Source organism: Lithobates pipiens, unplaced genomic scaffold (assembly GCF_037356315.1).
Source record: "Lithobates pipiens isolate NorthernLeopardFrog02 unplaced genomic scaffold, aLitPip1_a1.2 Scaffold_18, whole genome shotgun sequence".
NCBI classification, from domain to species: domain Eukaryota; kingdom Metazoa; phylum Chordata; class Amphibia; order Anura; family Ranidae; genus Lithobates; species Lithobates pipiens.
Window position 1 is genome coordinate 488,063,608 of NW_027507758.1, and position 144,179 is coordinate 488,207,786.

At 45.3% G+C, this 144,179-nt stretch overlaps 1 protein-coding gene across 1 annotated transcript; it reads right to left on the reverse strand.

Moving 5' to 3' along the window:
* Positions 1–10,063: 10,063 nt before the first annotated feature.
* Positions 10,064–48,717, reverse strand: LOC143986754 (uncharacterized). The gene is made up of 10 exons (XM_077485159.1): positions 48,670–48,717; positions 47,752–47,888; positions 47,497–47,652; positions 37,270–37,404; positions 33,403–33,456; positions 30,741–30,833; positions 28,412–28,459; positions 27,202–27,338; positions 26,873–27,097; positions 10,064–10,183 (listed from the first exon to the last, which is right to left on the reverse strand). Exons 4-10 carry the CDS (start codon positions 37,379–37,381, stop codon positions 10,064–10,066), a joined length of 789 nt encoding a protein of 262 aa, XP_077341285.1. The 5' UTR covers positions 37,382–37,404; positions 47,497–47,652; positions 47,752–47,888; positions 48,670–48,717.
* Between the last annotated feature and the right edge of the window lie 95,462 nt (positions 48,718–144,179).

Sequence of the window (144,179 nt, forward strand, 5' to 3'; positions counted from 1 at the left end):
GAAAATAATTGTTGTTGTTTAAATAAGTGCAGAGTATGAGGAGCCCTCTTGTAGTGACATAGCATCCGCCTGCCCCCATTGCACGTTAGGTCTACTCTTCCTAAGAATAGATGACAAGTGGATTTTACTGACCACCAGACCAGGGGGGTTCTCTTGCAGACTTGGTGTAAGAGGGGTATATCCCGCCACCAGGAAAGATTTACCCTTCATCGTATATTAAGGGTAAATCTTCATAGTTTTATATAAGTCCATCTGCCCCAAAAAAGATCAGGGATCCTACTCCCAGACCAGAGACCGGATTGTTGGACAAACCAGGTGTTATCACCTGTGTCCTGCCACTAGACACACACTGCCCAGACTACTAGATGGGGAATTCTGCAGCAACCCAAGCCATGGCCACCCCATCACCCTATGAATTTGTCAGTAATATGATCCCTGGCCCCCAGGTAGAACCATTTTGGACACAAGTCCGGGAAAGGTGTCACCAATTGGGAATCCATGACCCAGGACCCCAAGGTCCTTGTTCAGAGGAAGACTGGCAAGAAGTCAGTAAAATTTGTCAGGTACATAAGCATTCTTATCCTCCCTGCAAAGGGACTGACCCACAATACATGAAGGATTGTTTCTGTGCATGGAACAAATGCCTTGGAAAATATAGGCAATTGTGGACAGCAAGGACATTGGAAATCCCAGTGCCCTTATAGGACTGGACAGATTAGAGCAAGAGGCAGAGGCAGGGGATTTAACCCCCAGACCCGCCCACAGTATCCCCGTTATCCGCCATACCAGAACCCTCGTCAACCACTACCCCAATATCCTACACAGCCACAAATAATGCACCGAGGGAAACTCTGTTGGTATTAATGGGACACCTGTCACCCATCCCATCACTCCACCACTGACTGTAGCCACTCCAGAAGGACAGAAATTATGTACCCAAACTTTTGCCGTCTTGTCCTCATGCCCTGTGCCCCTTATGGGACGGGACCTCTTGGCACAACTGTGTATTACCATTAAGTTTAATAGAGAAGGTTCCCTTACCGCTAGTTCACCATTATGTGACTTACATGGCCCTAAGCGACATGCACACAGAGGCTTCTTTATGCTACTCCCCGCCTCTCTCGAAACACATGCTATCTGGGCGGAAAACAAAGGTAGCGTAGGTTTCATTAACTGTACGCCTTACTCGCCTCAGATGCGCCCTGACGCAGAAGCACAATATCACAAACAATACCCCCTGCCCCCCGAAAAGACCCAAGGCATTGCCCCCCAGATCGATGACTACATATCTAAAGGCATCCTAAAACCAATCATTAGCCCCTGGAACACACCCATTTACCCTGTAAAGAAGGCCAGTGGGGAGTGGAGACTTGTACAAGACCTCAGAGCAGTAAACAAACAAGTGATTCCCCTCCCACCCCTAGTCTCAGACATCACTTTTATTTTTTCATGCATACCGGCAGACTCTCTATGCTACACAGTAATTGATTTAGCGAATGCTTTCTTTAGCATTCCCATTGCAGAGGAAGCCCAACCTATGTTTGCTTTCTCCTGGGCCGGGGGCCAACTAACCTGGCAAGGGTATGTAGACAGTCCAGCCGCCTTCTCTATGGTACTCAACGAGACTGTCAAGTCTTGGACTTCTGAGCGTGGGTCGGTACTAATACAGTATGTGGACGACCTGCTCCTGTGCAGTCGAACTGCTGAAGATTGTGCGGTCGATTCAACATCACTGTTACAACACCTAGCTCACGCCGGGCATCTAGCCTCAAGGAAGAAAATACAATGGTGCCAGCCACAGGTAGAATACCTAGGGTGCATTCTAAAGGAAGGGACAAGGCTAGTGTCCCCCAAACGTGCCGCAGCCCTTCGAGCTCTCAGTCCCCCAAAAGACAAAGCCGCCCTACTCTCGTTCTTGGGTGCAATGGTATATTGCCGCCAATGGATTCCTGACTGTTCTCATTATGATAGTATCCTAAGAGAGGCTACTGGCTCGACAGCCCCTAAATTAATAGATTGGACTGAAGACAGACTACAAGCTTTTCAAGCTCTATTAAACAGTCTGTCAAATGCTCCCGCCCTAGGGTTGGTAGACTATGGTAAAGCTTTTCAACTATACTGTGTAGTCTCGGGGACCTCTTTTGCCGCGGTTTTGACACAACAGCATGGAACAGGCTACCGCCCTGTCTCCTACCTATCTAAAAAAAAAAACTCCCCCTTCAGGTTCAAGGCATGCCATCATGCCTTCAGAATTTAGCCGCCTGTGCTATGGCCGTACCAGATGCCAACAAGATGGTCTTGGGACACCCGATGACGCTTTACACCACACATTCTGTCACCCACCTCATACAGAACATGAACACCCAACACATGACCTCACAAAGACTCAGTGGATATGAGATTTCCCTCATGAACACAGACAATCTGTCTCTCAAATATGTTCCCGCTAGCAACCCTGCTGTCCGCCTCCTGCACTCCATGCTGCGTCTACCACAAGACCCAGACCAGCTTCATGACTGTGTGGAAAAAGTGGAATCCATCACATCCCCTAGACTTGATCTCACGGATACACCTATTATAGATGCGGAAGATGTTTTCGTTGACGGTAGTTGCTCCCGCCCCTCTGATTCCACTTTCCTAACAGGTTATGCGATAGTCCAATTACCAGACAAGGTGCTAGAAGCCAAGCCGCTACCTCCCTCTTCGGCCCAAGTAGCAGAATTAGAAGCTCTCACTAGAGCCTGCATTCTATTCACTGATAAAAAGGTGAACATTTACACCGACAGTAGATATGCTTTCGGAGTGGTGCATGACTTTGGTGTGATATGGGCTAATAGAGGTTTCAAAACCGCAGACAATAGACTAATTGCCAATTCCACACATATTATGGCTCTTCTCCAGGCCATCCTTCTCCCAAAGGAAGTGGCTATTATCAAGGTAAAAGCCCATTCCTCGGATAACAGTAAAATATCCAAGGGTAACGCCCTAGCCGATAGGACTGCAAAGCAGGCTGCCGCCTCCTCCCCTAACCCCCCTGCCCCCACAACAGTTTTCTTTAAAGAGCATTTCACTTCATCTAACTTCAAAACAATTGTAGCACAAATACAAACAATGGCCACAGACCAGGACGTTCGTTTCTGGGTCGCTGCAGGATTGACCAAAGACCCCGAGGGTCTTTGGACAAAAGAGGGGAAGGTACTGGGAATACCTGAAGCAAGTTGCATTCTCATACTCTCATACCTCCATGGCCCAGGACACATAGGAGCTGCCCCTTTAACCAACCTGTATAATAAATCTTTTTGTACAAATAATTTGAATAAACAAATCCAACTCCTGACTATTACCCTCATTAGACCCTAACTCTGACATTAACACTTATTCCCAACAGGAAGTGTACGTGAAAAATCTGGTAAGTATGCTCCACGAAATAAACGAACAAGTTTCTGTCACCTTTTTTCCCTCTTCCCACAGAACCAACGCATCCCTTCATCCCTGGGGATAAAGTGCTGATCAAACAATTAGCACAAAGAAAGAGTATCGGACCGGCTTTCTCAGGACCATGGAAGGTGGAAAAGGTATCCAGGACCGCAGTGTTAACAGACCTAGGAAACACCTGGATCCACGCCAGCCGTCTTAAAAAGTGTCCCCAGCTTCCCTCGACTCCAGAGCCCCTGGCAGTGACAGAGAGCAGCAACTCCCAAGAACAAGATCTACAAGAAGTTCAGAGAGGCATAGAACAAATTTCCCTGGAAGATCCCACACCCCCTCAAAAGGACAAAACAGAGCCAACAACTGCCGGGATGAGAAACGAAGAAGAAGAACAGAACTCTTAGATAACAAATAATCAGAACTTTAAAAAACAAAGATGCTTTCTCCATCAGTGTCAGGGAAGGCCTTGTGCCTCTTATGCTGTATTACCCTAGTAGTGTTCCTACCAACCTGGTTGATAGCTAACTGTATATACCACCCTGAAGATTTGGGACCCCTTTTCCAGCCTAAGCTTTGGCCAGGGAATACTTGCATGGTTAAAAAACACCGCCATGACTATAATAATGATATTTTTTTTTATTTTGTTCCTATATGTCTGTTATAGGTTTATAATGTGTATAATTGTTAAAGCATCACATACCAGAAATGAAACTATTAAATTAGACGCATTTTCCCATGATCCTAAGGTATGGTATAAAAACCAAGAGCACAAGGGTTCGGAGTATGAAGCCTGTGCTATTAAATTAGAAAAGGAATGATCATTATGTAAATCACAGAATGATCAAAGGGAGGATTATAAGGTAATGAGGGAACCATCTTGTTAAGAGACATCCATTTTGGGTATTGGAAAATTACTGTTAGCATGACATAGAAACCTATTGCTTAAGGTCATATGTGTTTTTTGCTTGTACAAGGTATTTTATCACAAGGTTAGTTATCTGTTCAGAACAGTTGGATGTGGTTAAGCTACTTCCTTTTAAGAGCAGAAGTAACTTCATGGCGTTAGACCACAGGCCTATCTTGGATTACATCTAAGAAACATTCTAAACTGTGAATATATATATTTAGCTTTTTGTTTCTAGGCAGAAATTGCTTGTACAAAAAACCATGATGACGTAGTAAAATATACTATCTTGCATATTTTATGTGGCAGTCCCTGATTGGCTAAACCACAGGGCTGTGCTTTAGCTCAAACTAAATAAAACTGCTGTGTGTGCTCCAATATGCACATTCATTATTCACGTACAATCGTGTGTATGTGTGATGTTTGTCCACCGGTGATCAGGGACCTCCGCTCCTCCATCCTAGCCTAGGCTACCAGGGGTTACATACAGAAGACGAGCAACCTAACACTGATCATTACAACAAAGGCACAATTTTAACTGGATGCATCAGTGGCCTAAACTGCTTCTAGATTGAGGCCTATATTGGGACAAGATTAGGAGAGTTTAGTCTGATATTAGGGTTTGTCTTGTGTTGTGTCTTGCAGAGAAAATGGAGCTATTCAATGATGGGGACTTTATCCCCATATTTATTGCTATGTACAGGGAGCTGCCCTGTCTGTGGCAGGTAAACCACCCCTTTTACTGTGTATGTATATGTATATATATATATATATATATATATATATATATATATATATATATATATATATATATATATATACATACATACATACATACACACACACATACCTATACATATACATGATTCTGTGCAGCCAGCCCACAATGTAGCAATAACACTACAGTATACGGTCAGCAAGTGGTTAAGGAATAATGACACTCAAAAGCGCGTTGCACATTTTGCTACGTGTTGAGATTAAGGCAGAATCATAGCGATTCTGCCTGTGATTCCAAATCGCAAGATTTGAACGGGGCCTCAAAGCTTTTTCAGATTGGGAGAAGAAATAACTGTGTTTTGAAATGCAGAGGGTATAGTTTTGTGCACATCTAAACACAGCACTATTGCAATGAGCCTGAATACACAAATATGCAAATGTGCATCGCATTCAGGCTGGGTTCACGTTGGTGCGATGCTGGAAACCCTGCGATTCCTATGTGGGTTCCTGCATCTCTCCCGATTTACAGGTGGTTCACACTGACCATCTGCAATCCACTGCGGGTGTCAAAGTTAATGACCCTCCCCACAAATCGATTCGCAGATCAGAGTGCGAACTGTGAAATGGTACAGGAATCGGATCTCATGGGTGTCACACCCACGAGATCCAAATCCAGTGCGGACCAAAAAAAGGCTCCTTTACCATTTTGGTGCAAATGCAATGCGATTTTAGCCAAACAGTTTGCATGGTTGAATGCACAGTGATGTAAACAGCAATGTGGTGTGAACCCAGCCTCAGTCACACACAAAAATAAAAAGTAGGACATAGCTGGGTTCAGGGTCGCACAAATCTGCAGATTTGAAGCATGTACGTGCATAAATGCATGTAAGTGCACACATACATGCATAAGCAATTAGAAGAAAGGTACACGCCTAAACCCTGTTACGCATCTAAACACAAATACTTTAGGTGCATAAATTACGCTGGATCTTCTTCTAGCTCTACCAGCAAGAACCTGCGTTCCGGGCAGAAAATACACATTTGGTCGTGTGAATAAAATCCTAAAATTGTATGCGTTGTAACATGCATTTTTCTGAACCTTAAGCACACATATTGTGTGCCATTTATTGAATCTAATTTACGGAGATGTAGCAGAACATGTGACAAATGAATGAGCTTAAAAGCTAGTTAGAAAACGCTACCCTAGTGGGGGGTCATCCATTGCACTGTAGCATTGGCATGATGAATAGGGTAATATACTGTACTTTAGACATGTGCACTGCCGAAAAATCCATTTGTTTTAGTTTCATTGTTTTTTTGGCAGTCATTTGTTATGATCGCAATTCGTAAATTCAAAAATACGTAAATTCGAAAAGCTGAAAACAGGAAAGAAAATCCAAAAATTCAAAAGAATAACTAATAATAACTATTAAATTATAGGTATTGGAATACAAATTTATTCAAAGTTACGAATTATCTAAAATAACGAATGCTGCATCTAAACAAATAGAACGGAACAAAATAATAATAATTATTTTGAAAAAAATGTATTATTATTATTGTAATTTATTATTATTATTTTGTTACGTTCCATTCGTTTAGATACGGCATGCGTTATTTTGGATCATTAGTAACTTTGGATAAATTCGTATTCATTACGTTCACTAACAGCCAAGTTTGAAAGGAAATTTGAATATCTATAATTTAATAGTTAAGTTATTATTAGTTAGTTATTTCAGATTTTCATAGTTTCGAATTTCGGAATCTTTTAATTTTCGAATTTACATATTTTCGAATTTACAAATATTCAGAAAAAATCATTAACCGCTTCCCGACCGCCTCACATCGGCACGTACAGGCAAAATAATGTACCTGAACGTTGCCCTTTAAGAGGTGGGCTCGCATGCAGCTCTGCGAGTCCGGTCGCCGGTCCTGCAGACTCAATCACCACGGGGATACCTGCGATTGCCTCACGGAGAGAAAGAACGGGGAGATGCCATTGTAAACAGCATCTCCCCGTTCTGCCTAGCAACACGTGACACTGATCTCTGCTCCCTGTGATTGGAGCAGAGATCAGTGATCTGTAAAACTTAGCCACGCCCCCCGCAGTTAGCAACATGCCCCTAGGACACACTTAACCCCTACACTGTCACCTAGTGGTTAACTCCTTCACTGCCAGTGTCATTTACACAGGAATCGGTGCATTTGTATAGCACGGATTGCTGTATAAATGACAATGGTCACAAAAATGTGTCAAAAATGTCCGATGTGTCTGCCATAATGTCGCAGAAACGATAAAAAACACTGATCGCCACCATTTAATAAAATGAAATAAAAATTAATAAAAATGCCATAAAACTATCCCCTATTTTGTAAACGCTATAACTTTTGCGCAAACCAATCAATAAATCGCTTATTGAGAATTCTTTTGCCAAAAATATATAGAAGAATACGTATTGGCCTAAACTGAGGGAAATTTTTTTTTATATATATTTTTGGGGGATATTTATTATAGCAAAAAGTAAAAAATAATGCGTTTTTTTTTAATTTACGCTTTTTTTGTTTATAGCACAAAAAATAAAAACTGCAGGGGTGATCAAATACCACCAAAAGAAAACTCTATTTGTGGGAAAAAAACGGATGTCAAATTTGTTTGGGTACAATGTCGCACGACCGCGCAATTGTCAGTTAAAGCGACACAGTGCCGAATCACAAAACATGCTCTGGTCAGGAAGGGGGTAAATTCTTCCGGGGCTGAAGTGGTTAAACAGGTTTTTGCTAATTCAGATATTTCACAATGAACGAATTTGTCAAAATTCGTTAAACTACATCGAAACAAAATGAGTTGTACATGTCTACTGTACTTGCCATATTCTTCGCTCCCCTTTCTGCTGCAGCTCTCCTGATGTCTTAGGCAAGGTTCACATCTCTGCGGGTTGGGAACACGCGTGAAATTGTGCGCATTTCTGGCCCGCAGAGAAACATGCTGCAATTTAGCAGATGCCCGGGGTGACCATTAACGTGGTTGTAAAGGCCCAAGGTTTTTTACCTTCATGAATTCAATGCATGAAGGTAAAAAACCTGTTTGCAGCAGCCCTCCCCTAATACTTGCCTGAGCGCCCTCGTGATCTAGTAATGTTAACTAGAGCCTTGGCTCTCTGGGGACTCGCACTCCTGATGGGCTTTTGGCAGCAGCAGTCGCAGGGCTGAGCATCAGCTCCATGTGTGATTGGACATAGAGGTACGGCTCAGCAGTGCGCCTGCTTGGGTGCTCCCAAAGCAAGTTGTTTGCTGTGGGGGCAGCTGGCAGGAGGTAGGGGCCAGGAGCGCCAAAGTGGGACCAGAGAAGAGGAGGACCGGGGCTGCTCTATGCAAATCCACTACACAGAGCAGGTAATTATGACATGTTTGTTATTAAAAAAAAAAAAACGACAAGACTATTATATTGTCAGAAACCATGAAATCAGACCGAGACAGAAGTACAGTTAAATCACACTTGTTTAATAATAAAAGTAAAAAACAAACTTAGTCAAAACATACTCAAAGTTCAGTAACTGGAATGTATAGTCAGCCAAGCCAGAAGTCAGGGATTAATGTAGTGGAACAGCAAGTAGGATCTGGAGCCAGAAGGGATGTGAATCAAGCAAGTCTTTAAACAGGATTGCTGTGATGTTGACCAAGGTGAAGGTAGAGATCCTTTGGGCTGAACAGCTTAAGTAGGCACGGCTGACGAGCAGCATATCATCAACAGCTGAGTAACTGTGTAGAGATAGGAGCTGCCAATTAGCCGACAGCTGAGCGGCCAGCTCAGAGAAGGAAGGGCTGAGCCCAGCCCTGACACATATCGGTTTAAGACCCCTTTCACATGGAGGCAATTTTCAGACATTTTAGCGCTAAAAATAGCACCTGTAAAGTGCTTGAAAACTGCCTTTCATGCCTCCCCAGTGTGAAAGCACTCGGTGCGTTTGCAGGACAGGAAAAAAAGTACTGCAAGCAGCATCTTTGGGGCGGTGAAGAAGTGGTGTATACACCTCTCCTACACTACTCCTGCCCATTGAAATTAATGGGCAGAGCCTGAGAAGCGCCTCAGAAGTTCCACAACATGGGTGTTTTTAACCCCTTGTTAATCCCCCACTAGTGTCTGAAACGCCCCACTTAAACAGCAGTAAAGCGCCACTACCCAATGTGAAAGGGCTCTAAGGCCTCATTTACACTTGCTTCAAAATTTGGCATCCCACTACTGTCAGTCAAATCCAGTAAGGAGAGAGTGGGGGGGGGGGGGGGCAGGGCTGAGCAGCCTTGTGTGTGTCTATTGGTGCACGCAGCCTGGCTTGGGAGCATGTGTGTGTGTATAATATTATATATATATATATATATATATATATATATATATATATATATATATATATATTGTTACATATCCGAGTGCGGATCATCCGCCCTTACATCAGGGTCCCCAGAGAGACCCCCCTTACATCAGGGTCCCCAGAGAGCACCCCTTACATCAGGGTCCTCAGGGAGCTGCCCCCCTTCCAGGAGGTTTTCCTGTACCTGGCTGGTCTCCGCAGTCTGTGCACCTCCAACCCTCAGCACATGCCTGGGGAGAGGTGGGAGGGGACGATTGGCAGCTTTGTGGTGTTCGTGGATCGCGGGAGCTCACTGGGGATAGTAGTTCTCCTCTCAAGTATATACAGTGGAGAGGGGAGGAGCCTCTGACCCGAGCATGTATCAGTAACAGTGTACAAACAGAGTCACTCACTTGTACACTGAAGAGTGAAACTGATACATGCCCGAGCCAGAGGCCTCTCCCCTCTCCACTGTATATACTCGGCAGGAAAACTACTAGCCCCAGGGAGATCCCAGGAGATGAATTCTCCCAGGAACAATTGTTGGCGACTCAAGCAGTCCGCCTGCCAATTCACTATTCCTGGAATGAAAATTGCTAATTGGAAAGGAATGTTGTTTTCTGCCAAGATAGCATATGATTCACCTCTTTCTGGGCCGCACGACTTCTCATGCCCCCTTGGTGACTGATAAAAGCCACAGCTGTGGTACTGTTGGATTGGATCCTAATAGGACAATGCCGTAGTTTGAACGTCCAGGCCTCGAGGACCAGGCGTACTGCCCGAATCTCTAGAATATTGATGGACAAGGTCATCAGTGATTTGGACCATTTCCCTCGGACAGATGGTTCTCAGCCCAGAAGGCTGGCGTCTGTTACCACCTTCCAGGTAACTGGTAGAAAGGATTTCTCCTTCTGAAGATTCTTGGATATCAACCACCAATTGGGGCTCTGATGCACATTGCGGGATAAACGCATTGGGAAGCCCAGAGCTTGGGCCTTCTTGTTCCCAGTTGACAGATGCAGCCTTGAAAGCCAACAATCTTTCCCAAAAAATTCATGTAAAGCCAAATAGAAGGCTTCTTCTTTGACTTGGGTAACTTAATCAGTTCCCCTATGGAACTGATCCGTTCCTGGAGAAAAAAACATCCTCTTATGAGCTGTATCAATGATCACCCCAGGTACTGCAATCTCCTTGATGGATTTAGGGAGGATTTGTCTAGGTTGAGAATCCAACCTAGGTATTCCAGGTAGCCAACTGTTATGGAATTGATCTATGAAGAGAGGATCTAAGTAGGCTAGTATTGTTATACCTTGAGCCCTTACCCTGGCTAAAGGAGGAGCCAGCAGGACCTTTATAAACACTCGAGGTGGAGTAGCTAGCCCGAAAGGCATAGCTGCAAACTGAAAATGAAGATTTTCTACCTTGAAGTATACATTTCTGGTTTACTTTTTATATACTTTACAAAAATATATACAAACAGATATGTACCCATATTTGGGCCATCAACATTTTCTTATAACTTTTCTATTGGTTCTTTAATTACTCCATTCCCTTTCTTTCCCTTCTCCCTCCCCCTCCTCACCCACCCTTTACTATCCTATAGTGTATTTTAGTAGACTATTTCAGGGAGCTACCTACTTTCCCCCTGCTCTTTACCTTATATGGGGTAACCCATCCTCTCCATCCAGGGTTTCCACATTCTTACAAATTCCTTATAGTTCCCTCTTTTTGTGTATACTACCTTTTCCCTCCATACCGTTTCTGTTATTGTGTTGATCCATTCTTTTACTGAGGGGGGTTTCTCTGCTTGCCACCTCTGGGCTATTATTTTCCTGGCCTGGAAGAGGCACCTTATCACTACTTTGGTTATATTTGGTGTACCACATATTTCCGCGCCCAATCCCAGAATACACAACCTTGGGTCCATTTCTAACTTAATATCGGATATTATATTTAAGGTATTGATAACTCCGGTCCAATATCGGAATAATTTTGGATATCTCCATACCATATGTAGCACGTCCCCTGTAGCCTGACATCTTGGACAGTTGCCATTAATTCTCTGCCAAAACTGGAATAGTCTCTTAGGGTTGTAATATGCTCTGTATATTAGCATCAGACCTGAGATTTTCTGTGCAGGGGATACTGATACCAAGTGCCCCTCACTAATACCTTCCTCCATTGCTCTTCCGTAATTTCCCCTAGATCTTCTTCCCATTTTCCCTACTCTTGAGGAGTTCTGGTCCTTCAATACTTCCACTACATATATATGGGTATTGTGACAGAACCTATCCCCCACTCCAATTGAGTGCTTCCGTCAGTATATCCCGCTTCCTCCAATCTGACTATCAGAGAGATATATTCTCATAGCTGCATTGAATACAAGTCTAGCCAAAAATAGCTTGTAGAATCTTGAATGCTTTATTGGACAGAATACAGCCTTTTATACACATTTTACACAAGGGGGTAGATAACGAGGTAGGGCTGCTCATAGATACTCCCCCCTCCCCTATAGCAACAACTTAAAAGACAATTACACAATTAACATTAATTAACCCAGCACTTAAGGCAGCCTAGGTGACCAGACAGTCCGTCTCCGGAGGTCAATGTAATCAGCTCTTTCAAGGATTGTGTATTCAGAATTAACCTAAGAATAGTCTTTACATATATCCTGGGAGATACTGTGGATAAATATTACTTACTTACATTTTAAGTAATCCAAGATATATTTTCTCACTCACCCTGTACCAGGATGGCACAGGGTGACTTGAACATAACAGTTGTATGGGGAGCTGAAACATGGGTTTCCCAACCTTTCTAAGTGATTCTGTGTTCCATGTGCCCTCCCGTCACAGGTATATTTCCGATATAAATCCCTTTTTCCTACTCAGGCTAAATATTTTTTGAAGTATAGGGTTTTTATTCCATTCCAGCCCTTGTTTATCAAACTGAACATTCAAGGCATGTCTGACTTGTGGTTACCAATTCTTGAAGGTTCCTGTTATTCCAGAGTGGAGTATACTCTGTCACACCTTCTTGACCACTCAGCAGCTTCACAGCTTTCCATACCCTTGTGACTAACTTTACTGTGGGGTTTCTATTAATAAAAGAGTTTGCCTCTAATACCTCTATCAGAGTCTTATGGGGCGCCCCTGATGTCATTAATCCCCCCTCTTCTTGATCTTTACTGTCCCATAAATGTTGTAATTGTGCTGCCAAAAAGTAACTCTGTGCATGCGATACTGCCATACCCCCCCCTCCCTCAATGGTAATTGTAGTATTTGCAATCTTTTCCTGGCCTGACCTCCTTTCCAAATCAATTCCCTAAACAGTGTATCTATTTTTTTAAACCATTTCTTGTCAATCCATATCGGAGTTATGTAGTAAATATAATAATTGTGGCAGCCACAGCATTTTAATAAGATTGCATCTCCCTGCCACTGATAAGATGTCAAAACCATGAATCAGGCAGAGACAAAAGTACAATTAATGCCGCGTACACACGTATCAGACTATCCGGCGGACTTAATCTGGCGGACAAACTGCCGGACTTTCTTAACGAGCTACCTGCCACACACGATACTTTTGCGGCGGACTAGGTCCGACGGACTAAGTCCGCTGGACTATCCGCCGTACTTTTGAAATGAATGCACTCGCCCACACACACGGAGGAAAGTCCATTCATTTTGAGCGTGGCTCCAGGTAGCGGGGACCAGCGAAGGAAGCGTACCTAGTATGGAGTTAAAGGAATCTTTATGCCGATAAAACGCTGTGGGGGTCCCCCCTAGCTCCATATCAGACCCTTATCCGAGCGCGCTACCCAGCCGGCCAGGAAAGGGGGTGGGGATGAGCGAGCGGCCCCCTTCTTGAGCCGTACCAGGCCGGATTATGGCCCCGCCCATTATGATGTCACAGTGCCAGCATCCTCTGGGACTGTGACATCATACTGGGCGGGGACATCATCCGGTGATGTCCCTATATAAGTCGCCGCATGCCGTGTCTCCGTCATTGTGAGCAGAGAGAGCGACGAGGCAACATCTGAAGAGAAGAAGAGAAGAACAGAAGACGGCGACAGCGGCAACAGAAGACCGGGCCACTGCCTGTAAAAGAGCTAGAAGAAGGCGCGGTGGCACGGCCAGGGTTGTCGGGAAGAGGCCCTTGTCCTCATCAACATGGGAACAAGGTGCTTTGGGGTGGGGGGTAGCGCAGCCCCCCCTTCCCCAAGGCACCCCCCCATGTTGAGGACACGCGGCCTGGTATGGCTCGGGGGGGGGGGGGGGGCGCTCGCTCGCCCCCCTTTCCTGGCAGGCCGGGTAGCGTGCTCGGACAAGGGTCTGATGTGGACCTGGGGGGGACCCCCACGCCGATTTTTTTCCGGCGTTGGGGTTCCCCTTTAAGTCCATACTAGGTGACGGGGCCAACGACGCCTCCTTCGCTGGCCCTGGCTACTTGGAGACGCGCTCAAAATGAGCGGACTTTCCTACGCGTGTGTGGGCGAGTCCGTTCATTTCAAAAGTACGGCAGATAGCGGACTTAGTACTCCGTATTATTCCGCTGAAAAAGTGCCGTGTGTGGGCAAGTAGTCCGTTCTGAAAGTCCGGCTGGAAGTCCGCCAGACTAAGTCCGCCTGATAGTCCGCTATGTGTGCACGCGGCATTAATGGTCTGTCCTTGCATCTGTCCCTGTCTTTGGGGGCGAAAAAAGCGTTTTCCTGGTGCCTTTTTTTTTTTTTTTTTTTTTTAACAGGTAAGTTTTTATTTATCACCATTAAATGAATTAAACAAACATTAGTACAATACAACAGTGCATCGTACAACACAACATAACACAGTGTTCAGTATCCAGTCGGTTAATCAAACTTACAAATCATCTGATAAGGGTCAAAAGGTAGAGGGGAGGAAAGATGGTGAAAGGAAAAATGAAGGAGAGGAAGAAGTGGGGGGGGGGGGGAGGGGGGGAAGAAATCAGAGGCCAAGCCTCCAGATACAGCTCATAGAATAGACAAACCACATCAATTCTGCATTTCATTCGTAGCACGCGGTAATAAACAATTAGATGCAAGAGAACGTCCCAGATCCTACAACCACCCATCCCACGGTTGACCCGACTACACTCCCACCCAAGGTCCCCAAATCTTGTCAAATTTAGACGGGCACTTCCGACTCATGTAAGTCAACTTATATAGTGAAAGAGCGGAGTCAATCAACCCTTTCCATTGAGAAATCCCAGGGGGGTCCGCCTTCTTCCAGTTAAGAAGAATAGCCTTCCTGGCATAAAATGCCGCATAAAATACAAACAGTTGCCTATGCGTGCCCACCACCACTCCATCACACACCCCCAACTTCCTGGTGCCTTTTTAGTTTTAACTGGGAAGGCCTTCTTCTTGTCCACAGTGCGATCCAGAACCTTTTCTAGATCATACCCAAACAGGAGGTCTCCTTCAAAGGGGATACCCACATAACATCACCTTTGAAGCTAGGTCCCCTGACGAGGATTTTAGCCATAGTGCCCTGTGAGATGAATTCACAAGAGCAGCGGTCCTTGCTGAAAGCTTGACCGACTCTGCAGAAGCGTCTGCCATATAACCTGCTGCTTTGTGCAGCATAGGAAGGGAATCCAAGATTTCCTTCCTAGAGGTCCCGCTTTCTAAATCCACTTGCAATTGTTCCAGCCAGACCTCCAGGTTGTGAGACACTATTGTTGTGGCCATAGCAGGCTTTAAATTGGTCATGGCGACTTCCCATGACCTTTTTAACATCACCTCCATCCTTTTGCCCATGGGTTCCTTGAGGGCCCCCATGTCCTTTAGTAAAAAAAAATGTCAATAAGCGTATATTTATTGGTTTGCGCAAAAGTTATAGTGTCTACAAACTAGAGTAAATTTTCTGGAATTTACACAGCTTTTAATTTATGACTACCCATCTCATTTCTTGAGGTGCTAAAATGGCAGGGCAGTACAACCCCCCCCCAAATGACCCCATTTTGGAAAGTAGACACCCCAAGGACATTTCTGAGAGGCATGTTGAGCCCACTGAATATTTTTTTTTTGTCTCAAGTGATTGAATAATGACAAAAAAAAAAATGTTTACAAAAAGTTGTCACCAAATGATATATTACTCATATGTGCCATGGTTATATGTGGAATTGCACCCCAAAATAAATTTTGCTGCTTCTCCTCAGTATGGGGATACCACATGTGTGGGACTTTTTGTGAGCCTAGCCGCGTACGGCACCCCGAAAATCAATCACCGCCTTCAGGATCTCTAAAGGTGAAAGTTTTTGATTTCACTCTTCACTACCTATCACAGTTTTGAAGGCCATAAAATGCCAAAATAGCACAAACCCCCCCCCAAATGACCCTATTTTGGAAAGTAGACCACCCCAAGCTAGTTGCTGAGAGGCATGTTGAGTCCATGGAATATTTTATATTTTGCCACAAGTTGCGGGAATATTACAAGCTTTTTTCTTTTTTTTTGCACTAAATGATATATTGACAAACAAGATATTTGGGGGGCACACCCTAAACAAAATGCACAAAGATGGTGCTGCCATAAGACCATACAACAGAACAAAAATATTACAGCGCACACATGCAAAACTAATGCCGCGTACACACGACCGGACTTTTTGACAGCAAAGGTCTGACGGAACGAGTCCGTTGGACAATTCGATCTTGTGTGGGCTCCATCAGACCTTTGCTTGCCAAAAACACGGCGGACTTTAGAAATAGAACATGTTTTACATTTTTCCACCAGAACTCTGCTGGACCGAGAAATCCGTTTGTGTGTATGCTAGTCCGACGGACAAAGACCGACGCTAGGGCAGCTATTGGCTACTGGCTATGAACTTCCTTATTCTAATCCAGTCATACGTCATCACGTTCAAATCAGTCAGACTTTGGTGTCATTGTGTGTGGCCAAGTCCGTTCATTCGGAAAGTCCATCGGAACTCCGCCGAAAGTCCGTCGGAAAGATTGTCAGACCTAGTCCCTCGAAAAGTCCGGTTGTGTGTACGCGGCATAACATTTATATCCAGCAAGGCTTTTTAAAAACACCTAGACATTTTCAAAAAAAATCAAAAAATATGGGGATTTGGTCACACCATATTGCTATATGGTGCTTAAGCCCACTTATGGAGACAAAGTACCCCATGATTAGTGGGTCCTACGCTATCCATAGATTGGGAGATCCTGCTTCCCTGAACCATGGGAGCTATACTCCTCTATATGGGAGAACATGAGGTCTCCACCATAATACATGTTTAGTTTTGCATGTGTGCGCTGTAATATTTTTGTTCTAAATGATATATTGCTCACACATTCCATATGCATATGTGAAATTACACCCCAACATACATTCTGCGGCTTCTCATGAGTACGGGTATACCACATGTGTGGGACTTTTTGGGAGCCTAGCCGCGTACGGCACCCCGAAAACCAAGCACTGCCTTCAGGATTTCTAAGGGCATTCATTTTTTATTTCACTCCTCACTACCTATCACAGTTTCGAAGGCCATAAAATGCCAAAATAGCACAAAACTCCCCCAAATGACCCCATTTTTGAAAGTAGACACCCCAAGCTATTTGCTGAGAGTTGTGGTATTTTACAGCTCTCATTTGTTTTTGAAAATGAAGAAAGTAAAGAAAAAAACATTTTTTTTTTCAAATTTCAAAACTTTGTGACAAAAAGCGAGATCTGCAAAATACTCACCATACCTCTCAGCAAATAGCTTGGGGTGTCTACTTTCCAAAAAGGGGTCATTGGGGGGGATTGTGCCATCTGGGCATTCCATGGCCTCTGAAACTGTTATTGGCAGTGAGGAGTGAAATAAAAAATGTACACCCTAAGCCTTTGTACACACAGTCAGAGATTCAGACGGAATGTGTCCATTCGGACCGTTTTGTCGGATATTCTGACTGTGTGTGGTCTGCATCGGACTGTTTCCGTCGGAATATCCGACGGACTAAGTTTTCCAACTTACCGGTAAAATTTTCCAACAAAATGCTCCTATCGGACATACTCCAATCATGTGTAGCCTACTCCGACGGACAAAGTGCCACATATACTCAGATCAAATTCCTAGACCAAAGCTATTGGCTACTAGCCTGTACGTAGTCCCGTCGTAAAATACGAAATAACGTCATCACTTTATGTACAATCGGATTTTCCGACAACTTAGTCCGACCGTGTGTATGCAAACATCACTTCTGGACCTCTTCCAGAATTAATCCGTCGGAATTACTCAGACGGATTTGGTTGTCGGAATCTCTGACGGTGTGTACAAGGGCTTAGAAAGCCTGAAGCCCGGTGCTTGTTTTTTGGGGTCCCGTACGCGGCTAGGCTCCAAAAAAGTCTCACACGTGGTATCCCCATACTCAGGAGAAGCAACAGAATGTATTTTGGGGTGTAATTCCACATATGCCCATGGCATGTTTGAGCAATATATCATTTAGTGACAACTTTGTGCAAAAAAAATATATAAAATATTCCATGGACTCGACATGCCTCTCAGCGAATAGCTTTGGGTGTCTACATTCCAAAATGGGGTCATCTGGGGGGGTTTGAACTGTCCTGGCATTTTATGCACAACATTTAGAAGCTTATGTCACACATCACCCACTCTTCTAACCACTTGAAGACAAAGCCCTTTCTGACACGGTTTACATGAAAACATTTTTTTTTGCAGGAAAATTACATTGAACCCCCAAACATTATATATTTTTTTTAAAGCAAAGGCCCTACAGATTAAAATGGTGGGTATTGCATTTTTTTTCCTCACAGTATTTGCGCAGCGATTTTTCATTTCATTTTTTTAATTTTAATGCACTAAAACACACTATATTGCCCAAATTTTTGACAAAATAAAAAAAGGTGATTTTAGGCCAAGTGCATGGATACCAAACATGACATGCTTTAAAATTGCATACAAACGCGCAGTGGCGACAAACTACATACATTTTTAATAGCCTTTAAAAGCATTTACAGGTTACCACATTTCATTTACAGAAGATGTCTACTGCTAAAATTACTGCCCTCGATCTGACCTTCGCAGTGATACCTCACATGCATGGTGCAATTGCTGTTTACATAAGACGCCAGAGCGACGCTTGCGTTCGCCTTTGCGCAAGAGCAGGGGGGACAGGGGTGCTTTTTATTTTTTTGCTTTTTTTTATTTTTAAACAGTTCCTTCCATTTTTTTTAACATTTTTATTGTTATCTTAGGGAATGTAAATATCCCCTATGATAGCAATAGGTAAAAGCAGATGCAGCCCCTGACCACGACAGCTCTCCCTGGCCAGCCTCCCCGGGTCCTGCAGGGGGGGAGTCCTCAGAGCCTTAAGGGGACCCCTTAGAGCCCATATTCTTCGGGGTACTTGTACCTCTTCTACCCGTAATATGCCGAAGCATGGGGGCATCCTCCCGCAAAAAAGTTATGCCGCATACACACAGTCGAACTTTTCCACGGGCAAGCCCTCCGTCGGAATTTCGACCGTATGTACGCAGTATTAGGAGCAAAATCGCTCCTCCGCCCCTGCTGCCCCCATGTTTCGGCATATATGCTCTTTTTTTTTTAACTGTGGTGGTGAAATCACCTCCTACAGCACTAGAGTCACAGCTTTATGTATTGTGGGAGCAAACGCTGTTGCTGCCAAGACAAATCCGTGCTGCAGCTGAATGGCGCGCCTGAAAACCGCTTATGGTTAAGGAAAAAACCTCCTGTGTAATGTACACAGGGGCTGAAGTGCCAGCAGCAGTTGCAGCCCCTGACCCCGACGGCTCTCCCTGGCCAGCCTCCCCGGGTCCTGCAGGGGGGGGGAGTCCTCAGAGCCTTAAGGGGACCCCTTAGAGCCCCTATTCTTCGGGGTACTTGTACCTCTTCTACCCATAGCACAAAGCAACAAAGGGTAGAGGTACCACAAAAAATGCACTGACTGCTGAGCCCTGTAGTTCAGCAACTGCCGCTTCTACCAAGACTCAGCCCGGTGCTGTAAATGCTGCCTGGGAATGCCCGTGTCTTCCACACACACATGCGCCTGTCAGCATTGTGTCCCTCCATAGGCTGTAATGGCGGCAGCGAACATCGGCGGGCGACGGCGGGTGGTGCGGTATATTACCGCTCTCTGCCCAGGCCTGTCTCAGTCCCCTAATCCGTGGAGGGAGAATCCCAGAAGGAAAAAAAACCCTTACCTTCATCCTTCATGGAGCATGGCTGGAGGAGCATAGAGCGTGGACACCAAGCAGGCAGATCAGGCATGAAAGGTATGTGCTCTTGGCAGCCCTCGGTGGCGACTATAGGCATAGCATACATTCACTTAAAAAGGAGAAAACCTACTAGAATTAGAAAAATTCTTGAGGAGTCTCCCTTACCTTATCCAGCTGCAGGGTCTAAATAACAGACCCAATCTTCACCTCTCACGGTGGGTTCCATTTGGAAAAAACCTTCAGAGACTGGGGCCCCCTTGAATAGTTCTGGGCCCCTAAAGAACCCTGCCAGAAATATGGCTGAAAAAAACAAATACTGGGTCCCAGGGTCCAGCTCTCTAAAAAGAGAAGCATTACAGGGAAAACCTTGTTTCTTCGGACACGAGGCCCGGGTACCATCCAATTCATTCTGGAAAATACACTTTTAATGGATCCGGTTGCATGGCTGGCCCCCGTAAGGATATTCCAGCGGAGCTCAGCACAGCACATCCTTGTGACCAACAGCTAAGACACTGGCGAAAAAACTGAGGTACCTCCAGTAGGGGGAGGGGTTATATGGGGAATTGAACTTCCTGTCTAGGGTGTGCCAGTGTCCAATCACCTTGTGATATCCTATAACCCATCAGTAATTACTGACTCTCTGTGTCCCGTGATGTAAGAGAAAGAAAAATTGATACCAAGATGATACCTAAACCCACAGGCATCATTCTGGTATAACCATTCAAAGTCCAGCAACATACCAGTACATCGCTGGCCCTTCTTGGACATATATTGTAATCTTTTTTTTCATGCAGCCTGTTGGCTGAACGAAAAAAAGATTGATCAGGAGGTATGCCCACCATTAGAATACCTCCCTTCATCCACCCACTTCTAATGATGGGCATACATGCACCATTTATATATGCCGAAGCATGGGGCCATCCTCCCGCAAAAAAGTTATGCCGCATACACACAGTCGAACTTTTCCACGGGCAAGCCTTCCGTCGGAATTTCGACCGTATGTACGCAGTATTAGGAGCAAAATCACTCCTCCGCCCCTGCTGCCCCCATGTTTCGGCATATATGCTCTTTTTTTTTAACTGTGGTGGTGAAATCACCTCCTACAGCACTAGAGTCACAGCTTTATGTATTGTGGGAGCAAACGCTGTTGCTGCCAAGACAAATCCGTGCTGCAGCTGAATGGCGCGCCTGAAAACCGCTTATGGTTAAGGAAAAAACCTCCTGTGTAATGTACACAGGGGCTGAAGTGCCAGCAGCAGTTGCAGCCCCTGACCCCGACGGCTCTCCCTGGCCAGTCTCCCCGGGTCCTGCAGGGGGGGAGTCCTCAGAGCCTTAAGGGGACCCCTTAGAGCCCCTATTCTTCGGGGTACTTGTACCTCTTCTACCCATAGCACAAAGCAACAAAGGGTAGAGGTACCACAAAAAAAATGCACTGACTGCTGAGCCCTGTAGTTCAGCAACTGCCGCTTCTACCAAGACTCAGCCCGGTGCTGTAAATGCTGCCTGGGAATGCCCGTGTCTTCCACACACACATGCGCCTGTCAGCATTGTGTCCCTCCATAGGCTGTAATGGCGGCAGCGAACATCGGCGGGCGACGGCGGGTGGTGCGGTATATTACCGCTCTCTGCCCAGGCCTGTCTCAGTCCCCTAATCCGTGGAGGGAGAATCCCAGAAGGAAAAAAAACCCTTACCTTCATCCTTCATGGAGCATGGCTGGAGGAGCATAGAGCGTGGACACCAAGCAGACAGATCAGGCATGAAAGGTATGTGCTCTTGGCAGCCCTCGTGGCGACTATAGGCATAGCATACATTCACTTAAAAAGGAGAAAACCTACTAGAATTAGAAAAATTCTTGAGGAGTCTCCCTTACCTTATCCAGCTGCAGGGTCTAAATAACAGACCCAATCTTCACCTCTCACGGTGGGTTCCATTTGGAAAAAACCTTCAGAGACTGGGGCCCCCTTGAATAGTTCTGGGCCCCTAAAGAACCCTGCCAGGAATATGGCTGAAAAAAACAAATACTGGGTCCCAGGGTCCAGCTCTCTAAAAAGAGAAGCATTACAGGGAAAACCTTGTTTCTTCGGACACGAGGCCCGGGTACCATCCAATTCATTCTGGAAAAGACACTTTTAATGGATCCGGTTGCATGGCTGGCCCCAGTAAGGATATTCCAGCGGAGCTCAGCACAGCACATCCTTGTGACCAACAGCTAAGACACTGGCGAAAAAACTGAGGTACCTCCAGTAGGGGGAGGGGTTATATGGGGAATTGAACTTCCTGTCTAGGGTGTGCCAGTGTCCAATCACCTTGTGATATCCTATAACCCATCAGTAATTACTGACTCTCTGTGTCCCGTGATGTAAGAGAAAGAAAAATTGATACCAAGATGATACCTAAACCCACAGGCATCATTCTGGTATAACCATTCAAAGTCCAGCAACATACCAGTACATCGCTGGCCGTTCTTGGACATATATTGTAATCTTTTTTTTCATGCAGCCTGTTGGCTGAACGAAAAAAAGATTGATCAGGAGGTATGCCCACCATTAGAATACCTCCCTTCATCCACCCACTTCTAATGATGGGCATACATGCACCATTTATATATGCCGAAGCATGGGGCCATCCTCCCGCAAAAAAGTTATGCCGCATACACACAGTCGAACTTTTCCACGGGCAAGCCTTCCGTCGGAATTTCGACCGTATGTACGCAGTATTAGGAGCAAAATCACTCCTCCACCCCTGCTGCCCCCATGTTTCGGCATATATGCTCTTTTTTTTTTTTAACTGTGGTGGTGAAATCACCTCCTACAGCACTAGAGTCACAGCTTTATGTATTGTGGGAGCAAACGCTGTTGCTACCAAGACAAATCCGTGCTGAAGCTGAATGGCGCGCCTGAAAACCGTTTATGGTTAAGGAAAAAACCTCCTGTTTAATGTACACAGGGGCTGAAGTGCCAGCAGCAGTTGCAGCCCCTGACCCCGACGGCTCTCCCTGGCCAGCCTCCCCGGGTCCTGCAGGGGGGGGGAGTCCTCAGAGCCTTAAGGGGACCCCTTAGAGCCCCTATTCTTCGGGGTACTTGTACCTCTTCTACCCATAGCACAAAGCAACAAAGGGTAGAGGTACCACAAAAAATGCACTGACTGCTGAGCCCTGTAATTCAGCAACTGCCGCTGCTACCAAAACTCAGTCTGGTGCCTAAGTAAACGCTGCCTGGGAATGCCTATGTCTTTCACAATCACATGCACCTGTCAGTTCTGTGTCCCTCCATAAGCTGTGTGCATCTAAAAAAGAGTGCACTTTAAAGCCTCTGTAGCCTAGTGCTCCAAACCCCCCTCCTCCGACCACTTCTCAGCCAAAAAAACACTGAATGGATCTGGTCTGCATGGCTAGCCCCAGCAATGATTGCTCCAGTGGAGCTCAGCACAGCACATCTTCACTTGTGACCAACACCTTAAACACTAGCGAAAAAACAGAGGTAATCCCACCAGTGGGAGGGGTTATATAGGGAGTGCACTTTTTAATTTAGGGCGTGCCAGTGTCCATCACCTGAAGGTGGCCTATAACCCACAGAGTAACTACTATAGCTCTGTGTCCCGTGATGTACGATAAGAAACAAACGTTTCACTGTACCAGGGAAACACAGTCAAGAACTGAGGTTGAGTTGAGCTGCATCTTGATATAGAGCGGTCATTTACCCCGTAGAGTCCCGACCTGCTTACAAACACATACACATGCTAGGGCCAATTTGTAGACAGGGCCAGATTAACATACCGGCATGTCTTTTGGAGTGTGGGAGGATACCAGAGTACCCGGAGGAAACCCACGCAGGCACAGGGAGAACATGCAAACTCCAGGCAGATGGTGTGGGCAGATGGTGTTGTGGTCGGGATTTGAACCAGTGACCCTATTGCTGCTAGGTGAAAGTTCTAATCACTACACCAAGGTGCAGGGGAGGGGAAGGGCGGGGGTTTTAACCTTTGTCTGTTGATTGCGCTTCCTGTCAGGTGGGACTAGTCATCTCTCAGGTGTGCCGTCCTGGAAGATGACTGGAGAAATTATTATTAAGCATATACAAACAGCATAGCCAGCTGGAAGCAATGCTGTACAGTGCCTTGCGAAAGTATTCGACCCCCTTGAACTTTTCAACCTTTTGCCACATTTCAGGCTTCAAACATAAAGATATAAAATTTTTATATTTTGTGAAGAATCACCAACAAGTGGGACACAATTGTGAAGTGGAACAAAATCTATTGGGTTTTTGAAACCTTTTTAACTAATAAAAAAATGAAAAGTGGGGCATGCAAAATTATTCGGCCCCCTTGCGTTAATACTTTGTAGAGCCACCTTTTGCTGTGATTACAGCTGCAAGTCGCTTGGGGTATGTCTCTATCGGTTTTGCACATCAAGAGACTGAAATTCTTGCCCATTCTTCCTTTAAAAACAGCTCGAGCTCAGTGAGGATGGATGGAGAGCGTTTGTGAACAGCAGTTTTCAGCTCTTTCCACAGATTCTCGATTGGATTCAGGTCTGGACTTTGACTTGGCCATTCTAACACCTAAATACGTTTATTTGTGAACCATTCCTTTGTAGATTTTGCTGTTTGTTTGGGATCATTGTCTTGTTGGAAGATAAATCTCTGTCCCAGTTTCAGGTCTTTTGCAGACTCCAACAGGTTTTCATGCAGCATGGTCCTATTTTTGGCTGCATCCATTTTCCCCTCAATTTTAACCATCTTCCCTGTCCCTGCTGAAGAAAAGCAGGCCCAAACCATGATGCTGCCACCATGTTTGACAGTGGGGATGGTGTGTTGAGGGTGATGAGCTGTGTTGCTTTTACGCCAAACATATCGTTTTGCATTGTGGGCAAAAAGTTTGATTTTGGTTTCATCTGACCAGAGCACCTTCTTCCACATGTTTGGTGTGTCTCCCAGGTGGCTTGTGGCAAACTTTAGACAAGACTTTTTATGGATATCTTTGAGAAATGGCTTTCTTCTTGCCACTCTTCCATAAAGGCCAGATTTGTGTAGTGTACGACTGATTGTTGTCCTATAGACAGACTCTCCCACCTCAGCTGTAGTTCTCTGCAGTTCACGCAGAGTGATCATGGGCCTCTTGGCTGCATCTCTGATCAGTCTTCTCCTTGTCTGAGCTGAAAGTTTAGAGGGACGGCCAGGTCTTGGTAGATTTGCAGTGGTCTGATACTCCTTCCATTTCAAAATGATCGCTTGCACAGTGCTCCTTGGGATGTTTAAAGCTTGGGAAATCTTTTTGTATCCAAATCCGGCTTTAAATTCTCTACAACAGTATTACGGACCTGCCTGGTGTGTTCCTTGGTCTTCATGATGCTCTTTGCGCTTTCAACAGAACCCTGAGACTATCACAGAGCAGGTGCATTTATACAGAGACTTGATTACACACAGGTGGATTCTATTTATCACCATCAGTCATTTAGGACAACTTTGGATCATTCAGAGATCCTCGCTGAACTTCTGGAGTGAGTTTGCTGCACTGAAAGTAAAGGGGCCGAATAATTTTGCACACACCACTTTTCAGTTTTTTATTTGCTAAAAAGTTTAAAATATCCAATAGATTTCGTTCCACTTCACAATTGTGTCCCACTTGTTGGTGATTCTTCACAAAAAATTAAAATTTTATATCTTTATGTTTGAAGCCTGAAATGTGGCAAAAGGTTGAAAAGTTCAAGGGGGCCAAATACTTTCGCAAGGCACTGTAGGTCCATATGCTGTGCAGCCCTCAATTTCCACTCGCCTGCTCGCATTAGGCAAGTGGAAATAAGCTGAGGGCAAGTGTGGAACCGAATCGGAGGTGGTAGGACAGGCACTGCAGTTTGGTCCCCCAGAGCCACGCCCCACTCCAACCCCCCACCCCCCACCCCCGACTTTTCCACGCTCCTCCTCATAGGTGTTAAAGCGACGGTTCACACAAAAATGTAACCCCCCGCTTTTCGGAACCCTTCCCCCCTCCGGTGTCACATTTGGCACCTTTGAGGGGGTGCAGATACCCGTCTAAGACTTCCGGGCATAGACACGGGAGTCTACGCCACTTCATATCCCCGCGCTGCCTTCTGGGACACACACGGGTCCCAGAGACAGAGCTGCTCCCCCCCAACCCCCCCCCCCCCCCCGATTAAGCCCTCCACCACTCCTAATACTGTGCTGGCATCTCCCAACTCTGCACGGTACACACAGCTTGAGCACAGTCACACAGCTACGATGCACAATGTATAGCTGGCTACTGCAACTGAGCTGCTTTTCTGACCATGGAATTCCACAGATCAGAACTAAACACAGTAGCCAGCTATACAATGTGCACATGGAGGATACTGTGTGTGTAAGGGAATTGGATTTCAGCTCCAGTGTGTGCAGTGTGGGATTAGGTGATCTTAGTGCCTGTGCTCAGGCTGTGTACAATGCACGGATGGGAGACAGAGCTCTGCCTAGTGCATGGTCAGTAGTGACCCCCTGTATTGTGCCCCCCCCACTGCACTGTGCCCTGCTGCCCCCCCCATACTATGCCCTCCTTCCCCCTGGTAATGTGACCCCCTCAGCCAACCCTGTACACTCCTAAATGCCCTGCACCCTCCTTCCACACCCCATCCTGTGCACTCCTGTTCTACCTGTACTGTGCAATCCTACACGCCCCACAGTGTGCCCTCCTACCCACCCTGAACCCTTATGTGTGCTTCTACCCGCCTCACACTGTGCCCTCCTGCCCAACCTGTACTGTGCCCTCCTACTGGCCCTGAACCCTACTACCCAACCTGTACTGTGCCCTCCAACCCAACCTGTTATATCATTTTAATCCTATCACGGGCAAATGAGATTAATTTTCTAATGAACCCAACCTGTACTTCTGTGCCCTCCTGCTCAACCTGTACTACTGTGCCCTCCTGCTCAACCTGTACTACTGTGTCCCCCTGCTCAACCTGTACTACTGTGTCCCCCTGCTCAACCTGTACTACTGTGTCCCCCTGCTCAACCTGTACTACTGTGTCCCCCTGCTCAACCTGTACTACTGTGTCCCCCTGCTCATCCTGTACTGCTGTGTCCCCCTGCTCAACCTGTACTGCTGTGCCCCCCTGCTCAACCTGTACTGCTGTGCCCCCCTGCTCAACCTGTACTGCTGTGCCCCCCTGCCCAACCTGTACTGCTGGGCCCTCCTGCCCAACCTGTACTGCTGGGCCCTCCTGCCCAACCTGTACTGCTGGGCCCTCCTGCCCAACCTGTACTGCTGGGCCCTCCTGCCCAACCTGTACTGCTGGGCCCTCCTGTCCAACCTGTTGGGTCATTTTAAGACTACCACGGGCGAATGATATTACTTTTCTGATGAACCCAAGAACTGAAGAGTCTTTAGTCTCAGCCTCTGAACCTTTTTCATTAGGCTCAGTCTCCTTTAAATCCTCCTCGATAGGCTGAGATTCCAGTTCATCAATCTGTTGCTGCAGCCATTGTTGTCGTTGCTGTCGTTCCCATTGCTGTTAACACAAAAACCAAAACATAAGTCAATTCCTGTATAAACAAAACAGACAGCTGCTAAAGAAATAAAAGTAAATGACAAACTATAAATGCCAATACTTACAAAGCAGCAGAAGCCGACTGTAGATAAGATGAGGATGAGAAGTACCAAGAAAGCCGCTAGATAATACCAAGTTGCCTGGGATTCTGAATAGCTGGTGATGAATATCTCTGCTCCTTCCGTTAACCTTTTAACCATAACTGAAAAAAATAAAAACAAAAAGGAAGTTTAAATGAAATGGTTTCTAAAAATTATTATTCATAACAGCCATTTTCAGAAATATATAGGATTGACAGAAATACAGGGCATTGCATTTAAGACATTTTTCATCTTTTTCTACTTTTTTTTTTTTTTAAATAAGACATGTTTTGTGCTTTAAAATTATTTTGAACCTTCGTGAACCGTACAGAGATTAATAACTAAGGGCCGGTTCACACAGCGATGCGCGGCGAGGCGTCTCCGACTTGCCTCGCCGCGACCTGCACGGACCTCAGCGGCGACTTGCAGAGGACTTCTGTATAGAAGTCAATGCAAGTCGCCCCCGAAGTCGCCCCAAAGTAGTACAGGAACCTTTTTTCTGAGTCGGAGCGACTCGAGTCGCTCCTCTCAGAACGGTTCCATTGTACAGAATGGGGGCGACTTGCGGGAGCGAGGCGAGGCGAGCCGTGTCGCCTTGCCTCGCGTCGCAGTGTGAACCGGCCCTAACTATCTTGGTGAGAAATAGGGGAAGCCTTATAAATAAGAAATGACTGAACAGCCACATGTTTTAGATTGTAAGCTCTAACGAGCAGGGCATTCTGATTCCTCTTGTACCAAATTGTAATGTAACTAATGTCTGCCCTCATGTTGTAAAGCGCTGAGCAAACTGTTGGCGCTTTATAAAACCTGTATAATAATAATAATAATAATAATAACAGTGATGTGTGAAATCATAGCTTTACAAGGAAACCCGTTTCCTGTTTCTGACCTCCACCACATTATAGGATACAGTGGTGACTTGCAGGTGGGTGGAAGAAACCATTGAGAACTTCAGAGGACCCAGGAGATCAACATTCCCAGAAATACCAGTTTCTCACCAGACAATTAAGGATTTACAATGTTTTTATACAGTTACATCTACTTTGACAGATTCATTTTTGCAACGTGCACGCTTTAACGAGAATTCAAGAGAAGGCAAAATGTATTTTGAGAAAACAAGTCTAAAAGGGAAAAGGAGCGTTATACATAAATCTATAGCAATATAAAATGTATAAAAAGTTACATTTACACTTACCATTAACAATTTCTGTTGTAGCGACTATCTGGTCTGGAGAAGGTTCTTCTGTTAAGAGAAAAAAAAAAAAAGCAAAAACAAAAAGGATTAGAACATCAAAAACATGTAAAGTGCATTAACCACAGACCAACTGTTAATTAACCATTAACCAACTGTCACTTAAAGTCAGAATTCTATCCATTCAGATAATGTGTGTAGTAGCCCCCCTAATACTTATCTGAGCCCGATCTCTGTCCAGCGATGTGTACAAGTGCCTCAGCCGTCCAGGATTGGTTGAGATACAGCAGCGGCGCCATTGGCTCCCGCTGCCGTCAAGGTCAGTTAGCCAATCGGGGAGAGAGGGGCGGGGCCGAACTGCAGCTCTGTGTCTGAATGGACACAGGGAGCTGTGGCTTGGCTCAGGTGCCCCCTCGTAGCAAGCTGCTTGCTGTGGGGGGCACTTAACAGGAGGAAGGGGCCATGAGCACCGAAGAGGGACCCAGAGAAGAGGAGGATCTGGGCTGCTCCAGGCAAAACCATTTCACAGCGTAGGTAAATAATAATTTTTTTTTGTTTCTTTAAAAATAATAAACTTTAGTATCACTTTAAACCCCATACACACGGGCCGAATGTCGGGCGGAATCGGTCAGTTCGATAGAAACTGGCCGACACTCAGCCGTATGTGCTGCAGCTAGTCCAACAGAAGCCGGCCATTAAGCTGACTTTTGATGAAGAGGAAAGACCGTAAAAAAGCCCTGCTAATCGGCTCCCGGTCAGCACTCTCATCCAATGGGCGATATTCCCCCACCCCCGCCACAACTCAATAGGACAGCAGGGGAGATCACTGTACTAGTGTGTACTAGGCATTAGGGACTCATTTTGAAAAGCACTGAGCAGAGAGAACTCCAACGGTCTTTGCCCTCTATACTCTGCAGACTGATTTTTTTTTTGAATAGACAGGATGCAGCGTGAGAAGTGAAGTGCAGTATTAAAAAAAAAAAAAAAAAAAAAAAAAGGGGGGGAAGAAGGAGTAGATAGGGATATCGGATCTTTTTTTTATTTTTTATTAATGAGCCCTTAAAGACCGGGCCTCTTTTTCAGACTCTGTGTTTACAAGTTAAAAACACTTTTTTGCTAGAAAATTACTTAGTACCCCCAAACATAAATTTTTTTTCCCTCTAACACCCTAGAGAATAAAATGGGGGTCATTGCAATACTTTTATCACATCGTATTTGTGCAGCGGTGTCTTACAAGCACACTTTTTTTTTAAAAAAAAATCACTTTTTTGAATAAAAAAAATAAGACAACAGTAAAGTTAGCCCAATTTTTTTTAATATTGTGAAAGATAATGTTACAGCAAGTAAATTGATACCCAACATGTCCTGTTTCAAAATTGCACCCGTTCGTGGAATGGGGACAAACTTTTACCCTTAAAAATCTCCATAGCGGACATTTAAAAAATGTTTTAATAAAACCCTACAGGTTGCATGTTTTGAGTTACAGAGGAGGTCAAGGGCTAGAATTATTGCTCTCGCTCTAACGATCATGGCAATACCTCACATGTGTGGTTTGACCACCGTTTTCATATGCGGGCGCTACTCACATATGCATTCGCTTCTGTGCATAAGCTCATCGGGATGCTTTAAAAAAAATGGGTGTTTTTTTCTTATTTATTTTATTAGATTTTATTTCTACACTGTTTTGTAAAAAAAAAACAAAAAAAAACAAAAAAAAAAAAGAAATTTGGCTCGCTTTTATTCCTATTACAAGGATAGTAAACATCCCTTGTAATAGAAAAAAGCATGACAGGTCCTTTTAAATATGAGATCTGGGGTCAAAAAGTCCTCAGAACTCAAATTTGGATGTAAATGCAATAAAATAAAAAAAAAATAGAAGTTTTGTCATTTGGAAAAAAAAAGTGCCTTTAAGAGGTATGGGCAGAAGTCACGTTTTGACGTCGTTCCACCCTGCTATGGTATGGAGATGGGTGGGGGCCATCTTAGACTCCCTCATCTCCATACCCAGCCACCGATAGGACCCAATCGCCTCCGCCGCTGCTGACGGCTCTGGTAAGTGGCGGAGGGTGCGGGAGAGCAGTGAGAAGGGGGGACCCCCTCTCCCACCACTGATCTTGCGGTGAATCCGCCGCAGAGACCACTATTATCATAAACAGGACCGCCAGCTCAAAAGATGAATACCTCGGTTATGGCAGCAGCTGCTGCCATTACCGAGATATCCATCTTTAAACTGCCGACGTATATGTACATGAGCCAGTCGGTAAATGGTTAAGATTGGTCCATTTCATCCTGTACAAATATATATAGTAAATAAAGATATAGTTACACAAACCTGTAGCAGGCAGTATATAGTCCTCATACATGCCTGTTTCTGGTTCCTTCTCAACAGCAAAGAATTTTTTAATTTTTGAAAAAAATCTTGACTCTGTAAAAGAATGAAAAAAATATTAAAAATGGGTGAACTGCATTTAGTAGAAAGACAAGATTCAGTGACAACGACATCTGTCATATCCTTTTATCTGTATGAGCTAGCAATATTTGTTCTATCCCCACCACCCTGATTTAATAGGGGTTTGTAAACCTACATTTTTAGATTCCTATTTTGCCATTCAGGTGCGACTTACAAGGGCAATTGTAAATACCAAACCTTTTATTGTATTCAATAAGCTACTATAGCAGTGATGGCGAACCTTGGCACCCCAGATGTTTTGGAACTACATTTCCCATGATGCTCCTGCACTCTGAAGTGTAGTTGAGCATCATTAGAATTCATGGGAAATGTAGTTTCAAAACATCTGGAGTGCCAAGGTTCGCCATCACTGTACTATAGTAATCTATCACTAGGCAGACAGCTACTATATTGCTATGGTGGGTATAACCTTGTACTAGGAGGACCATACTCTATATCTGGTTACATTTAATATCTGTATGTATACACTGGTCCAATAGGAATGTATACTGTTCATCTCTACAATATGTACACATTTCCTCATGTTTTATCCCTTTAAAATGCCCTGCAAGTACAGAATATCTGCTAATCTGCCAGAAATGCACTCTGCTCTTAATGTCCTGTTTTGGCTGACAACACACAGCATTCTGTGAACCAAAAGGAGACATCCCTGCTTAACTGTCTTTTGTCGAACTACTGAATCCATCCTATTCCCCTCATTTCCACAATATTAGAGACTAATTGTTCTGTATTCCAAGATAATAACTTGGAGTTATCCTTAAGGTAACACAGAAAGCATGCACAAGACATGTGCAAAGGCCAGTTATAAGCGGGGGCAGTGGCCATTTGTTTGTAATGTTGGAAATCTGGTGGGGGTGGTCACACTGGACACCTTTGCTGGCACTGCAATATATGCTGGGTGTCCAGTGTGCTCCTGTGCCCTAAAAGAGGGGTGGGCTCCCTCCAGGCCCACCTGCCCTAAGCCTATCCATTATAATGCATGTGCTTTTACTATAGAGGCTCTCAATATTTAGAGTTAGGACTGCAGGTAATACTGGGGTGCCATGAAGTGACTCTACAACTTACTCATGTATTTGCAAATGTGTGCAAATGAAACCCCTGTCTTTAACGCATATTGTTAGTCAGGATAATTTGGTTGGTTGCAGGCTGGTTGGTAACTTGAGCTAGGAATTTTGTTTGGTTTAGATTTATATGTGTCGCCCTTCCATGTGCTCCTTGTTGCAAAGGCCAGTGGCCATGTGTTTGTAAAGGATACAGAACAGTTGTGAATTCCTGACATGACCACATTATGACAGACTCCTCCAGCAATGACAGAAAAGTACTCTCCCTTGCTGTCCCATGTCATTCTGCTTGCTAGGGCCCCCCGAAATTCTTGGCTTTCCTATTCTACCATCGCTCGGCCATTTCTGATGTAAAGTCTGGGCATGCCCGCAGGAGTTACATTATTCCTGACACTAGGATGCATTCCCTGCATCTTACACATGCCGAAATAATGCTGGAGTGTGCTTTGCACTGCACATGCCCCACAAGCAGTGTACATTATTAGGGTTGCACCGATACTAGTATCCGTGGCGATACCGATTATTTGCACAAGTATCGGTACTCGTGCAAATGCACCGATACCTGAAACCGATACCTTCAGGCTTGGTTTTTGTTTATTTGTCTTCAGATCAAAGGATGAAAAAATGTTCCTCTGTTTAATCCCTTATTAACCCTTAATTTACTCTAATCAGCCTTAACTCCCTATTATCCTCCATTTAATAATTTTCCTGCTTTTTTTTTTCTTTTGTTCACGTCCATTTTATAAACGATAATTAAAACTTTTTTTTTTGCTATTGTAAATAACTTTTCAATGCTTTGTACCATTGCTGACAGCTGAAGTTAAAACAAAACAGTTGCGGTAAGTATCGGTGAGTACTAAAAAAATAAAAATAAAAATAAAATAAAAAAGAATGTATCGGTGCACCCCTATAGATTAATTAAAACAATGCCAGGTGAGAGAAAGAGGGTTTTAATTTAGCAAAAAATTCCAGCAAAGTTTCTTCTGCTAAGAAAAACGCTAACTTCCTAGCTATGTTTTTATTTTTAATTATAGTGGCACATTAAGAGGATGATTTTCAAAATTGTTGATTTGTTTTTATTTATTTTATTCTGCATGTATATTTTCTACAGTCTACGGTTAACCCACATGCTGCATGTCCTACACTGCAGAGTACATGAGCATCTTGGGAAATGTAGTTCCAAAACATCTGAGGTGCCAAATTTCACCATCACTGCCCTATACTATCTCTCTGGTAGAATTAATGAGCAGACTATCAATGTTATGTGCATTCATAAGCATTTCAGAGAATGGGCTCAGTTCACAAAGCTAAAGCCCCAGAAATAAGGATCCTTATTTTAAAAAAGTGACAGGTGAGAGCCAATGACATTTGAAAATAAAGTCAAATGGGCAAAAAATAAAGATCCTTATCTTTATGTTATAGCTTTGTGAATTGATGCAAATGTAACATTATTTTAGCCTTACTCTTTTTCTGAAGATCCTTCTCTCTAGATGCCTGGGGATCATCTTTTGATTTGTCTATAAAAGAAATAACAGACATTAGAATGAGGCACAGAAATACACACACACACACACACAGAACTACATAACAAATGCGGTAAACAATGACCATCATTAGGAGGTTAAATAAACGTGACCATTAACTAGAAGGGTCAATAAAACACAGCCAATGACCATTAGGCTAGGTTCACACACGGGCGCGGTTTGTGCAGGCATGTGAGCCCAGTCATTTGAATGGCTTCCATGTCCAAAGACACACAGGAAAGAAGTCCCTGCACTATTTTTATTAATTTTTTTAAATCAGAGAAAGTTTATTAAATAACAAAAACATATAAGTACAACTTGCAGCTTACATCTCAAGCATAGATTCTTGTCACAGCACAAACTTATTCATCTCTACAAAAGGAATATTCAAGCATTTATTTCACAACTGCTCACGCCATATCATCCCAACCACCTTAGATATTGACACCATATATCCTGGCTGTGCCTCGATTCACCCATAAAAAATTGCCTAGGTGTCTAACAGTTAGTGCCCCCCCCCCCCCAACTCAAATCTCACTTCCCCTGCTTTTATCTCAGCAGTCTGTCCATGACCAGATCAACCGGAGAAAGGCAGAGAGTATCCAACCAGAGTGCCCAGAGTTTCTCAAACTTTTCCGGTCGCCCTCTATGTTGAAAGATATACTTTTCCATCCTAATGGTGTCCCCCATTTGGGCAATCCACTCCCCCAGTGCCGGAGGCTCGGTCGCTTTCCAATGTCGATCTTTCGTGCTTGGAACGGGGCCCTGGCCACGGCCTGTCTACTATTGTCCCCCATGGAAACGTCGTCTAGGATCCTGAGTAGACATGGTTTTGGGTCTGAGGGTATGGTAGTCTGAAACACTCTGTTAATATTGCCCAGTGCCCCTGTCCAGAATAAGTGCAGTTTGGGGCATCTCCACAGCAGGTGGATCAAATCCCCGTGGTCTCTCGCGCACCTGGGGCAGCCTGAGTCCTGTCGCACCCCCAAACAGTCTGTCAGGTGTGTAGTGTACTCTGAGCACAATATATAATTGAGATAGCCACTGGGCCACATTTACCGAACAATATTGTACTGCCTGTAGTGCCTCCTCCCATTGCTCATCCTCAAATGTACCGAAATCCCTCTTTCATTTATTTAGTGCCATCTGCGGAAAGCCTCTGAGGCAGGCAGTAAGGACCATAGAGTAAGTTATAGAGATAAAGCCCTGGAACTGTGTTACGTTAGCCATAGATTGGAAGATCGGGGTCAGTGAAAGAGTCCACGGGGTCCCCCCAGCCTGCGCCTTCACTGCATGTTGCAGTTGTAGGTAGTAGAAGAGCATGGACTGTGGGAGATGAAATCTCTCCCTCAAATCGGGGGAAGGGGGTCAGCCTCCCTGCTGTAAAAATTTGTCCCAAATGCGTAACCCCATATCTCTTCCACCGAGTGCCACAAACCAGCAATAATAGCTCCTCATAGTGCCTATTCTCCCATATTGGGCTGTACTCAGTGAAGCCCTCCACCCCCTGCAGTTGTCGAAGTTTATTCCAGATTTTCTGCATAAGAGCGTAAGTGGGCAATCGTTTGTTTGATTTTGTGTAAGCCAAGGCCTCCATACCCGAGGGTACATCGCCATGGCCACGAGCCAAGCACATCAGGGCCCTAATTGGTTCCAAAGGTATGGTCCCCTCCTCTCCCCCCGACCCCTCTGGCATAGCCCTGGCTATATGCTGTGCCTGCGCTGCCAGGTAGTAGGCCCAAGGATTAGGGAGGGCAAGGCCCCCTGCCTCCTTGGACTTTTGTAGTCGTTCTAGTTTTATCCTTGGGGGTTTATCTAACCAAATGAAATCTCTAAAAATTGAGTGGAAAATTGATAATGCGAAAAAACTTCAGAGGAATTACCATAGGGGTATTGTGCAGAATATATAAGTTGGGGCATAAAGATCATCTTTATCAGGTTAACTCTTCCGACCAGAGACATCTTAAGACGGGACCAAATTTTGGTTTTGTTTCGAATTCTATGTAATAGTGGGGTCAGGTTAAGGGAAATATAGTCAAGTGGTTCTCACGTGACCTGTATACCCAAGTACTTCATACCCGTGGACACCGGCACGTCATGTATTATCCGACCTCCACTGTCCGGTTTGGCATCCAGCAGCAGCAGGGAGGATTTGGTCCAATTTATGGTCAGTCCCGAATAAACTCCAAACTTTCCTAATGTCTCCATAGCCTCCCGCAGGGAATCAGATGTGTCTCCCAGGAGTAGCATGGTATCGTCTGCGTATAACATGATTTTTGGGGTGAACACATCTTTCACAAATACCTCCAATAGCCATTGTTCAACAAAGTCCGCGGGGTCCCTACCCTCCGTCTTCTCAGGGAGCCCCACAATACGGATATTGTTCCGTCTCAGGCGGTTTTCAATTTCATCGGATTTAAGTTCATTTGCCCTCGCAATCCTGGCTGTGATTTGCGTATCTCTTAACAGGGGTGTTAGCTTGTCCTCTATCTCACTGATGCGGCCTTCGGTCACGGTAGTGCACTCCCTCGTTTTCTGTGGATCACACCTAATCAACCCCAGTTCTTCCTTCAGACCACCAAATTGATCCTGCAGAGTGTGAACTGAAGCTGTGCATTTCTGTACTGCCCTTACTATGTCTGCCAGGGAGGGCTGAACTGCTTCCTCTTCCTCATCCTCCTCTTCCATGTCAGGAAGGCTCTGGCTGGGGGACGTTGCAGGGCCCTGTGCGTGACTCCCCTCCTCATGCTGAGTGTGGAATACAGCAGGGGTGGCAGGCATGTCCTCCCCACTCCCCTGGGCCATCTGGGGCACTATTTTCTGGGAATAGTATAGCATGTCCCTCGGGGGGTCTTTCGCTGTACTTTTAGGGGTCTTAGGGGCCTTACCGGCTTCTTTATTCTTCTCCGTGCCTCGTGCACGTTGTGAGAGAGGTGCCGCGGCGCCATGTTGGAAATCCGGCATCCCGGCCTCCGCATGTTTTTGGGTCAGCATGATCTCCGCAGACCTTTGCAGTGACTCCAGGCACATCAGCGGGGATCAACCCGATTTCGGGTGTTGTAGCAGGCTGGGAAGAGGATCGTTGAAGGATCACTGCGGGAGCTCCGTGATGCACGTCCTCTCACATGTCGTTCTCAGCCACGCCCCCGCACTATTTTTTTTAAATCGCACCCCACACAGGAACCTTATTTCCCAGTAGAGTTGTAATTTCCAGTCTGGGCAGCGTGCCATTAGGATTAATGGCACTCACCCACAGGTCCCGCGTTTCTCTGTTTGGGTGGTTGCGGCTGCCAGTATTTGTGCGGGTCCCGCAGCAGCTCCACCCACACAGATGTGAAATTAGCCTTAATGAGGGTGAAAAGGTAAAAAAAAAAAAAAAGGAGGACCACAAATTTGTGGAAGGTAAACTCTCATTTACCACTGATGGAGGGGATTAAATAATTATCGCCAATGCCCATCAATGAGGGCGGTTAAATAAACACTGCCATTGACCACCAATAAGGGGGGAGGAGTTTAAAATTCATTGCCACCAACCACCAGTGAGGGGGTTAAAGAAAACCAGAGCAACTAATCACCAATGGGGGTGGGATGTCAATTAACACACTAACCAAGTACCAATGTTAGGGTTTACTATTGCATCCACTGACAACGCTGGGGGTTAGTATTGTGTTCACGGAAACATTGCTGGGGGTTTTGCCACTAATAATTGTGCTTATTGTGCTCCAACTCTCTCTTCAGTCTACACTACGGTACATATAGACACACACACACAGTAATACAATTTTATATATGACAATTAATGCTTACCATATAATGATCCCTTTTCCTTGTCTTTAATAATAGACATGGTCTCCTCAGTGACTTCCTTAGGCATAGACGGGATGCCACTAGTTAAATCTCCTGCCTTAGCAGCAAGCATACTTTTTGCCAGTTTACTTGGAACTGTAAAAAAAAAAAAACACTGTGAGTATACCTAATAACAAAGGTAAAGTATAACTAAAGGCAATTTTTTTTGTAGTTTGGAAAGAATGGAGAGGGATTAGTACACCTGCCAGGATTGTACAGTTTTCTGTGCCCCCCATTGGGGAGATTCAGATTCTCTAATTGCCCCGTTTACCATTGTCACAAAAAAAAATCCAAATTTTGGATTGTCCCCAGACTGGTAATAGAGGGGAAAATCTTCCAATGGGGACACTAGCATTGGTAAAAAACAGGGATTCCCTCACTTTGGAGGGATTTTCTAGTTTCCTGTTGTGGCTATAGGAGAGGAAGTTAGTGGGAATCTTCCCAATGGAACACAGATGGCACAGAAACCTGACACTACAGCAACATGCATCTTTCCACACAGGAAGGAGCATAAACGCAGGTAAAAGCAACAGAACGTGCATAAATGCACGGGGAAAACGTTTGCATACAAAATATAGAGAAAAAAAATGATGCCAAAAAACAAAACAAAGTGCAGTGTTTGTAAATGCACTACAAACTTATATTGCATATTGCAGTGTAAATGAGCCCTGAGAACTATTTTATCTGCCAACTGATTTGTATTTGTGTCCATCTAGTTCTAAGCTGCAACACACAACAAAGTCCTATCTTGGAGGGGACAGAACCTAACTTTTCTCATCTGAAGTTCAGTACCCCCAGTCTGAGCTCTGTTGTACAGGAGATCACCGGACGCTGATACCAAGTCAATATCAATTACAAAAATAAATACTGTAGCCGACCACCTAAGAGAGCTGATGCATTTCGAGGGGTATCCCTTCTTCCTCAGAGGGGATACCCCTTGAAATGCATCAGCTCTCTTTAGACTCTCATTCCACCCCAATTAGCAGGCCAGCTGACCCTGCTGGATGACTTGATGGACTTTTTATTGCTTAAACACAATATTCCTTTGTGAGTATATCATTGTATTTTTAATAAATGACTGTGTTACAAAGATAATGCCCAAGGCTGGTTGCGCCCTCTGTCTTTGTTCTTTTATAGACACAATAAACACTGCCAGAGGGCAGGGTTTGAGGCTGGGTTCACAACTAAACTGGCCGTGGATGGCACAGCAATGCTGCGTGTCCCTGTTCTCAGTTTCAGGGACGAATCAGGGCAGAATCTTTGCCTGAATTCAGCCCTAAATGGGAGCCAAAGATGCTGAGTGTTTCTGTGCAGTGCGCTCTGCAGCCGCCCCCGGAGATATATGGTCCCAGGCAGAAAAATGTCTTGGGCCAGCCCTGTGTAGCAGAATACATATTGGCCAAAATTGATGAAGAAATTTGATTTATTTTTTTTTTTACTTTTTTTTTGGGGGGGGGAGGGGCGTGTTTTATAGCAGAAATTAAAAAATATTGTATTTTTCTCAAAATAGGCGGTCTTTTTTTGTTTAATGCTCAAAATAAAAAAAGTGCAGAGGTGATCAAATACCACCAAAATAAATCTCTATTTGTGGGGAAAAAGGAGATCAAATTTTATTTATGTACAGTGTCATGCAACCGCGCAATTGTCAGTTAATGTGATGCAGTCCCGAAAAAAAAAAGGATTTGTCAGGAAGGGTGGGGGGGGGAATAAACCCTCCGGAGCTGCCGTGTTTAACCACTTGCTGACCAGCCGTCGCAGTTTTACTGTGGCAGAATTGCACGGCTGGGCAAAACGACGTTGTGTTACACCGCTTTTCCCCTGTGGCCACTAGGGGCACGCGCTCACCTCCGAGCCGGTGTGAATGCCCAGCGGGCGCGATGACTGCCGGGTACCCGTGATCACTCGTGACACACCGAGAATCAGGACACAGATCCCGGTTCTCTGAGGGGAGGAGGGACTGATCGTGTGTTCATACAAAGTATGAACAGCGATCTGTAATCTCCGCTAGACAGTCCCATCGCTCCTTCAGTTAGAACACAGAGAGGGAACAAATTTAACCCCTTGATCGCCCCCTAGTGTTAACCCCTTCCGTGCCAGTGATATTTTTACAGTAATCAGTGCATTTTTATACAACCAATCGCTGTATAAATGCCAATGGTCCCAAAAATGTGTCAAAAGTGTCTGAAATGTCTGCATAATGTCGCAGTCACGATAAAAAAAAAATATATATATATATATTTTTTAAATCGCAGATCGCCACCATTACTAGTAAAAAAAAATATAATAATAATAAAAATGCTATAAATCTATCCCCTATTTTGTAAACACTATAACTTGCAAAACCAATCTACGCTTATTGCGATTTTTACCAAAAATATGTAGAATACATATCAGGCTGAACTGAGAAAAAAAAATAGCTTTAAAAAAAAAAAAAAAAAAAAATTCTCAGTTTAGCCCCATGTGTATTCTACATATTTTTGGTAAAAATCACAATAAGCATAGAATGGTTTGCACAAAAGTAATAGCATTTACAAAATAGGGGATAGATTTATAACATTTTTATTATATTTATTATTTATTAATTTTTTACTAATAGTGGTGGCGATCTGCGATTTTAATTTTTTAGGGGATATTTATTATAGCAAAAAGTACAAAATATTGTATTTTTTGAAAATTTACGCTTTTTTTGTTTATAGCGCAAAAAATAAAAACCGCAGATGTGATCAAATACCACCAAAAGAAAGCTCTATTTGTGGGAAGAAAAGGACGTCAATTTTATTTGGGTACAACGTCGCACAATTGTCAGTTAAAGCGACGCAGTGACGTATCACAAACAATGGCCTGGTCATTCAGGGGGTAAATCTTCCGGGGCTGAAGTGGTTAAAGGCAGGATTCCGGTACATAAGGCTGCTAGTGGAGATGAAGCGGTATTATTACATTGCATTGACCATCCCTGTTTTGACACTACATATGTCTCCTTCCTCGTCCCGTCCACCCTGGAAACACATGGCTAAGGGGGCGGAATCTTGCGTGAGATCCGAGAGATCAGTCAACCAATCATATGATAAACAGAAGCAGAAAAAAAAAAAAAAGGATCAGCTGACCTATCCAACATCTATCACATGACCAGACTCCACCCTCTCTCCGTGTACTTCCGGGTGTCGGACTGGCAAATGAATTCTACACTCTATATTATATAATGTAAGACTTGAAAAACGGGCTGTACCTGGCCGCTGATGTGAAGAATGTAAACACGTAGCTAGAAATAAAAGAAATAGCGCAAACTTTGCGAAGAAACTCATTGTGAATATGGAGCTCCCTAAAACACAACCTCTCTGATGCTTGCACACAATTGTACTGAGCGAAGCACCTCCACAGCTCTGTATTTAACTGACGGCCTGCGTGATGTCACAGGGAACACTCTGATTGGTTGAATCTCTCTCTGTTCTCTGCATGTCACTGTTTACTCCTAACTGCCATGAACCTAACTGCCATGAACCCAACTGCCATGAACCCAACTGCCATGAACCCAACTGCCATGAACCCAACTGCCATGAACCCAACTGCCATGAACCCAACTGCCATGAAAAGCCGTTTTTTTGTCCTCCGTCTGATGATGATTATCACGGAGTTGATATGGAAGCTGACTGTGCACATTAACCACTTCATGGTTATAATGTAATAATATATATATATATATTACATTATGTGTTTATTAATATATTTATACATATTTATTTTTTATATATAAAATATATATATGTATTAGTCCCCGCGCATACACACATAATGTAATAATATGAATAAAATATATATATATATATATATATATATATATATATATATATATATATATGTGTGTGTATTAGTCCATCCACACATATATATATATATATATATATATATATATTATATGTATATATATATATTATATGTATGTGTATATATATATATATATATATATAATTTTTTTCTTAACCCCTACACTGTCACCTAGTGGTTAACTCCTTCACTGCCAGTGTCATTTACACAGGAATCGGTGCATTTGTATAGCACGGATTGCTGTATAAATGACAATGGTCACAAAAATGTGTCAAAAATGTGCGATGTGTGCCATAATGTCGCAGTAATGATAAAATAAACACTGATTGCCACCATTTAAAAAAAAATAATAAAAATGCCATAAAACAATCCCCTATTTTGTAACTAATTTTTAGCAAACTGACTATTACTGTCGGATTTGGCTCCCCCTCCCAATAAAGCTTCCACTGCATTTCTAGGGTTAAAAACACTTGTATATGGCCTCTCTGACTGCTCTACTCTTTGTATAAAGCATCCTCACTCTTCTTTCTTACCCCAGGCCCTTTCTGTCCAGGGGAAGCGGAATTTGATAGCAAACCGACTATTGCTATCGAATCTGGTTCCACTCTGCTCCACTCTTTGCATAAATCATTGTTCAACTACCATCACTCCAAGTCAGCGCATACAGCCATTTAACATAACATGTGCATGTATGTGTGATGCTATAATGCAGCCGTCATTAAATGGCGGGCCGCGGTCCGAGTCCGGACCGCCGTGCCGCCAGCATACTACTAAATTGAAGCAATCACTGGTTTGCTGGGACCGCGGGTTTCCCCAGCAACCAGTGACGCTGCGCGCATGCGTCCGCTCCCTGCTCCTGGCCGCGTCTCTCAAAGCTGAAGAGAGACACGCTCACAGGTAGTAAGGATGTGACGTCACATGCGTGCCCCGCCCCCCCTGCTGCCTGTGGTTCCCTATTCCCGGGTCCTGGCTCTCCTTGCCAGGCAGTTTCAGTTGTGCCCTCGCTCCTGCAGTAAAGGTATGTGGGCACATTATGGATAATTCATTCGTTTTTATTGTGCACACTGTTGGGCATATTTTAAGGGGCACACTGATATTGATATATTAATATGCACAATGCTGTTTTTTTGTAAGGAGCACATGGGTATATTTTTTATGTGCACACTGATGGGCATGTTTTGTTAAGGTGCCCCTTAACAAAATATGCCCATCGGTGTGCACAATAAAAATATACCTATCAGCGTGCCCCTTAACATAAAATAAGGGTCACGCTGATGGGCACCTTTTATGTTAAGGGGTACTCCGATGGACAAATTTTATTTTGCGGGGCATATTTTGTTAAGGGGCACGCTGATGGGCACAACAAAATGTGCCCTACAAAATATGCCCATCGATGTGCACATTAAAAATATACCCATGAGCGTGCCCCGCAAAATAAAATTTGTCCATCGGAGTACCCCTTAACATAAAAGGTGCCCATCAGCGTGACCCTTATTTTCTGTTAAGGGGCACGCTGATAGGTATATTTTTATTGTGCACACCGATGGGCATATTTTGTTAAGGGGCACCTTAACAAAACATGCCCATCAGTGTGCACCTAAAAAATATACCCATGTGCTCCTTACCAAAAAAGCCCAGCATTGTGCATATTAATAAATATACCTATCAGTGTGCCCCTTAAAATAAAATTTGTCCATCAGAGAGCCTCCTAACATAATAGGCGGCCATCAGTGTGACCCTTATTTCATGTTAAGGGGCACGCTAATGGGCATATTTTATTTTAAGAGCAACACTGATGGGTACATTTTATATTAAAAGGGGCACTCTGATGGGCAAATTTTAAGTTAAGGGGCGCGTTCTGTTGTGTCCATCAGAGTGCCCCTTAATATAAAATGTGCCCATCAGCATGACCCTTATTTTATGTTAAGGGGCACCCTGATGTGCACAGTTTATGTTAAGGGGCACCCTGATGTGCACAGTTTATGTTAAGGGGGACTCTGATGGGGACATCTGATGTAAGGGGACACTCTGACAGGAATGCCTGATGTAAAGGGGCACTGTGATGGGGCACCCGAATTAAAGACGCACTGTGATGGGGGCACTGTGATGGGGCACCTGATGTAAAGGGGCACTGTGATGGGGCACCTGATGTAAAGGGGCACTGTGATGGGGACACCTGATGTAAAGGGGCACTGTGATGGGAGCACCTGATGTAAAGGGGCACTGTGATGGGGGCACCTGATGTAAAGGGGCACTGTGATGTTTTTGATAGATATACAGTGACTACAATCTTTCTGAGTCATAGCACAGACTTGAGATTCGGACCACCGCCCAAAGAACATTTTGGCGACCGGACCTCCTTGAATTTTAATTCATTACCCCTGCTATAATGGCTTGCATACATTTTATGAAAGTGAAGGGCTTGGATTGTGGCATACAGATAAGCCATAATGCCACTTTACAGTGCCTTGCGAAAGTATTCGGCCCCCTTGAACTTTTCAACCTTTTGCCACATTTCAGGCTTCAAACATAAAGATATAAAATTTTAATTTTTTGTGAAGAATCACCAACAAGTGGGACACAATTGTGAAGTGGAACAAAATCTATTGGATATTTTAAACTTTTTTAGCAAATAAAAAACTGAAAAGTGGTGCGTGCAAAATTATTCGGCCCCTTTACTTTCAGTGCAGCAAACTCACTCCAGAAGTTCAGCGAGGATCTCTGAATGATCCAATGTTGTCCTAAATGACTGATGGTGATAAATAGAATCCACCTGTGTGTAATCAAGTCTCTGTATAAATGCACCTGCTCTGTGATAGTCTCAGGGTTCTGTTGAAAGCGCAAAGAGCATCATGAAGACCAAGGAACACACCAGGCAGGTCCGTAATACTGTTGTAGAGAAGTTTAAAGCCGGATTTGGATACAAAAGATTTCCCAAGCTATAAAAACATCCCAAGGAGCACTGTGCAAGCGATCATTTTGAAATGGGAGTATCAGACCACTGCAAATCTACCAAGACCTGGCCGTCCCTCTAAACTTTCAGCTCAGACAAGGAGAAGACTGATCAGAGATGCAGCCAAGAGGCCCATGATCACTGTGGATGAACTGCAGAGAACTACAGCTGAGGTGGGAGAGTCTGTCCATAGGACAACAATCAGTCGTACACTGCACAAATCTGGCCTTTATGGAAGAGTGGCAAGAAGAAAGCCATTTCTCAAAGATATCCATAAAAAGTCTTGTCTAAAGTTTGCCACAAGCCACCTGGGAGACACACCAAACATGTGGAAGAAGGTGCTCTGGTCAGATGAAACCAAAATCAAACTTTTTGCCCACAATGCAAAACGATATGTTTGGCGTAAAAGCAACACAGCTCATCACCCTCAACACACCATCCCCACTGTCAAACATGGTGGTGGCAGCATCATGGTTTGGGCCTGCTTTTCTTCAGCAGGGACCAGGAAGATGGTTAAAATTGAGGGGAAGATGGATGCAGCCAAATACAGGACCATTCTGGATGAAAACCTGTTGGTAGGTCTGCAAAAGACCTGAAACTGGGACGGAGATTTATCTTCCAACAAGACAATGATCCCAAACATACAGCAAAATCTACAAAGGAATGGTTCACAAACGTATCCAGGTGTTAGAATGGCCAAGTCAAAGTCCAGACCTGAATCCAATCGAGAATCTGTGGAAAGAGCTGAAAACTGCTGTTCACAAACGCTCTCCATCCAACCTCACTGAGCTCCAGCTGTTTTGGAAGGAAGACTGGGCAAGAATTTCAGTCTCTTGATGTGCAAAACTGATAGAGACATACCCCAAGCGACTTGCAGCTGTAATCGCAGCAAAAGGTGGCTCTACAAAGTATTAACGCAAGGGGGCCGAATAATTTAGCACTTTTCATTTTTTTTATTAGTTAAAAAAGTTTCAAAAATCCAATAGATTTCGTTCCACTTCACAATTGTGTCCCACTTGTTGGTGATTCTTCACAAAAAATAAAAATGTTATATCTTTATGTTTGAAGCCTGAAATGTGCCAAAAGGTTGAAAAGTTCAAGAGGGCCGAATACTCTCGCAAGGCACTGTACATCACTGCAAGGCAGCCATATAGCCATTTATCATCACACCAACAAGTATATATGGTGCTATAATGACTCGCATACATGTTACAGTTATGTGAGGGAATGAGTTTGCATTGTGTCATAATTAAGAGCCACAATGCAACTTCCATCACTCCAAGTCAGCCATATAGACATTTAACATCACACATACTGTGTGATGCTGTAATGGCTCACGTACATGTATGTAAGTAAACAGTGTGTAGTGTAACATGCAGAGAAGCCACAATGTAATTGCCATGTCTAAAAGTGAGACAGTTACAGAGGTTGTAAACCTCCATGGAGAAGTTGTATCTATAGGTGAGCCAGTAATAAGGTTTACCTATAGGTACAGAAAATCTCTCCTAAACTAGTGCTGTTTATGAGAATTTTACCTTGTAATGTGCCGATGATGTCGTTGGTGCATGCACTGTGAGTAAAACGTCCCTCTGTACCATTTCTTCACGAGTGAGTGCTGTGATTAGCGGGTCCCACGCAAATTTACAGGAGTGACGTTACGTGACTCTGCCCAGTTACAGAGCGGGAGTCCGTGGCCCCAGGAAAGGAAGACTGGCTAGCATGGATTTGGCCTCCAGCGTGGACAAAGCTGGCTTTTTTTTTTGCTGCTAAGTGCCACATAATGTGATAGTATGCAATGTTCCAGGTATTCTAATATCTATAGCTATTTCTGAAGCTGAACAGGTAAAAATATAATTATTCTACAGTATTAATATTTATTCCAGTCTAAAAAATCTCTCATACATAGGAATTTATAATGTGTTTATTGTTTTGCTGCATTGATACAACAGTGACGACAGATTTTACCTGTATCAATAAAGTGATACAATCAACATTTTTTTTTTACAACATATCTCTCTGAACCTACTGAAACAGAACTGACATTAATTGTTCTGTAATTAAATATATGTATACATTTCATGTGGTAATATGGACTGGATGAGTGCGTTTACCTGTTTTTTTAATCAATGGTCTCTTTCTGTCATGGAAGTACAGTGGTAAAACTCTTGATGTCATAATTTTTTCAAGCTTTTCATGTCCTTATATGATTGCTGTCCACTAGTAGCCCACACATATTATTGATTTTTAGGCACTAGTGGTGGTGCGTCCATAAGGGCGCACGGGCGCTGCCCCCTCTCTCCTGCCATCCCCTCTAGCACCAATAGATAGATTGATGCAATGGTTGAATCTATCTATGGCCGCCACTGCCACCACCTTTTCGGGTGCATGGCGCCTGAATTTCAGCAGAGGCAGGTGATTTTGAAGGACCTGAGTAGAGCCATAGGCTCTAATAGGCGTCAAAAAACATGACCTGCGAGAGCCATGCTGGGCACTCGCAGGTCACTCAGCTGTGTTAGCAAAGTGAATATTAATTTGCTTCTCTAACACTAAATTGCCTCTCTCCGCCAATCAGGTGCTCTGATCTGTTACCCGTGACCTTATTCGCTGAAGCGACAGGTGCTGTGATTGGATGCCTATCAGGTGTCCAATCATAGCAGAGTATGGGAAGAGAGGAGGGGAGAAGTCATTGAGGAGCTGTCCCACCCAGATAGGTAAGTACAGCCATCGTGCCGGTGGGAGGACACACTGGTATCATTTGATATGGCACACTGACAGCAATTGATGGCCACAGTGGCTGCGTTTTATGGCCACAGTGGCTGCATTTGATGGCCACAGTGAGGCAGCAATTGATGGGCACAGTGAGGCAGCAATGGATGGGCACAGTGAGGCTGCAATGGATGGGCACAGTGAGGCTGCAATGGATGGGCACAGTGAGGCTGCAATGGATGGGCACAGTGAGGCTGCAATGGATGGGCACAGTGAGGCTGCAATGGATGGGCAGGGGGGGTGTTTCAGTATTTCTCAGTTTGTTTGAGCCCCCCTAAAAAATTTACATCACCAGCCGACACTTTTTTTTAGCCTTTCTTTTTTATCCCCTTTTTTAACCAAATGTATGGATACAAAAGGTAGCATATGTTTCTGCATCAATAAAAACAATATCAACTGGACAATTGTAAATAACATTTTTAATCAAGTAAGAAGAAATGATCAAATATATAAAATGAATACCTTTAAGGTAATTGAAGGAGTGAACATTTTAACAATAAAAATAACTTAAAAGTGACACAGTATATATTTGAACTATTTACAAAAAATCTTATATATTTCACAACTGACAGAAATTTTTGTACTGCTGGGCCCTCCTGCCCAACCTGTTGGGTCATTTTAAGACTACCACGGGCGAATGATATTACTTTTCTGATGAACCCAAGAACTGAAGAGTCTTTAGTCTCAGCCTCTGAACCTTTTTCATTAGGCTCAGTCTCCTTTAAATCCTCCTCGATAGGCTGAGATTCCAGTTCATCAATCTGTTGCTGCAGCCATTGTTGTCGTTGCTGTCGTTCCCGTTGCTGTTAACACAAAAACCAAAACATAAGTCAATTCCTGTATAAACAGACAGCTGGTAAAGAAATAAAAGTAAATGACAAACTATAAATGCCAATACTTACAAAGCAGCAGAAGCCGACTGTAGATAAGATGAGGATGAGAAGTACCAAGAAAGTCGCTAGATAATACCAAGTTGCCTGGGATTCTGAATAGCTGGTGATGAATATCTCTGTTTCTTCCGTTAACCTTTTAACCATAACTGAAAAAAATAAAAACAAAAAGGAAGTTTAAATGAAATGGTTTCTAAAAATTATTATTCATAACAGCCATTTTCAGAAATATATAGGATTGACAGAAATACAGGGCATTGCATTTAAGACATTTTTCATCTTTTTCTACCTTTTTCTTTTAAATAAGACATGTTTTGTGCATTAAAATTATTTTGAACCTTCGTGAACCGTACAGAGATTAATAACTAACTATCTTGGTGAGAAATAGGGGAAGCCTTATAAATAAGAAATTACTGAACAGCCACATGTTTTAGATTGTAAGCTCTAACGAGCAGGGCATTCTGATTCCTCTTGTACCAAATTGTAATGTAACTGTAATGTCTGCCCTCATGTTGTAAAGCGCTGAGCAAACTGTTGGCGCTTTATAAAACCTGTATAATAATAATAATAACAGTGATGTGTGAAATCATAGCTTTACAAGGAAACCCGTTTCCTGTTTCTGACTTCCACCACATTATAGGATACAGTGGTGACTTGCAGCTGGGTGGAAGAAACCATTGAGAACTTCAGAGGACCCAGGAGATCAACATTCCCAGAAATACCAGTTTCTCACCAGACAATTAAGGATTTACAATGTTTTTATACAGTTACATCTACTTTGACAGATTCATTTTTGCAACGTGCACGCTTTAACGAGAATTCAAGAGAAGGCAAAATGTATTTTGAGAAAACAAGTCTAAAAGGGAAAAGGAGCGTTATACATAAATCTATAGCAATATAAAATGTATAAAAAGTTACATTTACACTTACCATTAACAATTTCTGTTGTAGCGACTATCTGGTCTGGAGAAGGTTCTTCTGTTAAGAAAAAAAAAAAAAAAAAGCAAAAACAAAAAGGATTAGAACATCAAAAACATGTAAAGTGCATTAACCACAGACCAACTGTTAATTAACCATTAACCAACTGTCACTTAAAGTCAGAATTCTATCCATTCAGATAATGTGTGTAGTAGCCCCCCTAATACTTATCTGAGCCCGATCTCTGTCCAGCGATGTGTACAAGTGCCTCAGCCGTCCAGGATTGGTTGAGATACAGCAGCGGCGCCATTGGCTCCCGCTGCCGTCAAGGTCAGTTAGCCAATCGGGGAGAGAGGGGCGGGGCCGAACTGCAGCTCTGTGTCTGAATGGACACAGGGAGCTGTGGCTTGGCTCAGGTGCCCCCCCGTAGCAAGCTGCTTGCTGTGGGGGGCACTTAACAGGAGGAAGGGGCCATGAGCACCGAAGAGGGACCCAGAGAAGAGGAGGATCTGGGCTGCTCCAGGCAAAACCATTTCACAGCGTAGGTAAATCATAATTTTTTTTTGTTTCTTTAAAAATAATAAACTTTAGTATCACTTTAAACCCCATACACACGGGCCGAATGTCGGGCGGAATCGGTCAGTTCGATAGAAACTGGCCGACACTCAGCCGTATGTGCTGCAGCTAGTCCAACAGAAGCCAGCCATTAAGCTGACTTTTGATGAAGAGGAAAAACCGTAAAAAAGCCCTGCTAATCGGCTCCCGGTCAGCGCTCTCATCCAATGGGCGATATTCCCCCACCCCCGCCACAACTCAATAGGACAGCAGGGGAGATCCCTGTACTAGTGTGTACTAGGCATTAGGGACTCATTTTGAAAAGCACTGAGCAGAGAGAACTCCAACGGTCTTTGCCCTCTATACTCTGCAGACTGATTTTTTTTTTGAATAGACAGGATGCAGCGTGAGAAGTGAAGTGCAGTATTAAAAAAAAAAAAAAAAAAGGGGGGGGAAGAAGGAGTAGATAGGGATATCGGATCTTTTTTTTATTTTTTATTAATGAGCCCTTAAAGGCCGGGCCTCTTTTTCAGACTCTGTGTTTACAAGTTAAAAACACTTTTTTGCTAGAAAATTACTTAGTACCCCCAAACATAAATTTTTTTTCCCTCTAACACCCCAGAGAATAAAATGGGGGTCATTGCAATACTTTTATCACATCGTATTTGTGCAGCGGTGTCTTACAAGCACACTTTTTTTTTAAAAAAAAAATCACTTTTTTGAATAAAAAAAATAAGACAACAGTAAAGTTAGCCCAATTTTTTTTAATATTGTGAAAGATAATGTTACAGCAAGTAAATTGATACCCAACATGTCCTGTTTCAAAATTGCACCCGTTCGTGGAATGGGGACAAACTTTTACCCTTAAAAATCTCCATAGCGGACATTTAAAAAATGTTTTAATAAAACCCTACAGGTTGCATGTTTTGAGTTACAGAGGAGGTCAAGGGCTAGAATTATTGCTCTCGCTCTAACGATCATGGCAATACCTCACATGTGTGGTTTGACCACCGTTTTCATATGCGGGCGCTACTCACATATGCATTCGCTTCTGTGCACAAGCTCACCGGGATGCTTTAAAAAAAAATGGGTGTTTTTTTCTTATTTATTTTATTAGATTTTATTTCTACACTGTTTTGTAAAAAAAAAAAAGAAAAAAAAAAAAAAAAAAGAAATAAATTTGGCTCGCTTTTATTCCTATTACAAGGATAGTAAACATCCCTTGTAATAGAAAAAAGCATGACAGGTCCTTTTAAATATGAGATCTGGGGTCAAAAAGTCCTCAGAACTCAAATTTGGACTTAAATGCAATAAAAGAAAAAAAAAAATAGAAGTTTTGTCATTTGGAAAAAAAGGTGCCTTTAAGAGGTATGGGCAGAAGTCACGTTTTGACGTCGTTCCACCCTGCTATGGTATGGAGACGGGTGGGGGCCATCTTAGACTCCCTCATCTCCATACCCAGCCACCGATAGGACCCAATCGCCTCCGCCGCTGCTGACGGCTCTGGTAAGTGGCGGAGGGTGCGGGAGAGCAGTGAGAAGGGGGGACCCCCTCTCCCACCACTGATCTTGCGGTGAATCCGCCGCAGAGACCACTATTATCATAAACAGGACCGCCAGCTCAAAAGATGAATACCTCGGTTATGGCAGCAGCTGCTGCCATTACCGAGATATCCATCTTTAAACTGCCGACGTATATGTACATGAGCCAGTCGGTAAATGGTTAAGATTGGTCCATTTCATCCTGTACAAATATATATAGTAAATAAAGATATAGTTACACAAACCTGTAGCAGGCAGTATATAGTCCTCATACATGCCTGTTTCTGGTTCCTTCTCAACAGCAAAGAACTTTTTAATTTTTAAAAAAAATCTTGACTCTGTAAAAGAATGGAAAAAATATTAAAAATGGGTGAACTGCATTTAGTAGAAAGACAAGATTCAGTGACAACGACATCTGTCATATCCTTTTATCTGTATGAGCTAGCTATATTTGTTCTATCCCCACCACCCTGATTTAATAGGGGTTTGTAAACCTACATTCTTAGATTCCTATTTTGCCATTCAGGTGCGACTTACAAGGGCAATTGTAAATACCAAACCTTTTATTGTATTCAATAAGCTACTATAGCATTGATGGCGAACCTTGGCACCCCAGATGTTTTGGAACTACATTTCCCATGATGCTCCTGCACTCTGAAGTGTAGTTGAGCATCATTAGAATTCATGGGAAATGTAGTTTCAAAACATCTGGAGTGCCAAGGTTCGCCATCACTGTACTATAGTAATCTATCACTAGGCAGACAGCTACTATATTGCTATGGTGGGTATAACCTTGTACTAGGAGGACCATACTCTATATCTGGTTACATTTAATATTTGTATGTATACACTGGTCCAATAGGAATGTATACTGTTCATCTCTACAATACGTACACATTTCCTCATGTTTTATCCCTTTAAAATGCCCTGCAAGTACAGAATATCTGCTAATCTGCCAGAAATGCACTCTGCTCTTAATGTCCTGTTTTGGCTGACAACACACAGCATTCTGTGAACCAAAAGGAGACAGCCCTGCTTAACTGTCTTTTGTCGAACTACTGAATCCATCCTATTCCCCTCATTTCCACAATATTAGAGACTAATTGTTCTGTATTCCAAGATAATAACTTGGAGTTATCCTTAAGGTAACACAGAAAGCATGCACAAGACATGTGCAAAGGCCAGTTATAAGTGGGGGCAGTGGCCATTTGTTTGTAATGTTGGAAATCTGGTGGGGGTGGTCACACTGGACACCTTTGCTGGCACTGCAATATATGCTGGGTGTCCAGTGTGCTCCTGTGCCCTAAAAGAGGGGTGGGCTCCCTCCAGGCCCACCTGCCCTAAGCCTATCCATTATAATGCATGTGCTTTTACTATAGAGGCTCTCAATATTTAGAGTTAGGACTGCAGGTAATACTGGGGTGCCATGAAGTGACTCTACAACTTACTCATGTATTTGCAAATGTGTGCAAATGAAACCCCTGTCTTTAACGCATATTGTTAGTCAGGATAATTTGGTTGGTTGCAGGCTGGTTGGTAACTTGAGCTAGGAATTTTGTTTGGTTTAGATTTATATGTGTCGCCCTTCCATGTGCTCCTTGTTGCAAAGGCCAGTGGCCATGTGTTTGTAAAGGATACAGAACAGTTGTGAAATCCTGACATGACCACATTATGACAGACTCCTCCAGCAATGACAGAAAAGTACTCTCCCTTGCTGTCCCATGTCATTCTGCTTGCTAGGGCCCCCCAAAATTCTTGGCTTTCCTATTCTACCATCGCTCGGCCATTTCTGATGTAAAGTCTGGGCATGCCCGCAGGAGTTACATTATTCCTGACACTAGGATGCATTCCCTGCATCTTACACATGCCGAAATAATGCTGGAGTGTGCTTTGCACTGCACATGCCCCACAAGCAGTGTACATTATTAGGGTTGCACCGATACTAGTATCTGTGGCGATACCGATTATTTGCACAAGTATCGGTACTCGTGCAAATGCACCGATACCTGAAACCGATACCTTCAGGCTTGGTTTTTGTTTATTTGTCTTCAGATCAAAGGATGAAAAAATGTTCCTCTGTTTAATCCCTTATTAACCCTTAATTTACTCTAATCAGCCTTAACTCCCTATTCTCCTCCATTTAATAATTTTCCTGCTTTTTTTTTTCTTTTGTTCACGTCCATTTTATAAACGATAATTAAAACTTTTTTTTTTGCTTTTGTAAATAACTTTTCAATGCTTTGTACCATTGCTGACAGCTGAAGTTAAAACAAAACAGTTGCGGTAAGTATCGGTGAGTACTAAAAAAATAAAATAAAAAAATAAATAAAAAAGAATGTATCGGTGCACCCCTATACATCAATTAAAACAATACCAGGTGAGAGAAAGAGGGTTTTAATTTAGCAAAAAATTCCAGCAAAGTTTCTACTGCTAAGAAAAACGCTAACTTCCTAGCTATGTTTTTATTTTTAATTATAGTGGCACATTAAGAGGATGATTTTCAAAATTGTTGATTTGTTTTTATTTATTTTTATCCTGCATGTATATTTTCTACAGTCTACGGTTAACACACATGCTGCATGTCCTACACTGCAGAGTACATGAGCATCTTGGGAAATGTAGTTCCAAAACATCTGGGGTGCCAAATTTCACCATCACTGCCCTATACTATCTCTCTGGTACAATTAAAGAGCAGACTATCAATGTTATGTGCATTCATAAGCATTTCAGAGAATGGGCTCAGTTCACAAAGCTAAAGCCCCAGAAATAAGGATCCTTATTTTAAAAAAGTGACAGGTGAGAGCCAATGACATTTGAAAATAAAGTCAAATGGGCAAAAAATAAAGATCCTTATCTTTATGTTATAGCTTTGTGAATTGATGCAAATGTAACATTATTTTAGCCTTACTCTTTTTCTGAAGATCCTTCTCTCTAGATGTTTGGGGATCATCTTCTGATTTGTCTATAAAAGAAATAACAGACATTAGAATGAGGCACAGAAATACACACACACACACACACACACACACACACACACACACACACACAGAACTACATAACAAATGCGGTAAACAATGACCATCATTAGGAGGTTAAATAAACGTGACCATTAACTAGAAGGGTCAATAAAACACAGCCAATGACCATTAGGCTAGGTTCACACACGGGCGCGGTTTGTGCAGGCATGTGAGCCCAGTCATTTGAATGGCTTCCATGTCCAAAGACACACAGGAAAGAAGTCCCTGCACTATTTTTATTAATTTTTTTAAATCAGAGAAAGTTTATTAAATAACAAAAACATATAAGTACAACTTGCAGCTTACATCTCAAGCATAGATTCTTGTCACAGCACAAACTTATTCATCTCTACAAAAGGAATATTCAAGCATTTATTTCACAACTTCTCACGCCATATCATCCCAACCACCTTAGATATTGACACCATATATCCTGGCTGTGCCTCGATTCACCCATAAAAAATTGCCTAGGTGTCTAACAGTTAGTGCCCCCCCAACTCAAATCTCACTTCCCCTGCTTTTATCTCAGCAGTCTGTCCATGACCAGATCAACCGGAGAAAGGCAGAGAGTATCCAACCAGAGTGCCCAGAGTTTCTCAAACTTTTCCGGTCGCCCTCTATGTTGAAAGATATACTTTTCCATCCTAATGGTGTCCCCCATTTGGGCAATCCACTCCCCCAGTGCCGGAGGCTCGGTCGCTTTCCAATGTCGAAGAATCATCTTTCGTGCTTGGAACGGGGCCCTGGCCACGGCCTGTCTACTATTGTCCCCCATGGAAACGTCGTCTAGGATCCTGAGTAGACATGGTTTTGGGTCTGAGGGTATGGTAGTCTGAAACACTCTGTTAATATTGCCCAGTACCCCTGTCCAGAATAAGTGCAGTTTGGGGCATCTCCACAGCAGGTGGATCAAATCCCCGTGGTCTCTCGCGCACCTGGGGCAGCCTGAGTCCTGTCGCACCCCCAAACAGTCTGTCAGGTGTGTAGTGTACTCTGAGCACAATATATAATTGAGATAGCCGCTGGGCCACATTTACCGAACAATATTGTACTGCCTGTAGTGCCTCCTCCCATTGCTCATCCTCAAATGTACCGAAATCCCTCTTTCATTTATTTAGTGCCATCTGCGGAAAGCCTCTGAGGCAGGCAGTAAGGACCATAGAGTAAGTTATAGAGATAAAGCCCTGGAACTGTGTTACGTTAGCCATAGATTGGAAGATCGGGGTCAGTGAAAGAGTCCACGGGGTCCCCCCAGCCTGCGCCTTCACTGCATGTTGCAGTTGTAGGTAGTAGAAGAGCATGGACTGTGGGAGATGAAATCTCTCCCTCAAATCGGGGGAAGGGGGTCAGCCTCCCTGCTGTAAAAATTTGTCCCAAATGCGTAACCCCATATCTCTTCCACCGAGTGCCACAAACCAGCAATAATAGCTCCTCATAGTGCCTATTCTCCCATATTGGGCTATACTCAGTGAAGCCCTCCACCCCCTGCAGTTGTTGAAGTCTATTCCAGATTTTCTGCATAAGAGTGTAAGTGGGCAATCGTTTGTTTGATTTTGCGTAAGCCAAGGCCTCCATACCCGAGGGTACATCGCCATGGCCGGAAGCCAAGCACATCAGGGCCCTAATTGGTTCCAAAGGTATGGTCCCCTCCTTTCCCCCGGACCCCTCTGGCATAGCCCTGGCTATATGCTGTGCCTGCGCTGCCAGGTAGTAGGCCCAAGGATTAGGGAGGGCAAGGCCCCCTGCCTCCTTGGACTTTTGTAGTCGTTCTAGTTTTATCCTTGGGGGTTTATCTAACCAAATGAAATCTCTAAAAATTGAGTGGAAAATTGATAATGCGAAAAAACTTCAGAGGAATTACCATAGGGGTATTGTGCAGAATATATAAGTTGGGGCATAAAGATCATCTTTATCAGGTTAACTCTTCCGACCAGAGACATCTTAAGACGGGACCAAATTTTGGTTTTGTTTCGAATTCTATGTAATAGTGGGGTCAGGTTAAGGGAAATATAGTCAAGTGGTTCTCACGTGACCTGTATACCCAAGTACTTCATACCCGTGGACACCGGCACGTCATGTATTATCCGACCTCCACTGTCCGGTTTGGCATCCAGCAGCAGCAGGGAGGATTTGGTCCAATTTATGGTCAGTCCCGAATAAACTCCAAACTTTCCTAATGTTTCCATAGCCTCCCGCAGGGAATCAGATGTGTCTCCCAGGAGTAGCATGGTATCGTCTGCGTATAACATGATTTTTGGGGTGAACACATCTTTCACAAATACCTCCAATAGCCATTGTTCAACAAAGTCCGCGGGGTCCCTACCCTCCGTCTTCTCAGGGAGCCCCACAATACGGATATTGTTCCGTCTCAGGCGGTTTTCAATTTCATCGGATTTAAGTTCATTTGCCCTCACAATCCTGGCTGTGATTTGCGTATCTCTTAACAGGGGTGTTAGCTTGTCCTCTATCTCACTGATGCGGCCTTCGGTCGCGGTAGTGCACTCCCTCGTTTTCTGTGGATCACACCTAATCAACCCCAGTTCTTCCTTCAGACCACCAAATTGATCCTGCAGAGTGTGAACTGAAGCTGTGCATTTCTGTACTGCCCTTACTATGTCTGCCAGGGAGGGCTGAACTGCTTCCTCTTCCTCATCCTCCTCTTCCATGTCAGGAAGGCTCTGGCTGGGGGACGTTGCAGGGCCCTGTGCGTGACTCCCCTCCTCATGCTGAGTGTGGAATACAGCAGGGGTGGCAGGCATGTCCTCCCCACTCCCCTGAGCCATCTGGGGCACTATTTTCTGGGAATAGTATAGCATGTCCCTCGGGGGGTCTTTCGCTGTACTTTTAGGGGTCTTAGGGGCCTTACCGGCTTCTTTATTCTTCTCCGTGCCTCGTGCACGTTGTGAGAGAGGTGCCGCGGCGCCATGTTGGAAATCCGGCATCCCAGCCTCCGCATGTTTTTGGGTCAGCATGATCTCCGCAGACCTTTGCAGTGACTCCAGGCACATCAGCGGGGATCAACCCGATTTCGGGTGTTGTAGCAGGCTGGGAAGAGGATCGTTGAAGGATCACTGCGGGAGCTCCGTGATGCACGTCCTCTCACATGTCGTTCTCAGCCACGCCCCCGCACTATTTTTTTTTAAATCGCACCCCACACAGGAACCTCATTTCCCAGTAGAGTTGTAATTTCCAGTCTGGGCAGCGTGCCATTAGGATTAATGGCACTCACCCACAGGTCCCGCGTTTCTCTGTTTGGGTGGTTGCGGCTGCCAGTATTTGTGCGGGTCCCGCAGCAGCTCCACCCACACAGATGTGAAATTAGCCTTAATGAGGGTGAAAAGGTAAAAAAAAAAAAAAGGAGGACCACAAATTTGTGGAAGGTAAACTCTCATTTACCACTGATGGAGGGGATTAAATAAATATCGCCAATGCCCATCAATGAGGGCGGTTAAATAAACACTGCCATTGACCACCAATAAGGGGGGAGGAGTTTAAAATTCATTGCCACCAACCACCAGTGAGGGGGGTTAAAGAAAACCACAGCAACTAATCACCAATGGGGGTGGGATGTCAATTAACACACTAACCAAGTACCAATGTTAGGGTTTACTATTGCATCCACTGACAACGCTGGGGGTTAGTATTGTGTTCACGGAAACATTGCTGGGGGTTTTGCCACTAATAATTGTGCTTATTGTGCTCCAACTCTCTCTTCAGTCTACACTACGGTACATATAGACACACACACACACACCTTAATACAATTTTATATATGACAATTAATGCTTACCATATAATGATCCCTTTTCCTTGTCTTTAATAATAGACATGGTCTCCTCAGTGACTTCCTTAGGCATAGACGGGATGCCACTAGTTAAATCTCCTGCCTTAGCAGCAAGTAGGGATGAGCTTCGTGTTCGAGTCGAACGTACGTTCGACTCGAACATTGGCCGTTCGGCCGTTCGGCGAATTCCGAACGTTTTGGCCGTTCGCGTCAAAATTCGAGTGACGCGCGTGCGGACCACAATGCACTGCGTTGGCGCAGTGCATTGCTGCCCGATGATTGGCCAAGCATGCACTGTGACCCCGCATGCTTGGCCAATCGCAGCGCCGGCAGCGAGGAGAGCCATGATTGGCCACAGGCATCCTGCCTGTGGCCAATCATAGCTCAGGCTGTGTAGTGCACGCCCCACACTATATAAGGCCGCCTTTAAGGCGGCCTCCTGTAGTGTGTTACTTTGCATCTGAAGCAGTGGTTGTTCTGTGTACCTTCAACACAGTACACACCAATCGTTTTTGGCTGATTTCCTATCTTGCTGCTGTGTAGTGGTTGTTGTCTGTGCCCTGACTGCAGTATACACCACTATATTCACCTCACCTATATAGCTAGTGATCTAGCTTTAACCACTTAACAACTGCCCATTGCCGATTAACGGCTTCAGGGCGGTTGTTTAACTCAGAGAGGCCGTTAATTAACGGCCTCCCAGAATTCTGCTCTCGCGTGCCCCGAGGTGTGCGCACTCGAGAGCATCCGTGACCGCCGGGTCCACAGGACCCGGCGCATCACGGTAAACGGCCGCTCATAGCGGCCGTTTACCACGTGATTGCTCCGTCAAATGACGGAGTGATCACTTGGAAACAAACCGGCGTCATGTTATGACGCCTGTTCCTCCCTCCCCTTTCTGTACCGATCGGTACAGCGGAGGGGAAAGAGATCGGTTTCAGCAGCGATGTGGGCTGCATCTGCAGTGCCCACATCGCTGCTCACCGAATTTAACCCCTCAATTCCCTGCCAATACTCTGCAATACCAGTGCATACTCTGCAGTACCCTGCCATTACTCTGCAGTACCCCGCCATTACTCTGCAGTACCCCGCCATTACTCTGCAGTGCAGTACCCCGCCATTACTCTGCAGTGCAGTACCCTGCCATTACTCTGCAGTGCAGTACCCTGCCATTACTCTGTAGTACCCCGCCATTACTCTGCAGTGCAGTACCCCGCCATTACTCTGCAGTGCAGTACCCTGCCATTACTCTGCAGTGCAGTACCCCGCCATTACTCTGCAGTACCCCGCCATTACTCTGCAGTGCAGTACCCCGCCATTACTCTGCAGTGCAGTACCCCGCCATTACTCTGCAGTGCAGTACCCTGCCATTACTCTGCAGTGCAGTACCCTGCTATTACTCTGTAGTACCCCGCCAATACCCCGCCAATACTCTGTAATACCCTGCCATAAATTGCCATACCCAGCCATACTCAGAGATACCCAGCCATACTCAGTGATACCCTGAAATACCCAGCCATAGACGCCCCCCACCCCTCACCGCCCTCCGGTGCTTCTACCAACTCGCCAGTACGATCAAAGCCAGAATCTTTTTTTTATTTTTTATTTCAGGCTTCCCAGCCTAGAGGTGAGATGTGGGGTCATATTGACCCCCCAGATTTCACTGTAAAGAGGACCTGTCACCCCATATTCCTATTACAAGGGATGTTTACATTTCTTGTAATAGGAATAAAAGTGATCAAAAATATATTTTTGGGAAAAAAAATGTCAAACTAAAATAAATAAAGTAAAATGAACAATAAAAAAATAAAATTAAAATTAAAGCGCCCATGTCCCCATGTGCTCGCATGTGCCACACATGTGAGGTATCGCCGAGAATGTTAGAGCGAGAGCAATAATTCTAGTCCTAGACCTCCTCTGCAACTCAAAACATGTAACCAGTAAAAAAATATTTAAAGCGTCGCCTATGGGGATTTTTTAAGTAGCGATGTTTGGCGCCATTCCACGGGCATGTGCAATTTTGAAGAGTGACATGTTTGATATCTATTTACTCAGCATAACTTCATCTTTCACTTTATGCAAACATTGGGCTAACAAGTGGTTAATAATAGAGCTTGCAGTCAGTAGTGTTAGGAGATAGTGCGTGCTGTCTGCGTGCTCTGTACCCAGTACATACCGCTATAATATAGGGCAGGCCCCTACTTTCAAACATCCAACTTACAAACATCTCCTACTTGCAAACGCAAGGAGACAGCAGCAAGTGAGATGAAAAAAGATGGACGACAAAACAAATTATACAGGGGTGATAACCCTTCCCTATGTTTTCCAAAAAGCTTAAAGATAGTTTTTTTGACTGGAGCTACACTTTAAAAATGTACCGGTTGAAAATGACAAACAGATTCAACTTAACACAACAAACCTACACAGTCCCTGTCTTGTTTGCACCGCCTGTATACTGCTGTTCTGAGTATATAGGGCCTGGGGGCCACACGCATTTCCTTTTTTTAATATGGGTACGGGGTTCCCCTTAATATGCGTACAAGACCCAAATAGGCTGGTAATGGGCAGGGAGGGCTACCCATGCCATGTTTCTCAATGATTTTCAACCATATTGCAGGAACCAGATATAACATTAAAACCGCAAGCAGTTTTAAATGGTGTTATTTCCGTTTAATGTCATTTTGTGCAGGGACTGTTCTAAACACGGGAAACACGTGGCACTTCACAGGCATACTACAGACACCCCGCAGGCACCATATTTAAAGGAATATTTCACTTTTTTTTTTCACTTTAATCGTCATTAAAATCAGTGCTCCCGCCAAAACGGTAGTTTTTAAAACTTTTTTTTGCAGTGACCCATGTCCCCTGAGGCAGGAGGCAGGTCGCCAAACCCTTTTTAGGACACTATCTTGCATATTAGCCGTTAAAATGAGCACTTTCCAATTCGAACGTTCGAGTCCCATAGACTTCAATGGGGTTCTAACGTTCGTACCGAACGCGGGGGTCGTTCGCAAGTTCTGGTGCGAACCGAACCGGGGGGTGTTCGGCTCATCCCTAGCAGGAAGCATACTTTTTGCCAGTTTACTTGGAACTGTAAAAAAAAAAAACACTGTGAGTATACCTAATAACAAAGGTAAAGTATAACTAAAGGCAATTTTTTTTGTAGTTTGGAAAGAATGGAGAGGGATTAGTACACCTGCCAGGATTGTACAGTTTTCTGTGCCCCCCATTGGGGAGATTCAGATTCTCTAATTGCCCCGTTTACCATTGTCACAAAAAAAATTCCAAATTTTGGATTGTCCCCAGACTGGTAATAGAGGGGAAAATCTTCCAATGGGGACACTAGCATTGGTAAAAAACAGGGATTCCCTCACTTTGGAGGGATTTTCTAGTTTCCTGTTGTGGCTATAGGAGAGGAAGTTAGTGGGAATCTTCCCAATGGAACACAGATGGCACAGAAACCTGACACTACAGCAACATGCATCTTTCCACACAGGAAGGAGCATAAACGCAGGTAAAAGCAACAGAACGTGCATAAATGCACGGGGAAAACGTTTGCATACAAAATATAGAGAAAAAAATGATGCCAAAAAACAAAACAAAGTGCAGTGTTTGTAAATGCACTACAAACTTATATTGCATATTGCAGTGTAAATGAGCCCTGAGAACTATTTTATCTGCCAACTGATTTGTATTTGTGTCCATCTAGTTCTAAGCTGCAACACACAACAAAGTCATATCTTGGAGGGGACAGAACCTAACTTTTCTCATCTGAAGTTCAGTACCCCCAGTCTGAGCTCTGTTGTACAGGAGATCACCGGACGCTGATACCAAGTCAATATCAATTACAAAAATAAATACTGTAGCCGACCACCTAAGAGAGCTGATGCATTTCGAGGGGTATCCCTTCTTCCTCAGAGGGGATACCCCTTGAAATGCATCAGCTCTCTTTAGACTCTCATTCCACCCCAATTAGCAGGCCAGCTGACCCTGCTGGATGACTTGATGGACTTTTTATTGCTTAAACACAATATTCCTTTGTGAGTATATCATTGTATTTTTAATAAATGACTGTGTTACAAAGATAATGCCCAAGGCTGGTTGCGCCCTCTGTCTTTGTTCTTTTATAGACACAATAAACACTGCCAGAGGGCAGGGTTTGAGGCTGGGTTCACAACTAAACTGGCCGTGGATGGCACAGCAATGCTGCGCGTCCCTGTTCTCAGTTTCAGGGACGAATCAGGGCAGAATCTTTGCCTGAATTCAGCCCTAAATGGGAGCCAAAGATGCTGAGTGTTTCTGTGCAGTGCGCTCTGCAGCCGCCCCCGGAGATATATGGTCCCAGGCAGAAAAATGTCTTGGGCCAGCCCTGTGTAGCAGAATACATATTGGCCAAAATTGATGAAGAAATTAGATTTTTTTTTTTTTTTACTTTTGGGGGGGGGGGGGGGGGGGGCGTGTTTTATAGCAGAAATTAAAAAATATTGTATTTTTCTCAAAATTGGCGGTCTTTTTTTGTTTAATGCTCAAAATAAAAGTGCAGAGGTGATCAAATACCACCAAAATAAATCTCTATTTGTGGGGAAAAAGGACATCAAATTTTATTTATGTACAGTGTCATGCAACCGCGCAATTGTCAGTTAATGTAATGCAGTGCCGGAAAAAAAAAAGGATTTGTCAGGAAGGGGGGGGGGGGGGAATAAACCCTCCGGAGCTGCCGTGTTTAACCACTTGCTGACCAGCCGTCGCAGTTTTACTGTGGCAGAATTGCACGGCTGGGCAAAACGACGTTGTGTTACACCGCTTTTCCCCTGTGGCCACTAGGGGCCGCGCTCACCTCCGAGCCGGTGTGAATGCCCAGCGGGCGCGATGACTGCCGGGTACCCGTGATCACTCGTGACACACCGAGAATCAGGACACAGATCCCGGTTCTCTGAGGGGAGGAGGGACTGATCGTGTGTTCATACAAAGTATGAACAGCGATCTGTAATCTCCGCTAGACAGTCCCATCGCTCCTTCAGTTAGAACACAGAGAGGGAACAAATTTAACCCCTTGATCGCCCCCTAGTGTTAACCCCTTCCGTGCCAGTGATATTTTTACAGTAATCAGTGCATTTTTATACAACCAATCGCTGTATAAATGCCAATGGTCCCAAAAATGTGTCAAAAGTGTCTGAAATGTCTGCATAATGTCACAGTCACGATAAAAAAAAATATATATATATTTTTTTTAAATCGCAGATCGCCACCATTACTAGTAAAAAAAATATAATAATAATAAAAATGCTATAAATCTATCCCCTATTTTGTAAACACTATTACTTGCACAAACCAATCTACGCTTATTGCGATTTTTACCAAAAATATGTAGAATACATATCAGGCTGAACTGAGAAAAAAAATTGCTTTTTAAAAGAAAATAAAAAAATTCTCAGTTCAACCCCATATGTGTATTCTACATATTTTTGGTAAAAAATCGCAATAAGCATAGAATGGTTTGCGCAAAAGTAATAGCATTTACAAAATAGGGGATAGATTTATAACATTTTTATTATATTTATTATTTATTTATTTTTTTACTAATAGTGGTGGCGATCTGTGATTTTAATTTTTTAGGGGATATTTATTATAGCAAAAAGTACAAAATATTGTATTTTTTGAAAATTGACGCTTTTTTTGTTTAGAGCGCAAAAAATAAAAACCGCAGATGTGATCAAATGCCACCAAAAGAAAGCTCTATTTGTGGGAAGAAAAGGACATCAATTTTATTTGGGTACAACGTCGCACAATTGTCAGTTAAAGAGACGCAGTGACGTATCGCAAACAATGGCCTGGTCATTCAGGGGGTAAATCTTCCGGGGCTGAAGTGGTTAAAGGCAGGATTCTGGTACATAAGGCTGCTAGTGGAGATGAAGCGGCATTATTACATTGCATTGACCATCCCTGTTTTGACACTACATACGTCTACTTCCTCGTCCCGTCCACCCTGGAAACACTTGGCTAAGGGGGCGGAATCTTGCGTGAGATCCGAGAGATCGGTCAACCAATCATATGATAAACAGAAGCAGCAAAAAAAAAAAAAAAAAAAGGATCAGCTGACCTATCCCACATCTATCACATGACCAGACTCCACCCTCTCTCTCCGTGTACTTCCGGGTCTCAGGTGTTAATGGGGCCTTAAAGCGGGATTCCGCTGCTTTTTTTTCTTCTTACCCGTGTCACTGGTGGGCGATTGCTACCGTCAGTTAGCATTCACAATCGGCGTGTTTTTGACCCCGGCGTGACGATTCTTTTGCTTCGGATAACTTTTAAAAAAATAGTCAGGCGTTTTCCATTTTAAGTGTGGGCGTCTGAAGCCCACAGGCATTTACTTCCTCTATTCTATGACGCTCGGCTCCCAGCATGCTCCGGTGGTAATGGCAGATACAGCTGCCTGCCCACTTTAAAAATGGCAATTTTGGACACGCCCTCGTCACGTGACCGGCGTCCTCCCAAAATCTCACGAGATTTCGCAATTTCATTGTCCCCATGGATTCTTGGGAAATAGCTTAGAAATTTCCCAGGGACCATTGCGAGGATGATAACCACGCCTACTCCCACAGGAGGACAGCACGGAAGTCAGCACAAACATCTGAAATATAAGCTAAGTACTGAATATTTTTTTTTTTCAGGGTTCATTTAGGTAAGTATGCTATCATGTGCTTTTAATAACAAGTTAAATTTTTTTTGGTACAAAACCGCTTTAACCACTTGCTTACTGGGCACTTAAACCCCCCTCAGTCCCAGACCAATTTTCAGCTTTCAGTGCTCTCACATTTTGAATGACAATTACTCAGTCATGCAACACTGTAACCAAATGATTTTTTTGTCCTTTTCTTCATACCAATAGAGCTTTCTTTTGGTGGTATTTGATCACCTCTCGGTTTTTTATTTTCTGCGCTATAAATGAAAAAAGACCGAAAATTTTGAAAAAAAAATGAATTTTTCTTCGTTTCTGTGACAAAATTTAGCAAATTAGCAATTTTTCTTCCTAAATTTTGGCCACAATTTATACTACTACACATCTTTGGTAAAAATAACCCAAATTTTTGCATATTATATGATCTGTGTGAAATTTATAGAGTCTACAAGTTATGGTGCAAATCATAAAGATTTGCAAAAAAAGATCACATCTGATGTACTAAGGCCTATCTCCATTCTTGAGACCCTAACAAGCCAGGAAAGTACAAATGCCCCCCAAATGACCCCTTTTTGGAAAGTAGACATTCCAATGTATTTAGTAAGAGGCATGGTTAGTTATTTTAAGTTGTAATTTTTTCCCATAATTCTTTGCAAAATTACGATTTTTTTTTTTTTCCACAAAATTTTCATTGTAATAGCTTATTTCTCCCACACGGAATGTGAATACCACAAATAACACCCCAAAATACGTTCTACTACTCCTCCTGAGTATAACAATACCACATGTGTGAGACTTTTACACAGCCTGACCAAATACAGAGGCCTAATTTTGAAGTAGCACCTTCAGGCATTCTAGGAGCATAAATTACACATTTCATTTCTCAACCACCTATTACAGTTTTGAAGGCCCTGGAACACCAGAGCAATGGAAACGTCCAGAAAATGACCCCATTTTGGAAAGCTAACACCCCAACGTATAATCTATGAGGCATAATGAGTCTTTTCAATGGTTCATTTTTTTCCAGAAGTTTTTGGAAAATGTGGAAAAAAATGAAACCGCATTTTTTTCTACACAAAGTTGTCCGTTTATAAGATATTTCCAACACATAGCATTCACATAGCAAAAATAACACCCCAAAATACATTCTACTACTCCTCCTGAGTATAACGATACCACATGTGTGAGACGTTTATACAGCCTGGCCACATACAGAGGCGCAACATGCAAGAAACACCGTCGGCGTTCCAGGGACACATAGCCTGCACATACCAAGAATTACACCCCCAAATACATTATGCTGAGCAAAGGGTAAAGAAAAGATTACCTGTGGTTTTAGAAGCGCAGTTGTCCACAGGAGGATATCACTGGTCCAGGCAGCAGGCAGGGACTTGGTCAGCAACAGCGAACACAGTTTTTCAGGCAGCAGGCAGGGATACTGTCCATATTACAGTCCAGGGTTAGTGCAGAGATGTCAGCAGTGCCAAAAATATTGGTCCTGGTAGTAGGCAGGTCCTTGTGGTGTGGTCAGTGCGGCATGATGGCAGTAAGTCCTACAGGCAGCAGACAGAAGTAGAGCCTCGTTCAGGACAGAATGGGGATAGGGGTAGAGGCTTCTCCCTCCCAAATCTCTTTGAAGCCTCCGAGTCTCCAGACCCTAATCTAGGAATAAGAAAACAAAGAAAATTGTTTTCTTCTTCCAGAAAAACTATTCTGGAGCCCCTCACATATGTGAGACCCCGTGTTGAATCCCACTAGTCCAGTTGCAGAATACAAGATCAGTCCAAGAGGCAGGCAAATATCGTGGTCAAACAGTCCAAGGTCAGTTCCAGATCAGGCAGAGATATATACAGAATCGTTAGACAGAAGCATGGTCGAATAACAGTCCAGGGGCAGTTCCAGATCAGGCAGAGGTATGTACAGAATCGTTAGGCAGAAGCGTGGTCGAACAACAGTCCAGGGTCAGTTCCAGATCAGGCAGCGGTATGTACAGAATCGGCAGGCATAAGAGTGGTCAAATAACAAGCCAGGGTCAGTTACAAAGCAGGCAGTGGCATAAGGGGTGTGAAGGTGTATGAAGGCAGGAACTGAGGATTATGTTTACCATACTTCACTAAAAATTTATTGAAGTATGGTAACGCCGAAAACAGTCGCCTATACAGAGGCCTGGTTGGGAAGGACATTGTGCACAATAATAAGATGTGTCTCTTCTGACTCCTGCTTTGGTACACACCTTACATCTTTTTTGGCGTCTTTTGCCTGTTGGTGTGGGGGGAATTTTATCCGGAAAGTGGCGCTCGGAGAGTCGACTAACAACGTCTGATCTGATATTTTCTGGTGGGCCGTTTGGGAAAATAAGGGCTGTGAAAACTTCCTCCTGGTAGCCAAAGAAACGTTTGGGGTTTTGGGTGGCGTTGCGGTAAATTACATATGAATTATAAATGGCCAATTGAAAAAAATAAATTGTTACTTTTTTGTACCAATGATATGTCCGTCTTGTGACCAGATATGGTTCCATCATTTGGTCGTTGAAGTCGACTCCTCCCATGAACAAATTATACTCGGAAATACATTTGGGTTTCTTTACGGGGCCATTCCTTCTGGGGATTTCCACGAAGGTATCGTTGTGGATAGAAGACAACATATACACATCCCTTCTGTCCCTCCACTTCACTGCCAGAACCTCCTTGTTTCTTAGACTTGCGGTTTCTCCTTTCCGCAGCTTCTTGTTCACCAGACTTTGAGGAAAGCCCTTCCGATTCTTTTTTACAGTGCCACATGCTGGCGTCTTCTTCCGGTGAAGGTTGTGGAACAGGGGCAGAGATGTGTAGAAGTTATCTACATAGAGGTGGTAGCCTTTATCCAGTAGGGGGTATATGAGGTCCCAAACAATTTTTCCGCTGGATCCCAAATAGTCCGGACAATTAGGGGGCTGTAGCTGGGTGTCCTTCCCTTCGTACACCTTGAAGGAATATGTGTACCCTGTGGCTCGGTCACTTAATTTGTAGACCTTCACCCCATAGCGGGCCCTTTTGCTGGGCATAAATTGCTTCATTCTAAGCCTGCCACTAAATTTAATAAGGGACTCATCCACACATATGTGTTGGTCCGGGGTAAACAATTTGGGGAATATCTCTGAAAAATAATTTAGTATTGGTCGAATTTTGTAAAGGCGGTCATAATTTGGATCGTTTCGTGGAAGGCACTGGGAATTGTCACTGAAATGTAAGAACCTCAGGATCATCTGATATCTGTGTCTGGGCATTACCGCGGAGAAGAGCGATGAGTGGTGGAGGGGGTGGGTTGACCAGTAGGTACATAATTGATTTTTTTTGTTGAGTCTCATATTAAATGTGAGGCCTAAAAAAAGCTTGAACTCCTCCACCGTTAGGTCTCTCTATTCGTAGGGACGGGCATAAAAGGAGGTCGGATTTTGAAAAATAAATTGTTGTGCATACAGGTTGCACTGGGCCACAATTGACGCCAACATGTCCTCCGTAAAAATTAAATTAAAAAAATCGATAGGGCTAAAATTCTCCGTGTCCACCTGGACTCCTGGCTGGGCGGTGAAAGGGGGAACATTGGCCTCTCCTGAATTAGGAGGAAGCCACAAGGGGTTCTGAAGGGCATAGGGAAGGCCAGCATGGCTCCTAACCCTTTGGGGCTGAGATGACACCCCACTGGTACTTGGCCTTTCTCGCTGGGGCACTGCGGTGCTGGTGGACGGCATTGCGGTGCTGGTGGACGGCACTGCGGTGCTGGTGGACGGCACTGCCTCACTAGAACGCCTTCGCTTGATGGGCCGGATATCTTCCTCCTCGGATTCATCAGTCAGTGTTTCACTGCTGAGGACTGGCTCATAATTTACGTCGTCATCCGAATCCGAAAAGGAATCTGAAGAGGAGAGCTCCCCGTTGCTCTCGTCGGCCGCGGAAATAATTTGGTACGCCTCCTCAGCGGAAAAGACACGTTTAGCCATGGTAGCACTGATGGGCACTGATGAGGTGGCACAGATGGGTGCTTTTGAGGTGGCACAGATGGGCGATTTTGAGGTGGCACAAATGGGCACTGATGGGTCGGCACAGATGTGCACTGATTTATTGCACAGGTGTGCAGATTTATTGCATGGATGTGCACTGATGAGGTGGCAGATGGGCACTGCTGAGGCGGCAGATGGGCACGGCTGAGGCGGCACAAATGGGCACTGCTGAGGCGGCACAGATGGGCACTGCTGAGGCGGCACAGATGGGCACTGCTGAGGCGGCAGATGGGCACTGATGGGTCGGCACAGATGTGCACTGATTTATTGCACGGATGTGCACTGCTGAGGGGGCAGATGGGCACTGCTGAGGCGGCAGATGGGCACTGCTGAGTCGGCACAGATGGGCACTGCTGAGTCGGCACAGATGGGCACTGATAGGTCGGCACAGATGTGCACTGATTTATTGCACGGATGTGCACTGATAAGGCAGCAGATGGGCACTGCTGAGGCGGCACAGATGGGCACTGCTGAGGCGGCACAGATGGGCACTGCTGAGGCGGCACAGATGGGCACCGATTGGCACTGGCGGGCACAGATGGGCACTGGTGGTGCACTGCGGGCACTGGCGGTGCACAGATGGAGCACAGGTGGGCACAGGTGGGCACTGGCGGTGCACAGGTGGGCACTGGCGGTGCACAGGTGGTCACAGGTGGCGTAGATCTGGGCACTGGCAGGGTTTTTAATAGGTTTACTGTCACTTTTAGTATGCTGTAAAACTCACTAAATCCTTCGGTCTCCTCACACGCTATCGCTGTGTGAGGAGACACGTTCGGCAATGGGTGATGATCTCATTTGTTTACATTTGAGATCATCACCCATTGGAGGCGGCGATCGCGCTGTAAACGGCCGCTGTGATTGCCCGTTTACAGCGATCTGTGATTGGCTGTGTCCAGGGGACACAGCCAACACAGATTTTCCCCGATGCGCGCTCCCGGGAGCGCGCGGGGAGCTCTTAAAGGGGACGACGTCAATAGACGTAGTCCCGAAAATTGAGATCCGCGCTGTAGCCGTCATTTGTCTATAGCGCGGATCTCAAGTGGTTAAAGATATGCTGCTAGGAGGCCCACAGACATTATTCGTAACTAGTCTCTTGCCTTTTTTTGGGCACAGCTTTCAGATCCTCTCTATCCTGTTTGTGGTTGACTGTTGCCAATCACTGCACTTAGCACACTGTGTTACTAAGGCTGCCAGCACAACTATTTGTTTGAATCTGTTTTGCAACAAAACAGAGTTTCTCACTGTCAACAAACAACAAATAATACACATCAATAAATGTTATAAAAGGTCTTTGAATGCTAAACCATTATGAATTTTGGCATCATAACTATCCTGGAGTTTCCTGAGGTAAGCATGCTTGTGTTCTAAAGAGGAATAATCACTGTATACTGTATACAAACTTATCCTGAAATTCAAAAATAGTGTTTATTTGTAGGCAGTTACGCTGTTTTTAAAATACTGAACAGTTTAACCGTAGACAGTGTGTTTTAGGTGAAATCACGCTTCTCCGTACTCTGCATACAGTCAATATGTCTTCTGCCAGAACAAGAACACTCCTGGATTTTACAGCAGGTGGAAACAAAATTAAAAGTAGAACAGTGATGCAGATTCTTCTGTTCTGGAGAGGGGTAGGGAAATGATTAAAAACACTGCTTTTATTGTATTTATGTGAGACTCGAAAAAATTTAAAACTTTTTAGCCAAGCATGAAATATTATATATTAACATTCTGTATTTCTCTTAGCCAGTAGGTGGGGCTATTGGTCACTTTTGACATATGTACTCCATTTAGCCTGTTTAAAAAAGCAAGTTTACAGGATCAACTGATGCACTTTACATACACAAATAGAAGTGGATAATTCATCCCAGTTATTTCTTATTAGAATGTACACTCTGAGGCTGCATTTCACTAAAGAGTTTTAAAGCAAGCAGCATCTGATGAGCATGCTTTTTAGCTACGCCGGGTTGCTTTTTTATTCCTTTCATTAAATTATGAACGAAAGGCAGCATTTTATTTTTTCCTTTTGGTGTGGGAAAGGATTGGAACACCTGCAAGGTTTTCATCTACTTGATGTGTTTAGTTAAAGAATTTCACAAAATTTTGGGTTGCCCCAAACACAGGAGGAGGGGAAATCTTCCAATGTGGACATGGAAGATTCTGGTAATCCTGGGAGTCGCACGTTTTGCAGTAAATTGTCCCTTTGTTCATAAAGTTTGGAGACCCCCCCCCCCTCCACTATACAACATGAAAAACGTTTTGCCTTTGCTTCTGTCTTCTTCCCTCTATGGTCAGTCTTTTTTTTTTATTAGGTAAAACGTCTCCCTCCCTCCCCCTGTATAGTCAGACCTTTATTTGGCCATTATCTTTACAATAAGACACTGGGGCGGGCAAGCGTTTATGGTAAAACACCGCTAGTTTAAGATGCACTTTACCATCATTTTAGGGGCGCAATTCAGCCGATAACCGGGGTGCTTTTACCCTCCGCTAGTGGCAGAATAAAGGGTTAAATGCGCCCATGTAGCTCCACTGCCAAAGCACTATGCTGGCACTTCGGCAGCAGTGCCCATTCATTTCAATGGGCAGGATCGGTGAAGGAGCAGTGCATACACACCACCTCCACTGCCCCAAAAGGTGCTGCTTACAGGGCTTTTTTTTTTTTTTTTTTAACGTCCTGCCAGTGCATTGCCCCAGTGTGAAAGCACTAATGCTTCCACACTGGGACTGCAGGGGAAGTGTTTTTCAGGTGCTTTACATGCGCTATTTTTAGCCCACAAGCACCTGAAAAATGCCCCAGTGTGAAAGAGGTTTTATGTGGTACCTGGGGTACTGTAATCCCAATGTTTGCCCCTCATGGGCTGCAGAAATGTTACATAGTAGGTGAGGTTAAAAAAATACAAGTCCATAAAGTCCGACCTATGTGTGTGATTTTATGTCCGTATTACATTGTATATCCCTGTATGTTGTAGTCATTCAGGTGCTTATCTAATAGTTTTTTTTAAATGATCTAAGCTCCCTGCTGAGACCACCGCCTGTAGAAGAGAATTACACATCCTTACCGCTCTTACAGTAAAGAGCCCTCTACACAGTTTAAGGTTTAAACAGCTTCTCTTCTAATTTTAGCAAATGGCCTTGTGTCTTTTTAAATTCCATTTTGCGGAAAAGTGTTATCCATATTGTGGGGTCACCAGTATGGTATTTGTACATTGAAATCATATCCCCTCTCAAGCGTCTCTTCTCCAGAGAGAATAAGTTCAGTGCTCGTAATATTTCCTTATAACGAATATCATCCAGTCCGTTTGTTCATTTTGTTGTCCTTCTCTGCACTCTCACCAGTTAAAGCACATCCTTCCTGAGGACTGGTGCCCAGAACTGGACAGCATACTCCAGGTGAAGCAGGACCAGAGTCTTGTAGAGTGGGAGAATTATCGTTTTATCTCTGGAGTTAATATCCTTTTTAATGCATGCCAATATTCTGTTTGCTTTGCTTGCAGCAGCTGATCCTATCATCTATTAGGATCCCCAGGTCCTTCTCATTCCTAGATTCCCCCAGAGGTTCTCCCCCAGTGAGTAGGTTGCATTCATATTTTTGCCACCCGAACGCATTATTTTAAAATTTTCTACATTAAACCTCATTTGACATGTAGTTGCCTACCACATTCATTTCTTCAGATGTTCCTGAAAGGTTTCCACATCCTGTGGAGAAATTATTGCAGAGATTGAGCCGTTTATCCCATCCTCCAGGTCGTTTATGAATTAAATAATATTGGTCCCAGGACAGAAACCTGGGGGAACCTACTTTCCACACAGGACCATTCCCAGTACTACACATTTATCACCACCCTCTGAAATCCCCCCTGTAGCCAGTTTTAAATCCATGTACTCACCATATGGTCCATGTCGACAGACCTTAGATTGTACAGTAAGCATTTATGGGGAACTGTATCAATGTCTTTGCAAAATCCACATACACCACGTCCACCTGCCTTCCTTTATCTAGATGGCAGCTCACCTCATAGAAGGCAAGAACAATTCTTCATGAATCCATGCCAATTAGTGATGGACGAACTTCCGACGGGACGTTTCGCGAACGCGAAACGCGAACGGACACAAACGTTCGCGAAAACGACCGTTCGCCGCGGGCTCCATTGACTTCAATGGGAGGCGAATTTCGCAAACCTTTAGGTCGAATTTGCGGCCACGGGGTAATTATTAGGGGGTAGCACGTAGTCCCACCACCTGGACAATAGCATAATACATGTATGAGGTGAATTTGGGATCGATAACTACAAGCATTTTTTTTTTATTTGGGAAATTGTTCTGACAATTCAGGACTATGGAGCTAATGAAGGCAATGGAGGAGAGGGAAGGTCAGGGACCAGGGTAGGCAAACAAGAGGGTGCAGGAGATACAGAGCACTGACAGCAGCACCGTAATACAGAGCACTGACATCAGCACCGTGACATACAGCGCTGACAGCAGCTCCGTGACATACAGCGCTGACAGCAGCTCCGTGACATACAGCGCTGACAGCAGCTCCGTGACATACAGCGCTGACAGCAGCTCCGTGACATACAGCGCTGACAGCAGCTCCGTGACATACAGCGCTGACAGCAGCACCGTGACATACAGCGCTGACAGCAGCTCCGTGACATACAGCGCTGACAGCAGCTCCGTGACATACAGCGCTGACAGCAGCTCCGTGACATACAGCGCTGACAGCAGCTCCGTGACATACAGCGCTGACAGCAGCACCGTGACATACAGCGCTGACAGCAGCTCCGTGACATACAGCGCTGACAGCAGCTCCGTGACATACAGCGCTGACAGCAGCTCCGTGACATACAGCACTGACAGCAGCTCCGTGACATACAGCGCTGACAGCAGCTCCGTGACATACAGCGCTGACAGCAGCACCGTGACATACAGCGCTGACAGCAGCTCCGTGACATACAGCGCTGACAGCAGCTCCGTGACATACAGCGCTGACAGCAGCTCCGTGACATACAGCGCTGACAGCAGCTCCGTGACATACAGCGCTGACAGCAGCTCCGTGACATACAGCGCTGACAGCAGCTCCGTGACATACAGCGCTGACAGCAGCTCCGTGACATACAGCGCTGACAGCAGCTCCGTGACATACAGCGCTGACAGCAGCTCCGTGACATACAGCGCTGACAGCAGCTCCGTGACATACAGCGCTGACAGCAGCTCCGTGACATACAGCGCTGACAGCAGCACCGTAAGCAGCCCCAGGAGGAAGTCAGCACAGCACAGGGATGGTGTGATCCCCTCATAATAAGAACCCCCAGGAGGAAGTCAGCACAGCACAGGGATGGTGGGAGCCCCTCATAATAAGAACACCCAGGAGGAAGTCAGCACAGCACAGGGATGGTGGGAACCCCTCATAATAAGCAGCCCCAGTAGAAATATGACACCGCTCAACCTCTTCAAAGAGGAGGGTAGGGGCATATAGTACGGTGTGCTTTTTTGGGTCAGGGAAGTGAGCCAAATGAATTAAGAAGGTCTGTGTGCTTGATTCCAAAAATTGTTTATAGACATATACATGGTCTACTGATCACATGTGTTGAATTCCTCCGAGATCCATGCCTCATTCATTTTTAGAAATGTGAGGTAGTTAACACTGTGGTGAGCTAGGCGAGTACGCTTATCGGTCACAATCCCCCCTGCTGCGCTGAACGTCCTTTCGGACAGGACACTGGATGAGGGGCAAGCCAACAGTTCGATTGCAAATTGGGCAAGCTCTGGCCAGAGGTCAAGCCTGCCCACCCAGTAGTCTAGGGGTTCATCACTCCTCAGAGCGTCCACATCGGCCGTTAACCCAATGTAGTCGGACACCTGACGGTCTAGGCGTTCCCTGATGCTGGATCCGGATGACACCTGTCGATGGGTCGGCTGAAAGAATGACCTCATATCCGAAGTCACCAACACATCTTCAAACCGGCCTCTTCTTGCAGGCGCTGTTGGATTGGTACCCGCAAATCCTTCTCTGGGAGTGGGAATTGCTCCTCTGCCAGCGCACGCAAAAGCAGAATGCAGCATTTCTCGAAGCAAGGCCTGGAAGTGCTGCATTCTGACAGCCCTCTGCGACGGCGGTAACATTTCCGCCATTTTGTGTTTGTACCGGGGGTCTAAGTACGTTGCCACCCAGTACTGGTCCTTGACCCTCATGCTTTTTATACGGGGGTCCCTATTAAAACACTGGAGCATGAAGGCCCCCATTTGCACTAAAGTGGAAGCGGTGTGGTGGCCTGGCTCCTGCTCATCATCCAGGATAATGTCGTCCTCTTCATTCTCCTCTCCCCATCCTCGCACAACAGGGATCCCAGAAAGGTTTAAAGCATGCTCTTCTTGCTCCTGCTCATCCGCCCCGGCACCATCCTCCTCTGACTCCTCATCAGACTCCTGTTGTTGACTTGTCTCAGATAGAGTAGCCCCCCCTGGGAATTCATCCAGCATTGCGACTTCCTCATCTTCCCGCTCCTGCTCCTCCACAGCCTGATCAATGACACGACGCAATGCACGCTCCAGAAAGAAGGCATAAGGTACCATGTCACTGATGGCGCCATGGCTGCGACTGACCAGTTTGGTGATCTCCTCAAATGGCCGCAGAAGTCTGCATGTGTCGCGCATGAGCAGCCACTGGCGCGGTGAAAAAAAACCCAGCTCCCCAGAACCGTTTCTTTCGCAGAGTTCATACAGGTAGACGTTAACTGCACGTTTCTGCTGGAGCAGCCTATCAAGCATATAGAAGGTTGAGTTCCATCGCGTCGGGCAATCGCAAATAAGACGTCTGACCGGCAGATGGTGTCGCCGCTGAATGTCAGCAAGGCGAGCCATGGCCGTGTAAGATCTTCTGAAATGGGCCGAGATTTTCCTTGCCTGCCGCAAGATGTCCTGGACCCCAGGGTATTTGACAAGGAATCGCTGCACGACCAAGTTTAAGACGTGTGCCATGCACGGCACGTGCGTGATTTTGCCCTGTTTCAATGCGCTAAGCAGATTGGCACCGTTGTCACACACCACTTTACCAACTGTCAAATTGAGCGGTGTTAGCCACTCATCTGCCTGTGAACGCAAAGCTGAAAGGAGTGCCGGGCCAGTGTGGCTCTTTGCTTCCAGGCACAACAGACGCAGCACGGCATGGCAACGTCTCACCTGGCATGTGGAATAGGTTCTGGGGAGCTTGGGCGGTGCAGTGGAAGAGACGCTAGCAGCGGAAAAGGAGGAGGCAGCTGAGGAGGAGAGGGAGGAGGATGGAGTAGGAGGAGGAGAAGAAGAGTCAGGCCTGCATGCAATCCGTGGCGGTAAAACCAAATCTACACGGGTGCCACGGGTTACATGCTTGACGGCCGTCAGAAGGTTCACCCAGTGGGCAGTAAAACTGATATACCTTCCCTGCCCGTGTTTGCTAGACCACGTGTCTGTGGTCAGATGTATCTTGGCACCGACACTGTGTGCCAGAGATACATTCACTTGCCGCTGAACATGGCCATATAGCTCTGGGATGCCCTTCTCTGAGAAATACTTCCTTCCTGGGACCTTCCATTGTGGTGTTCCAATGGCCACAAATTTGCGAAAGGCCTCCGAGTCCACCAGTTTATATGGCAGTAGTTGGCGGGCTATGAGTTCTGACAAGCCAGCCGCCAACCGTTGGGCAAGAGGGTTATCCGGCGTCATCATTTTTTTACGCTCAAACATTAGGCCCACGGAAGCCTGCCTTTTTGCAGAAAAATGTGAGCTTGGCGTGATGGAAGGTGGAGTGGAGGACAATTGTGAGGAGAGAGGAGAAGGAGAAGTAGAAGACGAGGCTGGACGGTGAGAGCCTGCAGTGTGGCTTTGTGTGTTCCGTTGCTCCCACTGGGCTCGGTGATGGCTGCTCATGTGCCTTCTTAAGGCGGTCGTCCCTAGGTGAGTATTGGGCTTACCGCGACTAACGCGTTGACTGCAAAGATTGCAGATGGCAACGCTATTGTCAGCAGCGGACACGTTAAAAAAAGCCCACACTGCGGAGCCATGTGCCGGTGTCCTGGGAGCGCCAGATGTGACCGTACATGGTCGATGACTCGCTCCTGATACATTTGCAGTCTGCTTTGTCCCTGCTGTGCAATGTAAGTCATTGCTGCTTCTCCTCCCTATCTGCTGGTCCATATCTCCCTCTGAACTCCCCTCCTCTTCCTCTCTTGTGGGCACCCACGTGACATCACTAGACACGTCATCATCAACGTCACCTTCCCCACCGCTATAAGTAGAGTAGGCAGCAACACCGGGGACCAACCTCCTCCTTGGGCTGATCTGGGTACTGGCGTCAGACTGCTGAGTAGCGCTTGTTGCTACCTCCTCTTCCTGATCCAATACCAAGAGTGGCTGCGCATCAGAAATGTCCTCTTGATATGGATCGGAAAATAATTCCAGTGACTCAAGCGGAAGGTATGTGGTGGTGGTGGTGGTGGTCGTGTTGTTGGTGGTAGTGTCTTTGGGGGTGCACATAGCAGAGAGTGAAGAAGAGGGTGCAGATCGAGAGGATGAGGAGGGTGCAGAAGAGTAAGGCTGAGCGAGCCACTCAACCAAGTCTGGTGCATCCTTTAAAGTAATTGAACGCACCTTCTGCAACTTCCCACTTTGGCTCAAGCCTGTTGCTCCTGCCCTACCCCTACCACCCCTGCGGAAGGGCCTGCCTCTTCCTCTGCATGTCATTTTTTAAATGACCCTGTGACAAAACTCTTAGTCCCTATACCGCTGAAGGACTGCTGCAGTATAGGTGAGCGGTCAGCAGTGGTGCACGTCAACCCTATCTATTGTGGACCTATAGCGGTCCTTACAGAACAGCAGACTGTACCGCACTCAAGCCTATGTACCGTAGCACCCTATACCAAGTTACCAGTCCTTATAAGAACTTTTGTGGACCAAGCAGGTTGTGTATTAGTGTTTAGCAGACTGTACGTCAGTCCCTATACCGCTGAAGGACTGCTGCAGTATAGGGCAGCGGTCAGCAGTGGTGCACGTCAACCCTATCTATTGTGGACCGATAGCGGTCCTTACAGAACAGCAGACTGTATGTACCGCACTCAAGCCTATGTACCGTAGCACCCTATACCAAGTTACCAGTCCTTATAAGAACTTTTGTGGACCAAGCAGGTTGTGTATTAGTGTTTAGCAGACTGTACGTCAGTCCCTATACCGCTGAAGGACTGCTGCAGTATAGGGCAGCGGTCAGCAGTGGTGCACGTCAACCCTATCTATTGTGGACCGATAGCGGTCCTTACAGAACAGCAGACTGTATCGCACTCAAGCCTATGTACCGTAGCACCCTATACCAAGTTACCAGTCCTTATAAGAACTTTTGTGGACCAAGCAGGTTGTGTATTAGTGTTTAGCAGACTGTACGTCAGTCCCTATACCGCTGAAGGACTGCTGCAGTATAGGGCAGCGGTCAGCAGTGGTGCACGTCAACCCTATCTATTGTGGACCGATAGCGGTCCTTACAGAACAGCAGACTGTACCGCACTCAAGCCTATGTACCGTAGCACCCTATACCAAGTTACCAGTCCTTATAAGAACTTTTGTGGAACAAGCAGGTTGTGTGTTAGTGATTAGCAGACTGTACGTCAGTCCCTATACCGCTGAAGGACTGCTGCAGTATAGGGCAGCGGTCAGCAGTGGTGCACGTCAACCCTATCTATTGTGGACCGATAGCGGTCCTTACAGAACAGCAGACTGTACCGCACTCAAGCCTATGTACCGTAGCACCCTATACCAAGTTACCAGTCCTTATAAGAACTTTTGTGGAACAAGCAGGTTGTGTGTTAGTGATTAGCAGACTGTACGTCAGTCCCTATACCGCTGAAGGACTGCTGCAGTATAGGTGAGCGGTCAGCAGTGGTGCACGTCAACCCTATCTATTGTGGACCGATAGCGGTCCTTACAGAACAGCAGACTGTACCGCACTCAAGCCTATGTACCGTAGCACCCTATACCAAGTTACCAGTCCTTATAAGAACTTTTGTGGACCAAGCAGGTTGTGTATTAGTGTTTAGCAGACTGTACGTCAGTCCCTATACCGCTGAAGGACTGCTGCAGTATAGGGCAGCGGTCAGCAGTGGTGCACGTCAACCCTATCTATTGTGGACCGATAGCGGTCCTTACAGAACAGCAGACTGTACCGCACTCAAGCCTATGTACCGTAGCACCCTATACCAAGTTACCAGTCCTTATAAGAACTTTTGTGGACCAAGCAGGTTGTGTATTAGTGTTTAGCAGACTGTACGTCAGTCCCTATACCGCTGAAGGACTGCTGCAGTATAGGGCAGCGGTCAGCAGTGGTGCACGTCAACCCTATCTATTGTGGACCGATAGCGGTCCTTACAGAACAGCAGACTGTACCGCACTCAAGCCTATGTACCGTAGCACCCTATACCAAGTTACCAGTCCTTATAAGAACTTTTGTGGACCAAGCAGGTTGTGTATTAGTGTTTAGCAGACTGTACGTCAGTCCCTATACCGCTGAAGGACTGCTGCAGTATAGGGCAGCGGTCAGCAGTGGTGCACGTCAACCCTATCTATTGTGGACCGATAGCGGTCCTTACAGAACAGCAGACTGTACCGCACTCAAGCCTATGTACCGTAGCACCCTATACCAAGTTACCAGTCCTTATAAGAACTTTTGTGGACCAAGCAGGTTGTGTATTAGTGTTTAGCAGACTGTACGTCAGTCCCTATACCGCTGAAGGACTGCTGCAGTATAGGGCAGCGGTCAGCAGTGGTGCACGTCAACCCTATCTATTGTGGACCGATAGCGGTCCTTACAGAACAGCAGACTGTACCGCACTCAAGCCTATGTACCGTAGCACCCTATACCAAGTTACCAGTCCTTATAAGAACTTTTGTGGAACAAGCAGGTTGTGTGTTAGTGATTAGCAGACTGTACGTCAGTCCCTATACCGCTGAAGGACTGCTGCAGTATAGGGCAGCGGTCAGCAGTGGTGCACGTCAACCCTATCTATTGTGGACCGATAGCGGTCCTTACAGAACAGCAGACTGTACCGCACTCAAGCCTATGTACCGTAGCACCCTATACCAAGTTACCAGTCCTTATAAGAACTTTTGTGGAACAAGCAGGTTGTGTGTTAGTGATTAGCAGACTGTACGTCAGTCCCTATACCGCTGAAGGACTGCTGCAGTATAGGTGAGCGGTCAGCAGTGGTGCACGTCAACCCTATCTATTGTGGACCGATAGCGGTCCTTACAGAACAGCAGACTGTACCGCACTCAAGCCTATGTACCGTAGCACCCTATACCAAGTTACCAGTCCTTATAAGAACTTTTGTGGACCAAGCAGGTTGTGTATTAGTGTTTAGCAGACTGTACGTCAGTCCCTATACCGCTGAAGGACTGCTGCAGTATAGGGCAGCGGTCAGCAGTGGTGCACGTCAACCCTATCTATTGTGGACCGATAGCGGTCCTTACAGAACAGCAGACTGTACCGCACTCAAGCCTATGTACCGTAGCACCCTATACCAAGTTACCAGTCCTTATAAGAACTTTTGTGGACCAAGCAGGTTGTGTATTAGTGTTTAGCAGACTGTACGTCAGTCCCTATACCGCTGAAGGACTGCTGCAGTATAGGTGAGCGGTCAGCAGTGGTGCACGTCAACCCTATCTATTGTGGACCGATAGCGGTCCTTACAGAACAGCAGACTGTACCGCACTCAAGCCTATGTACCGTAGCACCCTATACCAAGTTACCAGTCCTTATAAGAACTTTTGTGGACCAAGCAGGTTGTGTATTAGTGTTTAGCAGACTGTACGTCAGTCCCTATACCGCTGAAGGACTGCTGCAGTATAGGGCAGCGGTCAGCAGTGGTGCACGTCAACCCTATCTATTGTGGACCGATAGCGGTCCTTACAGAACAGCAGACTGTACCGCACTCAAGCCTATGTACCGTAGCACCCTATACCAAGTTACCAGTCCTTATAAGAACTTTTGTGGACCAAGCAGGTTGTGTATTAGTGTTTAGCAGACTGTACGTCAGTCCCTATACCGCTGAAGGACTGCTGCAGTATAGGGCAGCGGTCAGCAGTGGTGCACGTCAACCCTATCTATTGTGGACCGATAGCGGTCCTTACAGAACAGCAGACTGTACCGCACTCAAGCCTATGTACCGTAGCACCCTATACCAAGTTACCAGTCCTTATAAGAACTTTTGTGGAACAAGCAGGTTGTGTGTTAGTGATTAGCAGACTGTACGTCAGTCCCTATACCGCTGAAGGACTGCTGCAGTATAGGGCAGCGGTCAGCAGTGGTGCACGTCAACCCTATCTATTGTGGACCGATAGCGGTCCTTACAGAACAGCAGACTGTACCGCACTCAAGCCTATGTACCGTAGCACCCTATACCAAGTTACCAGTCCTTATAAGAACTTTTGTGGAACAAGCAGGTTGTGTGTTAGTGATTAGCAGACTGTACGTCAGTCCCTATACCGCTGAAGGACTGCTGCAGTATAGGTGAGCGGTCAGCAGTGGTGCACGTCAACCCTATCTATTGTGGACCGATAGCGGTCCTTACAGAACAGCAGACTGTACCGCACTCAAGCCTATGTACCGTAGCACCCTATACCAAGTTACCAGTCCTTATAAGAACTTTTGTGGACCAAGCAGGTTGTGTATTAGTGTTTAGCAGACTGTACGTCAGTCCCTATACCGCTGAAGGACTGCTGCAGTATAGGGCAGCGGTCAGCAGTGGTGCACGTCAACCCTATCTATTGTGGACCGATAGCGGTCCTTACAGAACAGCAGACTGTACCGCACTCAAGCCTATGTACCGTAGCACCCTATACCAAGTTACCAGTCCTTATAAGAACTTTTGTGGACCAAGCAGGTTGTGTATTAGTGTTTAGCAGACTGTACGTCAGTCCCTATACCGCTGAAGGACTGCTGCAGTATAGGGCAGCGGTCAGCAGTGGTGCACGTCAACCCTATCTATTGTGGACCGATAGCGGTCCTTACAGAACAGCAGACTGTACCGCACTCAAGCCTATGTACCGTAGCACCCTATACCAAGTTACCAGTCCTTATAAGAACTTTTGTGGAACAAGCAGGTTGTGTGTTAGTGATTAGCAGACTGTACGTCAGTCCCTATACCGCTGAAGGACTGCTGCAGTATAGGGCAGCGGTCAGCAGTGGTGCACGTCAACCCTATCTATTGTGGACCGATAGCGGTCCTTACAGAACAGCAGACTGTACCGCACTCAAGCCTATGTACCGTAGCACCCTATACCAAGTTACCAGTCCTTATAAGAACTTTTGTGGAACAAGTGAGTTGTGAATGTTTAGCAGACTGCAGCAGAAGGGCAGCAGTCAAGTATAATATCCTTTCTATATTTGGAAGAAAGAATATTATACATGTACAAGCCTATTACTGTACCACTGATACCAGTCCTGAAAAGAACCTTTGTGGAACTAATAATAACAGCAAGTCTTTAAAATTACCCTCACTGCCTGACAACACTGCTTCCTTCCTGTCCCTATACAAATTGGCAAAAAAAGAGAACGATTAGTGGTTACTGGAACAGCTCTTTTGTGGACCTTGATAGTAACAGCTAATGATGATGATGATGATGATGATGATGAAAGACTAATCTGGCTGTCCCTGTAGCATACACCGTCCTTTCCCTTTCTCTAAACTAACAAAAGACACTCAGGCTGCTGCAAGAATCAGCAGCACAGCAAACCTATCAACACCTAACACCTATACCAGTCCTGAAAAGAACTTTTGTGTACCAAATAGCTAGTGGTTTATCTCTCCCTACTCCACACAGGAACCTGTCCCTATCTTAACAGAAGAAAGAATGTAAAATGGCCACCGGATCGGGTGTATTTATAGGTTAGGGGGAATGTACAAGTGTCCATGTGCTGTCATGTCTCAATTGGCTGTCCTGTATCACATGATAAACGTGTCACCAAAGGTTAAAGTTCTTGTATACATTAAACACGTAAGTCCGCCGCGGCGAACGACGGAAAAAGGCGTTCGAACGTGCGGACCGCGAATGTCGGAAATTCGCCGCGAAACGACCGCCGGGCGAACCGTTCGGCCATCACTAATGCCAATTACTGCTAATGAAACCGTTTTCACTACTAAAATCTTGTATATAGTCCCTTATCCCCTCCAAGAGCTTGCATACTATTGATGTTAGGCTAACTGGTCTGTAATTCCCAGGGATGCATCTTGGCCCTTTTTTAAATGTTTATGCTACTTTGGCTTTTCTCCAATCAGCTGGTACCATTCCCATCTGTAGACTGTTCGTAAAAATTAGGAACAATGGTCTGGCAATTACTTTACCGAGTTGCTTAACCATTTCCGAACCGCCGCACACCGAAATACGTCCTCTTTCTGAAGAGGGATATCTTTGTTATGGCAGCAACTAGCTGCCATAACCCCAGTATCCTCCTCTTCAGCGAGCAGTCCGGTTTTCGATAACGTGGTCACTGAGGCAGATTTGCTGCAAGATCACTTAGCGGTAGGAGAGGGGTCCCCCCCTTCCACAGCTCTCTGGTGCCCTCCGCCGCTTACCAGAGCTGTTGGCAGCAGCGATCGGGTCCTCTTCCGTGTTAGGTATGGAGACGAGAGAGCAGAATATGGCTCCTACCCATCTCCATACCATTGCACCACTTCCGCCCATAGCTCTTAAAGGGCCATTTTTTTATTATTTTTTTTCAAATTACATTTTAGTGTAAATATGCGATCTGAGGTCTTTTTTGACCCCAGATCTCATTTAAGAGGTCATATTATGCTTTTCTTCTATTACAAGGGATGTTTACATTCCTGAACCATACAAGGCCGTGTGCCCTCAACATTGGGGGGGGGGGGGGGGCAAAGCACCTTGCCCCCATATGTTGAGGGCATGTTGTCGGGGTATGTGGGCGGGAAGCTTACCGGAATCTAAAAGCCTCCCTTTAAGAAGGGGGCCCCCAGATCCTATGTGAATGGGGATCGGGTACATGATACCATTACCAATTCATCTCATTTATCAGCGCAGCCCCTGCCTCGGATACCCACACAGGACCACCAGGAAAATGCCAATTAGTGCACATCCCCAGTGGCCAGTAGTGATGGCCGAACGGTTCGCCCGGCGGTCGTTTCGCGGCGAATTTCCGACATTCGCGGTCCGCACGTTCGAACGCCTTTTTCCGTCGTTCGCCGCGGCGGACTTACGTGTTTAATGTATACAAGAACTTTAACCTTTGGTGACACGTTTATCATGTGATACAGGACAGCCAATTGAGACATGACAGCACATGGACACTTGTACATTCCCCCTAACCTATAAATACACCCGATCCGGTGGCCATTTTACATTCTTTCTTCTGTTAAGATAGGGACAGGTTCCTGTGTGGAGTAGGGAGAGATAAACCACTAGCTATTTGGTACACAAAAGTTCTTTTCAGGACTGGTATAGGTGTTAGGTGTTGATAGGTTTGCTGTGCTGCTGATTCTTGCAGCAGCCTGAGTGTCTTTTGTTAGTTTAGAGAAAGGGAAAGGACGGTGTATGCTACAGGGACAGCCAGATTAGTCTTTCATCATCATCATCATCATCATCATCATTAGCTGTTACTATCAAGGTCCACAAAAGAGCTGTTCCAGTAACCACTAATCGTTCTCTTTTTTTGCCAATTTGTATAGGGACAGGAAGGAAGCAGTGTTGTCAGGCAGTGAGGGTAATTTTAAAGACTTGCTGTTATTATTAGTTCCACAAAGGTTCTTTTCAGGACTGGTATCAGTGGTACAGTAATAGGCTTGTACATGTATAATATTCTTTCTTCCAAATATAGAAAGGATATTATACTTGACTGCTGCCCTTCTGCTGCAGTCTGCTAAACATTCACAACTCACTTGTTCCACAAAAGTTCTTATAAGGACTGGTAACTTGGTATAGGGTGCTACGGTACATAGGCTTGAGTGCGGTACAGTCTGCTGTTCTGTAAGGACCGCTATCGGTCCACAATAGATAGGGTTGACGTGCACCACTGCTGACCGCTGCCCTATACTGCAGCAGTCCTTCAGCGGTATAGGGACTGACGTACAGTCTGCTAAACACTAATACACAACCTGCTTGGTCCACAAAAGTTCTTATAAGGACTGGTAACTTGGTATAGGGTGCTACGGTACATAGGCTTGAGTGCGGTACAGTCTGCTGTTCTGTAAGGACCGCTATCGGTCCACAATAGATAGGGTTGACGTGCACCACTGCTGACCGCTGCCCTATACTGCAGCAGTCCTTCAGCGGTATAGGGACTGACGTACAGTCTGCTAAACACTAACACACAACCTGCTTGGTCCACAAAAGTTCTTATAAGGACTGGTAACTTGGTATAGGGTGCTACGGTACATAGGCTTGAGTGCGGTACAGTCTGCTGTTCTGTAAGGACCGCTATCGGTCCACAATAGATAGGGTTGACGTGCACCACTGCTGACCGCTGCCCTATACTGCAGCAGTCCTTCAGCGGTATAGGGACTGACGTACAGTCTGCTAAACACTAATACACAACCTGCTTGGTCCACAAAAGTTCTTATAAGGACTGGTAACTTGGTATAGGGTGCTACGGTACATAGGCTTGAGTGCGGTACAGTCTGCTGTTCTGTAAGGACCGCTATCGGTCCACAATAGATAGGGTTGACGTGCACCACTGCTGACCGCTCACCTATACTGCAGCAGTCCTTCAGCGGTATAGGGACTGACGTACAGTCTGCTAATCACTAACACACAACCTGCTTGTTCCACAAAAGTTCTTATAAGGACTGGTAACTTGGTATAGGGTGCTACGGTACATAGGCTTGAGTGCGGTACAGTCTGCTGTTCTGTAAGGACCGCTATCGGTCCACAATAGATAGGGTTGACGTGCACCACTGCTGACCGCTGCCCTATACTGCAGCAGTCCTTCAGCGGTATAGGGACTGACGTACAGTCTGCTAAACACTAATACACAACCTGCTTGGTCCACAAAAGTTCTTATAAGGACTGGTAACTTGGTATAGGGTGCTACGGTACATAGGCTTGAGTGCGGTACAGTCTGCTGTTCTGTAAGGACCGCTATCGGTCCACAATAGATAGGGTTGACGTGCACCACTGCTGACCGCTGCCCTATACTGCAGCAGTCCTTCAGCGGTATAGGGACTGACGTACAGTCTGCTAAACACTAATACACAACCTGCTTGGTCCACAAAAGTTCTTATAAGGACTGGTAACTTGGTATAGGGTGCTACGGTACATAGGCTTGAGTGCGGTACAGTCTGCTGTTCTGTAAGGACCGCTATCGGTCCACAATAGATAGGGTTGACGTGCACCACTGCTGACCGCTCACCTATACTGCAGCAGTCCTTCAGCGGTATAGGGACTGACGTACAGTCTGCTAATCACTAACACACAACCTGCTTGTTCCACAAAAGTTCTTATAAGGACTGGTAACTTGGTATAGGGTGCTACGGTACATAGGCTTGAGTGCGGTACAGTCTGCTGTTCTGTAAGGACCGCTATCGGTCCACAATAGATAGGGTTGACGTGCACCACTGCTGACCGCTGCCCTATACTGCAGCAGTCCTTCAGCGGTATAGGGACTGACGTACAGTCTGCTAAACACTAATACACAACCTGCTTGGTCCACAAAAGTTCTTATAAGGACTGGTAACTTGGTATAGGGTGCTACGGTACATAGGCTTGAGTGCGGTACAGTCTGCTGTTCTGTAAGGACCGCTATCGGTCCACAATAGATAGGGTTGACGTGCACCACTGCTGACCGCTGCCCTATACTGCAGCAGTCCTTCAGCGGTATAGGGACTGACGTACAGTCTGCTAAACACTAACACACAACCTGCTTGGTCCACAAAAGTTCTTATAAGGACTGGTAACTTGGTATAGGGTGCTACGGTACATAGGCTTGAGTGCGGTACAGTCTGCTGTTCTGTAAGGACCGCTATCGGTCCACAATAGATAGGGTTGACGTGCACCACTGCTGACCGCTGCCCTATACTGCAGCAGTCCTTCAGCGGTATAGGGACTGACGTACAGTCTGCTAAACACTAATACACAACCTGCTTGGTCCACAAAAGTTCTTATAAGGACTGGTAACTTGGTATAGGGTGCTACGGTACATAGGCTTGAGTGCGGTACAGTCTGCTGTTCTGTAAGGACCGCTATCGGTCCACAATAGATAGGGTTGACGTGCACCACTGCTGACCGCTCACCTATACTGCAGCAGTCCTTCAGCGGTATAGGGACTGACGTACAGTCTGCTAATCACTAACACACAACCTGCTTGTTCCACAAAAGTTCTTATAAGGACTGGTAACTTGGTATAGGGTGCTACGGTACATAGGCTTGAGTGCGGTACAGTCTGCTGTTCTGTAAGGACCGCTATCGGTCCACAATAGATAGGGTTGACGTGCACCACTGCTGACCGCTGCCCTATACTGCAGCAGTCCTTCAGCGGTATAGGGACTGACGTACAGTCTGCTAAACACTAATACACAACCTGCTTGGTCCACAAAAGTTCTTATAAGGACTGGTAACTTGGTATAGGGTGCTACGGTACATAGGCTTGAGTGCGGTACAGTCTGCTGTTCTGTAAGGACCGCTATCGGTCCACAATAGATAGGGTTGACGTGCACCACTGCTGACCGCTGCCCTATACTGCAGCAGTCCTTCAGCGGTATAGGGACTGACGTACAGTCTGCTAAACACTAATACACAACCTGCTTGGTCCACAAAAGTTCTTATAAGGACTGGTAACTTGGTATAGGGTGCTACGGTACATAGGCTTGAGTGCGGTACAGTCTGCTGTTCTGTAAGGACCGCTATCGGTCCACAATAGATAGGGTTGACGTGCACCACTGCTGACCGCTCACCTATACTGCAGCAGTCCTTCAGCGGTATAGGGACTAAGAGTTTTGTCACAGGGTCATTTAAAAAATGACATGCAGAGGAAGAGGCAGGCCCTTCCGCAGGGGTGGTAGGGGTAGGGCAGGAGCAACAGGCTTGAGCCAAAGTGGGAAGTTGCAGAAGGTGCGTTCAATTACTTTAAAGGATGCACCAGACTTGGTTGAGTGGCTCGCTCAGCCTTACTCTTCTGCACCCTCCTCATCCTCTCGATCTGCACCCTCTTCTTCACTCTCTGCTATGTGCACCCCCAAAGACACTACCACCAACAACACGACCACCACCACCACCACCACATACCTTCCGCTTGAGTCACTGGAATTATTTTCCGATCCATATCAAGAGGACATTTCTGATGCGCAGCCACTCTTGGTATTGGATCAGGAAGAGGAGGTAGCAACAAGCGCTACTCAGCAGTCTGACGCCAGTACCCAGATCAGCCCAAGGAGGAGGTTGGTCCCCGGTGTTGCTGCCTACTCTACTTATAGCGGTGGGGAAGGTGACGTTGATGATGACGTGTCTAGTGATGTCACGTGGGTGCCCACAAGAGAGGAAGAGGAGGGGAGTTCAGAGGGAGATATGGACCAGCAGATAGGGAGGAGAAGCAGCAATGACTTACATTGCACAGCAGGGACAAAGCAGACTGCAAATGTATCAGGAGCGAGTCATCGACCATGTACGGTCACATCTGGCGCTCCCAGGACACCGGCACATGGCTCCGCAGTGTGGGCTTTTTTTAACGTGTCCGCTGCTGACAATAGCGTTGCCATCTGCAATCTTTGCAGTCAACGCGTTAGTCGCGGTAAGCCCAATACTCACCTAGGGACGACCGCCTTAAGAAGGCACATGAGCAGCCATCACCGAGCCCAGTGGGAGCAACGGAACACACAAAGCCACACTGCAGGCTCTCACCGTCCAGCCTCGTCTTCTACTTCTCCTTCTCCTCTCTCCTCACAATTGTCCTCCACTCCACCTTCCATCACGCCAAGCTCACATTTTTCTGCAAAAAGGCAGGCTTCCGTGGGCCTAATGTTTGAGCGTAAAAAAATGATGACGCCGGATAACCCTCTTGCCCAACGGTTGGCGGCTGGCTTGTCAGAACTCATAGCCCGCCAACTACTGCCATATAAACTGGTGGACTCGGAGGCCTTTCGCAAATTTGTGGCCATTGGAACACCACAATGGAAGGTCCCAGGAAGGAAGTATTTCTCAGAGAAGGGCATCCCAGAGCTATATGGCCATGTTCAGCGGCAAGTGAATGTATCTCTGGCACACAGTGTCGGTGCCAAGATACATCTGACCACAGACACGTGGTCTAGCAAACACGGGCAGGGAAGGTATATCAGTTTTACTGCCCACTGGGTGAACCTTCTGACGGCCGTCAAGCATGTAACCCGTGGCACCCGTGTAGATTTGGTTTTACCGCCACGGATTGCATGCAGGCCTGACTCTTCTTCTCCTCCTCCTACTCCATCCTCCTCCCTCTCCTCCTCAGCTGCCTCCTCCTTTTCCGCTGCTAGCGTCTCTTCCACTGCACCGCCCAAGCTCCCCAGAACCTATTCCACATGCCAGGTGAGACGTTGCCATGCCGTGCTGCGTCTGTTGTGCCTGGAAGCAAAGAGCCACACTGGCCCGGCACTCCTTTCAGCTTTGCGTTCACAGGCAGATGAGTGGCTAACACCGCTCAATTTGACAGTTGGTAAAGTGGTGTGTGACAACGGTGCCAATCTGCTTAGCGCATTGAAACAGGGCAAAATCACGCACGTGCCGTGCATGGCACACGTCTTAAACTTGGTCGTGCAGCGATTCCTTGTCAAATACCCTGGGGTCCAGGACATCTTGCGGCAGGCAAGGAAAATCTCGGCCCATTTCAGAAGATCTTACACGGCCATGGCTCGCCTTGCTGACATTCAGCGGCGACACCATCTGCCGGTCAGACGTCTTATTTGCGATTGCCCGACGCGATGGAACTCAACCTTCTATATGCTTGATAGGCTGCTCCAGCAGAAACGTGCAGTTAACGTCTACCTGTATGAACTCTGCGAAAGAAACGGTTCTGGGGAGCTGGGTTTTTTTTCACCGCGCCAGTGGCTGCTCATGCGCGACACATGCAGACTTCTGCGGCCATTTGAGGAGATCACCAAACTGGTCAGTCGCAGCCATGGCGCCATCAGTGACATGGTACCTTATGCCTTCTTTCTGGAGCGTGCATTGCGTCGTGTCATTGATCAGGCTGTGGAGGAGCAGGAGCGGGAAGATGAGGAAGTCGCAATGCTGGATGAATTCCCAGGGGGGGCTACTCTATCTGAGACAAGTCAACAACAGGAGTCTGATGAGGAGTCAGAGGAGGATGGTGCCGGGGCGGATGAGCAGGAGCAAGAAGAGCATGCTTTAAACCTTTCTGGGATCCCTGTTGTGCGAGGATGGGGAGAGGAGAATGAAGAGGACGACATTATCCTGGATGATGAGCAGGAGCCAGGCCACCACACCGCTTCCACTTTAGTGCAAATGGGGGCCTTCATGCTCCAGTGTTTTAATAGGGACCCCCGTATAAAAAGCATGAGGGTCAAGGACCAGTACTGGGTGGCAACGTACTTAGACCCCCGGTACAAACACAAAATGGCGGAAATGTTACCGCCGTCGCAGAGGGCTGTCAGAATGCAGCACTTCCAGGCCTTGCTTCGAGAAATGCTGCATTCTGCTTTTGCGTGCGCTGGCAGAGGAGCAATTCCCACTCCCAGAGAAGGATTTGCGGGTACCAATCCAACAGCGCCTGCAAGAAGAGGCCGGTTTGAAGATGTGTTGGTGACTTCGGATATGAGGTCATTCTTTCAGCCGACCCATCGACAGGTGTCATCCGGATCCAGCATCAGGGAACGCCTAGACCGTCAGGTGTCCGACTACATTGGGTTAACGGCCGATGTGGACGCTCTGAGGAGTGATGAACCCCTAGACTACTGGGTGGGCAGGCTTGACCTCTGGCCAGAGCTTGCCCAATTTGCAATCGAACTGTTGGCTTGCCCCTCATCCAGTGTCCTGTCCGAAAGGACGTTCAGCGCAGCAGGGGGGATTGTGACCGATAAGCGTACTCGCCTAGCTCACCACAGTGTTAACTACCTCACATTTCTAAAAATGAATGAGGCATGGATCTCGGAGGAATTCAACACATGTGATCAGTAGACCATGTATATGTCTATAAACAATTTTTGGAATCAAGCACACAGACCTTCTTAATTCATTTGGCTCACTTCCCTGACCCAAAAAAGCACACCGTACTATATGCCCCTACCCTCCTCTTTGAAGAGGTTGAGCGGTGTCATATTTCTACTGGGGCTGCTTATTATGAGGGGTTCCCACCATCCCTGTGCTGTGCTGACTTCCTCCTGGGTGTTCTTATTATGAGGGGCTCCCACCATCCCTGTGCTGTGCTGACTTCCTCCTGGGGGTTCTTATTATGAGGGGATCACACCATCCCTGTGCTGTGCTGACTTCCTCCTGGGGCTGCTTACGGTGCTGCTGTCAGCGCTGTATGTCACGGAGCTGCTGTCAGCGCTGTATGTCACGGAGCTGCTGTCAGCGCTGTATGTCACGGAGCTGCTGTCAGCGCTGTATGTCACGGAGCTGCTGTCAGCGCTGTATGTCACGGAGCTGCTGTCAGCGCTGTATGTCACGGAGCTGCTGTCAGCGCTGTATGTCACGGAGCTGCTGTCAGCGCTGTATGTCACGGAGCTGCTGTCAGCGCTGTATGTCACGGAGCTGCTGTCAGCGCTGTATGTCACGGAGCTGCTGTCAGCGCTGTATGTCACGGTGCTGCTGTCAGCGCTGTATGTCACGGAGCTGCTGTCAGCGCTGTATGTCACGGAGCTGCTGTCAGTGCTGTATGTCACGGAGCTGCTGTCAGCGCTGTATGTCACGGAGCTGCTGTCAGCGCTGTATGTCACGGAGCTGCTGTCAGCGCTGTATGTCACGGTGCTGCTGTCAGCGCTGTATGTCACGGAGCTGCTGTCAGCGCTGTATGTCACGGAGCTGCTGTCAGCGCTGTATGTCACGGAGCTGCTGTCAGCGCTGTATGTCACGGAGCTGCTGTCAGCGCTGTATGTCACGGAGCTGCTGTCAGCGCTGTATGTCACGGTGCTGATGTCAGTGCTCTGTATTACGGTGCTGCTGTCAGTGCTCTGTATCTCCTGCACCCTCTTGTTTGCCTACCCTGGTCCCTGACCTTCCCTCTCCTCCATTGCCTTCATTAGCTCCATAGTCCTGAATTGTCAGAACAATTTCCCAAATAAAAAAAAAATGCTTGTAGTTATCGATCCCAAATTCACCTCATACATGTATTATGCTATTGTCCAGGTGGTGGGACTACGTGCTACCCCCTAATAATTACCCCGTGGCCGCAAATTCGACCTAAAGGTTTGCGAAATTCGCCTCCCATTGAAGTCAATGGAGCCCGCGGCGAACGGTCGTTTTCGCGAACGTTTGTGTCCGTTCGCGTTTCGCGTTCGCGAAACGTCCCGTCGGAAGTTCGTCCATCACTAGTGGCCAGTATCAGTGCTCTCCATCAGTACCCAGTGTAGCCTTTCAGTGCCCAGTAGTGCTGCCTACCAGTGGCACCTCGTTAGTGCCCATCAATGAAGGAAGAAACTTATTTACAAAATTTTCTAACAAAAATAAACTTTTTCTCCTTCAAAATTTTTGGTTATTTGTTTAGCAAAAATTAAAAAATGCGCAGGTGATCAAATACCACCAAAAGAAAGCTCTATTTGTTGGAACAAAATTATGAAAACTCTGTTTGGGTACAGTGTAGCATGACTGCACAATTGTCATTGCAACAGCGCTGAAAGCTGAAAATTGGCTTAGGCAGGAAGGGGGTATAAGTGCCCTGTATTGAGGTGGTTAAGCTGAACATAAATTTCAAAAATAACTTTCAATATATTATATTTTGAAGTTTTCATTTAAAATAATTGGTGATCCTAACTATTTTAAACCAATTACTGTTGAACTTCAAGTATAAAAAAAGGCCTTTCCATAAAGGCAGAGGAAGAGAGGAATGTAGTGCTAGCATTGCATACTATGAAAGACCTTGGAACAAAGCCCTCTCCAGTACTGTCACCAATGACACGTTCCCCCCAGTCTTTCTTCCGGGTTCGTGCTCCGTCTATGCGATTGGCTGGAGCTGCAATTATGTCACTCCCACGGATAAGCGCAGGAGCCCTCGGTTCTGGTGCGGTATGCCGGACCTTCACAGCGCATGGTCCAGTGATGTCACTGACTACATGCAGGACGAGTATCTCCTAAACAGTGTATGTTTAGGGAATATTCATTTTATCTACAGTCAAGTCTAATTATGGGCTTACCTGTAGGTAAAAATGACTAAGCAGGGTTTACAAACGCTTCAACTCAAAGAGTATCATAATCACTTTGTAATATGAGGTGACAAGGCTCTAATTCCATCTTCCAACAGTGCCCTTGCACTGCCCCTGTCACACAGGCTTCCAGAGGTTTCCACCCTCTGTTCTTAAGTATTTTCAACAAGCCATGTTCTGGGAATTTCCATTAGATAAAATACCCGGGCACGGGCATTAATTTAAAGCAGTGGACTCCAAACCGCAGTCCCTTGGGGTACTATTCTTCTTACTGACATCAACAATGAGGCACCATTGCTTCCAGGGACACCAAGAAATTGGGCAAAATTCCTCCCATTGACAACCAATGATGGAACATTATTCTTCTCACTGATCTAAATGATGGAACACTGTTCCTCCCACAAATACCAACAATAAGGCATGATTCTTTCCACTGACACCAACAGGGAACTATTCCTTCCTTCACTAATGATGGGGCACAATTCATTTTTTTACTCACTGACCACCAAGCCAGTGGTATAGCTTACTCCCAGACACTGTGGCATTTTCTAGTCCCATCAGTTATTTAGTCTGGCCCACCTATAGTCTGAAGGACAGTAAACTGGCCTTTCATTTAGGAAGTTAAGGCTTCGTTCTCACTAGTGCGACTTTGAAGCAACTTTACACTCTCTGGCACTCAGTTTGCATCAAAGTAGTGTATAAACCTTTTCAAAGTCGCTACAACTTTACGTTCTATCGATCAGAACAGGTGCCATTGAAATCAATGGGTTGCCACCTGTCATGCAACTTTAAGGCTCCCTTCATACTACTGCGACACACAGAGAGCCGCAATTGAAAGCACTTGCACAAGATGAAGGAAATGATGAACATTTAACTTGTTAGGGATGTTTGAGTATGAGGGTTAGGAATCACTGGGATAGACTACAAGCGGCCACTTCGATGCACATTTCATAGATTTGGTCCACTTTTAATTGCCATATGGAAACCCTCCCGGAGATCTGGCATGCAGCCAGATTGTATACATTTACACAGAAAGTGGCTACAGATCAGTAGTACCAGAGATTCAACACTGGCTGAAAATCCAAAATAGCAATGGTTTTTCATGGAAATGGTTTATGATATACAGTGATTTGTCAACCATAATGGCATTTTGAGTTGATCTCTAATTTCTAAATTTAGTTCTCTCAATCCATTGGACTCCATCTAGGACCAGAAATATCAGTAAGACTAGCCCTTTTAACCAGGCATGCAGCGTGAATTCTGCACACCTATATATTTGTATTTGACTCTCCTGAAATAGGTTACCTATACATGTGACAGTCAAGATGGAGGATACATCACAGCTCCAAAAATAAAATAAGATCCCTTGTCATTTATAAAGAGCTATTAATTTTCAAGACATTATGATCTTCTGTCAGAAGCAGGTAGGTGAGCTCCCAGGTGAATTACCTGCTAGCTCAATGTAGAAGTATTCCCCTTGGCTTTACCAGGAATGAGTGTAAGCCGGAGAGAAGTGGCAGCAGCAACACACATAAATCTGCCTTGCTCCAGGTGAATCAAGCACCAGCCGGGACACAGAGAGGAGAAATCAAAGACAAACCAAAGGCACGCTTCTAAAGAATATAATGCAGGCGGGAGAGCAACAACGAACAAGAGACAACCATTAAAATGATTTAATAAGAGTGCTTTGCAATGAACAACCGATAACGACAGTATACTCAAGCCGTCATTTTATGTTTGTGCCTTACAGGTACTTCTATAGGGCCATCAAATTTTATGTAGCGCATTACATATACAGGGTCTCACAGAAGTGAGTACACCTCTCTCATTTTTGTAAATATTTTATTATACATCTTTTCACATGACAACACTGAAGAAATGACACTTTGCTAAAATGTAAAGTAGTGAGTGTACAGCTTGTATAGCAGTGTAAATGTGCTGTCCCCCTCAAAATAACACACAGCCAATAATGTCTAAACTGCTGGCAACAAAAGTGAGTACACCCCCAAGTGAAAATATCCAAATTGAGCCCAAATAGCCATTTTTCCCTCCCCAGTGTCATGTGACTCATTAGTGTTACAAGGTCTCAGGTGTGAATGGGGAGCTGGTGTGTTCAAACTCTCACTCGCTCATGCTGGTCACTGGAAGTTCAACATCGCACCTCATGGCAAAGAACTCTGAGGATCTGAAAAAAAAAAAGAATCATTGCTCTACATAAAGATGGCCTAAGCTATAAGAAGATTGCCAAGACTCTGAAACTGAACTGCAGAACGGTAGCCAAGACCATACAGCAGTTTAACAGGGCAAGTTCCACTCAGCCTCGCCGTGGTCGACAAAAGGAGTTCAGTGCACGTGCTCAGCGTCATATCCAAAGGTTGTCTTTGGGAAATAGACGTATAAGTGCTGCCAGCATTGCTGCAGAGGTTCAAGTGGTGGAGGGGGTCCAGCCTGTGAGTGCTCAGACCATACGCCGCACAATGCATCAAATTGGTCTGCATGGTTGTTGTCCCAGAAGTAAGCCTCTTCTAAAAGATGTTGCACAAGAAAGCCTGCAAACAGTTTTCTGAAGACAAGCAGACTAAGGACATGGATTACTGGAACCCTGTCCTATGGTCTGATGAGACTGAGGTAAACATATTTGGTTCAGATGGTGTCAAGCGTGTGTGGTGGCAACCAGGTGAGGAGGAGTACAAAGAAAGTGTCTTGCCTATAGTCAAGCGTGGTGGAGTGCGTGCCATGGTCTGGGGCTGCATGAGTGCTGCTGGCACTGGGGAGCTACAGTTCATTGAGGGAACCATGAATGCCAATATGTACTGTGACATACTGAAGCAGAGCAGGATCCCCTCCCTTTGTGGACTGGGCCCCAGGGCAGTATTCCAACATGATGATGACCCCAAACACACCTCCAAGACAATCACTGCCTTGCTAAAGAAGCTGAGGGTAAGGTAATGGACTGGCCAAGCATGTCTCCAGATCTAAATCCTATTGAACATCTGCGGGGCATCCTCAAACAGAAGGTGGAGGAGTGCAAGGTCTCTAACATCCACCAGCTCTGTGATGTCATCATGGAGGAGTGGAAGAGGACTCCAGTGGCAACCTGTGAAACTCTGATGAACTCCATTGCCAAGAGGATTAAGGTAGTGCTGCAAAATAATGGTGGCCACACAAAATATTGACACTTTGGGCCCAATTTGGACATTTTCACTTAGGGGTGTACTCACTCTTGTTGCCAGCGGTTTAGACATTAATGACTGTGTGTTGAGTTATTTTGAGGGGACAGCAAATTTACACTGTTATACAAGCTGTACACTCACTACTTTACATTGTAGCAAAGTGTAATTTCTTCAGGGTTATCACATGAAAAGATATAATAAAATATTTATAAAAATGTGTGGGGGTGTACTGACTTTTGTGGGATACTGTATATTAAAGCATTCACATCAGTCTCTGCTCTCTAGGAGAAAACAATCCAAGGTCTCTAACTCACATTCATACATATTGTATACAAGGGCTAATTTAGAAGCCAAAGAACCTACTAGGATGTCTTTGGAGGGTGGGAGGAAACCAGAATACCCACACTACTAAAAACACCAATTATTAAAGCAGTGCTCGACAAAACCCGGTCGCCAGGTCGCATTGGCGACTAGAATCAGCGACCTTGCGCCTGGGGCAGCATAGCTGGGGGTATCCCGTCTCCGTGGACCCCCCCCGCGCGATCGCGTCGGGCCGCGCCGCAGGCGGCCGGTAATTGAGCCCCCGGCTTTGAGGCCTTCTGTGATCCTATGGTTCCTTCTGGAATCTGGCGCCCTCTTGTGGTGGCCGTTGGAATTACAACCAACAATGCTAATGGGCCAGTCTTTCTCCATCCCTTTACTTAGAACCCCTAAACAAAACAAAAAAAAAAAAAAAAAAAAATATATATATATATATATATTTCTTTATTATTTATTCTAACACCCTAGAGAGTAAAATGGTGGTCGTTGCAATACTGTCTGTCACACCATATTTGCACAGCGGACTTAGGCCGCGTACACACGGGCGGACTGTTCGCCCAACTTTGTCCGTCCAACAGTTTCGGCAAACAGTCCGCTCAAAATTAGCATGGATGGACATGGCCACACACGACGAACGAACAGTTTGCTGAAACCCTGCGCGATGACGTGAACGGCACGTACGACGGGACGAAAAATACGACGTCCTATACACTGCATTATAGCTTTCGGCGTGAAAATCCTTTCTGAGCATGCGCGCAACTTTGTTTGACGAACAAGCCTACACACGAGCGGGCTGTTCGCTGAAACAAGGTTTCAGCGGACAGTTTTTCGGAAATTCCGAAAAACCTTGTCCGTCCAACTGTCCGCTGAAACTGTCCGCTGAAAGCCCACACACGAGCGGACTGTCCGCCCAAACACTGTTCAGCGGACAAAGTTGGGCGAACAGTCCGCCCGTGTGTACGCGGCCTTACAAGCGCACTTTTTTTTTGGGGAAAAATTTTTTATTTAATAAAAAAAAAAAGACAACAGTAAAGTTAGCCCATTTTTTTTTTTTTTTATATTGTGAAAGATAATGTTACGCCGAGTAAATCGATACCCAACATGTCACGCTTCAAAATTGCGCCCGCTCATGGAATGGCGACAAACTTTTACCCTTTAAAATCTCCATAGGCGACGTTTAAAAAATTCTTCAGGTTGCACGTTTTGAGTTACAGAGGAGGTCTGGGGCTAGAATTATTGCTCTTACTCTACCGATCGCAGCGATACCTCACATGTGTGGTTTGAACACCGCTTTCATATATGCGTTCGCTTCTGCACGCAAGCTTGGCAAGACAGGGCGCATTTAAAACAATTTTTTTTTCTTATTTTAACTTTTATTTTTATTTTTTTCACTGTTCTTTTAAAAAAAAAAAAATGTGTGTCACTTTTATTCCTATTACAAGGAATGTAAAAATCCCTTGTAATAGAAAAAAGCATGACAGGTCCTCTTTTTTATATATGAGATCTGGGGTCAGAGAGACCTTACATCTCATATTTACACTAAAATGAAATTTAAAAATGTCCCTCTAAGAGCTATGGGCAATGACTTGGAGACAGGTGGGGGGCTGGGGGCTATCTTCCCCTCACTCGTCTCCATGTCAGGCCAGGGACAGGTCCAGATCGCCGTCACGGACCTGGCTCCTAACTTTTTTAGCTGGCTCCTAGATTCCAAGCAAATTTGTCAACCCCTGTAGTGCATCAGATAGATCAATGTTGGGACTGACTTGTCAAAAGAGCCAGTCAGAAATTTTCAGCCAAAGGGCAGCCAGCAGCAGTAAGATATCAGACTTGACATACCAACTTTCCAGTAAATTAAAGCAGAGCTCCACCCAAAAGGGAAAGGTCCCACTTGTCCGCACCCCCCCACCACAGTTGCCATTTTTGGGGGGGTACCTGGCTTTGACAGGACCTGTGTGTGTCCCAGTTGCCTTCTGGGACACACATAGGTCCCAGAAAACGATGGGACCTTTCAGAGAGAGCAGCGTGACTTGTGCATGAGCTGTAGGAAACCGGCTATGAAGCATGAAGACTTCACTGCTGGTTTCCCTTACTTACAATGGCGGGCCTGCTATGTGATTTCTTTTTTGCTGCCTTGCAAAGCAAGCCAGCTTGTCCTCAAGAAGTGGAGAGGAAAAAAAAAAGGAAGCGAGCAAGATGTTTCTGGGTGTAGCCCACCTTCAGCACTATGTCATGCCTGTGGATTTTAAAGCAAACATTTCTAGAGGACATTCCATAAATTACCGCCAATGAACAAAACAACGATCTATAAAACAGTCAATAGAAGGTAGAGCTTATTTTTTCATATAAGTAGAGGTGAAAGATACATTCTGTCCAGCTGCTTTTTCTTATCCCCCAGGAATATACTGAGCACACAAATGTTTTAGAAAAACACTTTTAATGCAGGAAACCACTTGAATTGCTGGAATTCCTGACAGCCTCACAGCGCTGGGTGGGAAGGACACACAAAAAGAAGTGTCAGGATTTCAATGTATACTATAGGTGCCTGCAGAGAACATTTTGCTGATGAAGCTGCTTACTGGAGACATTGAGGTCTAAGGCCCTGCTCACAGAACCCAGCTAATCACGATCGTTTCCTAACCAATAGAATGCATGTTTTTTTTAACCTTTAGATAGACAAATCATTCAGAAGCTAGGTCCTGCATGATTCTATAGCTTAAACAGTTGATGTCTGTAAGTAACCAGAGAAAATACTTTGTTCAGTACAAGTATTAAACATTCAAACAAAAACAATGTAACCCCCTCCCAAAAAATAATATTCCTTGTATAAAGTCAGTTCAATTTTGCTGATCTGCTTTCCATTTGAAAAGCTGCAGCCAACTAAGGCCTCATGCACACGAGACGCAGTTAAACGCGCGTTCAGATGCAGTTGGACAGTTTTTTCAACTGCCCCTGAACTCATTCAATGTTATCCTAATGTGTCCATGCACACAGTCTCGTTTTTTTCCGTTTTTATGCAGTTGCGTTTAATCTCATTTTTCCAGAAGCAAAAAAATGCGTTCAGAAGCAAAAATTTCCACGTTTCAGACGCAAAACGTGGCTAAACGCGGGTGTGTTTGCGTTTATATGCGTTTTTAAAGGTGACCTTTTTTTTTACATTAAAAATCTCAAAAATTATTGCAAATGATGAAAAACCATTAGAAAAATATTTTAAACAATTGCAATTGCAAGTGGACAATCCACAACTTGTGGCAAGTGACATGGCAGGTGGCAAGTGATGTGGCAAGTGGACAATCCACAACTTGTGGCAAGTGACATGGCAGGTGAAGTGGCAAGTGACGTGGAAAGTGAACAATCCACAACTTGTGGCAGGTGACGTGGCAAGTGACTGGCAGGTGACGCGGCAAGTGACCTGGCAGGTGACGTGGCAAGTGGAAAATCAACAACTTGTGGCAGGTGACTGGCATGTGACGTGGCAAGTGGACAATCCATAACTTGTGGCAGGTGACATGGCAAGTGACGTGGCAAGTGGACAATCCACTTGTGGCAGGGGACGTGGCAAGTGACGTGGCAAGTGGACAATCCACTTGTGGCAGGGGATGTGGCAAGTGACGTGGCGAGTGGACAATCCACAACTTGTGTCAGGTGACGTGGCAAGTGGACAATCCACAACTTGTGGCAGGTGATGTGGCAAGTGATGTGGCAAGTGGACAATCCACTTGTGGCAGGTGACGTGGCAGGGGACATGGCAAGGGATGTGGCAAGTGGACAATCCACAACTTGTGGCAGGTGACGTGGCAGGTGACGTGGAAAGTGATGTGGCAAGTGGACAATCCACAACTTGTGGCAGGTGATGTGGCTGGTGACGTGGCAAGTGGACAATCCACATCTTGTGGCAGGTGACATGGAAAGTGGTGTGGCAAGTGGACAATCCATAACTTGTGACAGGTGATGTGGCTGGTGACGTGGCAAGTGGACAATGCACAACTTGTGGCAGGTGGCATGGCAGGTGACGTGGAAAGTGGACAATCCACATCTTGTGGCAAATGACGTGGCAGGTGATGTGGCAAGTGACGTGGCAAGTGGACAATCCACAACTTGTGGCAGGTGACGTGACAGTTGATGTGGCAAGTGATGTGGCAGGTGATGTGACAAGTGGACAATCCACATCTTGTGGCAAGTGACGTGGCAGGTGATGTGGCAAGTGACGTGGCAAGTGGACAATCCAAAACTTGTGGCAGGTGACGTGGCAAGTGACGTGGCAGGTGACGTGGCAAGTGATGTGGCAAGTGGACAATCCACAGCTTGTGGCAAGTGACATGGCAGGTGGCAAGTGATGTGGCAAGTGGACAATCCACAACTTGTGACAGGTGACGTGGCAAGTGATGTGGCAGGTGATGTGGCAAGTCACGTGGCAAGTGGAAATCCACAACTTGTGGCAGGTGATGTGGCTGGTGACGTGGCAAGTGGACAATCCACAACTTGTGGCAGGTGGCATGGCAGGTGACATGGAAAGTGGACAATCCACATCTTGTGGCAAGTGACGTGGCAGGTGATGTGGCAAGTGACGTGGCAAGTGGACAATCCACAACTTGTGGCAGGTGATGTGGCAAGTGACGTGGCAGGTGATGTGGACAATCCCCAACTTGTGGCAGGTGACGTGGCAAGTGGACAATCCACAACTTGTGGGCGGTGACGTGGCAGGTGACGTGGCAAGTGGACAATCCACAACTTGTGGCAGGTGACGTGGCAAGTGACGTGGCAGGTGATGTGGCAAGTGACATGGCAAGTAGACAATCCACAACTTGTGGCAGGTGATGTGGCAAGTGACGTGGCAAGTCACGTGGAAAGTGGACAATCCACAACTTGTAGCAGGTTATGTGGCTGGTGACGTGGCAAGTGGACAATCCACAGCTTGTGGAAGGTGGCATGGCAGATGACGTGGAAAGTGGACAATCCACATCTCGTGGCAAGTGACGTGGCAGGTGATGTGGCAAGTGACGTGGCAAGTGGACAATCCACAACTTGTGGCAGGTGACGTGGCAGGTGATGTGGCAAGTGGACAATCCCCAACTTGTGGCAAGTGACGTGGCAAGTGACGTGGCAAGTGGACAATCCAAAACTTGTGGCAGGTGACGTGGCAAGTGACGTGGCAGGTGATGTGGCAAGTCACGTGGCAAGTGGACAATCCACAACTTGTGGCAGGTGACGTGGCAGTTGGACAATCCACAACTTGTGGCAGATGACATGGCAAGTGACGTGGCAGGTGATGTGGCAAGTCACGTGGCAAGTGGACAATCCACAACTTGTGGCAGGTGCCGTGGCAAGTGACACGCTAAATACAAGTACACTGCAGCTCTCACAGCTGCTGCTACTCACTGTGGTCTCACAAAATTGCTGAAATAGTTAATTTTTGAGCTGGGGAGGGTCTATGATGTTAGCTTAACTAAACGCTTCTAGACGCAAACGCGGTAAAACGCGGTAAAATGCCGCTAAATCGCGGTAAAAATCGCGGCAAAACGCGCGTTTCTAAACGCCGGTTTCAACATGTGTCCAGCAGCGTTTGCATCTGCGTCTCGTGTGCATGAAGCCTTAAGAATACAGACGGATGTAGCAGACAGAGCACAATAACACATCCTCTGTGTCCTAACACATACTTCCTCTAGGACATCTCAATACATTACTGATAACTCATTTCTGAAGAACTTAAAAAACACATTACAAATATTATAGGAAAGACGTACTGAAAAATTTGCATCCATGGAAAAAAAAATACTAAAAGTTACTCGCAACTTCTACAGAAAGCGGTATTTTGGAGATGTGCGTGGTAACTTTTTTTGCAGACCAAGCAACAAAATCATGATTAGCTTTCCTAAGCGTACTACATAGGATGTCCACTGTATATTGAAAATCTGTGCAATCTTTGTTATATGTATCCTGCTCCTAAATCCTCCTCAATCTTTTACATATTTGCCTATGAAAATGATTATGACCTCTTTTATGAAAATTCTGTATTTTGTGTAGATCTGATGTTTAGTCAGAAACAGAAAGCCAACAATATTTACATGAAGCATAGGATAGGATATGTAAGGATCTAGAAAAGTCCCTTAATTTAAAGACCATATTTTGATTGCGAAAACAACAGATTAATGTTCTAGTTATCTATAGCTGTTAAAATGTTTCTTATTTGAAAATAGCAATGTCTTTAAGGCGGTGTTTCTCAACCTTTTTTTCCATCAAGGCATGCTAAAATTCTGCCCACCATTCTAAAATGGAAAAAAACAAATCTAATGCCGCGTACACACAACCAGACTTTTTCGATGGACTAGGTCTGATGGTCTTCCAGACGGACTTTCGGCGGAGGTCCGATGGACTTTCTGAACGAATGGACTTTGCCACACACGACCGGACTAAGCCCGTTCGAAAGTACGTTTGTTTTGAACGTGATGATGTAAACGGGACTAAACAAGGAAGTTCAATAGCCAGTAGCCAATAGTTGCCCTTGCATCGTATTTGGTCCGTCGGACTAGCACACAGACGAATGGTTTTCGTGATTTTTAGTCCATTGGACTTGAGTCTGTCGGATAGATCTGAAACATGTTTTATTTCTAGGTCCGTCGGACTTTTGGGAAAAAAAAGGTCGCTGGAGCCCACACACGATCGAATTGTCGGACGTATTCAGGTCCGCCAGACCAAGTCTGCCGGAAAGTCCGGTCGTGTGTACATGGCATAATAGTTTTACACAATGTAGCAACATCTGCAGACATAGGACGCCCAACATTAGAGGTGATTTATTGTTCCAAAGTGAATACACCCTTGGTACTGACTAATATTGCAATGTTTCAGATCTCCTTACATATTTCTCCAGTGGCGGTCCGTCCATTAGGGGCGCAGGGGCGCTGCCCACTTAATCCATATATCCGGCCCCCATGATCTACATTCAGGGTGCCGGACGCATAGATTTCAATGGGGTTTTTTTTAAGCACTTGATTAGAGCCGGAGGCTCCAATTGGCTTAAAAAAAAGAATGTCTCTGCGCCACGAGCCCATCCACTTGTGTGATAATAGCGAATTAATATTTGCTAATGTCTTCCTGCTTCTCCTCCTGGCCAATCAGGACACAGACGATTGGTCGGGAGTCTTAGGATGGGTGTCAGGACCACCTCCTGTTCGGCTGGGAGGAGAAGCATCGGCCCCGGCAGCCAGCAGTAGTCTCTCCTAGAGCCCTACCCTGGATTGATTCAGCAGTGCACCGCCACCTCGTCCTCCTCCCCGCACCTCTCACTGCATAAGGTATGGAAGCGATGATTCACGTAAGGGGGGGAGTGGTGTGTAGTGCAAGTGGATCATTGGATCCTCACTGTGATCAATCTCTCCCTCAAGCAGCTAAAGTGGCCTCAATAAGGAGAGGGGCAGAGGAGGGGCAAACAAGGCATGTTCCCTTAAGAAGACCAACTTAACCACCTAGCTCCCCATCCTCACTTTATGCCAAATGCAGTAAGAGTTTGTTTATTTTTTAACTACTAGAATTCTTTTCTATCCTGGGTGGGGAAATCGAAAAAGCAGACACTTCCTAGATTCTCAACTATATTTTACCATCTCCCCATTATTTTTGAATTGTTCTTCTTCCCACCCAATTTTACCAGGTTTATAATATTCTGCCTTTAACACAAACCTTCCTCCAGCCCAATAATAATGAGAAGAAAACGATGATGACAGTGGAAGAAACACATTTGTTATTGCTATTGTGGATCAGAAACCTCAGATTCAATAAGACCAGAAATGAGATAACTAACCACACTGACAGTACACATTTATTATATATAAAATCCCTATCTTGCATCTGGAAACTGATTAATTTGTCTCAAAGTTTTCCAAAATAAAATTTATTTCTGTTTAAAGTGGTTGTATAGTCTTAATTTGAACTTTTACCTACAGGTAAGCCTATAATAAGGCTTACCTGTAGGTAAAAAAATATATCTCCTAAACCTGTAAGGATTAGGAGATATTCCCCTCGCAATGAGCCGCTGACTGCAGCAGCGCATGCGCACAGGGGATTCTTGGCTGGAAGCCTGGCAGACACCAGACCCTGCCGGAAAGAAATCTTCCGTGCACATGCGTGGGAGTGACAATATCGCTGCTCCGGCCACTCAGAGCGCCGGAGCTGTGATATCCGGAAGACACGCCGAGGGAACATGTCAGCTCCCTCGGTGTGTATCGGGTGAGATTTCGGGGGCTCGTTCTAAGGTAAGTATTTCATAATGAGCTAGTATGCGGTGCATACTAGCTCATTATGCCTTTTGCCTTGCAGGTGTGAAAAAAACAAAACATGTCAGTTTACTAGCGCTTTAACAAAGCTGTATTAGCTCAACGTGTACTTGTTATCCTATTGATGTTCTTCCTAAATAAAGAATATTTTTAAAAAAAAATAGCATTAACTGTTCTCTATGCTGAGTAATGCTGAGGTCGTGAGTAAAAGGATTTCATCATAATCATTTATTCCCTAGTGCTGAGCAGAAAAATCCAAAGTCAGCACAGTGCGATTTTCAACACAACACACTTCCTTTTGTCACACGAAATTGGAGGAAATTAATCCACTCCAGAAAATGCAGCTGGTAACAATTTCTGGATTTCTCCCACCCACACTTGTGGGACAGGGAATGGTGCAGAATCTGAAACTTATTCCAACTTATTTCAGCTTAGTATGGGTAATGAGCACATTTATTCACATACATCGGATCCTGTCTAAATTGACCCTAGTATGTGTATGAATGTGTGTTAGGGACCTTAGGTTGTAAGCTCCTTGAGAGTAGGGACTGATGTGAATGAACAATGTATATGTAAAGTGCTGAGTAAGGATGAGCCGAACACCCCCCTGTTCGGTTTGCACCAGAACCTGTGAACAGACCTAAACTTCGTGTGAACTTTAGAACCCTATTAAAGTCTATGGGACTCGAACGTTTACAATCTAAAGTGCTAATTTTAAAGGCTAATATGCAAGTAAGGCCGCGTACACACGAGAGGATTGTCCGTCCAACTTAGTCCGCTGAAACGTGTTTCAGCGGACAATCCGCTCGTGTGTGGGCTTCAGCTGACTTTTTCAGCGGACAGTCTGGCGGACTAAGTCTTTCGGAATTTCCGTAATACAGTCCGTCCAAACTTGGTTTCAGCGGACAGTCCGCTCGTGAGTAGGCTAGTTCGACGGACTAAGTATGGCGCATGCTCAGAAAGGATTTACACGGCGAAAGGTTGCATTGCTGTGTATTGGACGTCGTATTTCTAGTCCCGTCGTACGTGCTGTACACGTCATCGCGCAAGCTTTCGGCGGACTGTCTGTTCATCGTGTGTGGTCAAGTCCGTTCATTCGAAAGTAGGACGGACTGTCTGTCGGATTGTCTGACGAACTTAGTTGGCCAGACAATCCTCTCGTGTGTACGCGGCCTTACTGTCCTAAACAGTGTTTGGGGACCTGGGTCTGGCCCCAGGGGACATGGATCAATGCAAAAAAAAGTTTTAAAAACGTCAGTTTTTTAAGGAGCAGTGATTTTAATAATGATTAAAGTGAAACAATAAAAGTGTAATATTCCTTTAAATTTCTTACCTGGGGGTGTCTATAGTATGCCTGTGAGTGGGCGCATGTTTCCCGTGCTTAGAACTGTCCCTGCACAAAGTGTCATTTCGCACGGATAAAAAGTCTTTTAAAATCACTTTCCATTGTCGGCTCCCGTAATACAGAGAACACTCAATGAGTGTTCTCTGTATTAGCCGACAATTCATTCATTGATAAAAAAAAAAAAAGCGTGGAGATTCCCCTAAATTCAATTACCAGGCACTTCAGGTCTGGTATGGATATTAAGGGGAACCCCGTATCAAATTTAAAAAAAATTGACGTGGGGTCCCCCTAAATATCCATACCAGACCCTTCAGGTCTGGTATGGATATTAAGGGGAACACCACATCAAATAAAAAAAAATTGACGTGGGGCCCCCTAAAAATCCATACCAGACCCTTTATCCGAGCACGCAACCTGGCAGGCCACAGGAAAAGAGGGGGGACAAAAGAGCGCCCCCCTCCTGAACCGTACCAGGCCACATGCCCTCAACATTGGGAGGATGCTTTGGGGGCCTGCATTACATCAGAAGGGGGCGAGGTCACCCATACGTCACTGGGGAACCCCATAGCTTCCCTCACCCCGCCCTCCTAAGATAAGAAACGTCAGCGCTGGGATCCCCGCAGTGTCTCCGCAGTGGAGACAGAAGACGGATGCATGTATGGACAGCGCTGGACTGAGAGGTCCCCCATCGCTGGATCAGATCAGCCATCGCTGGACCCCGGAGAGATGATCATCCATCGCTGGCTAGCAAGAGTGTATTAGCACCGCTGGAATCTTTTCTTTTTTTTTTTTTTTAATAAAGGAATTTTTCAAAAGTGTGTTTGTCTTATTTAACCATTTTTACACTTTCTTTGTGAAATGGTAGGGGTACTTTTGTACCCCCTTACCATTTCAAACAGGGGGGGCTGGGATCTGGGGGTCCCCTTGTTAAAGGGGGCTTCCAGATTCTGATAAGCCCCCCGCCTGCAGACCCCCAAAACCACCGGGCCAGGGTTGTGGGGATGAGGCCCTTGTCCCCATCAACATGGGGACATGGTGCTTTGAGGGGTCACAGACCCCCAAAGCATCCTCCCAATGTTGAGGGCATGTGGCCTGGTACGGTTCAGGAGGGGGGCACTCTCTCGCCCCCCCTCTTTTCCTGCGGCCTGCCAGGTTGCGTGCTCGGATAAAGGGTCTGGTATGGATTTTTAGGGGGACCCCCACGTCAATTTTTATTTTATTTGATGCGGGGTTCCCCTTAATATCCATACCAGACCTGAAGGGCCTGTTAATTGAATTTAGGGGAACCCCCACGCTTTTTATTTTTTATTTTTTATCAATGAATGAATTGTCGGCTAATACAGAGAACACTCATTGAGTGTTCTCTGTATTACGGGAGCCGACAATGGAAAGTGATTTTAAAAGACTTTTTTTCCTTGCAAAATGACACTTTGTGCAGGGACAGTTCTAAGCACGGGAAACATGCACCCCTTCACAGGCATACTATAGACACCCCAGGTATGAATTTTAAAGGAATATTACACTTTCACTGTTTCACTTTAATCATTATTAAAATCACTGCTCCTGAAAAAACGTCAGTTTTTAAAACTTTTTTTTGCATTGATCCATGTCCCCTGGGGCAGGATCCGGGTCCCCAAACACTTTTTAGGACAGTAACTTGCATATTAGCCTTGAAAATTAGCACTTTAGATTTTTCCCATAGACTTGTACAGGGTGTTCCGGCTTTTGGAATTTGCCGCGAACAGCCCAAATTGTTCACTGTTCGCTGAAAAGGTGAACAGGCAATGTTCGAGTCGAACATGAGTTTGACTCAAACTCGAAGCTCATCCCTAATGCTGAGTAAATTGATGGCACTATATAAGTATCTGAAATAAATTAATAAATATGTCAGAATTAATGCAAATCCACTGGTTTGTTTTGTAGCAAGATTCCCAGAGAAAGATTGATCAAGAACACACAGTGCAACAATTGATGCCATGTGGGAACAACATGTGCACTTGTTGTGAGGCTGGAGAGCCCTCCTCTAACCCAAGATAGAGCTTGATTGCCTCTTGTAGCAGCCAGTCAGGGCGAAGTGTGTTTTTACTGTACATTGCCCATATAAAAACCTGTGGTCATATGAATGTGTTGGTGGAGAGGTGGGAGAAGTTGTGTTGGTGGAGAGGTGGGAGAAGTTGTGTTGGTGGAGAGGTGGGAGAAATTGTGTTGGTGGAGAGGTGGGAGAAGTTGTGTTGGTGGAGAGGTGGGAGAAGTTGTGTTGGTGGAGAGGTGGGAGAGGTTGTGTTGGTGGAGAGGTGGGAGAAGTTGTGTTGGTGAAGAGGTGGGAGAAGTTGTGTTGGTAGAGAGGTGGGAGAGGTTGTGTTGGTGGAGAGGTGGGAGAGGTTGTGTTGGTGGAGAGGTGGGAGAAGTTGTGTTGGTGGAGAGGTGGGAGAAGTTGTGTTGGTGGAGAGGTGGGAGAAGTGAGTTTGTATTATGAAGAAAGGTAGAAACCTTGACCTACTTTGAAGTAGTAAACCCTAACGTTAAAATATTATAAATGCTTTAACATATTAAATTCAGTTTTACATTTTTTATTTTCAATATTTTTAAAATGTCAGCTTTCATTAAAGTTTAACTACAGGATCAACCCTTTTTTCTAGGGACGCAGTGATACCATTTTTTTTTTTACAGTACTCGCCGATACCAAATACTAATACCTACTGAAACTGTTTTGTTTATACTCAGCTGTCAACAAAGGTACAAAGCATTAAAAAGTTATTTACAAATGAAATACATTTTTTTTTTTCATTTTGCGCTTTTTTTCAATGTGAAACGTGTAAATATAAGGAAAATAAGGAACAAAGCAAAAAAAGGTTTAATTATTAATAGTTTTATAAAATAGAAGTGAACATAGAAATGAGCAGGAAAATAATAATTAAATGGAGAAAGAGAATAAGGAGTTAATTAAGGCTGATAGAGTCAATTAAGGGTTAATTAGGAGTTAAAAAGATTTATAAAAACAAAAAATATATATATATATTTTTTACTTGACAGGTTGCTTTAAACTGACTTCATCTGCAGATTGAAGTTCATCCCTTTGATTTGTAGCTGAATAAACAGAAAGATACAAAAATAAACAATGTTTCTTTTTATCTTTCTGTTTCAGTGGCTGAGCAATGTTGTTAATAAACATTGCCTGGCTGAGAACTTCGTTTTACACTTCAACTGTCAATGGGGAACCCCACTGACCGCTAAATAAATCATCGGTTGTTCAGGATGCAGCAGCCCCGCTCCTTAACAGCCAATAATTGGCAGCTTTTTTTTTTACATCTCAGCTGACAGTGGAGGAATTCTGCTGATAGCTGAAAGAACTAAGCCAAAAGTATCGGTTTGCATGCTGGTATTGGTGCAACCCTACTTTTTTTCCCATTTTCAGCAACAACGGCAAAACAATTATAAGACTGTACCTTTCTCCTTTAACAAAAAAATAGATTTTTCATTCCCTGTGTAATCATCAGATTCCATCATTAGATCTCTGACTGGCAATGGGGAGTTCCACTCCATGCAGTTCTGATATAACAGGCATGTCCAAAGTCCGGCCCGCAGGCCAATCGCGGCCCGCGGTCCGGTTTTAAATGGCGTGCTGCGGGATCAGGGCTGTCAGATGAGCCTGATCCCCGGCACTGTGAGAAGCTTGTCGGCTTCAAAAGTGAAAGTAAAATGCAGGGAAGGGTGCTGTGCTCTCTGCTTCCCCCTACAGTGCAGTACCCAGCTGAATGAGGAAGCAGGAAAGGTAGAGTACTGTGCTAGAAGCTACATTCATTTTAAAAAGGCTTTATTTATGTGTTTGTATGTGTGTGTGTGCATGTGTGTCTGTATGTATGTATGTGTGTGCATGTGTGTCTGTATGTGTGTGTGTGTATTAGGCTTGTGCAATTTGTTTCGTAACGAATCGAAATTCGGCCGAATTTTGCATCTTTCGGACATTCGGATGCATCCGAATGTCCGAATAAAAAAATAACAAATTACAACGAATACGAAAGAAATATAACGAATGAATTCGACATGATTCAAAATTATTTCAACTGCATTCGAAATGATTTCAACATGATTCGACATTATTTCAACCGCATTCGTAAATATTTTGTGACCCAACTTTAGGGCCATGTATCTCGGGGTCACTTGGTGCTAGACACTTCAAATTTGGATATGTTGTATTGCTAGTATTATTGTGTTTTCATACCAAATTTGGGGTTTCTAGCTATAAGTGACCCCGAGATATGTGGCCCCAAAATCGGGTCGCAAAATGTTATTAGAGCAGAGAATGACATTTTGCGACATGACAATGACATGGTATGCAAACACAATGGTACTAGCACTACAACATATCCAAATTTGAAGTTTCTAGCACCAAGTGACCCCGAGATACATGGCCCTAAAGTCGGGTCACAAAATATTTTCGAATGCGGTTGAAATAATGTTGAATCATGTTGAAATAATTTCGAATGCATTCGAAATTATTTCAACATGATTCGACATTATTTCTACTGCATTCGAAATTATTTCAACATGATTCGACATTATTTCTACTGCATTCGAAATTATTTCAACATGATTCAACATTATTTCAACCGCATTCGAAAATATTTTGTGACCCGACTTTAGGGCCATGTATCTCGGGGTCACTTGGTGCTAGACACTTCAAATTTGGCTAGTATTATTGTGTTTGCATACCAAATTTGGGGTTTCTAGCTATAAGTGACCCCGAGATATGTGGCCCCAAAATCGGGTCGCAAAATGTCATTCTCTGCTCTATTAACTAATAACATTTTGCGACCCGATTTTGGGGTCACATATCTCGGGGTCACTTATAGCTAGAAACCCCAAATTTGGTATGCAAACACAATAGTACTAGCACTACAACATATCCAAATATGGAGTTTCTAGCACCAAGTGACCCCGAGATACATGGCCCTAAAGTCGGGTCACGAAATATTTTCGAATGTGGTTGAAATAATGTCGAATCATGTTGAAATCATTTCGAATCCGATAGAAATATTTTCGAATTTCGTTGAAATATTTTCGAATGTGGCCGATTTTTCGAATTCGGTAGAAAACTAAACGAAATCCGAAAACGAATTTAAGGAAGTTAACGAATATAACTAAACGAAATTAATGCATTAACTAATTAAAACGAAACGAAACTAAACGAATTCTTTCCTTTTGCACATGTCTAGTGTGTATGTGTGTCTGTAAGTGTGTGTGTGCATGTGTGTCTGTATATATGTGTGTGCATGTGTGTCTGTATGTATGTATGTGTGTGTGTGTGTGTGTGTGCATGTGTGTCTGTATGTGTGTGTGTGTGTGCATGTGTGTCAGAGGGGCTGAGGTTCTTGAGAAGGTTGAGGCAAAGAACAGAGGATGCATCCTAATCATCGGCCTCCTACAGGGGTATCGCTACATAAATATGGGTGGTTGGGGGAGGGGGGGTGCTACAGGGATCATATCTTGTGGGTCATTTGGCTTAATACTATGGTTTCATACTATGGTGAAAATACACAAATGCCACGTATACACGACCGGACTTTTCGACAGCAACGGTCCGACGGAACGAATCCATCGGACAATTCGATCGTGTGTGGGCTCCATCAGACCTTTGCTGTCCAAAAATCTGATGGACTTTAGAAATAGAATATGTTTCAAATCTTTCTGCTGGAACTCCACCAGACCCAGTTCCTATCGAGAAATCCGTTCGCGTGTATGCAAGTCCGACGGACAAAAAAAAATGCTAGGGCAGCTATTGGCTACTGGCTATGAACTTCCTTATTCTAGTCCGGTCGTACGTCATCACGGTCAAATCCATCAGACTTTGGTGTGATTGTGTGTAGCCAAGTCCATTCATTCGGAAAGTCTGTAGGAACTCCGCCGTAAGTCCATCGGGAAGACCGTTGGACCTAGTCCATCAACAAGTCCAATCGTGTGTACACGGCATTAGGGGCACAGGTGTATACTCTTTCCTAGTGATGTTTCAACTTTCAAGGATGGCATCCTATCCGCAATGAAAAACAAATATCTCACATTAACCACTTCAGCCCGGAAGATTTTACCCCCTTCCTGACCAGAGCACTTTGTGCGACGTTGTACCCAAACAAAATTGACGTCCTTTTTTTCCCACAAATAGAGATTTCTTTTGGTGGTATTTGATCACCTCTGTGTTTATAATTTTTTGCACTATAAATAAAAATAGAGCGACAATTTTAAAAAAATGCAATATTTTTTATTTTTTGCTATAATAAATATCCCCCAAAAATATATAACAAAAACAATTTTTTTCCTCAGTTTAGGGTGATATGTATTCTTCTACATTTAAAAAAAAAAAAAAAAAAAAAATCACATTAAACGTGTATTGATTGGTTTGCGCAAAAGTTATAGCGTCTACAAAATAGGGGATAGTTTTATGGCATTTGCTGCTTCAGCAACAGTGACCATTCATTTCAATGGGCAGGTAGCATTGGAGGAGAGGTGTATACACCCCTCCTCCACCACCCCAAAGACTCTGCTTTCAAGACTTTTTCTAATGTCCTGCAAGGGCACCATCCCAGTGTAAACGCACTCGGACTCTCGCACTGGGGCTGCAGGGGAGGTGTTTTTCAGGTGCTATTTTTAGCTCAAAAGTGCCTGATAAACTCCCGAGTGTGAAAGGGGTCTTATCTTTGTGTCTTTAAAATTAATTTGTTCTTACTAGTCTCCATGTTTTCCTTTACCACTCAGATATACCATGTGATTGCAGTGGTCATCAATTCCACTAGAGGGAGTGGTGCACAAAGGTATGATTATTTCATGCCAGAGCTTTAATCCCATTTTAGCTGGCAAGCATAGAATGACATTTTTCTTACGTAGTTACATAGTTGGTAAGGTTGAATAAAGACAACAGTCCATCCAGTTCTGAAGACCAACCATATTACTATTTTTTAGCAACCATGTCTCCCTGCTACATACGATAAACGTAAGCATTTCTATAAAAAAAAATATATATATTTAGACGGGTCACTGATAATTGGCTAAAATGGAGTATGTACAAAAAGGTGAGTACACATGCAGCACTAGCCACCAAGAGAACACAGTGGTTCATCATCCTGCACCTATCTGAAGATTTTGTGGACACTTATTTTCTTTTTCTTTTTCTTTTTCTTTTTGTTTTTGTACTGCACTTCTTAGGAGTTTGCTGTTTGGGCTACATATGAGATTTCTGCCTGGGCTGTATATGAACTTTTTTGGGGCCTTTATGAATTCCTTGCTGAATTTTTTGTCGTAATTTAAAAAAAAAAAATTTCTGAGGGTTATATGAATTTGCGTACATTGTTGTACCTATATGCACTTTATTAGCACTTTTAGAGGTCTTTTTGGGTTAGTGTATATGCATGTGTACAGACGCATGGACACACATTTATCATTAATCTGTCAGGTTTACATCTATATAACATAATACCCCTTGGTGTTGTTTTTTATATATATTTTTTATGCATATGTGTTTTTGCTGTGTTTAACCTTTTTATCTGGTATATGGCTACATAAGTGCTAACGAGTGGTCCATATATACACCTTTCGGTGAGTCATTTATATAATTTGTGTTACCCCCTAGCACACTATAGACATTGGCGTGCATCATTACCAGTACCTTAGTAGTATTATATACTAGTGGGGGTTATCATATGGTTTGAGTTCTGCTTACTCTTTTTTATCTCCCCTGTACCTTACCTTTGGATAGTGCTGCTCTCTACTCTTGTAACCACTGTGTTCTCTTGGTGGCTAGTGCTGCATGTGTACCCACCTTTTTGTACATACTCCATTTTAGCCAATTATCAGTGGCGCCTGACCCCGTCTAAATATATATATTTTTGTTACTGCTTGCATTTCCTTTTGGGATTGCAAGGTCTAGGGGTGGCGACACCGTTTGTGTGCCCTTTCGGTTTACGCCTTTGTCTTGTTGAAGCCCCTGTGGCGTGGTCTGGGGTCTGTGTGACCTGTGTGCTCTTTACTGTAAGCATTTCTATGACAGAGAGCGCTGACCGGAGTGTTCTGGCGGGGGGTCGTCCTATTGTCAGAACACAACAGCTCACTGGGGTTTTTTTTTCAGATTTTCAAACAGTGGCTCCGACCAGAGATGTCAGTTTTTTGTTCAACCCGTTTTGTTGAATAAAAAAAAAAAAAAGAAATGAATGGTGTTTACTAGGCTTAATCCCAGACTTATTTTCCTCAAAAAGAACAATCAATACCTTTTGTAATGCCCCGTACACACAATCGGAAATTCGACCAGCAAAATACAGATGAGAGCTTTTGGTCGGAAAATGCGATCGTGTGTATGGTTCATCGGACGTTTGCTGGCTGAATTCCAGCCAAAAGATTGAGAGCAGGTTCTCAATTTTTCGGTTGTAAAAAGTTCCGATCAGAAATTCCGATCGTCTGTACCAATTTCCGATGAGCAAAATTCTTATGCTTGCTCAGAAAAAATTTGACGCATGCACGATAGCATTGAACTTAATTTTCTCGGCTCATCATAATGTTGTACGTCACTGCGTTCTTGACAGTCGAAAGTTCAGCAAACTTTTGTGTGACCGTGTGTATGCAAGTCAAGCTTGAGCGGAATCCCATAGGAAAAACCATCCACGTTTTTTCTGACAGAAAATCAGCTTGTGTGGATCTAAGTCCTTGAGGGTGTTTTTTGAGGTATGAAGGGTCTGATCTCCAGATTTTTCACCCCAGCTTTGGACAAGTTTGGACTGCCTGCTGGTGCCCCAGGGAATCCTTCAGTGTGCCCCCCAAGCAGGCCCGGACTGGGACAACAAATAGGCCCGGGCATTTTGGACTGAGCAGCCCATGACATGCTCCCTACTTTCCACCCTGACAGATCCCCTGAGAGAGGGGAGGGGGGAACCCAGCAGACGTGGGGGGAGGCGAGGTGGGACCAGGAAAGAGCATGGGGGGATGGAGAGCACAGGGAAGAACCTTGAGAACATGGGGTGGGGCAAGAGCACAGGGAGGAAGAAAAGAGCAGCAGAGAGCATGGGGGGAGGTGGAGAGCATAAGGAGAGTGGTGGAGAGCACAGGGGGGTGGCGGAGAGCACTGGGGAGGTGGAGAGCACAGGGATGGTGGCGGAGAGCATGGGGGGAGATGGAGAGCACAGGGAGGGCAGCAGAGAGCATGGGGGGAGATGGAGAGCACAGAGAGGGCGGTGGAGAGCACAGGGGGGAGATGGGGAGCACAGGGAGGGCGGTGGAGAACACAGGGGGGGTGGTGGAGAGCATGGGGGGAGGTGGAGAGCACAGGAAGGGCGGTGGAGAGCACAGGGAGGCAGAGGAGAACACAGGGGCTGGTGTAGAGCATGGGGGGAGGTGGATAGCACAGAGGGGGTGGTGGAGAGCACAGAGGGGGTGGTGGAGAGCATGGGGGGTGGTGGAGAGCATGGGGGGAGGTGGAGAGCACAGGGGTCTGGTGGAGAGCATGGGGGGAGGTGAAGAGCACAGGGGGGCTGGTGGAGAGCATGGGGGGAGGTAGGGAGGGCGGTGGAGAGAAAAGGGAGGGGGCGGTGGAGAGCATGGGGGGTGGTGGAGAGCAAAGGAAGGGCAGTGGAGAGCAAAGCGAGGGTGGTGGAGAGCAAAGCGAGGGTGGTGGAGAGCATAGGGGGAGGTGGAGGACACAGGGGGGCTGGTGGAGAGCATGGGGGAGGTGGAGAGCACAGGGGGGCTGGTGGAGAGCATGGGGGGAGGTGGAGAGCACAGGGGGGCTGGTGGAGAGCATGGGGGGATGTGAAGAGCACAGGGAGGGCGGTGGAGAGCTTGGGGGCTGGTGGAGAGCTTGGGGGCTGGTGGAGAGCACAGGGGGCTGGTGGAGAGCATGGTGGTGGTGTAGAACACAGGGGGGCTTTTGGAGAGCATGGGGGGAGGTGGAGGACACAGGGGGCTGGTGGAGAACATGGGGGAGGTGGAGGACACAGGGGGGCTGGTGGAGAGCACAGGGGGATGTGGAGAGCGTGGGGGGATATGAACAGCACAGGGGGATGGGCGCAGAGCATGAGGGATGGCAGAAAGCAGGGGGGTGGCAGAGAGCATGGGGGAGATGGAGCGCACTGGGTGGGGTGTCAGAGAGCATGGGGGAGGTAAAGTGCACCGGGAGGGTGCAGAGAGCACGGGGTGGGAGAGAGCATGGGGGGTGGCAGAGAGCATATGGGAGGTGGAGTGCACTGGGGGGGTGGCAGAGAGCATGGGGGAGATGGGGTGCACGGGGGTGGCAGAGATCATGCGCAGGCATAGAGTATGGGTGGTGTGGAGAGCCCAAGGGGCGGCAGAAATAAGCAGGATAGGAGGAGGGGTGGGGGCGGCTGCATATAGAATAATCATTCTCTCCATCTTCCTCCTGCTTTTCCTCTACCTCTCACAGGCATTTCGATACTGCAGGAGGAAGATGGAGAGAATGATTGTTCTATATGCAGCCGCCCCCACCCCTCCTCCTATCCAGGTTACAGGGGGGTGAGCGCAGAGCACGGGGCTGCACTCACGTTTTCTGTTATCCGGCTTCAAGTTGTCAGGACTCAGCAGCAGGTGTCTGCTCTGGCTCCTCCCCGTTCGCAGTCACACCCCCTGGTACCGATGGCTGACCTATACGGGCAGCCGCGGAGAGGCCAAAGGCTTCTCACCTAGCTCCACCCCCTCTATGTTTACGTGCCCCCGGCACCAGTGGGCTGAGTTTAACTGGCAGCCGGGCGGCCGCAGAGAGGCTGCATGAGCATCGCGAGCTCAAAGAGCCTTGTGCCCTGCATAGACTTGCAGCCCTGGCCCACCGGGCAATTGCCCGGTTTGCCCTATGGCCAATCCGGGCCTGCCCCCGAGTATGTGGGGCAAAAATACTGTATGCTAAATATATATGCTGTGAGTCAGTATTACCCACCAAAGTTGGGAGTGATTTATGGCTGAATGCCATGCGAGTCATGTGACCCACACCCACATGCCCTCTTGCTTATCCACCACGCTTGTGCCTTACATAGCTGCACAGCACAAGGACCAACTCTATAACATCATCACACTACCAGCTCCTCATAGCAGCATGGCTGTCCACTCTACAGGTCTTACACTTTAGTCAGCCTTGGACTGTCTGCCGATGCACCAGGGGATCCACCGGTGGACCATGAGTATGTGGGGCAAAAACATGCTAAGCTGTCATTGTCAACATGTAAATTTGCTGACCTTCAGCTGTACTCTTTGCATCCAAGCATCCAGAATCCAAATTCCACCCCACATGACATCAGTCAGTGTTACCTCTCAGGACCATTGGGATGGGAGTAAATGATGATTGAATGCAATGCGAGTCATGCGTCCCACAACCACCCACCCTCATCCACCGTATGGTTTGACCGACTGGTCAAATTAGCTAAGAGCTAAGAGCTCCATCTGCTGGCTGCATTTGTAATTCATAATATGCACCATTGCAGCTTACCAGTTCTTAGATGTGATGGCTGCATTCTTTTTTTAGGCTTTCCTTCCTTTAGTTTTACCTGGTGATCTACCCAGTAAACTAAGAGCTCCATCTGCTGGCTGCATTTGTAATTCATAATATGCACCATTGCAGCTCACCAATTCTTAAGTCCCATACACACGATCAGAAATCCTGCCAGCAAAAGTCGGATGTGAGCTTTTTGTCAGAAATTCCAACCATGTGCGTGCTCCATTGGACTTTTGCTGGCAGAATTCCAGCCAGCGAAAGATTGAGAGCAGGTTCTCTATTTTTCGGTCGGGAAAAATTCCTACGCATGCTCGGAAACAATTCGACGCATACTCGGAAGCATTGAACTTCATTTTCTCGGCTCGTTGTAGTGTTGTACGTCAATGCGTTCTTGAAGGTCGAAAGTTCTGAGAACTTTTATTTGACCGTGTGTATGCAAGCCAAGCTTGAGCCAAATTCCGTCGGAAAAACCATCCAAGTTTTTTCGTCCGGAAAATCCGCTCGTGTGTACGGGGCATTAGATGTGATGGCTGCATTCATTTATTTAGGCTTTCCTTCCTTTTAGTTTTACCTGGTCATCCTCCCAATAAGTCTGTTTTTTTTTTTTCAAAAGAGCACGCTCTCTTGCAGATTGTATCACTTACAGGGATGAGACAAACCATTTAAGGCTGACAGGGGTGCTTGCAATGATCAGTTTTTGTTTATTTATGTAAAACCTTTATCCCCCCCAAAAAAAATAACTGTTTTCTTTTACTGCTTATAAAGCATTAACTAGAGCAGTGTTTCTCAACCTTTTTCAGTCAAGGCACCCTTTTAAAATGATGTAAAAACTATTCTAATAGTGTTACATAATTCAGCAACATCCACAAGTCCAGGTAGGACACCCAACATTATAGGTGATTTATTATTCCAAAGCAAATACAATTTTGCAAACTGGTACTGACTAGTATTCCAATGTTCACTCAGCTAATGTTACCCCAACTCTGATGCAGAGGGACAGGGGAGGGTCAAACAAGGACGCTATGCAGGCAATTGACATCCTTCTTATCAACTGATGATGCCATTGGTCGTTAGGACGCTGGTAGCTAGAAGGTTGTAATGGTGCACCCAAACCGTCCTCTCCGCTCCTCTCAAGACCTCCTACTTTCAAGCCCCCTTGTCTGCTCCTCCCATTCTTGTCTCCAGGACTTCTCTAGAGCCTCGCCCATCCTCTGGGACTCTCTACCTCAATCTGTCCGGCTATCGCCTACTCTGGCTGCCTCCAGGCAATCCCTGAAAAAATATCTTCAGGAAAGTCTATCATGCCTCCAACTAATCTTTTAACTTTTACTAATCTTTTTAACTAATCTTTTACCACTTCTATCAGCTCATTTCCCACAGTAACAACTTTTTGTACCACTTTCCCCACCCTATTAGATTGTAAGCTTTTCTGAGCAGGGCCCTCTTAATCTTCTTGTATTGTAACTGTATTGTCTCCCTTTTATATTGTAAAGCTCTGCGGAAACTGTTGGCGCTATATAAATCCTGTATAATATTAATAGTGTAACTAAAAGTCAGCCTTCATCCACATGCCGGCTTGTATAGAATTTTTGGAAATTTTTTAGGCATTTTTGCCTGAGCACCCTGGCTGAAAAAGACTGAGCTAGAGTTTGGCATGCAATGTGTTATTGTATTTAATTGTACCAATACATCTAATGCCGCATACACAAGATCAAACAATCAGGTGGAAAAGTCCGGCAAACTCAAGTCCGCCGGACAATCCCCCCGTGTGTAGCCTCTGGCGGACTTTTTTTACCCGAAAGTACGGCGGACTTAGAAAGTAGTTTTGCACTCCAATCTTCCCGCCGAACTTGCATTTCGGCGGACAATCCGGCCGTGCGTATGCCAGTCCGCCGTACTTTTGAAATGAACTGACTTTTCCCGCCCGGAGAAAAGTCTGCTCATTTTGAGCACGTCTCCAGGTAGGTGGGGCCCGCGAAGGATGCGTCGCTGGCCCCGCCACCTGGTATGGACTTAAAGGGGAAACCCAACGCCGAAAAAAATCGGTGTGGGAGTCCCCCCCAGGTCCACATCAGACCCTTGTCCAAGCATGCTTCTGTTCTTCATCTGAAGAGAAGAAGAGAAGAAGAGAAGAACAGAAGACGGCGACGACGACGGCGGTGACGGCGGCGACAGAAGACCGGGCCACCACCTGTAAAAGAGCTAGAAGAAGGCGCGGTGGCCCAGCAAGAAGAACCGAAGAGGGGGACAAGACCACCAAAGTCAGAAGAAGGGGGCGGCGGAAGAAGAAGAATGCCGGACTCCTCCGCTAGTAAAAGAGCTAGCAGAAGATAGCGGAGGAGTCCGGCGAGAAGACCCCCAAAGACGGAAGACCCCCGGAGGTGTGCAATAAACTTTTTTAACCCTTGTGTGTTGTGTTTTTTTTTACTTTATTTTACAGGTGAATGGGTAGGGGTACATTGTACCCCATACTCATTCACATAGGGTGGGTGGCCGGTATCCAGGGGCAACTTATTAAAGGGGGCTCCTGGATTCCGATAAGCCCCCCGCCCGCAGACCCCGTCAACCAACGGCCAGGGTTGTCAGGAAGAGGCCCTTGTCCTCATCAACATGGGGACAAGGTGCTTTGGGGTGGGGGGGCCACGCAGCCCCCCCTTTCCCAAGGCACCCCCCATGTTGAGGGCACGTGGCCTGGTACGGCTCAGGAGGGGGGCCGCTCGCTCGTCCCCCCCTTTCCTGGCCGGCCGGGTAGCGTGTTCTCAAACAAAGGTCCGATTTTTTTCGGCGTTGGGGTTCCCCTTTAAGTCCATACCAGGTGGCAGGGCCAGCGACGCATCCTTCGCGGGCCCCGCCTACCTGGAGATGTTCTCAAAATGAGCGGACTTTCCTCCGCGTGTGTGGGCGAGTCCGTTCATTTCAAAAGTACGGCAGATAGTCCGGCGGACTTAGTACGCCATATTAGTCCGCTGAAAAAGTGCCGTGTGTGGGCAAGTAGCCCGTTCGGAAAGTCCAGCGGACAGTCCGGCGGGAGGTCCGCCGGATAGTCCGCTACGTGTCTACGTGGCATAACACTCCCCTCCCCCTAGACTGAATATGCTGCTGTCTAAAGGTTCCCTCGTGCTTCTTCATCCTGAGTGGGGGCACTCTAATGCAGGAGGTGTGTTACTGACCAGATCACCAGGTGAAAACAGATGAAAAAGGGCCTAAAAAAACAAAACAAATGCAGCCACCACATCTAATAATTGGTAGGCAATATGTTAATTTTTGGGTTTAATACTGCTTTAAGACAATATGTAAACAATATGTATGTAATGAGGGGGTCTGCTTCTTCTATTTGTTTCCACTTGATTTCACTTGCCTAATGACTAAAATTAAAGAGGAAGTAAACCCTGATGAGTTTACTTCCTCTTTCATTACCTGCAAAGGTAAAGCATAATGGACTACTATGCATCGCATAGTAGCCCATTATGTGTCACTTACCTGACACAGGAGCCAGCGAAGTCACTGCTGTCCCCTGTAGTCCGCCGCATCTATCTTCTCGGTGGGTCTTGCTACTCCGCCGCTGTCATTCGGTGAAGCCGCAATGACGTCACTCCCGCGCATGCGCACGGGAGCCGCCACTCGCAGCACATCGCCGTTGACCACGGCGCGCTTAGTGCGCCTGCGCGCCGCTGTCTACGGAGCATGCACCGTAGACAGCGGTGCCTATCTTTCGGCAAATATCTCCTAAACCGTGTAGGTTTAGGAGATATTTCTTGGACCTACAGGTAAGCCTTAATCTAGGCTTACCTGTAGGTCAAAGTGTGTTGTAAGGGTTTACAACCACTTTAAATATACTAACAAAAACATACATAGACATCCACAACTGTGCCCAGAGCTACATCACCAACCTCATGCCAAAATATCACTCCAACCATCCTCTCCGTTCCTCCCAAGACCTCCTGCTCCGCGGCACCTTGATTGCCCCCTCCCATGCCCATGTCCAGAACTTCCCAATCTGTCTGGTTTTGGGCTACTCTGTCAGCCTTTAGGCAATCTATGACAATGCATGTCTTTGGAAAAGTCTATCCTACCTCTACCTAACAACCAAACTTTAATTTTTTCCATCAGTTCATCCCCACACAGTTATTTCCTTTTTGTACCACTTGCCCTACCCTCTTCAATTACAATCTCTCACAAACAGGGCCCTCATATACCTCTTGTTTTGTTTTGTGTAGCGCCTTGGAGTTTAGGCAGGGTTGCTCCTCACAAATTTACTTGCCAATAACAGTTATCCTAGTTGATTGTTAGATTGTTGATTTCTCCCTAAGTTTGGCCTTGTTGCACTTTTCTCTTCTACTACTAGGTGGCCGAGTACTTGGTGGCGCTAGATACGAGAAGGGCAATGCAAGGTCAAGTTATGAATATATGGGGTATCTTAGCCAATGGGCAGGGGTTTTCTTGAATCCCACGGCCTGGAGAATAATTGTTTGAGGATATATCCCCAACTCAACCTCCGCAGATCCTACAAGTGGATTGGGACAGGAACCTCGCTATCCCGGCTGGGAGTGATATCCAGAGCCCACCTGCCATCAACAGAGTCGTGCAGGAAGCTGCTTCCCCTGCCTCATTGACTACCCCAGAACTTGGCACACTGATTGCTCCTCGAGGCCGCGATCAGGCCCAACTGCTCGCCCTGATGTAAGAGCCACCCAAGAGGACTGTACCAGAGCCAAGTAAGCCAGCGAGAAGTGAGATTGGTGTGCCTGTGGGGTAGGTGATGCCTGTGGCCATCTAGGGTGCGTGCCAAGCGCAAATGCCTCCTGGCCGAAGAGTGCTCTACCATTTCCGATTCAGACATTCCATCTGACAGTCTATCGGAACTCTTTTCTAGCATGTTGTATTACACTGGAAAATGGGGTGAGAGTGATGAAGAGCAAATAAGAGATATGCAGGAGGAAGTAACACCTGCTTGTACTACTGCTAGTGTGCACATTACACTGTCAGCCAGTGCAGCTGTGCTGGTCAGCATCGCCAGGTCCATTGAGGACGACCATGGGTTCAATGGGTCCCCAAAGTCTGCCCTAGCATGCCCATGCCCAACGCTAAACCAGAACATAAGTCTGATGTGGTCACTGGGTACTCGGTTCAGCATGCTTCAGATGCCTGGGTTCTACCTGGATATGGAGATCCCATGACCCTGCCTCTGCTGTCCAAGATACAGAGGATAATAATCAAGAAAGTGGCAGAAGCCTATGGGTACTTATACCCCTATATAAATGGCAACATAAAAAAAATTTACAGGGACACTTTTTGGCTGTGGGCGGAGTCTTATTATAATTAGGGGTGGGGCATTTGTTTGTAGGCGTGGCATATTGGAAAAAGAAACTGCACAGGAAAAATGGGTGTGGTTTCAGCAGAATATTGGGCATGGCTTAAGGGGGAGTGGCTTAAAGGGTGTGTGGTTCGAGTGTGGTTCGAGTCTGAGATGAAGGAAGGATGGAGGGAGAGGGAGAGAGATGGAGGGACAGCAGGCCCAGATCCTACACAGCAATATAAATATGTGTATTCCAGAAAGTTTAACAATCAGCAGATAAAGATACTCCAAACACCTTGTGTTAACGCTTCAATCATCCCGGCACCATGGTTGTTATGGTGTCAGGATGATTGAAGTAGGTTATTTCTATTATTACATTGTAATATAAAATTAAATCATTCAACTCACCCCCAGCAGAGTCCCTCCTTACATCAGGTGCCCCCAGCGGAGTCCCTCCTTACGTCAGGTGCCCCCCAGTGGAATACCTCCTTACATCAAGTGTCCCCCAGCGGAATCCCTCCTTACATCAGGTGCCCCCCCAGTGGAATCCCTCCTTACATCAGGTGCCCCAGCGGAGTCCCTCCTTACATTAGGTGCCCCCAGCAGCAGAGACCCTTCTTACATCAGTGTCCCCAGCAGCAGAGCACCTCCTTACATCAGTGGAGCCCTCTTTACATCTGTGTCCCCATCAGCGGAGCCCTCCTTATATCTGTGTCCCCATCAGTGGCGTCCCTCCTTACATATGTGTCCCCATCAGTGGAGCCCTCCTTACATCAGTGTCCCCATCAGCGGAGTCTCTGCTTACATCTGTGTCCCCATCAGCTGAGCCCTCCTTACACCTGTGTACAAATCAGCAGAGCCCCTCCTTACATCAGTGTGCTCAACAGGGGAGCCCTCCTTACATCTTTGTCCCCAGCAGCGGAGCCCTCCTTACATCAGTGTCCCCATCAGCGGAGTCCCTCCTTACATCTTTGTCCCAATGAGCGGAGTCCTCCTTACATCTGTGTACCCATCAGCAGAGCCCTCCTTACATCAGTGTCCTCATCAGGGGAGCCCTCCTTACATCAGTGTCCTCATCAGGGGAGCCCTCCTTACATCTGCGTCCTCATCAGCGGAGCCCTCCTTAGATCTGTGTCCCCATCAGTGGAGCCCCTCCTTATATCAGTGTCCCCATGAGCGGAGCCCTCCTTACATCTGTGTCCCCAGCAGTGGAGCCGGCCTCCTTACATCTGTGTCCCTGGCAGCAGAGCCCTCCTTCATGTGTCTGTCCCCATCAGCGGCAGCTACATAGTTCCCAGCTTTCTCATGTGTTCAGTCAAGAGGCGAGGGGCCTCAGGGCCATGCAACCAATTGGCTTCAGTGTACAAGAAAATTGTCTACTTGTACACTAAAGAGGGAAGCCAATTGGCTGCCCCTCCCCTCTCCACTGAACACACAGGAATTAGTCCTCGCGACGGCCATCTTTTTGTATCCCCCGGGTCGTTTTTGCCTAAAACATTCCTGATTTTCCCGGGACAAAGGCAAAATCCCAGGAATTTAATTGGGACGAGCTCCGATCGGAAAGGGTCCCAAAATCGGGATTATCCTGGCAAAATCTGGACTGTTGGCAAGTATGCTTTATCCCCCCTCATCTGGAAGAGGAAATCCTGGAAAAGGAAATCCAATGGGTGGATGAAGCCATGCGCGGTTTCCTTCAGATCCCTCTCAAGACAGATTTTCTGAAGCTGTCACCTAGGATGTCACATGGACAGGCTGAAGATGTCTTTGCAAAGACACCTAGGTCCTGAAGTGCGGTCCCTTGTACTAAGAAACACAGAACATCTGGAGCACTGCGAGTCTAGGGGCCAAGTAACGTGCTCTGATGAGGAGTAATCAGTTAACTGGATCAGACCCAGTGCAGCCAGCGCAGCATGGAAAGAGATGTTCCCAAAGAAAAGAAAAAACACACAAAATGCAGCGCTCTGAAAGAATGATTAAATAAATTCCAACGTAGTACTGAATGGATAAACAATGCTACCGGTATTTATTCCATAAAGTTAAAAAATGGTTGAACAGTCAAAGTTTAAAATAAATGGTAGTGAACGTTACCAGTGACCTCAGAGTGGATAAGGGGGAAACAATCATCTGGCAGGCATGCCTGGATATGGTTTGAACATCAATCACCATCCAAGGAAATGGAGGGGAAAAAATTCAGTTCTCAGAGGGGGAAGCGTACTAGCTGCTGGCAAAGCCTGCCAGCTCCAGATGGATGCCGCGGCTGGATGGTGGTGAGCAGAATAGATAGAAAGGCTACCTGTGTGATGTAAATGGCCCCAGAGGGAACAACCAAGCGGAACAGGGTCGATATTCTCAGCATCCTGTGACGACGTCACTGCTGTGCCGGAGATGAAGGGAAAAAAAACAAAAAAAGAAAGGGATACTTAGTAAGTATCCCTAGGTCGGACTTTAAAGGCATATGAAACAAATAGCAAAGTATAGATAAGTATCAATGTTTATTATGAAAATACAATACATGAATAGAGCATTCAAAGGTTAAAAATCATGTATAATGATACAGAGTATACAGTGAGCCCTTGTGTAACGACGCAATTCACCGTTAGGCTTCTTCAGGACACAATCAAGGTATTCAAAGATAGCAGAGAAGAGAACGAATCTCACTGTCTAGAATAGAGCATACTCATTTTAAAAAGAAATTCTGGTGACTGTGACTGCTCACTGTATACTCTTTATAATTACACATGATTTTTTTTTTTTTCATTTAAAAAGGTTTTTATTGGACAAAGCAATCGGAACATAAAGAAACAATAATAAATCATATACAGCTTTAAAAATCATTGAAACAAAAAGGTACCACAGCCTTTTTATCTACGCCACAGTTTATTTAAAAACCTTGGTACATACGCTACTGGCGTCTCTGACGTCAATTGACGCCCCACGAAGGGAATCGACAGCGCCCTTCTATAACCCCGAACATACAAGCTGTCACAGACTTCCGCGGTCCAATTCAATTTTTATAAGTTTCATGAAGGTAGAAAAAAAAGCAAGCAGACTAGAAAACAAGCTAAGAAATGCAGAACAGAAAAGCAGAGAGAGTTTGGACCGACTCCGGTCCTGATTAGGCGACAACAGAGTAGAAGAAAAGAACAAGAGAAGAGGGGGAGGGTGGGGGGGGGAATAAAAAGGGGGGGTGACAGTTCACCCCCCTCGCTAACCCGCACAAAATCCTTCCAGTAGACACTCTAACACACCTGGTCCATCCCAGGGGTCACCAGGTCCCTGTAGTCTTGGGAGAACTTGAATTGGTACCAGTAAAACCACGTTTTATTATGTTTCTCCTCCTTCCGGTGGATCGCCACAGTCAGTTGTTCCATCAGGCCTATTTCGCTCACCACAGCCAACCACTGCCCCATAGAAGGAGGGTCTTCCTTTTTCCAATTTTGGGGTACACAGATTCTGGCCACATTCAGCAGGTGGATCAGGAAAGAATTCTTATAACGCCTTCTCAGCATAGGGGTAAGGTGGAGGAGGCACTGGGCTGGATCATCCACCAATGCAACATCCGTTAATTTCCGGATCACCCGACGCACCTTGTCCCAAAGGTCAGATGGGCGGGCAGGACCAGAATATTTGTAAAAGGGAACCCTCCTCCTGTTGGCACCTCCAGCAAACAGCGGGCACCGATGGGTATATCTTGTGTAAGAGCGTGGGTACTCGTGGCGATCGAAGAACGCTGGGCGAAAAACAAGACCCTCTCTCTCTGATCCTTCGTGAAGGTCTGACCCAAGTCTCTTTCCCACCTCCCCACAAACAGAGGGAGTGCACCATTCAGGGGGACTACCACCCACTTGTACATTACCGATAACAAATGGCGGGTCGGGTCAAAGCTCCTCAAAAACAGAGAGAGAATGAGCACGACCCGGTTGGAAATGCGAGGCGGTCAGAAAGTGCCTGATCTGAATGGCTCTCCATCTGTCTAGGGAAGGGTCTAGCATCGACTGAATTTCTATAACCGAGAGCCAATGTCCCCCTCGACAGAAGTCTTGCAGCCTGATTACACATGATTTTTAACCTTTGAATGCTCTATTCATGTATTGCATTTTCATAATAAACATAGTTACTTTTCTATACTTTGCTATTTGTTTCGTATGCCTTTAAAGTCCATCCTAGGGATACTTAATAAGTATCCCTTTCTTTTTTGGTCCCCTTAACCTATGGATGTGGCAATGTAAGGTGTCCTGAAGTCAGTTGTGTAAGCGTCCATTGTTTTGTGCTCATCCCTCTCAAGACAGATTTTCTGAAGCTGTCACCTAAGATGTCTGGTAAGTATCTGTCAGTGTTGAATACCTGGGGTTATGGCAGGTATATCAACCTAGATGGTGTAGTCATCTGCCAAACAGACAAAAGGGATCTTAAGCGATTTGTCACCACGGTGAATAAGAAGGGAAGGTCTGTAATTTTTTCCAACCCCAGGACTACTGGTAAAATGTCAGTCGAAATGGTATTACTACCACCTTGTATTACAAATATGTGTTGTGTGATGTCAAGGACGCTATGCTGACAGCCACTTCACACACACATTTAAATTGTTGTCAGTGGAGAACATTCCAGAGAGTGGTATTGCCCAGAATATGCTGGACTGAATGCTGCCAGCAAATACATTGAGTGCCCACCGGAGCCATGTTGGCTAAAAAAGTTGTTGGGGTGATTCATCCTGATGGGCGATCTGTGATCTTCAGCAGGTTGTTGCTTCCCAAGTGAAAAAAATATATATCTTTTATGTCCCCGGCTGTCTCATGGATAGGCTGGGATGTCTTTGCAAGGAGACCTGAAGTGTGGTCACTTGTACTAAGGCTTGGCTGCTTGTTGCCTCAAATGCAGCTGTGCCTTTTTGTCCCCAGAGTTGTCCCTGGAGAAGAAGGGAAACTGCTGGGAAATAAAGTCCACCCAGAGGGAAATCGATGGAATGTAACATCCCTTGGATTCTAAGTGTTAGTCAGTTAGATTAGGCTGTAATAGAGGGGTAAATTCCCACTGTGCATGTGGTTAATGGACTAACCCATCCGTATAAACTGTTTCTAGTATGGTCACCAGGTGGCGTGAACAGTGCTGACCTAAGTAAAACTTTATTCACATTATGTGCCAAGTGTAAGTTTGTTGATCAATGAGAAGGAGGTGGCATTCTCTGTCGAGGATGGGGCCTGTGTCCAAAAATTTTAATAATTCACTATTTCATAGGGTGTATTTACACTGCTATGCTGTCTTTGACTGAGGACAATGGAAACCTGTTTAATCTCGTATGTATATATACTGCACCTTGTTACACTAGGATAGGATGGATTTGCATTGCTGTTGGTTCTCTCTTTCAGGTGTTGCTGTGTCGGTCTGTCTTCCTTGACTATGGAGAGACAGGGATCTAACCTGCCGTCAACACTAACCCATTTCTATATTATCACTGTATATATTTTAGACAGATAATGAGGAATTAAGGTTTTTGACTAGGCCTGCCTTTAAAATTGTACGTAGATATTTTTGATACTTTATTGTCTTATATGACCTATCATAACTTATTTTATGTCTATTTTGATACCTGTGTTTATTGTGTGTGGCATATATATATCTGTATTTATACTCTGATATTGTTAACCCTTTCCTGTTTCCCTACCCATCCGTTTTTTTTTCCATGACCCTCTCCTTCAGGCTTGAGAGCTTAAAAAGAAATAATTTTTCTGAAAACTCTGAGACATAGTTTTGTGGGCAGGGGGAGGAAGTAACACCCTGGAGATTAGGCAGGGTTGCTCCTCACAAATTTACTTGCCAGGAATAGTTATCCTGGTTGATTGTTAGAGATCTATTGATTTCTGCCTGTTTGGCCTTGTTGCACTTTTCTCTTCTACCACTAGGTGGTCAGGTACTTGGTACTAGATATGAGAAGGGCAATGCAAGGTCAGTTTATGGGTATATGGAGTATCTCAGCCAATGGGCAGGGGTTTTCTTTGATCCCTTGGCCTGCTGGGAGAGCCTATATATTCGGGTGGAGTCAGGTAAACTATGTTCTGTGCCACCTGGAAAGTTGTCTGGGTGGATGAGTGTTGTATTGTCTGGGCTACTAGGCTGGAGATTTGGCCTAATCAGGGGACATCTGGCTGCTAGGCTGTCTAAAGGCCTATCCAGAAGCAAGAGAGCAGTGCAGGGTTGGGATTTGTTAGCAGGGACCACATTAAGTAACTGAAGCAAGTACTGGAGCAGTATTCTCACCAACCGGGGACGATGAAGAATCAAGAAACTTCAGTGGGTATCAAGCCAGCGGAGGTGACGCTTGCAGAGCAGTCTTGTGTGTCAAGCCAGGGACCGAGTAGGCCAGTGGGGTGAAGCTTGAACAGTATCTTGAGTGTGAAGCTAGGGACTCAGCAGAGAAGCGGGAGTGATGCTTGAGGAAGATATTACCGTGAAGATTGGAGGAGCTCAAGGGATTCAGTGACAGTGAATCAGTGGGTCTAGTGAGAGACCGGGAGCTCATTGGGCTGAAGAACTACAAGGCGTGATTGTAGTGGAATAGAAAGGAACTGTTATGCCATGTACACATGACCAGACTTTTCTACCATCTAGGTCAGATGGACTTCCCGACGGACTTTCAGTGGAGTTCCGACGGACTTTCCGAATGAACGGACTTGGCCACACACGAGCACACCAAAGTCCGACGGATTAAAACGTGATGACGTACGCCCAGACTAGATTAAGGCAGTTCATATCCAGTAGCCAATAGCTGCCCTCTTCTTCGTCCGTCCAACTAACACACAAACTGATTTTTCGACCGGACTCGAGTCCGCCAGAAAGATTTGAAACATGTTTTATTTCTAGGTCCGTCGGACTTTTGGGAAAAAAAGTCCGCTGAAGCCCATCATAATATCCAACGGATTCATTCCATTGGACCTAGTCCGTTGAAAAGTCCGGTTGTACGCGGCATCAAGCTTTGTGTTAGGAACTGTCCGGTTGTACGCGGCATCAAGCTTTGTGTTAGGAACTGTTAAAGACTGTTGCCATAGGAGACAGCATTCCTGCACAGGCAGATATGGCGTCTTACTGGATGCCTTTCCCTACACGGCTGTCCTCCTATTGAAGTCTGAGTCTGCCAATTAAACTTGCAACTACCTAAGGTTGTCCTGGCCCTAACCCTCTTTCCCCCAAAAGTTTGTTAAGAGAAATAAACTCTTTTGCATTCAAAAAGTGTCTGGCACCCAATGACTTTAGTCATCTTGCACCCACCATGCCTTACAACCCACTATACACAGAAGGATGTCAGCTATCTCTGGCTCTGAAGGTGCTCAGGAGGTCTGGGACCTTTCTACTGTACATATTGTATAGTAACTCTACTGTCTCCCTTTATGTTGTAAAGCGCTGTGCAAAACTGTTGAAAATATATAAATGCTTTATAAGAATAATAATAATGTAATAAATAGCCTAGAGAGGCCAGCACTGTGTAACAGTCGAGATAGAATACAGAGTGCTGCAATCAAAACTATGTAATAAACAACATAGCATTTAATTTTTAAAGAGGAACTCCACTTTCGTGGGAAAATATAGCAAATAAAAATAAAAAAAATATAATCTAGTGTATACAATTGCTACACAAATCTTATTGTAATTGAATATTATTAAAAATGACTTTTCCTTTTCAATCTGCAGCTCTGTTATTTTCTGTAAAATTCAATGCAATATGGCTACCTGGATGTGTTCTGTACACAGAATGTGTACAGAAAGCCCCCCAGAAACATAATTTCCTGCATGTGTAATTGGCTCACTGATTTTCCCAGAAGTCACCCTCTGCAGCAAAAATGTCATTTTTGATGAGATACTCCCAATAGTAAATCATGTTCAAAGGGATGCCAACCCTGCAATTTTCCTCACCGGAGCCCTGCAGATGCAGAAGCTGATTTAAAATTATGAAGCCACTCCCATTAGATTCACTTTACACATGGGCACAGACAAACACAGGGATTTCTTCAGGATAGCAAAGGTAGGAATCTGCAGCAAAGTTTGTTAAAACCCTTGCAATCTACATAGACTACCAGGGGGGAATGTTTTTTTCTAGACAAAAGTGGAGTTACTCTTTAAGCAGTTACAGCAACAGTTTTTGTTCTTTTGGAATAAAGTTTTTACATAAATAAAAGATGATCATTGTAAGCACCCCTGTCAGTGTTAAATGGTTTGTCTCAGCCTTCTAACTGCTGCATCTGCATTAAAAGCATTGTCTTTTCAAAAACAACAGACTTACTGGCAGGATTAAGCTAAGGGGAAAGCTAAGTTCAGAGGGTGGTGATAAATGAGGAGTACTCGGAATGGTCACGGGTGGGTAGTGGGATCCCCCAGGGTTCTGTGCTGGGACCAATCCTATTTAATTTGTTCATAAATGACCTGGAGGATGGGGTAAACAATTCAATCTCTGTTATTGTGGACGATACTAAACTAAGCAGGGCAATAACTGCTCCGCAGGATGTGGAAACCTTGAAAAAAGATCTTAACAAATGAATGGGGTGCGCAACTGCCTGGCAAATGAGGTTTAATGTAGAACATTTTAAAGTAATGTATTTGGGTGGCAAAAATATGCAAACAACTTGAGACGGACAATAGATTCAATTGAATGGATTTTCTTTGCAAACTTCAACCATTGAACAGTCTTTCAACTTGGGATCAGAGGGTTGGGAAGGAAAGTTCAGGTACTCTCAATGCCAAAGTCTAAAAACGTTAAGGAACTTGCTTACTTTGACTGCATCCAGAGAATAGCCATTCGCAGCTGGATGAAAACTCAGGTTGGACAGTCCCTCTCTCACAAGGCCTAGAAGCCAACAAGGTGCTTACTCAGGAACAAAGTCTTTGTCACCGACGTTGTTGCAGAACACATAGGAAACTAAGCTGTAGAACACTTGTAGGATATCTGGATCTTTGAGCCCACTTGGCGATATCCACAAGACCGGATTCTCTCGGTTAAGTTCAGCCCTTTCAGGCTCTTGTTAAGAAAACCAAACTCACACGTGGTGTTCTTCTAAAGAGTCCTCCGCTGGAATGCTCAAAGTTCAATGGGTCTCTCCCGGACCGGAGACGGCACCCATCCACCTCAGAATCCTCCTCTTGTTTCCATGCCTTGGGCTAGCCAGCCCCGAGGCATCAAAGTTGGGTGGAACCGCAACCCAGGCCATAGCCTTCCTGGGGGCTGGTCAGGAGGACCAGGACCAAGTAATCAGCACATCATGCTGGACCGGAACCCCGAACCACGTGACATCCGTATCTTAAATACCCTCTCCTAGAGGGCACAGCGAGAGGGCCACTCCCACTGACCTGACTCCGAGAGAGAGTAACTTAAGCGCCTTACCAGACCATAGTTCCACGCCCGCCACCAGAGACAGTGCCCCCTGCGGCCAGGCTGAACATCTCACAGTCCAGTCATACTGACACAGAAGTCAAATTTAGACAAGTAGACCCAAACCAAACTGTAGTTTGGGTAAAGTTTTAAATTTGAAAAACTCTTCAGGAGCCCGGCACTACATGAGTTTAACAAGACTCATGGCCACTCAAAATTAGAAGAAAGGCGGTTTAACCTTAAACTACGTAGAGGGTTCTTTACTGTAAGAGCAGCAAGGATGTGGAATACCCTTCCACAGGCGGTGGTCTCAGCGGGTGGCATTGATAGTTTCAAGAAACTATTAGATAAGCACCTGAACAACCACAACATACAGGGTTATAGAATGTAATACTGACATATAATCACACACATAGGTTGGACTTGATGGACTTGTGTCTTTTTTCAACCTCACCAACTATGGTACTACAGTATATGATCACAAGGTGAAAAGAAAGAAAGAAAAAAGTATAAAAAAGGAAACAAATACTACTTACTCAATTTAACGCGATTTCATACTATAAAATTAACTCTTCGAAATCAAGTATTATGGGATTGGCACTGCCGTTGGACATGGAGAAATCTTTAAAGGACACACTGCCATTTACGTGGGCTGACAAATCCCTTCACTACCTAGGCATCTCACTTACAAATCAATTTTCACACCTATACCAAGCTAACTTTGAACCGCTAATTGCTGAATTTACTCAAGAAATGCTCAAACTGAAACGTTATTATCTATCTTGGTCAGGTAGACTGGCTGCTTATAAAATGATCCTGCTTCCCAAGCTATTATATTACTTCAGAGCAATCCCTATCCATTTACCGGCCTCCTTTTACTCTAAAATGCAGAACGCTTTATCCAAATTTTTATGGGAAGGGAAGAGAGCTAGGTGTCATCATACTATCCTTACTAAACACAGAGGAGCGGGAGGCATGGGGGTCCCCCTTATAAAAGATTATCATATGGCAGCTAAATTAGCGCAAGTAGCGGCATGGTATGACACAACTCACCCAATACATTGGTGTAAAGCAGAACAAGCTTATGTACAAAAGGGAGAAGTATTAAATTTACTATTGTCTACGGCACTTTTTAATTCGAAATTTTGTGAAAACCACCCCATGATCCATGCAACACTTAGGGCCTGGGAATACTTTTTGCAAGTCAAAAACCCTCACGTTAAACACGTATCAATACCCATTCCTCTCAAAACTCTTCACTTACTGGTGCCAGACTTGCAGATTCAAACTTGGGAGAGAGCAGGCATTCAATTCATAGCAGATCTGTATGAGTCACGGAAACTGAGATCATTTGACAATCTGCAATCTAAATACTCACTACCACACACGGAATTTTTAACATTTGCTAGCATTTCACACATTTTGAAGGGTTCACCTACTCCTGTATTAGATATTCCAGAAGAAATTCACAAACTGTGGAAGGTTGGCTCTGCTGGGAAAAAAGGCATTTCTTGCTTTTATAACCTACTGAATAGCAAGAGATATCTAGATATTCCTAAACAATTCCACAAATGGGAATCAGAGTTGAAGGTTAATATATCACGGGAGCAGTGGCGCTTGTGCAATTAAAAACAATAATACCCACACTAAATGTTCCAATTACAAAGAAACGACACAAAAATTACTTCTTAGGTGGTACAAAACGCCTTACATCTTAGCAAAATATGACAAAACATTAAATAACCTATGTTGGAGAGGATGTGGCCAGGTAGGCACCTTGGTGCATATGGTATGGGCTTGCATATCTCTAAGAAGCTTCTGGACAGTAATCTCGAACCTAATAGCCAGAGTGACAGGCATACTAAACAAACTATCAGCTGAACGAGCGATCCTGAGTATTGACTTAGATATTTATCCCAGCACCTGCCGCACCTTGGTGCTACATATTCTTCAAGCTGCCCGCCTGGTCATAGCTCGTCACTGGAAGTCAACTTCTCCCCCCCTGATCAGGGAAGTTTTGCAATTGGTAAATGACTCATACGCATACGAAAAAACAATAGCATGGAAGGAGGGAAACCAAAAAAAAGTAATAGCCCAGTGGTCCTTAAGGAACAAATTTAATAAGACTAATTAATTTGGTCACCCGCAAACTGGACATATTGCCTTACTATACTTGTTACATCTTTTTGTACTTGTTTATATACGTTATATATGCTACTATAGAAATGTCGCAACACAACATACAGGGATTTGCTAAATTTTTCTTCTTTCCCATCGGTCTTAGTGTAAAACAACACAGTGTATATGACGGTAATTTAATATATACTGTTTCAATTTTACGATGCAAATCGATTCTTGTATGGTTCATGCATATGTTGAATATGATAACTATGGATATCAAGCTTTTTACTACTTTTATTATAAATGTATCTGTAAACCTTATTTGTACTTATATTTGAAAATCCAATAAAAAATAATTAAAAAGGAAACAAATACAGCCATCATACCCCTTGCATAGCTATTGATATCCAGTGCAATTTCAGCAACACTGTACAGTACAGGAGGGCCTTCTTCCCTAAGCTCTCAGTCTAGGACAGGCATGTCCAAAGTCCGGCCCGCGGCCCGGTTTTGAACGGCCCGCCTGGTTATTTGGACATACATATCTTTTGTGGCCCCCGACGATCTCCCAGCGCCGGGGCCACAAAAGATATATATCAGCCGTCACTAAAATGGCGGTCCGAGTCCGGACCGAGCAGCGCTTCTGCCCGGACCGCCATGCCGCCAGTGTAGCAAGCGACAGCAATCACTGGTTTGCTGGGACCGCGGGTTTCCCCAGCAACCAGTGACGCTGCGCGCATGCGCCCGCCCCCTGCTCCTGGCCGCGTCTCTCGGAGCTGAAGAGACACGGGCAGTAGGGGTGTGACGTCACGTGCGCGCCCCGCCCCCCTGCTGCCCGCGGTTCCCGGGTCCTGGATCTCATCACGAGGCAGCTTCAGTTGTGCCCACACTCCTGCTGCAGTTAAGGTATGTGGGCACATTAGTTATCTATTAGTGATCAGTGTTGTGCACACTGTTGGGCATATTTTAAGGGGCTTTTTTTTGTAAAGGGCACGCTGATGGGAAAATTTTATGTTAAAGGACACTCTGATGGGCACATTTTATTTTAAGGGGCACGCTGATGGATATATTTTTTATGTGCACACTGATGGGCATGTTTTGTTAAGGTGCCCCTTAACAAAATATGCCCATTGATGTGCACATTAAAAATATACCCATCAGCGTGTCCCTTAAAATAAAATGTGCCCATCAGAGTTCCCTTTAACATAAAATTTTCCCATCAACGTGCCCCTTAACATAAAATAAGGGTCACGCTGATGGGCACCTTTTATGTTAAGGGGTAATCCGATGGACAAATTTTATTTTACGGGGCACGCTGATGGGTATATTTTTAATGTGCACATCGATGGGCATATTTTGTTAAGGGGCACGCTGATGGGTACAACAAAATGTGCCCTACAAAATATGCCCATCGATGTGCACATTAAAAATATACTCATCAGCATGCCCCTTAAAATAAAAATTGTCCATCAGAATGCCTCCTAACATAATAGGTGCCCATCAGTGTGACCCTTATTTCATGTTAAGGGGCACGCTGATGGGCAGATTTTATTTTAAGAGCAACACTGATAGGTACATTTTATATTAAAAGGGGCACTTTGATGGGCAAATTTTAAGTTAAGGGGCATGTTTTGTTGTGTCCATCAGAGTGCCCCTTAATATAAAATGTGCCTATCAGCATGACACTTATTTTATGTTAAGGGAAATCCTGATGTGCACATTTTATGTTAAGGGGCACTGTGATGGGGACACCTGATGTAAAGGGGCACTGTGATGGGGACACCTGATGTAAAGAGGCACTGTGATGGGGACACCTGATGTAAAGGGGCACTGTGATGGGGACACCTGATGTAATGGGGCACTGTGATGGGGACACCTGATGTAAAGGGGCACTGTGATGGGGACACCTGATGTAAAGGGGCACTGTGATGGGGACACCTGATGTAAAGGGGCACTGTGATGGGGACACCTGATGTAAAGGGGCGCTGTGATGGGGACACCAGATTTAACTTGACAATAAATATTGTTGAAATGCTAAGGAAATTGTACATTTCTCATGTTTTTGATAGATATACAGTTACTACAATATTTCTGAGTCGTAGCACAGACTTGAGATTCGGACCTCGGCCCAAAGAAAATTTTGGCGACCGGACCTCCTTTAATTTGAATTCATTACCCCTGATATATATGCTTCGGAAGGTACAGGGAGGACAGGACCGAGCGCCGTACACAGGAGAATTTCCTGTTTACGGGCGGCCTCTGTAATAGGAAGTCCTTCTCCTGCACTGCCATTGGACGACTTTTCTGTCCATCAAAGGAGGCGGGACTTTCTATTAAAGAAGCCGCCGTGTAAACAGGAGATTCTCCTTTGGCGCTCGTCAGTGCATTCCTGGCAATGGTGCTGTGTTCCTGGCAATGGTGCTGCGTTCCTGGCAATGGTGCTGCGTTCCTGGCAATGGTGAGGCATTTGGGGAGGCATTCCTGGCAATGGTGAGGCATTTGGGGAGGCATTCCTGGCAATGGTGAGGCATTTGGGGAGGCATTCCTGGCAATGGTGCTGCGTCCCAGGCAATGGTGCTGCGTCCCTGGCAATGGTGCTGCGTTCCTGGCAATGGTGAGGCATTTGGGGAGGCATTCCTGGCAATGGTGAGGCATTTGGGGAGGCATTCCTGGCAATGGTGAGGCATTTGGGGAGGCATTCCTGGCAATGGGGCTGCGTCCCAGGCAATGGTGCTGCGTCCCTGGCAATGGTGCTGCGTCCCTGGCAATGGTGAGTCATTCCTGGCAATGGTGAGGCATTTGGGGAGGCATTCCTGGCAATGGTGCTGCGTCCCTGGCAATGGTGCTGCGTCCCTGGCAATGGTGGGGGAATTCCTGGCTATGGTGGGGGCATTCCTGGCTATGGTGGGGGGCATTCCTGGCTATGGGGGGGCATTCCTGGCTATGGTGGGGGGCATTCCTGGCTGTGGTGGGTCTGCAGATGTGCACTGATTAGGCTGCATTGGTGGGCACTGACCATTATTTTGCTTCACAGTTCTTTATTTAAACATTTTTTTTTCCTGAAACTTCCCTCTTAAAGTGAAGGTGTGTGTTATACGCCAATTAATACAGTATGTACAAATACGCCCAAGCTCAATTCTTCCCACACACAGCCACAAAGGCAAGAGAATTCTTGTTGGGCAATGTATTAGTGCTCGAACGAACACACTTAGACCGAATTTTAACGATTCAAAGAATGTCAGGCAAAATGGTCGGCCCTCGCGCATGTTCACTTCATCAAATCCGGCCCTCTTTGAAAAAAGTTTGGACACCCCTGGTCTAGGACATAGCTTAGGATGGGGGAATGACCAGTATCTGAGATCCTATGAGAGCAGTCTCAGTCCAAGAAACCTCTTGAACCTATATCCCAAAAGCACACATGGTCACCAGGAATCAGTTCAGGGTCATTACTCACAAGTGCCCAGCACCAAAGTCAAAGTCTGGCAGTCAGTTCCACAACACTTCCAGGTCCCAGCTCTGTCACTGCTGAGACCTCACAGAACAGCAATCCAGTCCACATGCTGCTTCAGGGGTGATAGCCACCTGATGCTTGGAATTCTGCTTGCTGATGAAAGACCCACCTCTCCAGGGCTCCTGACTATTTATCAACTTCCCATCCACCATTTGGACACACCTCCCCAGGGATTGGCTAGGCCCTGACCAATATTCAGGCTATATAGTTATTTGAATTCTCACTCCCTAAGCTCCAGTAACTTCTTCTAGAGGCAGGGGCAAGCAACCAATCAATCAATCTCCTAGTCCGTACCAGCCTGTGAAACCCTAAACAGACCAAACCAAACAATCACTGCTCACTTGGTTGCAGAAGGAGCCACAAACTAAATTTACCTATCACCCTGCACTAGGAGGGTGCTACATAGGAATCATTAAATATAATGCTTCCAGAAGGAAGCTGTGCAGAGAAAATGATCATTTACTAAAAGCAGTAAAAGGCTTTCACAACAGTATTATACAGGTAAAGCTTGGGAAAATCTGACAGTACAAACTTTCACAACTACTGTGTTTGTTGACCTGGGGGAAATTCCAAAGTATTTATGACCTTCATTTGCATGTTTTTTTTTTGTCAAAATGCTGTTTTCATTTATATTAAAGTACAAAGCTAAAAATTAAATATACATCCTTATGACAAGTAAAGTTGACCGGAAAAAAAATGAGCAGATTGCTTCCCGCTGTGTCTATGTATTTTGACAGTGGGGAGCATTCCCCCACTGTACTGATCCTGCTCCCTCAATTTGAGGTCTGACCATCGTTTCCTCAGTTGATCCTTGGATCACCGTACCCCAAAATTCTTCAGCAGACTTTTCACAAATTTAGTAATGATCTTGGCCTTTCTCACATTTGGGTTTGGGTACAGTCAATGCTTCCCATTATAGTCGGTCCTCTTGAAGATGTCCACCATCTCTATAAAGGCCATATTAGAGGTCGTAAAACTCCTCCGGGATCGGGACGTTTGTGGCTCTGACCTTTTGTCGTTGCTTCTCTCTGCTGCATGCACCTGTTGTCTCTCTGCCATGTGCTCTCCCGCTGCAAAGAAAGATAAGGGGCAGGGAATATACTAGAAAGAATATCAGGGGCGGGCAGAGTTTCAGGCATGCGCAGTGTATATAAAGCGTAACACGTGTGTGTCGTACATACAGTACGATCTGTAAGCGGAGGAAGGAGTATCGGAAACGCTGATCATTACAACAAAGGTACAATTTTAACTGGATGCATCAGTGGCCTAAACTGCTTCTAGATTGAGGCCTATATTGGGACAAGATTAGGAGAGTTTAGTCTGATATTAGGGTTTGTCTTGTGTTGTGTCTTGCAGAGAAAATGGAGCTATTCAATGATGGGGACTTTATCCCCATATTTATTGCTATGTACAGGGAGCTGCCCTGTCTGTGGCAGGTAAACCACCCCTTTTACTGTGTATGTATATGTATATATATATATATATATATATATATATATATATATATATATATATATACACATACATACATATATACATACATACATACATACACACATACATATACATATACATGATTCTGTGCAGCCAGCCCACAATGTAGCAATAACACTACAGTACACGGTCAGCAAGTGGTTAAGGAATAATGACACTCAAAAGCGCGTTGCACATTTTGCTACGTGTTGAGATTAAGGCAGAATCATAGCGATTCTGCCTGTGATCCCAAATCGCAAGATTTGAACGGGGCCTCAAAGCTTTTTCAGATTGGGAGAAGAAATAACTGTGTTTTGAAATGCAGAGGGTATAGTTTTGTGCACATCTAAACACAGCACTATTGCAATGAGCCTGAATACACAAATATGCAAATGTGCATCGCATTCAGGCTGGGTTCACGTTGGTGCGATGCTGGAAACCCTGCGATTCCTATGTGGGTTCCTGCATCTCTCCCGATTTACAGGTGGTTCACACTGACCATCTGCAATCCACTGCGGGTGTCAAAGTTAATGACCCTCCCCACAAATCGATTCGCAGATCAGAGTGCGAACTGTGAAATGGTACAGGAATCGGATCTCATGGGTGTCACACCCACGAGATCCAAATCCAGTGCGGACCAAAAAAAGGCTCCTTTACCATTTTGGTGCAAATGCAATGCGATTTTAGCCAAACAGTTTGCATGGTTGAATGCACAGTGATGTAAACAGCAATGTGGTGTGAACCCAGCCTCAGTCACACACAAAAATAAAAAGTAGGACATAGCTGGGTTCAGGGTCGCACAAATCTGCAGATTTGAAGCATGTACGTGCATAAATGCATGTAAGTGCACACATACATGCATAAGCAATTAGAAGAAAGGTACACGCCTAAACCCTGTTACGCATCTAAACACAAATACTTTACGTGCATAAATTACGCTGGATCTTCTTCTAGCTCTACCAGCAAGAACCTGCGTTCCGGGCAGAAAATACACATTTGGTCGTGTGAATAAAATCCTAAAATTGTATGCGTTGTAACATGCATTTTTCTGAACCTTAAGCACACATATTGTGTGCCATTTATTGAATCTAATTTACGGAGATGTAGCAGAACACGTGACAAATGAATGAGCTTAAAAGCTAGTTAGAAAACGTTACCCTAGTGGGGGGTCATCCATTGCACTGTAGCATTGGCATGATGAATAGGGTAATATACTGTACTTTAGACATGTGCACTGCCGAAAAATCCATTCGTTTTAGTTTCATTGTTTTTTTGGCAGTCATTTGTTATGATCGCAATTCGTAAATTCAAAAATACGTAAATTCGAAAAGCTGAAAACAGGAAAGAAAATCCAAAAATTCAAAAGAATAACTAATAATAACTATTAAATTATAGGTATTGGAATACAAATTTATTCAAAGTTACGAATTATCTAAAATAACGAATGCTGCATCTAAACAAATAGAACGGAACAAAATAATAATAATTATTTTGAAAAAAATGTATTATTATTATTGTAATTTATTATTATTATTTTGTTACGTTCCATTCGTTTAGATACGGCATGCGTTATTTTGGATCATTAGTAACTTTGGATAAATTCGTATTCATTACGTTCACTTAGGCCGCGTACACACGGGCGGACTGTTCGCCCAACTTTGTCCGCTGAACAGTGTTTGGGCGGACAGTCCGCTCGTGTGTGGGCTTTCAGCGGACAGTTTCAGCGGACAGTTGGACGGACAAGGTTTTTCGGAATTTCCGAAAAACTGTCCGCTGAAACCTTGTTTGAGCGAACAGTCCGCCCGTGTGTAGGCTTGTTCGTCAAACAAAGTTGCGCGCATGCTCAGAAAGGATTTTCACGCCGAAAGCTATAATGCAGTGTATAGGACGTCGTATTTTTCGTCCCGTCGTACGTGCCGTTCACGTCATCGCGCACGGTTTCAGCAAACTGTTCGTCCGTCGTGTGTGGCCATGTCCGTCCATGCTAAGTTTGAGCGGACTGTTTGCCGAAACTGTTGGACGGACAAAGTTGGGCGAACAGTCCGCGCGTGTGTACGCGGCCTAACAGCCAAGTTTGAAAGGAAATTTGAATATCTATAATTTAATAGTTAAGTTATTATTAGTTAGTTATTTCAGATTTTCATAGTTTCGAATTTCGGAATCTTTTAATTTTCGAATTTACATATTTTCGAATTTACAAATATTCAGAAAAAATCATTAACCGCTTCCCGACCGCCTCACATCGGCACGTACAGGCAAAATAATGTACCTGAACGTTGCCCTTTAAGAGGTGGGCTCGCATGCAGCTCTGCGAGTCCGGTCGCGGGTCCTGCAGACTCAATCACCACGGGGATACCTGCGATTGCCTCACGGAGAGAAAGAACGGGGAGATGCCATTGTAAACAGCATCTCCCCGTTCTGCCTAGCAACACGTGACACTGATCTCTGCTCCCTGTGATTGGAGCAGAGATCAGTGATCTGTAAAACTTAGCCACGCCCCCCGCAGTTAGCAACATGCCCCTAGGACACACTTAACCCCTACACTGTCACCTAGTGGTTAACTCCTTCACTGCCAGTGTCATTTACACAGGAATCGGTGCATTTGTATAGCACGGATTGCTGTATAAATGACAATGGTCACAAAAATGTGTCAAAAATGTCCGATGTGTCTGCCATAATGTCGCAGAAACGATAAAAAACACTGATCGCCACCATTTAATAAAATGAAATAAAAATTAATAAAAATGCCATAAAACTATCCCCTATTTTGTAAACGCTATAACTTTTGCGCAAACCAATCAATAAATCGCTTATTGAGAATTCTTTTGCCAAAAATATATAGAAGAATACGTATTGGCCTAAACTGAGGGAAATTTTTTTTTATATATATTTTTGGGGGATATTTATTATAGCAAAAAGTAAAAAATAATGCGTTTTTTTTTTAATTTACGCTTTTTTTGTTTATAGCACAAAAAATAAAAACTGCAGGGGTGATCAAATACCACCAAAAGAAAACTCTATTTGTGGGAAAAAAACGGATGTCAAATTTGTTTGGGTACAATGTCGCACGACCACGCAATTGTCAGTTAAAGCGACACAGTGCCGAATCACAAAACATGCTCTGGTCAGGAAGGGGGTAAATTCTTCCGGGGCTGAAGTGGTTAAACAGGTTTTTGCTAATTCAGATATTTCACAATGAACGAATTTGTCAAAATTCGTTAAACTACATCGAAACAAAATGAGTTGTACATGTCTACTGTACTTGCCATATTCTTCGCTCCCCTTTCTGCTGCAGCTCTCCTGATGTCTTAGGCAAGGTTCACATCTCTGCGGGTTGGGAACACGCGTGAAATTGTGCGCATTTCTGGCCCGCAGAGAAACATGCTGCAATTTAGCAGATGCCCGGGGTGACCATTAACGTGGTTGTAAAGGCCCAAGGTTTTTTACCTTCATGAATTCAATGCATGAAGGTAAAAAACCTGTTTGCAGCAGCCCTCCCCTAATACTTGCCTGAGCGCCCTCGTGATCTAGTAATGTTAACTAGAGCCTTGGCTCTCTGGGGACTCGCACTCCTGATGGGCTTTTGGCAGCAGCGGTCGCAGGGCTGAGCATCAGCTCCATGTGTGATTGGACATAGAGGTACGGCTCAGCAGTGCGCCTGCTTGGGTGCTCCCAAAGCAAGTTGTTTGCTGTGGGGGCAGCTGGCAGGAGGTAGGGGCCAGGAGCGCCAAAGTGGGACCAGAGAAGAGGAGGACCGGGGCTGCTCTATGCAAATCCACTACACAGAGCAGGTAATTATGACATGTTTGTTATTAAAAAAAAAAAACTACAAGACTATTATATTGTCAGAAACCATGAAATCAGACCGAGACAGAAGTACAGTTAAATCACACTTGTTTAATAATAAAAGTAAAAAACAAACTTAGTCAAAACATACTCAAAGTTCAGTAACTGGAATGTATAGTCAGCCAAGCCAGAAGTCAGGGATTAATGTAGTGGAACAGCAAGTAGGATCTGGAGCCAGAAGGGATGTGAATCAAGCAAGTCTTTAAACAGGATTGCTGTGATGTTGACCAAGGTGAAGGTAGAGATCCTTTGGGCTGAACAGCTTAAGTAGGCACGGCTGACGAGCAGCATATCATCAACAGCTGAGTAACTGTGTAGAGATAGGAGCTGCCAATTAGCCGACAGCTGAGCGGCCAGCTCAGAGAAGGAAGGGCTGAGCCCAGCCCTGACACATATCGGTTTAAGACCCCTTTCACATGGAGGCAATTTTCAGGCATTTTAGCGCTAAAAATAGCACCTGTAAAGTGCTTGAAAACTGCCTTTCATGCCTCCCCAGTGTGAAAGCACTCGGTGCGTTTGCAGGACAGGAAAAAAAGTACTGCAAGCAGCATCTTTGGGGCGGTGAAGAAGTGGTGTATACACCTCTCCTACACTACTCCTGCCCATTGAAATGAATGGGCAGAGCCTGAGAAGCGCCTCAGAAGTTCCACAACATGGGTGTTTTTAACCCCTTGTTAATCCCCCACTAGTGTCTGAAAAGCCCCACTTAAACAGCAGTAAAGCGCCACTACCCAATGTGAAAGGGCTCTAAGGCCTCATTTACACTTGCTTCAAAATTTGGCATCCCACTACTGTCAGTCAAATCCAGTAAGGAGAGAGTGGGGGGGGGGGGGGGCAGGGCTGAGCAGCCTTGTGTGTGTCTATTGGTGCACGCAGCCTGGCTTGGGAGCATGTGTGTGTGTATAATATTATATATATATATATATATATATATATATATATATATATTGTTACATATCCGAGTGCGGATCATCCGCCCTTACATCAGGGTCCCCAGAGAGACCCCCCTTACATCAGGGTCCCCAGAGAGCACCCCTTACATCAGGGTCCTCAGGGAGCTGCCCCCCTTCCAGGAGGTTTTCCTGTACCTGGCTGGTCTCCGCAGTCTGTGCACCTCCAACCCTCAGCACATGCCTGGGGAGAGGTGGGAGGGGACGATTGGCAGCTCTGTGGTGTTCGTGGATCGCGGGAGCTCACTGGGGATAGTAGTTCTCCTCCCAAGTATATACAGTGGAGAGGGGAGGAGCCTCTGACCCGAGCATGTATCAGTAACAGTGTACAAACAGAGTCACTCACTTGTACACTGAAGAGTGAAACTGATACATGCCCGAGCCAGAGGCCTCTCCCCTCTCCACTGTATATACTCGGCAGGAAAACTACTAGCCCCAGGGAGATCCCAGGAGATGAATTCTCCCAGG

Coding starts and splice junctions, on each gene's coding strand:
- LOC143986754 (XM_077485159.1), bottom strand. CDS start 37,381: ATGCTTGCTGCTAAGGCAGGAGATTTAACTAGTGGCATCCCGTCTATG. Junction 33,457..37,269: donor GGAAAAGGGATCATTATATG/GTAAGCATTAAT, acceptor TTTCTTTTATAG/ACAAATCAAAAGATGATCCC. Junction 30,834..33,402: donor GAAGGATCTTCAGAAAAAGA/GTAAGGCTAAAA, acceptor ATTCTTTTACAG/AGTCAAGATTTTTTTCAAAA.